The 144,179-nt window shown below is 29.8% G+C and overlaps 5 protein-coding genes and 1 long non-coding RNA gene across 9 annotated transcripts; 4 read left to right on the plus strand and 2 right to left on the minus strand.

The window, feature by feature from the left end:
* Window positions 1-15,285: 15,285 nt before the first annotated feature.
* On the plus strand, window positions 15,286-16,702 carry LOC129988724 (gastrula zinc finger protein XlCGF49.1-like). The gene has a single exon (XM_056096992.1). The coding sequence runs from the start codon at window positions 15,419-15,421 to the stop codon at window positions 16,205-16,207; it is 789 nt and encodes a 262-aa protein (XP_055952967.1). The 5' UTR covers window positions 15,286-15,418; the 3' UTR covers window positions 16,208-16,702.
* Window positions 16,703-21,393: 4,691 nt separating this feature from the next.
* LOC129988517 (uncharacterized) lies at window positions 21,394-37,348 on the minus strand. Of its 2 annotated transcripts, XM_056096763.1 has the most exons (5): window positions 37,216-37,348; window positions 36,330-36,362; window positions 32,613-32,645; window positions 27,512-27,543; window positions 21,394-21,636 (listed from the first exon to the last, which is right to left on the minus strand). In XM_056096763.1, exons 1-5 carry the CDS (start codon window positions 37,283-37,285, stop codon window positions 21,478-21,480), a joined length of 327 nt encoding a protein of 108 aa, XP_055952738.1. In that variant the 5' UTR covers window positions 37,286-37,348; the 3' UTR covers window positions 21,394-21,477. The 2 variants fall into 2 exon arrangements, with proteins under 2 accessions (XP_055952738.1, XP_055952739.1); XM_056096764.1 differs by lacking the exon at window positions 32,613-32,645.
* LOC129988515 (sodium-dependent glucose transporter 1A-like) lies at window positions 32,849-59,115 on the plus strand. 3 transcript variants are annotated; one of them, XM_056096761.1, is made up of 6 exons: window positions 32,861-32,945; window positions 40,605-40,664; window positions 46,058-46,167; window positions 46,300-46,426; window positions 50,711-50,872; window positions 57,032-59,115. In XM_056096761.1, the coding sequence occupies exons 3-6, from the start codon at window positions 46,096-46,098 to the stop codon at window positions 58,051-58,053; spliced, it is 1,383 nt and encodes a 460-aa protein (XP_055952736.1). In that variant the 5' UTR covers window positions 32,861-32,945; window positions 40,605-40,664; window positions 46,058-46,095; the 3' UTR covers window positions 58,054-59,115. The 3 variants fall into 3 exon arrangements, with proteins under 3 accessions (XP_055952737.1, XP_055952736.1, XP_055952735.1); XM_056096762.1 differs by lacking the exon at window positions 40,605-40,664 and having other exon boundaries at window positions 32,849-32,945; XM_056096760.1 differs by lacking the exon at window positions 32,861-32,945 and having other exon boundaries at window positions 40,563-40,664.
* Window positions 59,116-63,678: 4,563 nt separating this feature from the next.
* On the plus strand, window positions 63,679-75,596 carry LOC129989013 (sodium-dependent glucose transporter 1A-like). Its single transcript, XM_056097320.1, has 5 exons — window positions 63,679-63,772; window positions 68,159-68,268; window positions 68,413-68,539; window positions 71,723-71,884; window positions 73,667-75,596. The coding sequence occupies exons 2-5, from the start codon at window positions 68,197-68,199 to the stop codon at window positions 74,686-74,688; spliced, it is 1,383 nt and encodes a 460-aa protein (XP_055953295.1). The 5' UTR covers window positions 63,679-63,772; window positions 68,159-68,196; the 3' UTR covers window positions 74,689-75,596.
* A 9,644-nt stretch (window positions 75,597-85,240) lies between these two features.
* On the plus strand, window positions 85,241-96,179 carry LOC129988561 (sodium-dependent glucose transporter 1A-like). Its single transcript, XM_056096813.1, has 5 exons — window positions 85,241-85,364; window positions 87,388-87,496; window positions 89,167-89,293; window positions 91,463-91,624; window positions 94,485-96,179. Exons 2-5 carry the CDS (start codon window positions 87,425-87,427, stop codon window positions 95,477-95,479), a joined length of 1,356 nt encoding a protein of 451 aa, XP_055952788.1. The 5' UTR covers window positions 85,241-85,364; window positions 87,388-87,424; the 3' UTR covers window positions 95,480-96,179.
* Window positions 96,180-98,506: 2,327 nt separating this feature from the next.
* Window positions 98,507-115,541, minus strand: LOC129988571 (uncharacterized). The gene is made up of 8 exons (XR_008785658.1): window positions 115,468-115,541; window positions 113,370-113,387; window positions 112,127-112,147; window positions 110,495-110,515; window positions 108,581-108,601; window positions 105,856-105,876; window positions 103,741-103,764; window positions 98,507-98,993 (listed from the first exon to the last, which is right to left on the minus strand). It is a non-coding gene; the product is annotated as an uncharacterized LOC129988571 (long non-coding RNA).
* Between the last annotated feature and the right edge of the window lie 28,638 nt (window positions 115,542-144,179).

Here is a 144,179-nt window from a genome sequence, read left to right on the forward strand (position 1 = left end):
TTAAATATTATGATTGAAAATGTTTGATTATTATGCTTTAATGGGGTAAATTCATGTGACGTAAAAATCACATATCATGAAATCAAGAGCATGGCATTTAAATTTCTTCCGCAACGCTTTCGTTGATGAGTCTGCCATTAATGTTCTCCGCCAAGTACGAAGCGGATTTTTTGTTTACGTTTGAAGTTATAATTTTTAGTCATTTTCTTTAATCTTATTATATGTTAAAAGATGGAATATTGGTGTGTTGTTGGATGCTCTAAGGCGAAACACAAGAGTGATTGTCTTGTTAAAATGTTTTTTTTTTAGTTTCCTTTCAACAATCCTGACAGGTTATTAGCTTTGAATTAGAAGGTTTTACTCCTTCTTCGAAGTCGGTGATATGCTCCGATCATTTTGAAGAATTCATTCTCTGTGTGTCCATTTACTGAATATAGGAAATCGAAATTCAAAGCTGTTAGAGTAAATTTTTAGAAAAACCCTCCGAAGGAAAAGAAATCGAAAAGCGATTTGCCATCAAAAACAAATGGGGACAATCAAACAAAATAGTAAGTGCATTTCTAATTTCCATTATTAACATTTGATGAAATTTCTGATAATTTTGAATATGCTTAAAAGATTTTAAAATGTTTACATGAATATTGTATTACATTTTACCTGCGAAATCTTATCTAAATTTAATTGATGTAAGTAAACGAACTCCTGTTGCAAAAAAATATCACTCCTAATTAAAATTAGAACTGATATAATGCTAAACTTGGGTGGAAGTGAATAAATTTCTTAAATATATATTTAATAAGCGAATCCTTTATTAACTACTGAAAATCCAATTTTCTTATTTACTGTTATCAGTATTTATAATTGATGTTAATTTGATAAATTAAATGCTACATATAGAAAATATATATATAAGTTTTGAAAATACAAGTCATTTAGTTAAGTATATAAATGCAAGAGAATTGATTACTAAGCAAAATTATTTGAATTCTGATTTCAGAGGTATGTACGCAGCTTCTACCCTGCTACAAGTGGCTCAAACATGTGGATGTTACAGGGTGACGAATTCGGACTGTACGGCAGTTGTTCCAACATTTTCAAACGGAAGTTTTTAAACGTCGTCTGGATTTCACGGGAGACGTGTGAGTGAGCATTGTCATGGAGAAGGATCAATTGTTGTGTGAGAAGGCCTGACTATTTACTTTCTCAATACGTAGTTTCGTTAGAGTACTGCTGTATTGTGTTGAATTGCTAGTGTTCCCTTGGAGTCGGAAATCAATCAAGAGTGGTCCACGGCAATTGATGAATCATAAACCGTTCTACCGCACGCTGTTTCGATCTGGAAGCATCTATATATTATACTTTCGATCAGTTTTTTCTAATACAAATAGCTTTCCTTGTTGAACGCAGTATGCAATGCATCCCTCCTACCACTCTTTATATCCATGTTCGGCGGCGCTGCTATAGTTGCAGTCATTTTGACGCAATCGCAAATGTTCACTTTTCATTTGGGCAACCCAATACTTGTAAGGGAAAAGGTCTGATGCGTCATTTTAACATATAAAACAGTATTTCCGTTTTGCAAGTTTTTATTATACCAATCATCTGGAGAAAAAAAAATGTTCTGAACTTTTTTTGCTTGAGATTCGATAAAAGTAAATTGTGTATACAATACATTATAATATGGAGTTAATCAGATTGGCTTCTGAAATAAATTATTTATTATTCAATGGCTGAATTTTTCTTTTCATTTAGTAGTGTAAATATTTATTACAAGAGAAATTTGCTCTGAATATGTACAATATGGAATCAATCAAATGCTTTGATATTAAAATTTAATAAAAGTCAGAAAGTGGAATTGATTGATTTGACAAATGAAGCATTTATATAATGATGAGATACAGACGTGTGTTACGTCAAGGACAATTAATGAAATAAACGCAGTCCTTCAGCAAGACCAACCTTCAGCTGATTGAATGGATTACTTAAAATAGAATCCTGCGCTTGACCAGAGTACAAGAGTACAAGAAAAAGTGTACTCAAACTTATTCAAAATAAAATCAAGTATCGGCATGTTTTTTGATTATTGGTTTTAAGATTTTTTCATTTTTCTAAATCCATTTGTTGTCTTAAATGGTCAATTTTTTTACCGCCATTAATTTTATGCTGAACTGCAGTTGCAAAAAAAAAAAAAAAAAAAAAAAAATATAGCAAGACAGCATATAGTTTAGTCACTTTTCGCGAAGACCATAACTTCCTGCACAGAGGGATAGTTTTCCTTTAATTGCTGCGGATTTCACCTCCATAAAAAATTTTCAGCAACCTCGAGGCTCAGAAGACAATTCGTCTTTTTGTAATATAAAATTTATTGCTATTTTGTTTATTTGACAGGGAACAGGCGCATGAGCAAATGTTTTCGTTTCTCACATACACACAGACGCACGCACATACATCTTGGGGAGGCGACATTCTGTTTTATATGTAAAGGGACTCATTTGAAAACTGTCCAATCCTGGCGCAATTCAACGATGTCTTCAGATTTTGATATTTAAAAATCGGAGACCAATAGATTTATGGTAGAGGGATGCAGTCCAGAAACTTCCAAATTCTTATTTGAAAAATATTTTAAACTGTCATCAGTGATAGAACAGCGGATTAGAAAAAAGGATTTCCGTTTCAATACAGAAAGAGAATTAAAGCTGAAATATAATTCTATGATATACACTAATCCTACTTTTAAAAAACTGTGGTAAATCATTGATTACTTAACTGGACTAATATGAATGCTTTTAATTCTAACTCGTCGGCAATTCGAAATTTTCGCTAACCCCTTTATTTTCTATTTATAAAGTGTTAGAACACCTTTAGTGTAAGAAATGTTTTTTTTTGTTTAATTTAAAATCAAGACTACAAATTACAATTTTAAAAAAATTATGAGCTGTTTTCGTTAATTACATACCGCCATGTTTTATATCTACTGTGAATATGAATAAACAACTTTTAAAGTCCTCCATTCTCTCTTGTATTATTTAATTGCAATTCAAAGTTTCAAATAAAAGAAATCTTAGTTTCTACTTTTTTTAAAAAATAGAAGAAAGTTTATTATTATTATAAAGGTATTAAAATTTATATTGATAAATATTATTTTTAAAAGGATCTTCACATTTTATCTTTTTATTGTGTTTTATTAATTCTTTATTTCTGATTTTTGAAAATTAAAATAAGTTTATTATCATTATAAAATTATTAAAATTTGAATCGATAAACATTTTTTTAAAAAAAATTTCAGAGTTTATCGTTTTACTATGTAACAAATGTAAAATTGGTAAATGCTATGAATGAATCAATTTTAGTTCAAAATTCATCGTTTTCTCATGCTGCATTTTTAGATGTCTTTCGTAATTCTTAATTTTGGGTAAATTGAGTTTTTCTGGCAGTTTGAAATTAGTCAAATTCATTATTCAATTTGCAGAGTGACAAGACTTTTTATAACTTCATTATGAGGTAAATGAAAAGAATAGACGAGTTTTAGGAACAGTCATTTAATTATTTTTAAGTTCCACATTTCATAAGACAAAACAAACACGAACACGAAAGATAGACGACACTTAATAGAATACAATCTAATAACGACTCCCAAGTAGGATCATGGGAAATATATATTGATGTTAATAAGGTAACGCCATCTGTTATATCAAAAGAGAAGGTAGTAGAGTTATATAACTGCTATATCTTTTATTATTTTGCATTGCTTCTATTGAATTATTTGCTTACAAAAACATGTTTTAATATACTAATCTAAAACAGTTCTATAAATGTATACAAATATAAATTACTATTGGATATTCATGATAAAATAAATAAATAACATTTAAAGAATTTTTTTGAATATTCAGAGGTGGAATAAGAATTTTTTATTTATTTTTTTTTAAATGACATAGACATAATAATGATGAACGAAAGGTCGGTTTGAACTGAATTTCGAAGCAGCTTTTATTAAACATCCAGATAATTATTTTTTTAAGCCTTTATAGCAATTATGATAATCTGTACTGATAATACTACACTTTAACTTTTTTTTAAGCAGTCATTTAAATAATAATAATTTTTATTTGAATCTGGAAATGATTTATTTTTTATAAATTAAGCATTTAATATACATAAATTACATCTCTTTCTGCTGCACTTTGTAATAGGATTTTCAATAGATGTATTTAATGGATACCTTTCTTTGTAAAAGGATTTTTCACTCATTTTTTTGATGTGAGTTATGATTTGAGTTAAATTATTCATATGTATTCAATATGATTATGCAGAATTTATTTATGAATTGATCTATCAATATATTTCAATTTTAATCCCATGTGAGCAGTGGCGTAGCTGTGGGGAAACAAGGAGGAGTCCTAGGGTTCCAGTCATAGTGACTAAACATTGGTAAAATTTTCCATTTTTTAAATTTAAATGTGATCAAGTACGAAAAAGTAATGACGTGCTCCAAACATCATTTACCTTATTAATACAATAATAATGATTGGACAATGCAAACCAACCTCCGCTTGTACTTGTAGCTGATTGATACGAGCGAGGCTAGAACCTGGGACATTGTGGTTAGCAGTCCAACTAGGATACAAAAGCATATGCTCGTGTAGCGTAGTTGTTAACTGGCTTATATGCTATTCACCACATACTCACCCTTCCTGAGTGCAAGATAATAGGAAGTTCCACAAGACGTTCACGAACGAAAATAACTGGATCCACACAGTCGTGCACGATCACACGACATTTTCAGAAAATGATGAAATAGAACGATACATTCGTTTAGAATATCCGTTCGTTTCGGTCAGTTCTTTCGAAAACGATTCATCTGTATACCGTGGCAGTTATCCTATAGAGACAGTGACTTACCAATGCACTCTTTCAGCGCCTAATCTTATGCCTGTCTTGATATAAACCCACCTCTAAAACTGTTTAACATTTAATAAATCAACGAATCATAACTTTTAATGAATTCCATCATAGCGAGTGGGTCTCTAACGTCAGTGAGATATCGCGCTTTGTTTACAACTTGGCGACCGTTAACAGCTTTGAAAATATCATCGAAGTTTTATCAACGTCAAAATTAAAATGTGGAAATGTTTAGATTGTGGAAAAGAGTTTAAATATTCATCTTGTCTTTCTAGGCATCGCAAGATGTCACACTTTGTTAACATCAAAGTATTTGAATGTGATTGTTGTGGTGAAAAGTTTGATTCATCTCCGGACCTTAAACAGCATTATATTAGCCATGAAGGTGAAAAACCATTTGAATGCGACTTTTGTAAAAAGCGATTTGAAAAAAAAAGTATGTTATTGAGGCATTGCAGAATTTGCCCCACACAAAAGTGCCCAGAGTGTGGGAAAGAATTCAGAACTATTTCTGGATATGGTAAACATTATAAGTCTCATTTTGTTGACACGAAAGTACATGAATGTGAATTTTGTGGAAAAAGATTTTCTGAAAAAGCAGCTCTAAAGCAGCATTATGTCATTCATACTGGAGAGAAACCATTTGAATGTGATATTTGTCAAAAGGCTTTTAATAAAAAAAGTACTTTAAAGACACATAAAAATATTCATCTAAATAATCGACCTTCACAGGTTGTAATTCGCAAGTGTTCCCAGTGTGACAAAGAATTCCAATCTGCCTCTGGATTGTACAAACATTACAAGACTCACTTTGGAGACACCAAAATACATAAATGTGAATTTTGTGATGGAAAGTTTACTGAAAAAAACTCACTTAAAGATCATTATATGATTCATACCGGAGAAAAACCATTTGGATGCGATATTTGTGGTAAACAGTTTCGCTGGAAAAAAGCATTTAAAAAACATAGTAATGTTCATAAAAATAAGGTTTCAAGTGCTCAATGAAAATGAGCTTTAGACCACTTCTTGGTATGTTTTCCTAAATTCCCAAATTGAATTCTTTCCATTATTGTGAACCTGAAAGCTGATACTTATTTAAGATCAGAATTTATATACCTGATGTGTGCAGCATTTCCTATAAATTTCCTGAGAATGCATTTTTTAAACTAAATTATTCTTATTTTGAAACATGCTTATTTTTAAAGAAATAAGAATGTAAAGCTAGGCTGAAAAGCGTTTTTAGCTTTAAAAACATTCTTAACAATTTTACAAACTTTGCTTTTATGATGTAATGCATTGAAAAGTGAAAACATCTGTCAAGTTAAATAGTTTCACTAGAAATTCATTTTGCTTGTTTATGTACATTGTCTTATTAGTGTAAAGGTACATTTATCATTTGGAAAAGATTTTGTTGCAATATAGAGTTTTAAATCATATTTCAGCCTAGATATTAATTCATAAAAATATTATAACTGCAATTAAGAATTTTAAAAATTTATGTACCTTAAGTCTATTGTGTTCGTGCATCAACAAAAATAAAATGCAGACAAATTCACTATAAAACTAAATCTTATTACATTATAGATAATATTATCAAATTTACATCAACTTATTTTCATTCAAAATTCTAGCATCGTTTTTAAGGCAACAAATTAAAAGTTCCAAAAAAATCACTGTTGCCAATCTGAATTTCACAACTATTTACAAAATAAAATTTATAATTATTAAAATAATCGTTAGCTACTTTTAAATAAAATATTTACGATTTATGTCGCAATAAGTCATAATGCAAAATTTGGGTTCTTTAACAAGACAAGTTATAGATTTCCAATAGGTAACTGCTTAGGACTGTAAGACTGAGAGGCAGCTGCAAGCAGGGCAATTGGAAAACAGTCATTTCCTAGTTATCAAATATATGTTTATAAAAAATACATATTGTTTGAATAATAAAATATTCAGAAAATATTAACTCTTTATTAATTATAATTGTTCTGTTTTTTTTTTATATATATATTTCCTTATAATTGTTTAGTTATTAGGGTATTTTTAAAACCATGCATCTAAATGAAAGTATAAAAATGGACAAAGTCATAATAGATAAAATAATAATAGCCGAAAATGAATCATTAATATATATGAAATATGAAACTAAATTAATGATCTTCTAAAGGAGGATCTTAGTAATCTGCACTGCCTAACGCCACTAAGTATTTAAATAATCTTTTAAGCAAAACCGCAGCTGCAAAACTGATTTATAGTTTCTCTCTTAATTTTACGTTTCTTTTATGTCTAGTTGCATTTTGATTTGGACTGTATTTTATTCCATCACTTTTACTTATTGACAATTGCTGCCCTATTAACAGAATATTATTCAAAATTGAAATGAATAATAATAATAATAAAAAAAGTCCAAATTTGCATTTGTTAAAAATGATTTAATGTTTAAAAATGAAATGTTGCTTTTATCATGTTAAATTAAACTATTGTCTACTTGTAAGATAAAATTTGGATTTTATTAGAAAAATAATATCTAGCTGCAGTAAAAGTACATGTTCATGGTTATGCATTTTTGCACGTACTTTGAAATAATATTTGTTTATTGAAAGAATCTGCTGTGTCTCTGTGTAATGAAGCCAAATTTCTGGAAATGAAAATGGGTAATTCTTTTCTATAAATGTATGTATATTATAAAGTTAGTGTAGACACTTTTTAAAGCTTTTAATAAAAAAAATTAAATTAATATTTTCAAAGGAAATTTAGACAATTCCTGCTTATGTTATTTAGAAATGTATATCAAGAAGTGTGTTTTATCAGTGTATATCAAATTTTAGAAAGATGGCATCAGCTTAGTGATATTTTATAACTACAAAATACAGCAATAAAATAAAAAAGAAATTGGTGATTCGAATTTAGAAGAATTTCCTAAATCTCATTGAGAAGACGTGATCAAGCTGAGAAAATAAAATAGTGAAGGTTGTAAAAATCATATTTTCAAAGGAATAGGCAAAAAGATTTATAATCTAGCAATATTTTTTAAACAATGAATACAGTTTTATGTAAAATATATATATATGTTCTACTTTCCTCTATAAACTTTACTTCTTCTACAAATATTAATAATTTAACACTACTAAAGCTCATCGATTTTAGTAAATTTTGAAACTCTTACATATTTAACATAGCAAATAGCATATTTTTTTTGTATTCAATGCATTTTATAAATAATTTTTTAAAACATATTAAATTGGATATATTATCTGAGCAGCTGTCATGCATGAGTATATTTCATCTTCAAACATGGAAGGCTTTGTTCAATTTTTAACCTATGTTTCCCAGGAAAATAGGTATTTATTTCATCTCTTGCCAAGTTAACAATTAAATGATATTAGCAATGATTTTTATGCTTGTTTGGAATTATTATTAATGAAATAGAAAAGTTTTGACAAGGGAGGACCTTGATGGAATGAGAGTCTTTGAAACAGTGCATGCTCAGCTTTGAGAAAAAAAGATAGGTGTTTGAGGGGGGGGACATTCTGAGTGATTGTTTATTTCCGTCAGGTTCTGATGATAAAATTATGTTTTTGATTACATTTTTTTATAAGGAGGCCAAATTAATTACTTTATTTTAGATTTAAAAAACAATGAATTTATTTAATTCTCGAAAAGAATCTTCTATTGGATTCTATTATCTTTGATCTAGAATTTTTGAGAATGGAAACAAAATCACCTGATAATCTTCACAAGAGATGCACTACAGAAAATGTAGAAAAGATTAAAATATTTTTATTTGAAATCCTTGCTGCTATGCTCAAATATATTCTACAAAATTTCGAAATACAATGGAAAATGATCATCATTTGTAAGATGATTCTTGTTCATGAATGAGATTAAGTACTATACATTCATAAATGTATTTATCAATATTTTTTTCTTACCTAAATTAGAAATTCTATGATTATTTTTAAAATATATAGTATTCTGCTCCATTCTATATAAGTGTTATATAATTTGATAAAATTAAATTCAGCTATTCAGTCATCTATGAAAATTATTGCGAAATGATATTGTAAACAGGTAACTTATTTGACAATTTTTGAAACATAAAATTGTCTTCAGTAGGATTGATCTCACCTGATACACAAAGCAATTAAATAAGTTATATTTAACTTCTTTTGCTGAATTCAAGTCATAATATGTAAAATTTTGAATAGAATGTATGTCTCTTTGACCTTTTTTCAAATTTAAAACACTATTAATGCAATTTTATGTAGTTATGTATTTTAATTTAACACTATTAATGTAATGTAATTTAATTTGTGTTTACGGAGGATAGTCTTCTGTAATTGATTCTCCTAGTTTTTTTTTTAAACATCTAAGTGGGTTTAAAAATATTATATAAGGACACTTTAAAAATTTATCTCAAAATGGATTTAAAAAGTGCTTTTGAGATTTTTATGATATTCATTTTTTTTTTTTTTTGGTGATTTCAAGGACAGCCAAGAAATGATTTTATATAGGGGAAAGAGATAGAAAATTTGTTCATATATTCTTTACTCGTGTTTCATATTTCTTTGGCTTTATTTAAAATACATTTTTATGTCAAGCTATTCCAAAAGAGTCTTTAGGTGTTGTGGTAATCTGTTCATTAGATTATGTAAATAGTTTCAATGTAATCATCAATGGTGTGTTGAGTCAATTAAAAAAATGCTCAATTTTCAAACATAAGTTTGTTTATTTTTACATTTATTTTTTTAGATTGCATGCTTAACATGTATTTCTTCTTATTTAATATGCCATTTTCAAATCTAATGTGCTTGTATTTTAGTCATGCTTTTTAAGTAATGCAAATATATTCATAATGTAAGATTCAAAATAATTCTTTATTTGAAATATGCAAAAGGATACACAAAACTAATTCAATAAAAATGTAGTTCGTATTTCTATGAATCTTCGGTTACCTACACATCAGACTCTGCAACGAGAGGCAATCATTTTCAAAACTTCAAGTGCTCCAAATACTGACCTAATTTTAAAACAGATATTAAGACATAACTAATTAAAAATTACAAGCTTGAGGAATAAGGATTTAAATGAAAATGTGTTTTATCTTTTAAATGTCTAATGAGAAAAATTATTAAAAAATGTTTTTTGGACTTTCATTTTTTGTATAAATATTGGGTAAAATTCTTTAAAAAAATTATATTTTATTTTAAGTATGATTTACGACTAAAGAACGATTTGTTGCCATCGGCAACACATTTTAATTGAGAAATTTTTTTCTTTATAAAATTTCATAATATTGAACACCAATGAATTTTAAATTATGATTATAAATAGGATTAAATACCAATGAATTTAAAAATTATAATAATGAATTTCTTCTAATTACTTTTGAAAATAACTTATTTATTATCCAAATACTCAAAATTTTTTATTTTTAACGACTTGTCTCTGCCCTTAAAGGTCTCTTCTAAGCGCATGTTGTATGCATGGGAGAAAACGGGAATTATAATCCCAAAGTCGCAGGTTCAGTATTGATAATATTCTATTTTTACTCCTATCAACAGTATGATTAATCTTTTCCTGAATTCCAGATAATCATTTAAAAAATTTATCACGAAATATATTTTATTTGGCTTTATTCCTGTTTCCAAATTTAGAATTTTATTGGGAAAACATAACGTAACGTTCTCATATTAACTTAAATTGCAGTACACGTGTTCCCAAGTGTTCTAAAGCTAAAAGTATGAAGTTATTAATTTTATTATATTAAGCTTTTAACAAAATAAACAGTTTTTGGGTTAATAATTTTCTATTTAGAATGAAAAAAAATTTTCTTATTCACTGAAACATATTTCAAACAAGTAAGTTAATTTTTTTTTTAACCATAAGGACTCTATATATACGCTCTTTTTTTTTTTTTTTTTAAAGTTAAGAGATGAAATTATTTTGAGTTTAGATAAAAGCTTGATTATATTTGATATATTTGCCTAAAACGGCAAATATATCGAAACGTAGTAATGCACCCTGATAAATGAAACAAGAATTAACAATGATCATTAAATCAGAACCATCCTTTATTTGAATATTAATTAAATTTTTTTAAAAATTACTGAACAATTTTTACACAATCGCATATGTGATACTTACGAAACGTATAAGAACTTAATGACGATATTTGATCAAATACAAATTATATTCCGATGTGCGTTATGAGTTGCGATCCTTGAGTTCTCTGCAAACGATAAGTGGAATTTGGAACAAGTAGTATAAAACCTTTTAGCGACGAATCGAATTTTTTTTTTCTGCAGTTAGAAAATAATTAATTAATTTCTATGAAAATACTACATATTTAAGAATTTCTCAAAAGAAAAATATATATATACATATTAAGAAATTTGCTTTTCTCAAATTGAGTTAAATATTGAGAATCAACACGGGCAAAAAAGAAAAAAAAAATCACTGAATGTCGTTGGGAAACTCCTCTTTTTCTAAATAAAAAACAATACGTTTTTTTTTTTTTTTTTTTTTTTTAACTGTAGGTTTGAAGAGTATGTGTGAGAAATTGCATTATTTACATTTTCTTAAGGTAACAATGAGGTAGAAGTATAGGAGCGATCAAATCTGTACGCGTATAAAATAATACTCAAATAAATTCAAAATTTTTTTTTCTCCTTCTCTTATACGTACTCCTCTCCTTCTCTTATACGTACATTTATCACTTAAATAATCGCTTTGCAAAGAGCAGTAACAAATAAATTGCACAACGAGCAAAGACAAATAATGTAAATCACTGATAGTGGTCTACTCGAAACTTCTCGCATATTCTCCAATTACGATCTCACCATCCAAAACTAACATTGTGGTGAATAGCATATAAGCCAGTTAACAACTACGCTGCACAAGCAATTGCTTTTGCATAATGGTTTAGTTACTGGACTGCGAACCACAAGGTCCCAGGTTCTATTCTCGCTCATCGCAAACCGCCAAAACATAAAATTTTGGACTTTGGATGAGGAAGCAAATAACTTGCATGTAATTACCGAACTATATAGCTAAGAATTATAGATCTTTGGTATGAATCTGAAATTTTTACTCAATTTATCGCCAGAATATGCATAATTTTAGATGCTTTCTTGCCGGCCATGAGAGCAAAGTTGGCATCACGAGATAACATAACGAATTTAATTGATTTAAGCCATTGCGTTAAAAATGGTCAGAAAACCGAAAAATAAATGATCAATCGTTTGACTAATTTGGTACAAAATATGATAAGCTTCTATATTTTAAATGCTAAATTTGTGTACTAAATTTTATCTTCTCTATCCCTTTAGGTCTTGTAATTATCGAATACATTTGTACTCGTACAACCAGACAGCTAAACTTTCTGTGGATGGATTAAAATTCAAAGTTGGATAAAAATTCTACAAATTTGATCGTAATTTCATAACCCAAATTTCAACCGTCTAGCTTAAAGCGTTTTAAAGTTAATCGTGCTCATAGACAGATAAACAATTATAAAGACAAAAACTTAATTCAAACTCGGGGAAGTGTAAAACGTGGAAATTCTTCAAATTTCCGATTTCGAAATTTTGGAGATGACAATATTTTTTCGATATTTCGTATATGAAAGAACCAAAAAGTGACTTGCTTAAGGAGCGATGTTTCGCAGAATAAATAGTGGGGAGGCACCTTGATGTCATATGCTAGATAGGCCTGTATTGGATTGTGTTGAATGCTTGTTTCAAGAGAACCTATATATACACATGGTAGATGATTCGACCAGGTAGTATTACGGAATGCGACTCCAAAGGATTTGAGAAAGTGCTTATGGAGACTTAATCGACGGAATTTTATCTTTCTCTCTCGCACGCACCCGCGCATACAAATACATCACCGCCACCACATTTTAACGGTATGATACAGGAATACATGATTGAGTGGCATATTCTACCTCCTAATTTGAACTCCTGAAATACCTTATCTTGCAACAGGTCTTCTTTGACTGTTAGCCGTTTTGCTTGAACGCATCCGGACCATATTTGGTTCCAGTACGATGGAGCACCACCATATTTTAACCATGGTGTCAGGAATTATCCGAACACTACTTAGCATCTCTAGTAGATTGGTTGATGTGGACCTGTTTCTTGGCAGCCACGATCACTAGGTCTATCCTGCTTGAATTTCTTCGTGTGGGACTATTTTACAAGCATAATTTATGATACCCCTGTGACTCTGAAGGCGATATTGTCTCAGATTGGCTGTTGCTGCTGCAGATGTGCAGGACATGGCTAGTGTTAAGGCTAATATATGCCATTCCATGCGAAGGTGATATGGATCATGTATTATGTTTGGTGGTTGCTCTTTTGGGCATTTGCTGTGACACGTTGATTTAATAAAAGATTTGTTACATTCGTTTGTGTCTCTTTTCTTTTATCTTTTCATTTTATTCTCCAGGACTTTTTATGCAGCATTTTCTGATATTGTACTGCGAATCCTTTTTATATTCCTTCACTTTTACTCCATTTAAATTTATGTCAGACATTTTGCGATCATCCCATAAGGAGTTCAAGTTGGCTTTATCATATGTAAAAATATCAATGAATTAAAAAAAAAAATATTATGTTGCTGATTTTACATAGGAAATACCAGCTCCTCATTCTCCAAATGTTTTAAACTCAATACACTGGACATCAGTAAATAATCCATTTTTTCCTGGCTATTGGTGCGTTGAATTGTAAAAGTAAAATCATCCATTCCAATCAGCGATAATGGGGAACGGAGTGGGTGACTGTAGAATTTCCGTACATTGGGTCAAAAAATAATAAGCAGAAGCAAAGGTTTCCAGCTTCTGGTCACACAATTCATAATGAAATTGATTACGACGGTGGGAATAAAACTTCAAATTTTTGACTGCAAATTTTGAAAGTCTAGGAATTGTTGTCAGTTAAATAAAATTTTAATTGGGGGAAGTCATTAAAGTATACAGAAAAAAATAAACAATCGGTTGAGAAAAGTAAAACTTTTTGAAAATTTTACTCTTGAAGACGAGTTTTAAAAACTCGTGAAATGAACTAAGAAATTATCGGTTATGCACATAGAAAGGGGGGCAGTGATTTTAATTAAATTGGAATCAAATGTCATCAGTCTGAGTTAGAATTTTAGAACTATTTTAATATTAAATAACTTCGTCAACTTGTTTTAGATTATAGAATCAACATGTACATCATTGCCCAGATGAAAAAAGTACGACAGCATTAAGACAAAAATAATAAATACATTGAAAAATCATACACATTTTCAAGTTTGAGAATAAATTAAAAAAAGCGCAATTTATTTTAAGATTTATGAAGAGTATTCTAGGCGACCGAATTCATGATGGTAATGAAGGGTTAATGCAAACTGCAGAATTAAAAAAAAGTTATAATAATATAAACTATCTTTTAATCAGGGATTAAACAGTCGTAAAAATTCTATTATACAAAACAGCTCAGAGGAAAGATATGTTGTGAATAATTTTGGACGATATCATTAAATCCAATGGAGTGAAAGAGAGGGATTTAACTTAAAAAGGTATAGACAATGAACAAGATAAATTAGAACATTTTAAACAAGAAATCGTTGCTTGTTCTATAGAAGAAGCTTATTCATCACAGTCCACGTATAAAAAGAAAAATGGCTTGAAATAACTGCTGAAAATTAAGAATTTTGAGAATAATAATAAAAAAATACGATTCTTCTTCTTTTTTTAAGAAATATTTACAAAAAACTCTCCAAACGATAATTTATAAGGTAGTGATGATTTTTTTTCTGAGTTTTTTAGTTGAAAAATTAAAGATAAAACCATTTGAATTAGCTATTAGTTTGGAAGAAATCAGTGAAATGCACACAGCAATTAAAATACGAAAACAACAGATACATCTGATATAAAATAACAGTATTTTCTTGTTATTGTTTTAAGAATTTTCCTGCACAATATCAAAAACATATCATTGAGCAAAACGAGTAATTCTATGATTTTTTTCATGCTTGAATATGTCTTTGCCCGTATCAGAATTGCTTTCACTGCAAAATTTTTTTTTTTTTTCATGAATTTTTCATTTCATCATTATACATTACTCATTCATTATAAAAGCAACGAATATTTAGTGAAGCATCTCTTCGCTAAGAAACTTGAAAGAAAAAAAATATGGCGATGGTTTGGATTTCCCCTACAACATTTCAATCTTTTCTCCTCCCTGACGGTAATGGTAACACCACATTCCTTTCCTCATCGTTCATTTCACGGATCCGACTACTTGGTTCAGAAACAATCGGACCTATCCGAAACCGAACCATTAAAGAAAAGTCGTTTCTTTGCGGTACAGGAATGAACGATTTGTCACTACTCTAGTAAAGATGTAAACAAATGTGTACACACTGTTAGGGGACTACCACACGCTGTGTTTATTTATTTGGCGACCATCGATGACTATGGAAAAATAGCCGAAGGAGTTATGAACGTAAAATTGAAATGTGGAAATGTTTAGATTGCGGAAAGGAATTCAATTATTCCTCTTGCCTCTCTAGGCATCGTAAGAAATCACACTTTGTTGACATGAAGGTATTTAAATGTGATTTTTGCGATGAAAAGTTTGACTCATCTACTGACCTTAAGCAGCATAGTGTTAACCATGGGAGTGAAAAACTATTTGAATGTGATTTTTGTAAAAAGCGATTTGAGAAAAAAACTTTGTTATTGAGGCATTGCAGAATTTGCCCCACACAGAAGTGTACAGAATGTGGGAAAGAATTCAGAACTATTTCTGGATATGGCAAGCATTATAAGTCACATTTTGTTGACATCAAAATACATGAATGTGAATTTTGTGGAAAAAAGTTCACCCAAAAATCAGCCCTAAAGCAGCATTATACCATTCATACTGGTGAAAGGCCATTTGAATGCGAAATTTGTCAAAAGTCTTTTAGGCAGAAAAGTACATTAACAACACATAGACGTATTCATCAAGGAAAACGAACTAAACCGATTGTAATTCGTAACTGTTCGGAGTGTGGCAAAGAATTCCAGTCTGCCTCTGGATTGTACAAACATTACAAAACTCATTTTGGAGACACCAAAATACACAAATGTGAGTTTTGTGGTGAAAGGTTTGCTGAAAAAAATACCCTAAAAGACCATTATATGATCCATACTGGAGAAAAACCATACGCTTGTGATATTTGTGGAAAACAGTTTCGTTGGAAACTAGTATTTAAAAAACATAGTAAAGTTCATAAAAATCTGACTTCAAGTGTGATATAGACCTTAATTAAAATTTCCAAAATCTCCTAAGTGTGCATGTATTTTTTCCCCCAGTATCATGAACAAAAATATTGGTAGTTAGTTTTTGTGCACCTGTTGCCTGCAGTCTTATTGGAGTATATGTTGCTCAGGAAAATTTTTGTTGTCGTATAGTTTGTTTCAATTTGGACATCAGTCCATGTGTGCAATTAAGGATTTTTAAATTTATGTGTCTTTAATCATAATATAAAATTTGGGTTCATTAGCAAAGCAGCAACTTTAAATATGCCTGAAGTTTCTTCCCTAATTTTTCAATTCTTTTATAATGCATTTCTATAATTTTTATTTGGGCTGTATTTTGTTCCAGCATTCTTGCTTGTTGACAATTGCTGTTCATCTAACAGAATATTACTGAAAATTGAAATATATTAAAAAAATTATCTTTATAGTTGAAAAAATGATTGTTGCTCAAATATGAAATTTTATTTCCATCATATTATGGTAATATATAACCCATGTGAGATGTAAAATTGTGTTCTATTGAAATATAATTCAGTCAGTATAATAAAAGTACATTATGTTCTTGATATTTAAGCATAATGTTTTTGTACATTACATAATGTTCTTGATGTAATGTACAAGTTCTTATATTGTTAAGAATATATTATGTTCTTGATATCTTAAAATGGTATTCTTTGTTTAGTGATGACATTTATTCCAGTATAGTGCAATAAAATCATATTTTTGAAGAAAAAAAATGTTAAGTTTGTTTGTACATAAATATGTGTATAATAATGTTGATATAGACATTTTTTAAAGCTTTTTATGACAGTTTTTAAATAAACAGAGACAGTAATATAGATTTTAATAATCAGATTAATATTTTTATAAAAATTGTTGACAATTTACAGTAAGAAGCCATCAGTTTAGTAGAAAGACATTTTATCACTTCAAAGCAGAGAACTTAGTTAAATAACAATAAAATTTAACAGAAATTGCTAATTTAGAAATTTAAAGAATCTCATACATGTTATTGGAAGACATGATCAAGCTGAGAAGGTAAAAGAATCAAAATTGTGAAATTTTTAAGGGTGCAAATAAAAAGGATTTATTTCTTATTAATTCTAAGAGACAGGTGTGTGAATAGGAACATTTTGTTTAACTGTTAGCATTTCAGTTAGGTTCTGATATTAAAGTTGTATATTTTATTTACATTTGAGGAGAATTGATTACTAAGTTTTGGTTATACATTCAAAAACCAATGTAACTAGTCTCTTCCCATTACAAAACAATTCTTGCATTTCCCCCAATGTTTTTGTAAATTTAAACAAAACCAATTGATAATCCACATAAGGAACATGCTGTATAAAGTTGTTGCTGGAAATTCATGTTCATAGATTTTCTGCAAAATTTCAAGGTAAAAATTGGCATAATTTATGCCAAATGATTTTTTGTACATTTATAAGATTAAATATATGTTTCATGAATGCTTTCCTTCTGTTAATATGTTTTTCTTACTCAAATTAGAAATTTTATGATTGTTTTAAAATTACTATTATTCTATCCCACCTGTATAAGTGTATATTTTGATAAAATTGTATTTTGTCATTATAGTAACATTGGTTCACAATGTAGTAATTGGGTTTTTCTTTTACAAAATTTAGGATATATTCTAATGACTAAAACAAAATTGAAGAAGTTGTGCTGTCATAAATTAAGTGTGTTCTTGTGAAAATAATTTAATCCAAAGTAAGACGACATTAATATTTATATTTAAAATATTTAAATATAACGAACGTGGATTAACTGAGGCAACACTAATGCATATATCAAATCTTTCGAACACAAGTCAATCAATAAAGCAGAGTTGAGTTGTCACATAACTTATAAATTAAATAATAAAATGTTTAAATTTGCTCGTGAGTTTATTTTTGCTTCTTTATTGCACCACAATATAACTAGTAGAAGAATGAGACTGCTATGTACTCTCTTTGCAAAATTCAAATTATGATAATGTAAAATTTGGTATTTAATATTTGCCTTTTTAACCTTTTTTTCCAATTTTAGTCTCTTTAATCTGTGTTTATGAAAAATAGCCTTCTTCATTTGATGCTCCTGTGTGTGTGTGTGTAAACATAATTCTGCAGATGCATGTCCAGAAAGAAGAAACATAATTTAATTTACACGGGATACATATTATATACAAAAGTGACAGAAAAGAGCAAAAGATACAGAAATTTGACTCTTCAGTGACTTTAATATGAGATTCTGATTGGGATTTCTTTGAAACATGTCAATTTAGGAAAGGGTTACTTAGGTATCTTTGAAAAAATAGGTAGATGTTATGGATTTTTACTTCTTTTCTCTGAGTGTGGGAAATGCAGAAGTCATGAATTTTTTTTTAGTATGCTTGTCAGAAAGAATGAAATAAAAAAGTGATCTATTTGGAGCAAGAAGTAGAGAACATTTTAGAATGCAGTTATCATGGGCTAATTTAAGGTAAAAATTAGAAAATTTAAGTTTAAAGTAAATTAAGAGATATCATTACATACACACACACACACGCACACACACACACACATTTGTAATATCTAAATGGGAGTAAAAAGTACTGTATAAAGACACTTAAAAGATTTATTGCAAAATAGACTTAAAGAGTGCATTTGATATTAATAATAATTTTGTGATATTCAGTTGTTTGACCATTTTAAACTTGACAAGAAATGGTATTGTGCAGGGAATGGGAATTCGATAATTTGGCTATTTTTGTATTTTTTGTTCTTGTGTTTCATATTTTTTTGGATTTATTTAAAGTACATTTTTGTTTTTTTGTGATTTGTTGTTTTAAGTTATTCCAAAATTTTCTTTAAGTGTTGTACTCATCTCTTCATTGAATTATGTAAATAGTTTCATATAATTATCAATAGTGTGTTAATTTTAAAAAGTGCTCAATTTTCAAACATATGTTTGTTTATTTTTGCATTTATTTTTTATATTGCATTTAAACTTCTTTTTCAAAAATTATGTTGTAAATGAAGAATTTGGAGCCAACTTTTTGTCTTTCCTTTTTTTTCAAATTTAAGATTATAGATTTTATTTTATGTCCTATTAAGTAGTGTTTTCTATATTTGATTTTGTAAGTTTTTCTGTAATACATAAATGGGTGTAAAAATATCTTTCTGATACATTTTAAAATTTTTCTTTCTCAGAATGTACAAAAGTGCTTTTGAGAATTTTATTATATTTTATATTTGACCATTTTAATCATCACAACCAAGAATTGAACATTCTGTAGAAAGAAGGGAATTGATAAATTTTCTGTTTTTATACTTTGTGTTCTTGCATATCATATTTGTTAGGATTAATTAAAAATATATCTTTGATTTAAGTAAATTTTTGTATTAATTTGAAGTACTTTTTCATGCATTGTGCATGCAAAGTTTTTTTAATGCTATTTAAATAAACAGTTCCAAGCAGTAATTGATTTTAAATTTAGACAATTTTGAAAAATGCCCTATTTTTAAACATGTGCCTACTTGTTTATTTTCACAGTTGTTTTTCATATTGCATGCTTATCATACATTTCTTCATAAATATCTGTCATTTTGAAATTTCAATGTGTATGCATTTTAGTTATGTTTTCTAAGTGATGAAAATGAAAAGTATCCATAATTTGTTTATATATAAATTTTTATTTGATAATGTGCTAAAAGATATATCAACCTACTTGACTCAAGAAGATGTAGTTCATATTTCTATGCATATTAGAGTTAGTATGCATTAGACTTTGCTTACAACAAAAGAATTAAAAAAAAAAAAACTTTAAGAGTTTTGAATATAATGTCTTTTTCTTGAAGCAGATAAAGAAAGTTCTGCAGATTAATTATTTTTCTTTTCACATTATATTTTATATAATTTATGCAGTGATGAAAGAAAAAAAAATGCAAAGTGTCTTTGCAGTTTTTCAAAAAAAAAAAAAAAAAAAAAAAAAAATCTAACAGTACCTATTTTGAAGGAACTTTGTATTATACACTAATTACCAACCTTTGATTATTATATCTTTCCCCACTTAGGCAATACTAACCATGGCTGTTGCTCGCTTGCAAAGCATTACTCTTATCTTCATATTACTACACCATTAAATATATACAAAAAAGTATTAAACATCTGAATGCCGGTTTTCTTTCTAGATTGCATAGTGAACAGTCGTCACTCAGATGGCACCAATATAGAAACCAACTCGGATGAAGGGATTTTGGTCAAAGCTAGAAGTATCGGAAATATAAAGGAAACAGTCGAAATGGTCTCCCCGAAACTTTCTCACATCCTCTCCAATAAAAATCTTATCCTCCTTTCGCTTAAAATTGTGGGGATTGGACAAGGCCTCGGGACATTGATGAACTTTTGTTAGAAATATAGATGCTTGGTGTGAATCTAGCATTTTTACTGCATATATCGTGAAAATATGTATTTTGGACCAATTATGCCTGCCGATCAACATCAAAATTTGACACAAAACTAATAGCTGTAGTTGCAAGATAAGACATCGAATTTTCTTGATTTGCATTTATGAGTTATTGTTTTTACATGCAAAACTACATATCGACAGCCGGTCAACCGGTTAATATATTTGATTCAAAATTTGATAAGTATCTACATTTTTAAACGCTAAATTTGCGTGCCAACTTTCACCTATCTAGCTCTTTGCGTTTTGGAATTATCGACTTCACCTGTAAGCGAACAGTCAGCCAGACTTCATACGAATGGATTTCATTCAAAATTTAAAAGAAGTCTAAAAATTTGTTTGCGATTCCATGTACCAAATTTTATCTGTCTATTTCAAAGCATTTTTGATTTATCCTAATCATAGGCGGACATAATATCATTTTTTTTTTTGTTTTTTTTTGTTTATGGGAGGTCTGAGATGTCCTTAAACAGATGCTTATTTTCTTCTCGTAATTTAGAAACCCGCTCGAGGTTTGGCGTGTTTTGGTGCTGCTATATTTGGCGAGTTTTGGCTCTTTCAACATTAATTAACAAGTACCCATATTTTTATAGCTATATCTTTATGATTTTTTTTATTCCTTGTAATATCAATTTTTTTTCAATCATTCATTGCATAGTCACATTAAAAAAAATGTCAAAATTCACAGTTTTAGAAGTATATAATAAAATGAGAGAAGACGTTTTGATAATAGCTTCTGATTTTCTACATTTATTTGTTTTTACACCCGTCATGAAATGATTGAATCATATAAATGAAATGAATTTCACAATAATTTCCGTTGTTTTCAAAAAAGTGGAAAGTAGTCATTCATAGTAGAAGAGAAATTAGCCATCAAAATACAGCAAATGGATCCGTGAATTTTTCTAGCTTTTTTCATGGATATGAGAATATCCTGGGATAGTTCAGCAGCTTGAAAAATATAGCGATCTCTCCCCAAAAGATTCTAAAATATAAATTCTTTATTGAATCAATTGAATATAAAATAAAATCATTATTATCATGTGAGAACATGATGTTGTTTTGGTTTGAGGTTTCTGAAGCCTCAAAATGCGTAGGCAACAAATTGACGATTTATCGCTTTTGAGGCATCAATTTTTCGCTTTTAGGGTTAATAGAAAATATGGGTATATTCGCTTTTAGGGTTTATATATATATATATATGGCTTTTGCGTGCAACAGTGCAAACACTAGAGGTGGCCAACGAAAACGCTTCACAAAGTAGAGAAATGAAGTGCAAAAATGGTCCCTGTGTTACCAAAAGAAATCGCAAAGGATTATTACTACGTATAAAAACAAAACTTTAAGTTTTCATCTGTACTGTGCTCAAATCAATTTTAGTGCCACTATGTACAGGAAAGTTATACACATTTGCAATTGTGGCAAGCATTAAATAAACCTGAATTTTATGTTTAAAATTATAACTGGAATCGTTTTAATCTGTGTGATGAACTTTTGTTTTTTCTGATCAAGAATTTGCTAGCATAATATTTTTAGTCTGCAAATTTAATAGTATAAAAACATTCCTACTTACCTTTTAAACTTATCTGTTAAAAATATGAAATGTATGAGTCTTTTTAATGCTGAATGAGATTCGAAATAAAAATATTAAATAAAAATATCGTGCATGGTATGAATTGATAACTTAGAAAAACACCTTCACGCAAAGAATTTTCAAACTGAAATTATGCTAAAATTTTTAGAGAATTCCATTCTAGCGATATTAATTATTGCGGTGAAATTTATCGTTCTTGTTACAAGCGATTCATAATTAAATACAATAAAGAATGCCAAAAACAAAATGATCAGGCCTACTTCTTTTTCTTTTCTATTAATTTTTTAAATTCAATTCTATAATGAAATTACATGCTTAAAGCATTTAGTTTAGATATATTTTCAATTGCATAATGCGGCTCTGAAGTCAATGGAATGCATCAATTTTGGAGGGAAGGTTAGAAAAGCTATAAAAATGTCCTGTTTTTGGACAAAGTTTTCTTCAACAGAAATATACCATTTTCAGTCTCATCTGTTCCGAAGATCTGTTTTATATCTTTCTCTGTTTATATTAGATGCCATTCCATTTTTTTTCTTTCAGTTTAGAGTCATGACTACTTGATCTTCTTGGTGTGAATGTCAGTTAACAGTGTGGAGTTGCTTTAATCCCCAGTCACGAAATATAAAGCCGCATGTATGTTTTTGTGCTAAATATAGTGATAGTAAAGTGTATGTGTCGTCAGGTGCTTATAAAAATGTCTGAAGATATCTTGAGACTGCGTTTAGTTTCCATTCATGGTTAAATTTTAACTAATATTTGCAATACATCATAGCTCTGGTGAGTTCAGACTTTTATATCTGGAATTTCAGTAGGAAAAAGTGTGTTCTGTTATTTTTTAAAATAATTCTTTTTAATCCTTTTCGCTTGTGTATGCCAGGTAAACATAAATAATTTTAAGTATTAAAAAGCATATTTAAATTTTTTTTGCCCGAATTTAATTTTATCCGAGTTAGGATTTTTGCGTTTATTATTTCCCCATTAAATATTTCTCCGTTTATTTCATTTTCCACTTCCTTTTCCCACCATGTCGAATTGCTCTTCGTGGCAAAATTCAAGCTGCGTGTGATAGCATACAGTACGGTGGGAAAACTGTCTTGTATGTATATAGTCCTAGTGTATAATACATCTTTACAGAGTCAATCGTCCTGTATCAGTTTTGTGCTAAAAATTTGGAGAAGGGATTTCTTTCTGGGATAGTGGCAGCTCGTATTCGCACTAACTCACTAACTAATGCTGTATGCGTTTAGAACGGTGTTTATAGTAAACATTATCTTTGTCGATAATATTTCCCTTATCGACACGATAATTTTTGATCAGTATGAAAATGATATTTCATATTCTTGATAATGGAACGAAGTTCACATGAAAAAAATACAAAAGGCTCTTAGAGACGAAAAATAAATTTTTGCTTAAAAAAGTGTTGAAAATAATCAATGAAATTAATTTACATCTTACAAATTTATTACAAAAGCTTGTCTATAATTGTAAAATTCAGAAGACAATTATAAAAGTTACAATTTTTATGTGCGTAATACGAATGCAATCTAATAAATAGAGATATTATTTGTTAAAACTTTCCTAATTAATTATCTTTTTCTTTTAAAATTTTATGTTACGTTGCTTTGCAAATAAAAATATGTGTTGCAATGTAATTTAAAAAAAATCTCCGATTCTATAATTTGATGGAGTTTAAATTGTGTTAAAAAGTTCTGTCTTTATTTTTTTTTTATCATTTTACATAAAATTATATTTAAATTTTATTCTTGTCTTTCTTTTACACGTGGAACAATGAAATCAAATTTTACGAAAACAATCCACAATTTAATGTTTTATTGTTTTAGTTCGTCAAAATTTGCTACTTAAAACTGTTTATATACAGTTTAAATTGAGATGAATAGAACAAAAATATTTGATTTTGGAAGTCAGGGAGGAAAGGGAGACCCTCCCCCCGCGAGATTTCTAATTGAATAAGAGCCATTAAAGAACTTAATCCGACACCCGAAACAACTGCGTTATTTTTAACAACATGCAATTTTTTTTAAATCTTTTACTGTATCTTAAATATGCATTACATAAAAAAAAATATTTTTTTACTTTGTTCTATTGAGTGTTAAGCAATATTGTAGAACCGTCAGTGGTTAACATTGCATTGCAACTAGGAGATTCGGGTATAAATTATACTTGTTATATTGGCCTTGTACTGTAAAAATCTTAATTTCCAATATTTACTGTGAAATGTGATTAATTTTTTTATAAAATTTTCTTTTATTCATTATGTTTCATATATTCAAGCGATACTGTTTTTCAAGACATAAAAAATATTACTTGGAATCTTCACAACGTGATTCAAAGAATAAAATAATAAAATGAAAGCATTCCTTGACACATCAGTCATAAAAACTTGGTCAAATTAGATTCCGCTTTGAAAGAATAATTTTCCCGTTCAACATTAATTATGTAATTGCGAAGAGCAATTTGATATGTGGTGCCTTTTTTTTTTTTTTTTTTTCTTTCAGCTGTCACATTTCAACTTATTTCTTTTTTTTTATGACGGAATATTTTTATACTTCACATGTAAAGCATAAATTATGTCACGAGCTTAAACGCTTCCTTAGAACATCCTTCCAAAAGCGCAGCTGATTTGAACGAGTTCTTCAGAGTTTTTTTTAAAAATCGAGTTATAAATCTCGAAAGCCTTGCATTGCTCTAGAAAGTAAAAAGGTAATCGAAACTAAACAAATAAGGTAAGAGTTATTCCATAATTTTATTTTTAGTTTTACAAAGGTTTTTTAAAATATAGATTATTTTTATAAAATTAATTTGGAAAAATTTATAGAGGCATTGTTAAAAATGGATTCAGAAGAAATTATATTAAGATTGAAACATTTGAAATGTGTTTCTGCTACTAATCAAGGTAAAGTGTGTGGTGTGTTTGTAATATTTATTTATAAATATAAAAAAGTTTTTTACTTACACAGTCAGATACCTATTGAAGAAAATGTATATATTTTGATAATGGTTCATCCATTGATAGGTTAACTCTTTAAAGGGCCATTTTTTCTAGTCATATATAAAGTTAAAATATTTTTAGGCTTGAAATTAGAATAAGAAAAGGGATTCATTTAGCTTATTAGATAAATTTAATTTGATTAATTAATTAATTTGGTTACTTAATAATTAAATGACAAACCGAGACACATCATTTTGTGTGAGATAAAGAACTGAAGCATCTAAGTTTCTGTCTTTCTAAAAACATTTGTCAGAACTTATGATAAATTTTGCATGTGTGTGTGTAATTTCATACATATTTTCATGCAAAGATTGATAAATTTGGTGGGAAGCATACTTCCCACGGCCTTAGAAAAGGTTAAAATAATTATATAGTGAATATAATTAAAACGAATATATTTTTCAGTACTGAAATACAGATATTAATATTAAAAAATGATTTTAAAACACACATACAGTGTCTCACAAAAGTGATGGGACACTTGTGCTTTACAAAAGGAAACTGTAATAAAATAAATTAAAAAAATATGTACAAATTTTTTGTGGGTGTGTTTCATACTTAAATTTAGTAACAATTATTACATAACATACATTTTGTCAAAATATTAAAATATTAATTTAATAAAAATACAATTGTTTAGAACGGAGCAAAAAATCGCTCACATAAATGATGGGACACCATTAGATATTCAACAAAAATCGTCTGAAATAAGCAATAAAAATATTTTTGGTGGTTTTATTTTTACTCAAAAGGAATTGGCAATAATTTATAAAATCGTCTGCAGTATTTCTTCCCAGTTTGTTTTGGAATTTTTGTGTTTTTTAGCTATGTGCAGCCATGAATGCTAAATGAAAAGAAACTTCGCCTGGAATTCGAAAATTAGTTATTAATTTGCATATGGAACGTGGAAAATCTATTAGAACAGTTAACTTGAGTCATTCAACAGTTTTCAATATCATTAAACGATATAAAAAGAATCATATTATTCAGGATAAAAGAAGACCTGGCCGACCATCAAAGCTATCCAATGAAATAAAGCGAATTATCGTTCGAAATATTAAAAAAAAAAAAAAAAAAAAAATCCAAGAAAGAGTGCTCTTAAAGTTGCTGCTGATTTACAAGCATTATATGGAATAATTGTTAATCCTGAGACTATTAGAAGGGTAATTCGATCTGATGGATATCACGGTAGAGTAGCCAGGAAAAAATTATTCGTAAGTGAAAAGAATAGAAAACTCAGACTAGCTTTCGCAAAATCCAACATAAATAAGAATTCTGATTACTGGAATAAAGTTATATTTGCTGATGAGAGTAAGTTTAATATATTTGGTTCTGACGGTAGAATCTTGGTGTGGAGAAAACCCAGGGAAGAATTTCGCAAACAGAACTTGGTGCCAACAGTAAAACATGGTGGAGGAGAAGTTATGGTATGGGGGTGTATGTCGTCCGCTGGAGTTGGTAATCTTGTTTTTATTGACAGTATAATGGATCAGTACAAGTATATTGACATTTTAAAGCAAAATTTGAATTCTTCAGCACGAAAATTGAACCTTCATAAAGATTTCAAATTCTGCCAGGACAATGACCCCAAGCACACTGCTTTGAACGTTAAACTCTGGCTGCTGTATAACTGTCCTGAAATAATAAAAACACCACCACAATCTCCAGACTTAAATCCCATAGAGAATATTTGGCAAGAATTGGAATCAAGAATTCGCAAACACACCATTTCTTCAAAAGAACAATTAAAATCGGTGCTTCAAGGAGAATGGGGTAAAATCACTCCAGAAATCACAAAAAAAAAATTAGTAGAATCCATCCCAAGAAGATTAAATCATGTTTTAAAAGTAAAAGGAAATCCAACAAAATATTAAAACCTTTTAAAAAGTAAAATTTTTGGATAAATATTTGATGGAAAAGTAAGTGTCCCATCACTTATGTGAGCCATTTTTTGCTCCGTTCTAAACAAATGTATTTTTATTAAATTAATATTTTAATATTTTGATAAAATGTATGTTATGTAATAATTGTTGCTAACTTTAAATATGAAACACACTTAAAATTTTTTTGTACATGTTTATTTATTTATTTTATTACAGTTTCCTTTTGTAAAGCACAAGTGTCCCATCACTTTTGTGAGACACTGTATATAGAAATGAAAAAAAAAAAAAATAATGATAAAAGAAAAATTGACCGAATACAACAATTTAATTTAATTATTTATAAAATAAACAAATATTTATCAATTTTACTTACCATATAAGAATTCTCTTCATTGCATAGAAAATCTTAAAAAAAATATATATGATAGTTAAACGAAACGACAAGAAAAATCTTATTTACGAACACACACACACACACACACACACACACACACACACACACACACACACACACACACACACACACACACACACACACACACACACACACACACACACACACACACACACACACACACACACACACAGTTTAAAAATTGAAATTTTATGAAATATCTTCTTCAAATATTTAACAGTATATTGTATTATATGACACTCTATTCATGTGCTTGTCATTCATATTCTCTTAACTATGCGAGGTAATGCAATTTTACATTTTGTGCATACTTTTAGAAGGGGAAAATGTTTTGGTAGTTTGAGATAATTGTCAAAGGACAAGATAAAAAATGCTTTAGAAATAAATAAAATATTCCATTTTAAACATGGCTCATTAGTTTATAAATTAAGTTGTTAAATCTTGGCATAAGCTTCTAATTGAAAAAACGAAGTAACTTAATGAAAGAAATATAGATTATTTATTACTTCAAATGAAATAGTAGATTATTTTTCTATACTATTAGTATCAATAAATAAATTTCAGATTAAATGATGAAATGTAAATGTTTTTACAGTTCCCTCAGGTCCTGTCAATCATATTTAGCTAAATAATATTTACACACTGACATTTTAAACTAAAAAAGTACCAAACTTCTTGATTTAAAATTGATCAAGTTATGAGGGTTTGACTTTCATTATTTTAAGTCAATCAACATCCGCCACCAGGAAGTGACGTTTTTTGATAGGTAGATCTTCTTTGAGGCGCCATTTGAGTTTCTCCAAAATTGTCTGAACTAACTAAATTCAAAGCGAATGAAAATTCCGTCAACAAGTTCAAATGATTAATTCTGAGATTTCTAAAAAAGCTGCTTAATTTCAGGCCATGACAAAAAAACTGTTTTAAGATTTTCTAATGTAGAATGACTACAGAAAAAGTTAAGATGATGAACGGAAATACAAAAAATCGATAACTGCTGAAATAATTGAATTTAAAAATTGGAAATGAGACAAATGATAGAAGTGGAAAAATACATACACTCTAGAAAAGAATAACCGTATAGAAAATCAGTCATTTGTAAATGATGTAAAAGACTTTAAAGTCATCGAAAAAAGTTTGTGCAGCACTGTGAAAGGGGCTATTATGTTGGTATAAATGGACTCTCTTTTGATTTTGTCAGGAAAATTATTTTAGTCTAGTTGTGCCAAATAGAAGAAAGGAGTGGATTTGTATAATCGAAAAGCCCATAAACGATTTTCTAGCAAGTTACAAGTCTACTTTTTCTATTCTCATGTCAGTAGATAATCAAGTTACTGATGTACCTGGGTACATTTATTATAATATTGTCACGTAGGTACTTTAGTGTGGAACTCAATGACACACACAAGAAGTAGAGGTAAACCAATTGATTAACTCAACTCTGAACTCAGAACACAGTGACTGACAGATCTTCTGTTTTTATACTAGCAGGAAAAGTTCCTGAATACTTTTCTGGAGACAGTAAGAAAAGTCCAGAACACTTGTCTGGTAAACTAAAGAAATGTCCAGAATCTTCTGGAACATGAAATAAAGGAATTAAACATTTTCACAGACTGTGAATCGCATTGTCTGTAGCGGGATTCGAACTTACTATCTCTTAATTAAGAAACCAGTGCTATGACCATTCGGCCATGAAGAGTCGACTGCCTCTTTTCAATGCGGCAATATCATATAAAAACTTCATACAAAAATTATCAATCATTTTGAGGGGTATGAATTTTGCCAAAATTTTAATACAATTGGAAGAAAATCCATCCAGTTTTGAGAAGGAGATTTATTTTGGCAGTTTGAAAAGAAGGACATTTTTGTGATTTTATAGGAAAAACTGTATTTAACATTTTTGTGAGCAAAATAAACTGAAAGCGAATGAGTGTATTTCGATGATTGGGAAATATAATTTCGTAATGCAGTTTACTACTTTCTTTAATCTCAAATTAGAATGGACAGAAAATTCGCGATGAATTTGGAAACGTTTGTTACCATATGAAGTAATTTATTTTGAATAATTTGTAGTTTCGATTAATCTTAGTTGTCAACTAACAAAAGGGAGATGAATCTATGAGAATGGCTCGCTTCTTTGTTTATTTAAAAGTACATTGTTTTTGAGTGCAAACTTTTAATATCTACACAAAAATGTCTACACACAAGGTAATGGAATATCTACATAACAAAGACACATACAAATAATTTGTCTAAAACTTTTCTTTGTTAAAATATATATGCGTTCGAAATCTGTGCTTGTTGTCAAGTTTTCTACCGGGGTATTTAAACTCAGTTTGTAGCGGTTACATAACTCTACTATCTTATCTTTTGATACAACAGATGGCGTTACTTTATCAACATCAAGGTATATTTCCCGTGATCCTTCTTGGGGGTCATTATTAGATTGTATTCTAGTGAGTGTCGCGTATTTTCGTGTTTATGTTTGTTCTGTTTTGTGAAATGTGGAATTTAGAAAATAATTAAATAACAGTTTCTGAAACTTGTTTATTATTTTCCTCTATCTCATAATAAAGTTATAAAAAGTCTCGTTCTCTACAAGTTTAAAATTAAACGGGGTTTTCTAACAAGTCAACAGACTTTGATATTAATTTGCTGTGATCTTTTCTGAATAAAATAGCTTTAGTTTCATAAGTGCCTCAGATAGTTCTTCAAAAGCATTTAAAAACTGCTGCGAGTTCTTAAGAACACATTTTTCTGTGATGTCCCATATCAGAGATGTCTGTCATTTTATTTACATATGGATATAAAGTTTTAAAATAGAACATGGATTAATACTTTTGTGGAGCTCCAAAACATTTAAGAATATACCTTGATTTGAGAAATAGAATATGTGTAAAATAACAAGAATTGCAGAGGAAAATTTATTGCTGCCTTCCATTTCTTATCAGACTTTTAATTTAGAAGATCCTTCAGTCAAAAGAAACAATGCGGTGTTACAGTTTTATTTTTTCTGAAGACGCATTTTATGTCCTGATGTTATATCATAAAGAGATATGATTTTTACACAGAGAACAATTGAAGAGTTCCTGCTCCGTCAAGGTCATTTCAGGGTTGTTGCCCGCTAAAATACAGAAAGATGTAACTGCCAGGTGTCCCGGCTTCTGTTTTTCGAGCCAGTTTGAAAAAAATCTTCCTCTCCGATTTCAATAAAATGTGAAGATTATTTTGTATTTTACTTATTCGTGAGCAGTTTTTGCTAAAATAGAATAAAAAATAAAATAAAAGAATAATAAATAAAATAAAAGATTTTGTTTTAAAGAAAGGGATTCGAAGCTTTAGCCTGGAATATTGTGGTACTAAATTGTTTTAGGCTTAATGCTTCTATTTTTTTCATCGTTTAATTCGTCCACAATTATTGAGAAAAAAAACTCTAAAATTTTTACTAATTTTCAATTAATTAAAAATATTTAAAATTAAAAAAAAATCTTTTACCCAAGAAAAAACTATGTACCAGATTGGAAGCTCTCTGTGTAGAGCGCTAAAGATCATTTGCCTCACGCAAGTTTCAGTGACGTGTCACGTATGATTCAGTCATGCAAATAGTTTCTGCTAAAATATTGTCATGTAGGTAGTCTAGTGTGGAACTCAATGACACACACAAGGAGTAGAGGTAAACCAATTTATTAACTCAACTCTGAACTCAGAACACAGTGACTGACAGATCTTCTGCTTTTATACTAGCAGGGAAAGTTCCAGAATACTTTTCTGGAGACAGTAAGAAAAGTCCAGAACACTTGTCTGGTAAACTAAAGAAATATCCAGAACACTTGTCTGGTAAACTAAAGAAATATCCAGAACACTTGTCTGGTAAACTAAAGAAAGGCCCAGAATCTTCTGGAACATGAAATAAAGAGAAACATAATATCAATTAATTAAATATTTACACAAACTGTGAATCGCGGGATTCGAACTCACAATCCCATTTTTTTTCTCGTTTAGCTCGTCCGCAGTTGGTGAGAGGAAGCCTCTAAAATTTCTATTCATTTTCAATGAATTAAAAACCATTTAAAATTAAAAAAAATACCTATTACCCAAGAAGTATTTATGCCCCAGAATGGAAGCTCTTGATAGCTGTCTCTGCAGATTGTTTTCTGCATTTGCTACACGCAAGTTTTAGCAGACGTGATCACGCATGATTTAGTCACTCAAAGTATGGCTTAGTGATGATATTCTAGCTTATTAACATTTTTTTATGGCCTGAAATTTCAGCGCCACGAAAGTACATTGGCCATATTCTGTACACAGAATAAGGCCACTGTACTTTCTTGAATAATCGTAAATCATTAAAGCAAAACATTAAGATTACTTATTTTCATTATGCATAAGTTTACACCATCAATAAAATCGGGGATTCAATGATCAACAATTGAGAATAAGCTTTGAGAAGCAAGGCTGATTTGTTATGGTTAGACAAAATATTTTCCCTTTCCACATTTCTAATATGTAGAACATCGCGAGTGCAAGTTTAGAATTTTGGTCACTAAAAAAATGGTAAAGAAAGAAATACTGTTCTTAAAACTAAAATCCAAAATCTTTTATTTATCCGATAAATCTGTCTCTATTAATTTTTCTCCCTAAATAATTCTTAGTTGAAAAGGGTTAAGTCTTATTTGTCAGATTAAACATAAATCTCTTATTGTCCTGCTTTAGAAATATTTTGAAAAATAATTGGAGAGCATTTTTATTTAGTATAAAGCAACAATATCTACAAACTCGTATTACAAAATTTGTGAATTTCAAATTTGAATGACTGAAATTGAATTTTTCAGAGACATTTTGAAATTTAAAATGTTATATTTCCAAACATTGATTTTTTTAGTTATTGCCATTTAGAACTGTATTCTTATTATGTAGAAAGAATAATATATTTTAAATCATCACACCATACAATAATATTATAAATATAATGGAAATGCATTATTCATACATAATTTGCATTTCATTATAATAATCTAAATTAACTTAAAACAGAATTTGCATTGTTAGAAGGTTTGCTCACCATATATTTGTCGTACAGCTTCACTAACAGTATCTAAACAAATTCAAAATTCCAATTATACTTAATGAGTTAATATAAAAACAAAGAAAAACAACAGACTTAAGAATACAAAATGATTAAAGCTGAAAACAATCACTGATAATTACTGTAGTATCAATCTTTATCAGGAAATATTGATATGAATACTCACAACACATCATTATGTCATGAGACTGCATTTGTTTTTCAAATCAACGGAAAAGCTCACTTCTAACTTTTTTCAAATGATTTTGATTCAGATTTTGGTGACAAAACAGTATAAAAATTTTTTCACTCGATAGTTTTAATGAATTGGTATGTAAATTATTTTTTTCTTCTATTGGTAAAAATAATTTTCTTCTATCTTAATTCTTTAGTCAGAATTCCTGTAAATATATTACTTTTTAATGTTTTAATAATTCATATTAAAGTGAAAGATTAGTTAGCTGCGTGCGGTTTTCATAATAATGCTTTGATATTACTTTCTTCCTTATATAATAATGCATTATCTATCTATCTATCTATCTATCTATATATATTTTGTCCGTATATCGATATGGCGTCTTAACTTGACTGTTTAGTATTTTCTCTCTATAGTTTTGTCTACGTATTCTTTGTAGTATTTTATAATTTTATAAATATTATGTACTGTAATTTGTATTGTTTTTTAATATGTCTGAAATTGTTTTGAATTGTGTAGTGTAATGCACTATTTTGTATTATATCTTTATGGTCTTGTATTGTAAATCGGTTTTAAATTGTCTTGCAATAAAAAAATCACAATTGGTTTTAAATTGTGATTTTTTATTGTTTTGTACTGTAGCTCTTGTTGATTTAGTTGTGTATTTTGTATAACATAATTTTTGTCAGTGTATATTGTTTATGTATTATTTCATGTTTTGATTTGTCTGAATATTGTTTTGTCCATTTTATTTTTGTGCATTATTGTCTCTGTAGTTGTAATGAATATAACTGCAGAAATTGAGTGATCTTGCTTTCCAATTATATCATTATGTAAATATAAATTTGTTTTTATATAAATGTAGTGCTAGGAAATATTTCCTCATATATAATTAGTGTTACAACCTTTGAGTTACTTTATTCTATCCAGTAATAGAATGAAATAAAAAAAATGCTGCGTTTTCGAGAATATATGCAATATGCAGACAGACAGACAGTCAATTTTAGTCTAAAACTCGACACAGGTCAACAATTTTAATGATAAAACTATACTTTCAGTTGCATACATCTAGCTATATGAGCTTTTTTTTTGATCCATTGTATTTATGCGGATATCTGAAATTTTGATATAAAGATCACGAACCAAATTTCATGCCTGTTGCTTATTGTATTTTTTTAGATATCATGTCTCTAGTCCAACAGACATAATTCCAAAATCAGTTTTTCGAAATTTTGAAATGTCGGAATTTATTTTTGACAGTCACAATGTTTCCGCTTTGTTTATTTCTTTTACAGAAAGTAAAATTCAAGAAAGTTTTTCCTTGATACTTTTCCTTTGATACTTTAGCTTTCCCTTGATACTTTACGTTTTACATGTTTTACACTTTACGTTTAAAACATGTGTATATAATAATTACCTTTAATATATCTATGTATAATAATTACGTTTAATATATCTATATATAATAATTACGTTTAATATGTGTTTAATGTTTTCATCATTTTTTATAAATAATATCGCATCAATTAGCCAAACGAACACGTGGCACTAATTTTATTCGCTTTATAAAGGGGAATATGCCATTTTGATATTTCTGAGTTAGAAAATGATTTTGAAAATCCAGATTAGCTCAGGATCACCAGATATATTTAGTATTATTAAAATAAAGCTACAAATATAGATTCATGTGATTCAAAGTACTTATACGTAATACAAAGTTACTTATAGCACAGAAACTGTCAATATATTTTTCTAATTAAGAAAACATGTACCTATACATATGTACATATTAGACACGCAATAACAAAATATAACCTGAACATTTTTTTGAATATACTAGATTCTTTTACTGCCCTTTTTAATGTATTTTTAATTTGTATATTCTAAAAAACTAATCTATTACTATCGATTCTGTTTTCAGTGGTAACATCTTTTTGTATCAAAAATGTACTGCTAAAAGCATTTGCAAGCCTTATCGCTTATAGAACTATAGCTTTCAAAGAAAAATTCACTAAAAGAACGCAAAAATTGTATTTTTGATAATGGGTCATGATGGAAACATTCTTCTTACTTAATATAGTATCGCTGAAAGTACTGCAGTTTTCGTGGAAAAATTCAATGAGAGAATGTTAAAAAGAAAGTAGTTTTAAAAATTAAATTTTATGGAACACTTTTTTCCTTTCTGCTACTGGTGAAGAATGTATTGCGCATGGTTTTGCTATATTTATAGAGCCCAAGTTATATATCCTGAACAACAAAACTTATATTTTAAGTATAGTTTATAGGTGGTTCTTAATAGTGGAGTGACCCCCTGGGAGGCACCTCGAAATGAGGATGAGATGCTTCCGGCATGGTGGTTTGATCTCGCCAACTTGGAGGGTACACGGAAAGGTGGAGTTCTGGTTCCTCCTATCGATGACAGGACATACTTCCTTAGGGAATTGTTGTACCGTGTCCGGTGATGGCCCTTAGGACTCAACCACAGTTCCCGCCAATATTGCTGTTGCGGCGGTGCGGTAATTCATTATTTATTATCCGTGTACCTTCGGGAGGGTCGGAGAGTTAGTGATATGACTTAATAGTGGAGTGGTCTACTGGAGGACACCTCAAAAATGGAGTGAGGGTTTGCTGCTTGATTCATGCTATCCTGGTGGGTATAATAACGGTGTGGGATCAAGTCGTGCCCTTCCAATATCGGAACTGCTTCCTATGGGAGGGGTAGGATCGATGTTGGGGATATTCACTAAGAATCAACCATAGTTTCCACCTACGCCATCTCCCAGTTTCGATCATTCAACTTAACTCTACGTCTTCGGGTGTGTCAGGGTAGTTCAAATATATTTTCCAAGTGGAATCATGTTTTTCATTTTTGAAGCAAACGAGAATACATATGCAACCAAAGTTGTCGATATTATTCATGTATTTATCAGGCATTATGCTCTAAATATATTTGCTTGCTAAAAAACAGGCGAAAATCTTTGTAGTAAACCTTTAACATGTCTGTAATTTCAAATTTCGCCAAGACTGATACGACAGTACTGAGTGATTTAATGATGTAATATTTGATTGAAATTGAAATCTGACAGTTGCTGTCTGAACAGCTAGAGGTTGACAGGAGAATCACTTGAAGAAAATAACATTGCAGAAGATATCATTCAAGAACAGAAATATGGTAATATTATCATTTTAGAGGTAATTTGGATCTAAATGTAACATAGTGGTAAAATTGAAATAAATTTTGCATTGATTATACTATTTTTCGAAAAAGTGACTTGTATAGATACATATCATCCATATGTAAAATATAACATCAACCTATAAAGGAGTTCTAAAAGTTCCCATTTTCAATAATTTATATCCATAATTTTCTAAATTAGAAAAAGAATTCCTGTAATTATATCAAAATATTTAAATTAAGCCTAAAGTATCTTTTATTTTGAGCTAGTTTAGTGAAATTATAAAGATAGTAAAATGTCATACAGTTGCTGAAACTGATACAAAAGTAACTTTATACTTACACTGAATATATCTGAGAATTTCATCATTTCTTCCTGAAAAAAAATGAATTTAAACTAAAATTCTCATTAAGTTTCTTTATAAATATATAAAATAAAGGAGGTTAATACAGAATATTTTATAAATCATTTAATCTCGAATATGATTGGTGCATAGTTTGGAATGCTATTAACGAGATTTCTAAATTTAAAGAATATTTGAATCTATGATTTGAAACATCGTACATTGAATGATAATGTCTCTTCGTATAAACTACCCATCAAGTTTCTTTATAAATACAGAAAATAAAGGAAGTTAATGTAGAATATTTTATAAATCATTTAATCTCGAATATGATTGGTGCATAGTTTGGAATGCTATTAACTAGATTTCTAAATTTAAAGAATATTTGAATCCGTGATTTGAATCATCGTACATTGAATGATAATGTCTCTTAGGTTCGATTAATCTTCTTTATATTATTCAAAAAAATTTATTCTTAATTTTACTACCATGAATAATTACTATAATGAAGGAAGTTGCTACTTTTAATAGAAATAATAAGGTAATTTATTAATAATTAATTGCTTTTATTATTAAAAGTTAAATAAAAAATGATGGTATGCTAATTCTTAAACTTATTATTACATTAATGAAAAATTAAAAATTAATTCTGCATTCTGCAAATGAATTTTATTATTTAAATCTGAAATTAACAGAAAATATTAAGTAATTTAAAAGGCAAAAACAAATTGGAAGAGCCTTCAAGCGCCTTTTTCGTTTTTGTAAGGATTGAAATAATAATAAATACCTCAAATAAAATGTGTCATCTAATTAGGAGATTAAATAAATTAATATGTAAAAACATTAAAAATATAATTAAAATTTTGTAATATGGGAGAAACTTACTTCCATCAACAAGTATAAATAATAATGGGAAGTAAAATATAACCCGAAAACAACTGATCGCGCCTTTCATATTGGAGCGTTTTTCCACAATGAGGAAAACTTTCCCTGTGTGCTATGATTCAGTCAATGACAGTTAATCTCTGTTAAAGCACCTGCCATGAACAATTATCAAGGGAGAAATTCTGCGTAATCTGATTTCAGCCATCTTACTAGAAACAAAGCAATCTTTAACTGGCAACATCTTTTTTACTTTCCTGTGGACGAAAGGTAAACAAAGAAAGAATTATTATCGTCTGAAATTTCGACCTACGTGTTTCGATAATTTTTCCTTTGACTGAAAAAAAAATATTTATTGGAAAGCAGTTAATATACTTGATATTTCTCGAGGGTTAAAATCTATTCATATATAATATTTTTGACGAAAAAACTTTTTCTTTATATAAAGCCTTTTTTATATTTTAATAATTTTTTTTTTCATCTAAAATCATTATCAACTTTTTTTCTTTAAAAAAAAAGAAATTAAAATTAGGTTATGAACTGAAGCAGACGATTTTTTATAGCTGATAGTTATTAAAAATCGTTTGATAGTTTTTTTAAAATAATTATTAACATTATGGTGTTAGCAGGAATTTGCAGATATTTTTTTAAATCAAATTTTCAATGAAATCCATTCACAAAAAGGTTTTCGTTTATCAGAGTGAAGTGAATATGATGAAAATTAAACGTAACATACTAGAAGAACAAAATTTGGCACATCGTTTTAGTGTTTTATGCATAGATCTAATTAATTAGTGAATTCACATGAATGAATTTGTCGACATTTACCATGCAAACGTATTCTATATGCTTTATACAGATGGCTTAGAAATTCTCATAATATATTTTTAGAATTATATATTTATATAACAGCAAAAATATTATTGTATTAATCTAATCCTTTCTGTGAACACGATAATTCAAAATCACTTTGACCTGGTTGGATGAAATTTGGTATATGAACTTAATACCAAATTTGCAGATTTCTATCGAATATAAGTTTGCATCTATTCAGCGAATATAAATTTAAACGATGATTACAAAACATAGAATGCCAGATGGATAAATTTTGGTGCACAAATTTACCATCTGAAGTGCTCATGCTTATGAAATTTGAAACCAAATCTAACAACGAATTGACCGTCTATCGTTCAATATTTTCACAAGCTTGTAAATGAGATTGCTTGAAAATGTGTTTTATAATTTTAAAATGATCTATGCGTTTCAGAATTTATAGAAAATATACTATCTTGAAAACAATATATTTTTATAATTTCAAACTGGTGTTTCATATCCTTAGCAATAATGTGATTAAAAAAATTCCCATGTAACGTGTGTAAAAAAATTGAAAGAATTACAATTCTTTCATTAGTGTCTTTTTAATAACGGAATTTTTTTTTTAATTAGGGAATTTCTTTACTTTTTATTACTATTCCTGATAAAAGTATGAAGAAACTATTGTAATCGTCGAAAAATTCAAACTCGAGTTTTTGACGAATCTACCAAATTCCCTGTGTTCGAAAACACATGGTATCATGACTGTCTGTCTGTCTATAAACACGATAACTCAAAAATACTTTGAGCTAGATAGATGGAAATTTGCTAAATGGTCTTCAAATCACATTTGCAGATTTCTATCGAATTTTGAATGAAATCGATTTACAGGAATTCTATAAATCTGTCCAAATATAAATGTACATGGTTGCTTAAAAATTTAAAGTTCGATAAATAAAAAGTCAAAATAAATGAAATCTAAAATGCAGATATCTAACGAATTTGAAACCAAATCCATTAAGAAACTGATTGTCTGTCTATCTGAAACTTTACAATTAGGTGAACGCGATAAATAAAAAAATGAAATGATAAATAAATAAAATTTGTATGTGACTCTGTGGCTGTAATTATAATTCTGTGCCGATTTTTAGTTTCGAAGTATTATTAACTGCATGCCAGGGATTAACCGGTAAAACAAATATCTCAAGATCATAGATTCAATAAAAGTGATAAATTCGTGCCAAAGACCAATACTCTAAACTTATTTTAATTATATATCAAACTTTGGTTTCAGTCGGTTGAGAAACAAATGTGCTTAAATACAAATTCAATTTTCGGTATTATTAAAGGCATGCCAGGGATTAATCGCCAAAACAAATCTCTCCAGATCATAGATTCAATAAAAATGATAAATTCCTGCCAAAGACCAATACTCTAAACTTATTTTAATTATATATCAAATTTTGGTTTCAATCGGTTGAGAAACAAACGTGCTTAAATACAAATTCAATTTTCGGTATTATTAAAGGCATGCCAGGGATTAATCGCCAAAACAAATCTCTCCAGATCATAGATTCAATAAAAATGATAAATTCCTGCCAAAGACCAATACTCTACCTTATTTTAATTATATATCAAATTTTGGTTTCAATCGGTTCAGAAACAAACGTGCTTAAATACAAATTCAATTTTCGGTATTATTTACCGCATGCCAGGGATTAATCGCCAAAACAAACCTGCCTCATTATACGATAAATACAGTAAAAATTATAAATTCATGCCAAAGACCAATATTTTAAACTTATTTTAATTATATATCAAATGTTGGTTTCAGTAGGTTGAAAAAAAAATGTGCCTAAATACAAATTCAATTTTCGCTATTATTAACCGCATGCCAGGAATTGATCGCCAATACAAATTCTCTCCCGCTCATGCGATAGTTTCAGTATAAATAATAAATTCGTATCAAAGACCAATATTTTTGGTCTATTATACACCAATGCCATGCAAAGCATTCACAAAAGTTTCAATGCTGGGGGGGGGCAGTAATGCCCTTATTAGGGAGTATGCGAGAAAGTTTTGGACATATCGTTCTCTTTAGTTTAACAGATAACAGAAATACTAAGGAACGACATGTATCTACAAAAATTGAAAACATTTCAAACTATTATAAAAGTGTAAATAACAGATGAATGTGATCAAGTACAGATGGAATTTCATTTCACTTTATACCTAAAGATTTTGACATTATAAAAATTCATTTAATAAAAGGATAATTGAAGATTTACAAATATATCAAATTTCTTAAACCAGCGTCCTAAACACAGCTCTGCGGCAAATGAACCTTATTTACGCCTACTTTGTTCATTCCTTTTATCTTTCCATATGTTTAAAGTGATTTAACGCTCTTAATTCTTCTGGTTGTCTACATTTACGCTGAAGACATCCCTTCGGAAAACCTATTTTTTGAGATAAAAGATAAAAATATCTCTGAACGAAAGGGTTAATGTGTAAAGAGTACGTCTTTTGCCTATAAACTTTTATAAATATTTAACAAAAATGCTTTCTTTCATTGTCAGCAATCTTTAAAAACAAAAATCTTCATCGATGACGCCAGTAAGAATCTTCTAATATTAGATGTAAGTAATATTTTATTTACATATTATAAAATATAGGCTTTAGTTTATTTCTATTTAAGATTTTTGAAAAGAGAAAGTATTGCAATCGTCAAAAAATTCGAACTTGAGATTTTGAAGAATTTCCGAATTTCAGACATCCTCACTCGTTAGACACTTTTTTTGGAATTATATGTCTGTCTGTCTATCTGTCTGAAAACAAACACAATGACTGAAAAACGCCTTTAGCTATGAACACAGGGTCGTCATATCAAATTTGAATAAAATTTATATTCTGTAAAATGTTGGATAAAATGGATTTGGAGGATATCTGTCTGTCCAGCTGTCTGAGTGTAAGGGAACGCGATAACTACGAAACATAATGAGCTTGATGGATAAAATTTGGCACATAGGTTTATCATCTAAAATCTAGATTTTGATGAATTTTTGAGCGAAATCTGTGAAACATTTGATTGTCTCTCGGTCTTCATTTTTTTAAACATACAAACGCGAGAATTGAAGAAATAACAATTTAGGTTAATTAAATTAAATTTGAATTAGCTGGCATTTTCTCAGTTTGTATTTTCTCATGCATGTAAACGCGATGATTTTAGTAAACGAAATTTCGTGATTTTTTTTGTGACTATATTTGAGCCGTTTATTTTGAAAGTTGGGCAAGTCCATTTTTGAAAAAAAAATGGAGATAATGGTAGTTATAGATAAAACTTGTTATGATATTTTTATACTTAAACAATTTAAAGTAAAAAAAAAAAAAATCAGATTCTTAAATTTTGGAGATGGAAGTATTGACATCTGTAACAGTATTGAAAATCTGTTTATTTTGAAAGTGGTGCAAGTCCATCTTAGATTGAAATTATTTTTGATCGAATATATTACTGCAATATTTAGCTCCGGTTGCTGTATGGAGAAGCAAATGTGGCCGTTTGATATCATATCTGAAATCTAGAGCGTTTCTATCTACCGATAATGAAAATCGGTGGTTGTACAGTATTTCATAAATAATAAAAAACATATCTTAATTTTGTGTTTCGATAATAATATGTTTACTTCTAACACCGATTGCTCAGTCCAGTAACAATGAAATATGAATCATTGATAACGAATTTTTCTTGTCAGGACATTCAATTTTGCCGAAAGATCGTGATTTTGGAGTGGTCGAACTGACAATCCGGAAAAGCAATTCCTTTATATTCCCAAAGATTACTATAAAGTAATACGAAATTATCGAAAACATAATAAATGTTTAATACATGAAATGAAACGCGGATATTTATTTTCAACCCAACCTCTGGAAAAAGCGGTTTTAAAAAGAAATAAAAATAGCGATGGAGAAACCATGAATTGTTCAACTATATGTTGGATCAGATTTACAACGGATGCACCATACAAAATGTTCTACAAAACTTCGATCGAAAGAGATTTTGAATTTAAAATTATCGATTTGTCAACATAATGAGGAAGGTAAATAATTCCAAGAAATTTCAGAAATGTAAAATTATCTTTTATGTAATAAAAAAAGGAGATTTATTACATCTGAAAAATACAAGGATATGATGGATTTATTACCATATATACCTCCCCTTCATCATGAATTTTTTAAAATGTTAAATCTTGAATAAAATTCAAATTGATTATACCTACGTATAAACTGAAATATATAATTTTATTAAAATTCTTAATAAAACTGAATTGTTTGTTGTTATGTTATATTTTCTACTAGAATATTCTTGGTTTTGTTTCCCTTTTTATCAAATGAATAAATATTTATAAAAATTTGAATAGTATTTTGTTTTTATTCTTAAAAAAAGGCTGATGCAACTGAAATATTATTTCCCACTTAAATGAATGATTGCAATAATTCTTTAATTTTGAAAGTGAGGCAAGTTCATTTAGTTAAAATGGAACTCTTATTTTTTTCAGTCAGCACTGTAAACACTATTGGATTATAAACTTACATTATCTGGTACCGCAAAATTCAAAATTATATCTATTAATACTTACCAATATTTTTAAATTTATTGAAATGTAAACCTTTAAATATCTCGAAATAGCAAAAAATGGACTTGCCTCATTTTCAAAATAAACTGCCCAATTGTAGATTATCAAACTTTAGTCTCATTTGGTCGAAGAAAGGCATTCAGAATATATATATTGGGTTTTCAGGTAATAGTTTATTAACTGTCCTGTAGTATCGTCGTCGTCAAAACAAACAAACAAACAAACAAACAAACAAACAAAAAAAAAAAAAAAAAAAAAAAAAAAAACCAGCGAAATTCGCAAACTAATAGGCTCTTTCGTAACTACTAGCAATAGTGCTACTAACTAATACATACTACTAATTAACTGCTAACATTTCTAGCTGTTAAACTTCTAATAATAAATAAATTTATTATAATTTCACGTTTAGTTAGATTGAAATATAAGGTAAAAATGAAATCAATGTTCAATAAATTAATTTTCGGGCAGATTAAAAAATATATGTGTTGACGTTATATATAATTCATATGATTTCATATTATTATTAGGTATTTTATTAAACAATTTATTATATTGATTGAAATAACGGATTTCATGATTTAATGATGCCATTTAACTAGTAACAATTATTTGTCTTAACGAAAATTATGTCTAATTTCGTGCTGAATTAAACTTTCTTTGTCCCCAGAATCTTATTATTCATTGGGACATGGTTAAAACGACATCATGCATAATAAAGCATTAACTGAATTTCTTTGTTTATATTCTTATTAAATCGCATGATTCGACGGGAAATTGAAACGCCAGAACAGAAAAATTCTTTCTTTAAGAACTTTTCAAAATTATGCGAATGAGTATTACATTCACGTTTTAAAAGAGAAATCTAACTGACTTTTTCATACATTGCTATATATAAATGCTGCTTAAAATCTGTTATCCAAAATTAATCAAATTACAAATTTTTCATAGAATTTAATTAATTATTAGCTATTTAAAGAATTTAATATATTATTAACTATTTATAGAATTTAATATATTATTAACTATTTATAGAATTTAATATATTATTAACTATTTTTAGAATTTAAATAATTTTTAAATATTTATAGAATTTAAATAATTTTTAAATATTTATAGAATTTAATTAATTATTATTTATAGAATTTAATTAATTTTTAACTTTTTAGAGAATTTATTTAACTATTAAATTCTGAAAATAGTTTGATTAATGGAACGAAGCAATCTTTATTAGTGTTCATAAAATTTAAAAAAAATATCTCAAACTGGTTTTTTTAGCCGATGTTTTGTCACTAATGTTCCTTTTTTTAATATACATTGATACAAGTTTTCTTTACCGGGCTATTTATCTCCAGGCCAGGATAGCCTGATTGGCAAGGCGTTGGACTTGCATCCCTTTGGTTGTGAGTTCGCATCCTGCCGGCCGAAGACTCTCTCTGTGTATGGTGGTTGGCGCACGCATGAATCTATCGTGATCACAAAGTCCTCAATGTTGAGAGTAATACCACTTAGGGGACTGGCTTAGTATATCGTTCTCTGATTCAGGTCTAAATTACGGTCTATGGATGAGTGAATGAAATGCATGAATGAAGTCTGCTCTGTAAAAAGGTTTCTGACACGTGAGTAGCTAAGTCATACTCTTGGCCCTAGTTGGCGGTACTGAAAAAACAAGAGACGCACCCTGGGCTTAAATCGCTGACAGATAGCTGTCGGCGGGCTTGTAAAGTGCCATATGTCACAATAACAACATTTATCTCTGATTTCCATTGTATTTCTTTTTAAAACTTTACTTTTAAAAGCAGCTTTCACCATAGGTAGAAAAACGCGCTTACAAAAAATTGTTCAATATTTGGTAGTTTAATATACTGGCGACCAAAAATAACTGAATATTCACAATAATTTTTGTTAATGACTAGATATTCACAATGATTGAAATGATCATAATAGTTGGTTAACGACTAGAATAATATAAGTGATTAGAATATTCATAATATGTTTATTTAAAGTGAATGAGATCAATGCACGTAAGAAATCTTTGTAAATTTGATCCTTCTATGTTAAATTTCAGAGCACGGCGAAATCGGAACAACGACTATTTTTTGCTTAAGGAAAGGGAGATTACTTATGGAAGAATTTGGCCCAAATTTTGGTAAAGATTTTCAGTTTGAATGGAAGAATATTACACAAAATTTAATTCAGATAAAAACTTTAGAGAGAAGCAAAGAAAGCATTTTGTCACTAATGTTCAAAATTTGATATTTCTCATTGCTCCGAAGTTGTCATTTATTGACCTTTGTCATCGGAATTTTTTAAAAGAATTTTTTGATCAAAGTTTTAAGATAGCACAATTGATTTAAAGTTTTAAATATTGAAAAAAATTGGCAATAAACGACATTCTTAATCAATAACCATCTAATAAAGAGGTCAAAGAGGCCAACACGAGTCAGATATACTATAGTAATTATTTGCCATTTTGAAAAATCGACAAAGTTTAACCAATTCATATCACATTAAAAAGAAATTTATTTTCAGATGTTGTGCATTCTTGATTGCTGCCAAATGTTTACAGAAATGATGAAAAATGTTTGATAAAAGTTTGAAGGTCATATATACTACAGATGTATTTTAAATGAAGATATAGTATAATGTACTATATTACTATTATAAGAAAATGGATATTTTTTTATAATAGTAGTATAGTACAATATAGTATATACATTATAATATTAATTTATGTTATGTGAATTAAAAAGGCTTCTTTCGTGATTAAAAGAGGTAAAACATTTCAATTTATGATTAGTTTCCAGACGCTTAAAACAAATAATAAATTTTAGGTATCATTGACGCTGAAAGTATGATGATGATGATATACAATGCATAATTTTCTAGTAATTTATCAAATTTTTTTTAATACAACCCTTCTAAATAGGATCAATATAATTCAGAACACATAATGCTAAAGAGATAAACGCTAAATTCAGTAAACATACTAAATTCGCGTCAAAAGCTAAGATTTCTTAATAATGTCCGCCAATGTCTTGCAAGGTATTCTCAGGTACGATAAGTTTATTAGATAATATGCGAGAAAGTCTTGAGGAGACCCCCCCCTATTCTTCATAAATACTCTTTAAACTTTCTTGAAATTTTTAAATAGTTAACTATATTATTATTTCGGAATATTTATTTGCATATTTTTAGGATTTCTCGAAGAGTATTCTTAGTTTTTTTGCATATTCTTAGGTTCCGTTAAACCTCTGCTAGATCTCTAATTGCCTGTCCCAGTTTAGAAAATCCCAAAATGGAATTTAGAATTTATGACCATTGTAACATCATGCAAAATAACCATTATATTCCTTATCAGATATACGATTTATTGTTTACTTGCTAATTGTTTTTTTCAGCACAAACCTGGAACAAGTCCTAGACTTCTTGTCTGAAAATGACGAGGTTATCATCAAAGGCGCTTAGGATCATCAAAACATGCAATCTGTACGCCAGTTGCGTATCTTCAGTGAGTATTACATAGGTTCCTATTACTAAATATCAATTTAAATGTAAATGTTTTAGAGTGAGTTATTTTGTCGGATCATTTCTTGAGTTGGCAAAGAATTATTTTTCTACAATTCTGCTTCTTTATTTCCAGGGTATTTCAATGGCAGTGGTCGGACCTTGCCTATTGGATTTTCAAGAACTCGTACATACTGACACTGAGCACATAGCAATCATATTTACCTGCCGATCAGCGGGATATTTAGCTGGTTCTCTGCTTGGTGAGAAATAATTAATTAAAATCTTTTTTTCCCAATAAAGATGTTATTCCCTTTCACCTCCTATTAAAAAAGGTTGGGAACCTTGGACAAGGACTTGAATGGCACGGGCGCTCAAATTTTTATTTTAAGAATTTCGCACATAAGCATTCTGTGCTTTATAGCATAGTAAAGTGAACTGGAGCATGTGCATTAATTTCATGCCATTGGCGGATGACAGTTAAGAAAAAGTACATTAGGTAGCGATCCGGTTTTGGCGATTAATCACTAGTAAATAGTTAATACAAAAATACCAGAAAACAGAAAATGTATGAATAATATAATTTGAAGTCATAACATAATATATTACAGTTATTGAAATCATTGTGGGAAATCATGCAAGGGAAAGTACAGACTGACAGACAGTCAATGCGTTGACAGATTTAATTCAAAATTTGATAATTTGATTATGACCTACTCATTAAATGTTAAATCTTTGAACGAAATTTCAATTATCTAAATTGTTACGCTTTTTAATTATCGCTTTTACAAGCATACAAAAGCACAGACCAATAGTTTATTTATCTGTAGTTGAATTTAATTCAAAGTTTGACCGCATTTACATTTTTGATGCTAAAAATGTGTACCAAATTTTATTTATTTAGATCTAAACGGTTTTCTGTTATCGTGAAAACTAGTGCCCGGGCAGTCGGACAAACATATTTCCCTCTTAATGAATTTTTTCAAATTTGGTAAATATATACAAATGTGATGCAAAGTCCATACACTAAATTTTATCCTATTAGATAAAAGCGTTTTTGAGTTATCGTATTTTTCAGACAAATAGATTTAATTCCAAGAATGTGTTCTTGCACTTAGGGAGGTCTGAAGCATGGAAATTTGTCAAAATCTCGAATTTCACTTTTTTGACAGATGCCTTTCATTTCTGTTCTTGGTATAAAAGAAAGTAAAAATTAGAAAATGAACAACATAGAAGTACAGCATCTGTGAAACCCTTTCAGAACAAACGTGTTCACCCTTTAACTTTCTGGCGCTTGCATCTCGGAAGAGGAAGTATTGTTATTCTTAAAGGTTTGATTTTGGGAGTTTGAAGAATCTGCATATTTTAGATCTGCCTGAGTCAGTAAAGCACATTTTTGAAATTGTGTCTGTCTGCCAGTTAACATTACACTCAAAAATGCATTGAGTTAGACAGAAGAAATTTGGTATAGGGTCTTTACACCAAATTTCTATCAAATTTTGAAAAAATCCATTTAGAGGAAGTCTGCCTACTCAGCTGTTCGAGTGGTAGGGAACAGGATAAGTATAAAACGCAAAGGGCAAGATTGTTAAAATTTGGTACACAGGTTTTCATTTAAAATACAGACTCTTATCAAATTTTGAACCACATTTTTCAAAGAATTGACCGTATGTTGATCTGTTTTTTCTTATGCATATAAACGCGAAAGCCCACGTCCTGGCATAGGGGTAGCGATTCGTCCCCGTGATCTGGACGTCTTGTGTTCGAGTTTCGGTTCGGGCATGATTTTTCCTCATCTCTGTTCTATCGGTGAGGTGTGTGAATGTCCCCCTTGTAAAAAGGGGTTGTGCAAGCGAATGTGTGTGAGTTTCATCTTCATAGGAGCTAGAAGTCAGACTTCTGCCCTCGGGTGCTCACGGGTCTTTACCCTCAGAAGTTACTGCACCCCCTTTCCGTGGTAACGCGGTCACGACATCATCATCATCAGCTCAGAAAAACAGGGACTTAAATCAATGAAATTTGGTATGTAATGACTACAATTTCAATTATATGGGAAATTTTGGTTTTAATCAATCGGAAAAAAAGCTTCCAAAATATTATTTTCATTCATTTTAAAAATGCTAGATTCAAGCCAAATAACTGTATTTTGCAGCTATTATTTGCAAATATCATGCAAGTATTTCGCAGCCTTATTCAAAGTTCCCAGTTTTATACGGAAGGAGGGAAAAAGAACTTTATTGGGGAGTATGCTGGAATATTTTGGAGATATTACCTACGCTGGAATTTTGCGTGGACAAGTTAAAATGATGATGATAGAAAGAAGATAATAGCCTTGAACTGTTTTTCGCCAATACCATGCAAGTCTTTCGCAGCCTTACCCAAGGTCCTCAGTTTTATACGGAAGGAGGGACAAAGAACTTTACTGGGGAGTATACTGGAAAATTTCGGAGATATAACTTACACTGGATTTTTGTGAGGATAAGTTAACATGACGATGAGGTAGATAGAAGAATTTTGGCATCTTTACAAAAAAACTGCCAATTTGTAATTATTTTTGATGGAGCAGCTTGTTAAATGGAAATATAAGCTCTTGTAGATACTAACATTAAAAATGGAAACGGTGTAGATAGAATAAATTCAGAACATAGTTTTATCACCAGAATTCTGCATGCATATAAAATTTTTGGGCAAAATGTGATTTCGATATGATATGTCAATTAAGAAGAATATAAGTAATATAGCTCAAAAATGAAAAAAAAAAAATGATATGCCAGAATTTTTGTACGTGATTTGTACATTTGTATTGTAGATCAATCGGAAAATTTGGATTAAGGTGGTGAGTGGGAAAAATACTATTTCAATACAAGACATATATGTACATGCACAATGTATAAGTGAATATTCCCTTCACTATTTAAAGAAATAAAAAAATGTATAAACAACGTCTAAGAAAGTAACTTTGTATCGTGGTAAGTACATGCAATAGTCAAGAGTGAACATTTCGGTTGGTTGATAAATGTTTTAATGGTACAAAATATTCCTTTCAATTTAATGTGTGCAATCCTCGAAATTACGATTATTATTGTCACGTAGGTACTTTAGTGTGGGACGCAATGACACACACAAGAAGTAGAGCTAAACCAATTTATTAACTCAACTCTGAACATCAGAACACAGTGACTGATAGATCTTCTGCTTTTATACTAGCATGGAAAGTTCCAGAATACTTTTCTGGAGACAGTAAGAAAACTCCAGAAGACTTATCTGATAAACTAAGGCGTTGAATCGAAGTGAGCAGTGGACTGTACTTTTGTTTAAACTTCTTTATTTACACTATATACACTCCTTTTGCGATGAGTATTTCATATAAATACATGGCTGATTGCGGGTGGCTTTGTTAAGCCTTACAAACTGAAGTTGTTTACAGCTTCTGCGGGGGCTGAGGAGCCGATGCGGGTCAACGTTCTAATGAGTCCCTTAAAGACTCGACCGGAAAGGAGGGTAACGGGGTTCCGTAATTTTAAGATTGCCAATTTTGGGGTTAAGCGACATTCGCGTAAACATAAAGAAAGATCCAGATTAAAGGAGAACATAAAATCAAGTAGTTAAATATTTACACAGACTGTGAATCGCATTGTCTCTATCGGGAACCGAACTGACGATCTCTTGATTATGAGACCAGTGCTATGACCATTCGGCTATGGAGCGTCGACTGCATCTTTTCAATGCTGCAATATTACATGGTGACCATAAAATAGTTTTCCCTGTTTGGATATGTTGTTTGAAGTACTGAATGGAATGAAATTAATTTTCATATGCAAACTATAGAAGATATGGGAATTAGAATTCTGCAAAAAAATTAGTACTGTTCGTCAACGGATTCTGCGACAACCACATTTCGACGACTCCATCTCATTAAAGGGTGAGACGCGGAACGATGAGTGCATTTCCGGTATTCCCTTTGACAGTTTTCCCCTATTAGATACTAATAAAGTAAACATCACCTCCTTTCATCTTTCCTTTCACCCCTATTTTAACGAATTGAACCCATCCTAACGCATGCGCAAAAACGCGGAAGGTTTTACAATCCGTTGCTGAACAGTACTAGTAATTATCAATTAGAGAGATTCACACGCGGTTTTAAATAAAACGGGCCACCATGAGCCCACTGAAAATTGGATAGTGCAATTTTATTAATGTTCGAGTGATAAATGCTGCACATGAATAAATTAAATTTCTGACATGCATTATGAAATTCACAGAAAATAATCTTTTATCAATAAACTTTAGGAGTTCCTGGGTTATATTTTCAATGTGTTGATCTTCCCCAATGGGCAAGAAATTGTATCGGCGACTCTTATAGAATTAGAAAAAAAATCTTTCTTTGTGCAATTCATTTTCTCATGTTTTCCACAAAATGATTATGAAATATGACTTTATTCCATTCATCAGTTTTGATTGCAAATTCCATCAAATAACACAAGTTATTTCTTGACAATTCTAACACATTTTGATTCAATATAAAATCATCACTTTATCTCTTTCAGGTGGTGCGTTATTCGATCTTACAGAAAAGAAACAGTTTTTGATGACTGTTTTCAATTTTCTCATTTCTATCAGCATGTTTGCTGTCCCTTGGTCCAGGACGGTAGGAATGCTGGCAGGATGGTTGGTTTTGAGTGGATTTTCCATGGGTGCTCTAGATACAGGTAAGATGGAATATTTTGAGGAGTGCGCACAAAATTAGAAATTCTGCATTTTTAAACTTGGAAGTGTTATTTTCTGCAAGTAATGAGAACAACTGATTAATCACACTTGCTGCTTTTTTTAGGATTTGGAACAGATTGTTGGAAAATTAGGAGAGAAAATTGCCATCTATTATCTTTTTTAAGTTAACTTCTATCTAGACATTTTCTTTTTCAACTAATTACAGTACAAAGTTGGAAAGTGGACAATTTTTAATTTTTCTTATTATGTGGTGTTTTATCATAGGTGGTGTTATTCTCACGTCATTTCTTGTTGTGATTTCTACGTACCTGTTGAATTTTCCCCAATAACACTTGATTTGAGTTCTGCTGACATTTATTTATGGGATTGCTTATGTTCTTCCTTTCATAACACATATCCTTTAGACAAACAGATATTTGCCGATGAATTCCAGAAATCTGTCTTGATGTCTTATGGAAGGAATTTAACTGAACTCTAAAGAAATCATAAGCTGGATTGCATGTTACAAGTTTTATTGAAAGAATACAATTTTGTATACTTTTTGAAAGTGTTCATTTTGAAAAAAAATTTTTTAGAGCTCAGTTAATGCTTTATTTTACCATTTTTCAAAGTAATGGAAGTTAATAAATGCATCATTATGTAGATGCAATATGTTCCATCTTTTAATAACCTTTTGAGATATGCATATTATCCCCCTTCCAAAAAAAAAAAAAAGATATCTAAAGATTCACTTAGACACCAGTTTATGGTATGGAAAAATGACCCATGACAATATATTTAGCTTTTAATATCCCCTCAAATTTTAGAGATAAAAAATGAAACTTTGTGAGCTTATAGAAGAATTTGCAAAAAACATTTTACTCCCTGACAAGTTTTAGCTTTGGCGGTTGTGAAAAAATGTAATTTTTCTTACTTTTTATTCTCAAGCAATATAAAAGCCAAAATATTATCACACATTTGAGTGCTTTATTTGATAAAATGATTGCAATTACAAGTATAAACCTAATTGCAGTACTTTAGGAAGTAATGAAATAAACGTTTATCCCGCATATATATGTATATGCAATGATATTTTTAAATCTATTTTAAATCTTGATTAATTTCTTAATTTAGCGCGTGTTAACTTCATTTTTAAATATTATCTTGTTTCCTGATCCAATTCCCACTTTTTTTATTTAATTATTTCTAACACTTGCTTAACTGCATTGATGACTCCGTCATTCCCACATCAGGAACGAAGTGATAAAAATCTTTAGCAATTACACATGCCTTTCAAAGAAACCTAAGATTGCCTTGGCTAAGTCGACAGGTGGTAAAGATATCCTTATCAAAATCTCATAGTAAAATCATTGAAGGGAAAAATTTCTGTCACTTTACAGCAATGTAAGTCGACGTCTTTTTATCATTGCATATTTCTCATGTAAAACAATTTCGAAAGTTTCTTTTGTGTCACGCATCTGCGAAATTATATTTACAAATTTATATATAAATTTGTAAGCATAATTTTGTAAAGGTGAGTGTTAGGAATTTTTATCTCTTCGCCAGGAGCGTGAGAAATTGCTACAGTCCTTAGTTTTTTTTTTGGAGCTTTTGTTAGAAATAATTAAATAAAAAAAGTGATAATTGGATCAGGAAATAAGAGAACATTTTAGTTAAAGTGGATTAATTTAAGATAAAAATTAGACAATTGATTAAGATCTAAATTAGATTTAAAAATATCATTACAAATGTATGTACGGTATATGAAATCTCCACATGCGAGCTGTGAAAGAAAGTAAAAAATTATTATCATAAATCTTACTAGGAATGAACGTTGGGAAAGCAATTTTCAGCACATTAGAACACAGTACACAGAAGAACACAGGACGCAGCAGATATACGATACAAATAAAGCAAAGTTATACATTTCATCTGGCGAAAGTAATGCCGGGTTTACTCTCGGCAGTTATAAGACTGCAAGTAAGCAGCGCATGCGTAGAAAGGGACTGATTTATGTTTGCCACAACTTCAGAAGATGGATTCAGGCATTCTATGCTTGGCTATAAATTGGCGTTTTGGAGTCCCGGAATTTTTCTTTTTCACTGCGTATCATATTAAAATGATGGATATTTACACAGAGAAACATGGTAAAATAAAAAAGGTCAACATATCTAAATTTGGAAAACTGTAGGAAAAAAGTGGCAAATAAAATGAAAAAAAGAACACAACCTAGCAGCAGAAAGAGCACAAAAATGTCGGAATCAATCTATGGTAAGTGCCAAATTCTACAAACGCATGCGCAGTAAGAAAAAATACAGTACACCGACTTGTAGTTCTCCCGTCTGGACAATTACTTGCCATCGACCAAACAGCATTTTTCAGCCTTTCTGCGCATGCGCTTCCTACTTGCCGTTTTATAACTGGCCGAATATAAACCCGTCATAAATTTGACTTACAGTTGGTATTAAAAGAATCGTTTCCAGAATAGGTGAAAAATTATTCTTTTCAATTAGAGAGTTACTGAACGAAAGTGAAATATCTGGATATTTTTGGTAATCCATCCCTGTTAGTGTCCAAGCATTATTATAAATATTTGGAACTTGTATCACTTCTTGAGAAATTTCATTCTGCCTCTTCAAGTTCTTTAAGTCCTCTTGTTTCACTACCCACTATGTAATCTGGCCGGCAAGAACTTTTTTTTCCTTTCCCAGTTCGAAAGAGCTACTTCAACTTGTTCTGTCAATCTTTTTTTGTTCTTGTTGAATAAAATAAATATACTCTTGTTCTTGTTAAAAATGGCGTAGCGTTTCTTTAAGCTCTGAACATTTTAAGTGGAGGAATCATCTTGCACCCCCACAATCCCATTTTTAAAAATATTTGCTGACTTTTATAGTAATGCTTCCTTTATTGTATTCGTGTTGTATACTCATGCGATTTCTTTTTTATCCGATAAGAATTTTCGATGATGTGCTTTTATTTGTAGATGGTTCATATATTTGTGATATCTTCTACTTCATTTCAAAGTTTATACATAAGTTTTTTTGAGATAGCTTGCATGGTATGGGGGAAAAAAGCATTAGATTCTGCTTCCTTAAAAATTCTGAAGTTGTTTGAAGAAGAAATAAACGCAAACTATCACATCTCAAAGAAAAAAAAATGGTTGATTATTTCATGCTGTTTAATCGATATTAGTACAGAAGTAATCTTGAATTTATATTCACTTTAAAAGAAAATGAGTCATTTTAATCACCAGTAAATAACTTTGAGAAAACTTATAATATTGAAAGAGATGAAGAGCTATTTTCCCATCACCAAAGAATAAAGTATATCTTTACAGAAGTGTTAATAGCTAATTTTTTCTTAAGTTTTTAAAATTAACCAATTACTGTTTATAAGTATTCATCAAAAATTGCAGATTATGCACTTTTAGTAACATTTTGTTGTTATGAAATTCACAATTTTGATGACATTTCTAAATTTGCTGTTATTATTTTAGCATCTTGCATATTTTACTGAAAATGATAGAAAATATTTTATGTTATCTAGTTAGAAAATTATGTTCTTTTCTCATAATTTATTTACAAACAGAAATGATTTTCGAATCCTTTATGATACGAAATTAAAACCTTTCAAATTTTATTAATATAATATTTCAATAAATAAATATTTTTAATTCCCTTAGTGATGTAAGAAAACTTAAATAATATATCATAAAAAGACTTTTTAGAAGTTATTTTTAATAGTTTTATGTTAATCGAAATGAAATTGAATACAGAATTAAAAGTCATGTCATATCTATGTAGTTTCGTGACGTTAAGAAATATAAATAAAGGGCTCAAATATTGTGACAAATTTATACAATGATATTTTACTATTCTTCGGCATCTACCTCGTCCCTGAGTGTATTTTTCAGATTTTTTTATAATTATTATTGTTTACTTTTTTATTTTCTTGAATTTCTTTTGCCGTTGCTTAATTCGGAAACACTGTAGGATTTTATTGGAGAATGCATTTTTCAATTTAGAGCAAACCCTTATTCAAGTCACAAAACGTTCATAATTTTAGTCTCAAATACATCTGCCAATTTTACAAATGATTCCATGAAACTTTTCACGGTGTTTTTAGTATGGTATATTATACATTTTTTCAATTGGACTTTTTGGCCTAACTCCTTTATTTTTAATTATATTTTGTAACATTTATCTTTTTGCTGGGGCGCTATTACATATCTCAATAAATTCATTATAGTAACTTTACGTTTAACATGTTACTGTTTTGGCTATAAAAGTCTCCATTTTGAATTTAAAAGGTTTACACGGATTTTACCGATCTCCTTGTATACAGAGTGATTCTACGATCATGGACCAAATTTGGAGGTATATTTGAGTGTACTAAAATGTATTTTTTGTATAGGATTGTAGGGTCTAAAATAAAAAGTTCAAGCACAAGCGCAAAAAAAAAAAAAAAAAAAAAAACACAGTTGAGAAAAAAAATATGTTTATTTACAAAATCAACGCAAAGTGTTTTTTTTGCAGCAATGTAGTATATTTACAATTAATTTTCAAAATTGCCAACACTAACAGTAATGAGAACTACAGTGACGACTTGTTGGTTCGAAATTACTTGGAATTACTTTCGAATTTTATGGCATAACATATTGGATTTGGTGGACCAGTCCGACTGCCAACCCATTCGCCAGATTTATCGGTGAACCCGTTCGCCAGATTTTTATTCGGTGTATTTCTTTTTATGAGAGAATCTTCTTCTTGTGCACAGCTAACTACCCTTCTACCACTGAAAGAAACAGTATCGACAGGATTAGTTCAGACCGACTGTTATCTTTAGCATAACCCGTCCATAACACTGGTCGATTCACCAAACATTTATTGACATCCTCTTCGAGGCAATTGGCCCCCAGCCACAAAGTGCTCAATCACTGACCTCTCTCCTCATCTTTTCTATCTTCCTGTTAAACAAGGAGCAGGCCATCTCTTACAGAAAATTTTCTGGAAATTCTCAATATTTTCCCACATTCTCGTTCCACAATAATAGAAATCCAAAGACTTTGTGATGGTAACTTCATAAGCCAGATAACAACCTCCGGACACAAGTGTATACATCTGGCTAGTGGCTTTGTTACTCGGCTATGAACCCTAACATTGCGAGTTCGAACCTAAACCTTGCACATTGGTGACCAGGGTTCTGAATAACTGCATCCTGCGTTCAGCTGTTGTGGCTCCATTTACCGGCAGCAGCCATGCTCGCAATCGCCCGCCATAACACCTGCCACGATAATTACGTTTGTCGCTTGCCATAACTGGCGCAATAAACTCCACCGACTCACTGGTGGAGGAGTATTGTGGTGGTAACTTCATAAGCCAAATAACAACCTATGGAAAGGAGTGTACATTTTTGTCTAGTGGCTTTGTTACTCGGCTATGAACCCTAACCTTGCGAGTTCGAACCTCAAACTGGCACAACTTTAAAACTATCAAATAGTTGGTAAAAAAAAAAAACTGACGATTTTTAACATCATGTCCTTCATTGTTTTAAGATTATCTATTGCCATCAGAACTGTACTTAAGTCATCCTTTTCAACTTTCAGATTCTTTATTAATTCTGTGATTTCTACGTATTCCTTTAAATAATTTTAAACAGAACCAATGCCTCCACAGATGCATTTATTTTCCTGCATTCTTCCAAATATTTAGAAATGTGATGGAAATTTTATGGAGGAATCATATTCACAAGACTCCCGTCGACTCAGTGAAGAATCTCATTGCACGACTATTTACCGCGACTGCAGGAGCGCGCGAAATGTCTGCCATTTTTCGCCAAGTGTATCGCCAATTCCTTTTACGATTTAGTAAGCATATATTACTTTTGTTGGTCGCAATTTTGAATATTTATTGTGAATACTGTATTATTGTAAGGAAGCACTTTGTGTTAATTTTATAAACAAACACATTTTTTGCGTTCCTGCCTTAACAAGTCATTTCAGACATTACATTATTACACAAAAATACATGTTTTAGTACCCTCAATTAACCCTCCAAGTTTGCCCCATGATCGTAAATTCATCATATATATATATAATATATTAATCTGGTATTTGAAAAGTCGAAATATTCATTTATTAATAAAAGTTTATTTTCTCTTAGGTTTAAATGTGTGCTGTCTCAATCTATGGGGTAAAGAAAGCGGACCTTTTTACCAAGCTCTCCACTTCACGTACAGCTTCGGAAGTCTTTTGGCACCTCTTATAGTGGCACCTTTCCTCGGAGATTACCATCATGAATCACTTATCAATGGCACATCATCATTTCTGAACGAAACTTCAGTGGAATTCAGCAGTAATTTCAACAATATCAGCACAAATTTCAACAATACCAGTAATTTGCATGGTTCTGAAATTCCATCTCTAACGTATGCTTACCTAATTATGGGAGGATATTCGCTTGTAGTTGCGGTTTCTTTTCTGGCTGTGTGCATTATCGCGCCATTAGATGTCGGCATTAGCAAAAATGAAACGACCGAAAGTAAACAAACAAACTTTACATTTGTCACTATAGTTGTAATGCTTGCTTTTTCGCTGTTATTTGTAGAAACAGGTACGGAAATAGGCTACGTACAAATGGTTGCCACATATTCAGTAAAAGGTCATCTACACTTGACATCAGTCACTGGCTCATACGTTACATCATCATTCTGGGCAGCTCTTACGATTTCAAGATTTTCCTCCATATTTCTTGCCATTAAATTCAGTAGCTTAGCCGTTATAGTATTCGATCTTATTATATATTTAGCTGGAGCTGTGGTTCTTCAGTTCTTAGCTGCATCTAGAGAATGGGCCCTATGGCTTGCCACAGTTTTGCTTGGATTTGGTGTAGCGTCTTTGTTCGCATCAGTCATAACATGGGTTGAGCGATATATTACCGTTTCTAACAAAATTCTTGGACTGTTCGCGAGTGGCGCTGCGTTTGGTGAAATGGCAATTCCTTATGTCATTGGTTATTTCCTTGAAAAAATTCCGGAGGTCCTTAGTTATGTGGTTACAGCATCGTGTGTCCTTTCAATACTTCTGACAGTAATACTGTATTTAATATTGAGAAATAAGCAAGATAAGTATGTAGAAAAAGAAGGAATTCCTAATGTTGCCTTTGATGCAAATGCAGCAGATTAGGAGATTATTTTCGATGGTTTTCATGCCATATTTCTCAGGGACATAAAAAAACATATTTTTTAATCAAAAAAATCACAAGAGATCTATCTTAGTTAAAGAATTGCTATTATTTGAATTCGAAATTTAAATAAAAGCAGTTATGTAAGTGAAAACCAACCACAATATTATGGGCTTTTTCTGAATGCACTTAAGTGTAATATTTTACTGCAGTATGTACTGTAATACCTTATATTTACGTTACCAGCCGTATCTAAAAATGAATGTAGGGAAGATGTTTTTAAACGGCATAGCTACATTCATACAGGCCATATTACTTTTTGATACAGTTGGATATTTATAATTAGTTATTGCTATAGTGATTGAAATTTAATAATTGATTTTTGGAATGATGTTCAGCATTAAATTAATGTCTCATGTCTTGCTAAATCAATAATAACTTAAAAAGGTATAGAGTTGAGATAGTTCACAATTGCATACTTCTTGCATTTAAATATATTGCAGATCTTTTCGTTTCATATTTTCTTGTGAATTTTCAAAATATTATAAATTGACAAGAAACATTAGAATGAGGATTTGTAATAATAACACATATTTTGCAAATTTTATTGCAAAATATATGTATAAATCTGCAAAATAATAACTTAGAGATAATGTTCTGTTATTTCAATAGGAAACGAATTGGTATCTTTTGAATGATGAGTACAAAACACACGACTTTGAAAAATTTTGAACAAAATTGCCTTATATTGATTTAAGATTTTAAAAATTTGTTTTGTATTTTTTTGTTGTTGTTTGTTTGTATAGTGCAAGAAAACATGATTATCGTATTATTATGTTTGTAATTTTTCAAAAGTGAAAAAACGTTTATGTTTAAAAAAATCAAGTTAAAAAGATCCGTCTAATAAAAAAAGTGTTCATTTGATTTAAACATTCTTATGGATAAATATTTATACTCCACAAGTAATTAACACTTGATGTAAATGCACTTTTAGATTTATATCATTCTCTAGAATTCTTGGTCAACAGAATAATAATTTTTTATTTCAATACAAATTTTGTAAATGCAACCAAATCAGAAGATAACAAACTATTAATATTGAAGTTAAATTTTAATTTGAATTAATAAATTAAAAGTATAGTTAAAAATAAAATTCGTTAACTAAATCCTTTTTTCTCTTTATAAATGGATTAAATATAAAATTATTTATAATATATAAATAATTTTATGAATGAACTTCTAAATTATTCATAAATTATTGAAACAAGACAAAAATGGTAGAGTAGAAATGTAAATCATTATTATGCTATGTATAAATATGAAGTATTATATTTTGACATTGCATAATAATGTATGTTAAATGTATATGTATATTCAACATTTTTGATTTAAAAACTTCATGAATTACAGTGTTTTATCATTAGGAAAAATTTATTTCCATCACATTTGTCTTGAGAATAATAATAAAAAAAAATTAAATTGAATTTCAAATTGTTAGATCTGCTGTTATAAACAAAGTCAATAATTAATATTAGATTTAAGTTTTCTATTTTTTAATATAAATTATATTAATTTTTTTATATATATATTATGTATGTATGTATATTATATATATATTATGTATTTTTTTTATATATATTATTAAGATGTATATAACACATATCTTCTGCAAATTGTTCTACAATTAGCCTTTTAAAATGATGCACAAATTTACAAAGAAGGAACTTATAAGACATAGAAAAGGGAGACAGAAATGAAGCATCAAAATTTCGATGACTACAATATTTTATTGTATATTTCCTATGCGAGAAAGTGTAAAAGTTGTGATGATGAAATATAATAAAACTATACAACTATTACTATGGTGTACATATTTACTTTTTGTATACTTCGATTATGAAAAATCATGAAAGTAGTAAATGATTAATTGTGATTAAATCTTTAATTATTACAAGTTACAAATAACAATACTTTCTTTTTATATTAATTATTACAAGTTACAATTAACAATACTTTCTTTATATAATTCACAACAATATGGTAGTAATGTTTAAATATAATAAAATAATACTATTATTTTAATAATGTAGATTACAATATTATCTTTTGATATATTTTATATGTGATAAAGCGTAAAAGTAATAATGATGAAAGGAAATAAAACATCATAAATATTAATACAGCATAAATTACAACCTCTTTTATATACTTCATGGCGAGATTCTATAAAAGTAATTATGATGAAATGTCATGCAATGATACAGATTGCAATAAGTTCTTTTTATATATTTCATATACGAGAAACTATAAATGTAATAATGATGAAATGTAATAAAATGGTACACTTTAATTTCCAAACTTGTCATTAATGTTTCGACATTTTACTATATTCAAAAAGTTTAGAAACTTAATTCTCTGTAGAAAAATGAACACAAATAAAAAATAGATTTCACGTTTCTTTTGCAGTAGAAATATGCATTTTGCTCAGTACAAATATGCATTTTGCTCAGTACAAATCATTTTTCATTTTTAGAACTTGAAAATCGTCACACCATGAATAAATTATTTACCTGAGGGAAAAAAAAATCACATGTTGCAAGATCTGGGGAATAAGATGAAATTGCCGGAATTGTTTTGACAGTTAATTTGATATTAGAAGAGACACTTGAGCCGGTTCCCTATCATAATGAAACTCTCAGGAATTAGTTTTTCTTGCGATGGAAACTTTTGAATGTTTGTAATCAGGAGCTTTGCGCTTGTTATGTTCATATTTGAATTGGATGATTATTATGAAAGACATCTTAAGACAATGAAACTTACTCAGACCAGTTAGTTGCAGAATTAATTTCATCCTTTTTTTACAAAATGATGTAATTCATATACTTTTGAAAAATATTTTAGCAGTTCCAGAATCTTTTGAATATTTTTAGTTAGTGTTTTTCATCTGTTTTATTTTCAAAAATAAAATATTTTTCATTTTAGCTGTGATGCCAAATTACTTGAAGTCACATTAACACTGAAAATGTAACAGCGCATGTCCCCCCCCCCCCATAGTGCATTCTTTAGCTATTGTGTAACCTCTAATCCTTTCCTTCTGAAAATTACTCAAGAGGTTTAAAAATACAGTGGCTTGAGGCACTTTGGCTATGCCTTGTGATAATGCATTGATTGCAGATGTTAAGCATCCATTCTGGAATTCAATATTAACTAAAAAAATTGAATTTTATTTGGAGGATTTTAAACGCACTTCTTATCCTTATTTATAAATTCTAAGAAAATAAGATTTTTTTTAATTCGAAAAATTAAGAAATGTTAAAATATAATTTAAAATACAAATTGAGTAGCATATCAATTTATATTTTAATCAGACACAATTAATTGAGAATGTATTAATTGCTATTAATTATGTATTATTGTAATTAAGAATATATTAGTTTATTATTCAATTATAATCACATGATAGTAGTAATAATTTCTTGTCTGAGCCATTTCATATTTATGAACATTATGAATTCTTGGAAATGTTTGATTAATGGAATTATGGTGGAACATTGAGATCACAAATAGTTTAACTCTTCAAACATAATAATAACCAGGTTCTAAAACATTTTCTTATCTTTACTCTAAAGTATGAATTGCGTTATGCAAAAATGTCCTTTTAGTCAAAACTTTTGGTTATATTTACTTCCCCTTAAATCTCTTACGCATAAACAAATATTCATGATTCCCCTCTATAATAATATCTTTAAGCATCAGATTGTGATAGGTAACTAAACAATGTTAATTTAATTGGCTAGCAACTCCACTGTTTATTAATTATATGAACTATTCTTAAGGAGTCGAGTGACATTAATTAAAGTGTAAAAACGTAACGATTCGATTTATATATTAAAAATTACTGTCGTAACTTTATTTTCTTATTCATCGTATAAACTATTCAGAAATTAAGCAGAATCCTTCTTCCTCTTCTTTCAAAAAGGGAAGAAAATCACAAGATAAAATATTTGGTGAAAAATGGTCAGTGCAAAAATGTAACCTATTGTAGAAATAACATTTTATAACTTCTCATAATTTATAAGAAGTAAATTAGTCTGAAAACAATATCGGGCTAAAATTTAAAATCGATGTTTAAGATCCTTAGCAGTAATGCGATTAAAAAAAAATCTATGGAACATAATAATAAAATGGAAGAATAATAAATTTCATATTAGTATCTCCTAAACAACATAATTTTATAAATTTAAAATGAATTATGCTTCTCATAATTTATAGGAAGTATACTAGCTAGAAAACAATTTCGGGTTAAAATTTAAAACCGATGCTTAAGATCCTTAGCAGTAATGTGATTAAAAAAATCTATGGAACATAAGTAAAAAAAAATGGAAGAATAATAAATTTCATATTAGTATCTCCTAAACAACATAATTTTATAAATTTAAAATGAATTATGCTTCTCATAATTTATAGGAAGTATACTAGCTAGAAAACAATTTCGGGTTAAAATTTAAAACCGATGCTTAAGATCCTTAGCAGTAATGTGATTAAAAAAATCTATGGAACATAAGTAAAAAAAATGGAAGAATAATAAATTTCATATTAGTATCTCCTGAACAACATAATTTTATAAATTTAAAATGAATTATGCTTCTCATAATTTATAGGAAGTATACTAGCTAGAAAACAATTTCGGGTTAAAATTTAAAAGCGATGTTTAAGATCCTTAGCTGTAATGTGATTAAAAAAAAATCTATGGAACATAATAATAAAATGGAAGAATAATAAATTTCATATTAGTATCTCCTGAACAACATAATTTTATAAATTTAAAATGAATTATGCTTCTCATAATTTATAGGAAGTATACTAGCTAGAAAACAATTTCGGGTTAAAATTTAAAACCGATGTTTAAGATCTTTAGCTGTAATGTGATTAAAAAAAAATCTATGGAACATAATAATAAAATGGAAGAATAATAAATTTCATATTAGTATCTCCTGAACAACATAATTTTATAAATTTAAAATGAATTATGCTTCTCATAATTTATAGGAAGTATACTAGCTAGAAAACAATTTCGGGTTAAAATTTAAAACCGATGTTTAAGATCTTTAGCTGTAATGTGATTAAATCTCTTATCTCTTTAACTCTTATTCGGGAGTATCCAAGAAAATTTTGGAGATATCAATTTCGTTGGTTTAACCGATAACATAAATACTAAAAAGCCACATGTACCCATAAAAATTTACAACTTCTCAAACTATTATAAAAGTGAAAATAACAAATGAACGTGATAAAGTACAGAGTGACTTTCATTTTTCTGTATATCTGAAACTTAAGAATTTTATTTAATGAATGGATGAATTAAAAATTTGCAAAAGTGCCTAATCTCTTGAATCAGTAAGTTTAACACCACTCTGTAGCAAAGGAAACTCATTTTATCCTACTTTGCAAATTCCCTTTATCTTTCCATATGTATAAAGAGATTTAAAGCTCTTAATTCATCTGGTTGTCTACATTCACGCTAAAGAAATCCCTTTCGAAAAACCACTTTTTTCAGATAAAAGATAAAATCTCGAAGCTAAATGGATTAATGTGTAAGCCTTATGTCTTTTGGCGAAGAACGGTCATAGACATTTAACAAAAAATTCTTTCTTTCATCGTCAGCAATCTTTAATAACAAAAATCTTCTTCGATACCAGTAAGAATCTTCTGTTATTAGATGTGAGTAATATCATTTTATTTAAATGTTATAAAATATATGCATTAGTATTATTCCTTTTTGAAGGTGTACTTCTAACTTTATTATATACGAAGAGAAAGTATTGTAGTCTTCAAAAAAATCGAACTCGAGATTTTGAAGAATTTTCAACTTTCAGACATCCCGAGTTCGTTAAGCACATTTTTGAATTATCTGCCTGTCTGTCTGAAAACACAATGGGTTACAAACGCTTTGAGCTAAACTAATGAATTTTGATATATGGTCTTTATACCAAACTTTGTAGATTTCTGTAAAATTTCGATTAAAATCCATTTAAAGAAAGTTATCTGAGTGCATGGGAAAGCGGTAACTACGAAACGTAAAGAGCTTGATAGATAAAATTTGGCACATAGGCTTGTCATCTAAAATCTAGATTTTTATGACATGAAATTTTGGTCCAAATCTGTCAAACAGTTGATCGTTTCTCGGTCTGCTCTTTTGCAAACATGCAAAGGCGACATTTGAGGAAATAACAGTTAAGGTTAACAAAATTTGGTTCACAGTTTTAAAATCTGAAGTGGAGATTCTTATTAAATTTTGAATCAAATTTGTCGACGTTTGTTATAATGTTCAGTTAAATTTGTCGCCGTTACTCGGCTTGTATTTTCTCATGCATTTAAACGAGATGATTTAAAAAGTAATGACTTGACTAAATAAAATTTGGTATGTGATTTTTTGAGATTATCAGAGTCAGAAAAATGAGAAAGAAAATGATAGTTTAAGGCAACATTCATTTGTAATTTTTTAGTAATATATATATTGATTAATATAAAATGAAATAAAATTCTTTAAGTCAGTTCTTGTTGATGTATGATGTCTTTGAGTTCTTGTTGATGTATGCTTTCCTATGACAGAATTATTCATTGGATACAGTTAAAGCGACATCATGTATAATAAAACATTCATTGAATTTATTTGTATATATTTTTATTGAATCCCATGATTCAGTGGGCAATTAAAACATCAGAACGTCTTTTTAAACAGAAAAATTCTTTTTTATTAATATTGTATCCATATTTTGAAGGGGAATTTAATTGACTTTTTTATATATTTCCATATACAAATGTTGCTTAAAATCCGTTATTCAGAATAATTTACTTTTAATTTTAAAAATAGTTTAATTAATGGAATGAAACAATCTTTATTAGCATTTTAAAATTTTTAAAAAAGATATTTCAAATTTTCTTTTTAGCTGTCGTTTTGTCATTATTGTCCTTTCTTTTAATTATACATGGATACAAATTTTCATTGCAGCTTTATTTATATTTGATTTCCATATTATCTTTTTTAATCTTTATTTTTAAAAATAGTTTTTACCATAGGTAGAAAAATGCGCTCTTAAATAAATGGTTTAATATTTTCAGTGGCGAATAAAAATATGTTATTATTCTAAATATTTTTGTTGATGATTAGAATATTCATAATGATTGAATTAGTCATAATAGCTGGTCAATGACTAGAATAATATAAATGACCAGAATATTCCTAATATTTTTTATTTAAAGTGAATGACATCAATGCATGTAAGAAATCTCATGTTAAATTTCATAGCACGGCGAAAACGAAATATTTTTTGGTTGTTGTTTAGGGAAAACGAGATTACTTATTGAAGAACTTGCACCACATTTTGATAAAGATGTTCAGTTTAAATGGAAGGACATTATACAAAATTTAATTCATTTAATTTTTTGATTTTTTTGGGACAACATGATACATAAATGTTTGCTTTCTAAATCGGGTCAGTGTAATACAGAAAATACAGTGCGAAATGCAATATACAAGGACTATAAACTTTTGTAAGCTGTTACTTGATTCTTAGTTGATGATACATCTGTTTTGGTACAATGCAGAAAAGAGAAATTTATTCTTATAGCATTGCAAACATTTTTAAGAATGAAAGAATGATTATAGATTTGTAGAATTGCTGCGAATATTAACATCAATTTAATTTTGTTCGAAGGTCCCGTAGAATTAGCAACTAAGGTTAAATATGATAGTATAAAAGTGGACAGCAAACTCATATATCAGGCATACGCATCACTTCTGCTTCATGAGCACAACAGCCCCTTGCAGACCTTGGCTGCTTCAACCACGCTCACTTTCCAGTGCTCTCCATCCCCAGCAACTCCCTTCCAGATTTTTTATGCTCAAAACACTCAGGTCTCTTTCCACATCATCCAGCCATCTAGTTGGAGGCCTTCCTCTGGTACATAGGATTTTTAAAAGTCGTTATGTTGAGAGCTTCTCAAGATTTGGCCGAGCTACCTATTGCTCCGGATAACCAGTGTTATCTGTGGCTGCCTATAGAGTTTGTATAATTCAAATTTGAATCTAGTTCGCCAACAACTTCTGTCTAGTATTGGGCCAAAGATGATTCTAAGGATCTTCCTTTCGATCATGTTCAGAGATCGGTGAGTGTCCAAATTAAGAGTTCAAGTTTCACTTTCATAGAGCAGAACAGGCATAATAAGAGTCTTATAAACTCTTAGTTTAGTTTTTCGATTGATTAAGTTTGATTATTATTGTCATTAATCATTGTGCCAAGGTATTTGAAATGATAGACTTTTTCGAAGATATGACCGTTAATATACAGAGGAACACTGTGATTTATAGTTGAGGGCAGGATTTCCGTAAATTTGGTTTTATCTTCGTTGATGGTAATGCCCACATTTGTGGACAGAAGTTTCCAAAGCTTGAAAATACGCATCACATATCAAGTAAAATTTTCAACAAAAACTTATTTGTGGTTTACCCTTTAACTTTTTAACATCTAAGCACCTTTCACGTGGCAGTTCCTTTAACAACCGAACTTTTTCGACTCTTGTAGCTGCACACCATGATTGTCGCAATGCAATTTTCTAAGCAGAGGGTTATCTGCTCCCTGACTTTCAAAGTAATAAATCTGTTATCGCTCTATATTGAGCCTTGCAATTTTTCAACATCAAGCTTGCATTTCCTTTCAGCCTCTTTAAACCAGTTTCAGCTTTTCTGTATCATTTATCGTTAAAAGAACACTCCACTGGGAAACATTTCTATTGTTGTTGTTGCTTATCCCCTTTGGATTGAACGTCAATTCAAACCATCCAAGAGGTAGAATCGCATGATAAGATTGTAAACTGACTTCCCCTCATTCACCAGCTGCCTCACAGAGGCGCCAATACAGTCAAAGATATGAGGAGGAGAAGCTTCATCTGAGCAACGGAAAAGGGTATGCATCTTTTGGCCTAGCCATCTAGCCAGATCTTAGCCTAGAAAAGCGTATACGACTGATCCATGGAAAGTGGTAAGATGCAGCTTCAATTTCATGTGAGGAACTTCAAGGGCTTCCCCTCATTTCTTTTAGCAAAAAATCATAAAATCTTTTCTATTTTGAGTAAAAAACATAAAAAATAGAAACCAAACTCTTTGAAAGCAGTTAAAAAAATACGCAAGCAAACTATTTAGTGAATGCCTTCTTGTGCCTTATCACTTTAAAGCACTTGGGAGTTGTGAATAAAGCCGCAACCAACAGAAATAATATCGATATCCTAGGTGTTTAACACATTGGTTGTTTTTCATACCTATCTCCTCTCGAAAGAAAGTAGGTGCCCTAAACCGATCCTCTTCAGAAGTTAAGTCGAACTTTTGAAAGCGCCTCAAACTGCCACATTGGAAGTGAAAGGGTAATGGATAGATATTGCAAGCTATCGCCCAAAAATAAAATGCTTTTGTGCAAACAAGTAATCAGGACCATTCTTATGTTTAGATTTTTTTACCTGATCAACATAAGTTAAAGACTTGGATTAATAAATAACGTCCTTGTTTATGATGATGATGTCCTGATAAAAGACACATTTTTGTTCTAATCGGTTGAGAAAAATGTGGCTAAAGTGCAAATTCGATTTCCGCATACCATTAGCCGCATATCAGAGATTAATCGCCAAATAACTCGCCAAGGCTGACACGACAGATTCAGCAAAAATGCTAAATTCATGCCAGAATTTAATATTTCTTAACTATCGTACGCCGATGCCTTGTAAGGCCTTCTCTGGTACAACAAGTTTATTCTGGGGTATGCGAGAAAGCTTTGTGGAGACAACTCCCACTGTTTCTTTATAAATATCTCAAAAGCTTCCTCGATATTTTGAAATTGTTAACTGTATTATTATTTATGAATATTTATTTGTATCTTTTTTTGAGTTTCTCGAAATTCCTTTAAACCTCATCTGGATCTCTAATTGTCCAATTCCAATCTGAAATTCAGAATTTCTGTTCATTATAACATCATGCAAGGTAACTATTGTATTCTTCATAAGAAATGCGAATCTTTATTTACTTGTTATATTCATAAACTTATTGTTTTTTCCTAGCAAAAATTTGGAACAAGCCTTAGACTTCTTGTCTGAGAATGACGAGGTTATCATCAAAGGCGCTTAGGATCATCAAAACATGTAATCTGTATGCCAGTTGCATATCTTCAGTGAGTATTACCTCTGTTACTATTAGTCAATATCAATTAAAATGTTTTAGAATAAGTTATTCTGTCGAATCCTTTTTTTCGAAAAGATATTTTCTCAGTTACCAACGAATTATTTCTAATACTATTCTGCTTCTTTATTTTCAGGGTATTTCAATAGCAGTGGTCGGACCCTGCCTGCTGGACTTTCAAGAACTCGTCCATACTGACACTGAGCATATAGCAATCATATTTACTTGCCGATCAGCGGGATATTTAGCTGGTTCTCTGCTTGGTGAGACAAAATTGATTAAAAATCTTTTTTTTCTTCAATAAAATGTTATTATCTTTCACCCCCAAAAAAGTGGGGACCTTGGAAAAGATTATGAATGCCACGGGTGCTCAAATTCTTATTTTCAGATTTTCGGACAGAAGTTTTATATGCTTCATAGAATAGTGTTCACTATCACTAGCGTCACTAGTGTTCACTATCGGGAACACTAACGCTCATACAGTCAGACAGACTTCCTCTGAATGAATTTGGTTAAAATTTGATGGAAGTCAAAAAAATGTGGTTCAAAGTCCAAACTCTAGATTTCACCCGACTAGATAAAAATATTTCTGAGTTATCTTGTTTTTCAGAAACGCAGACATAATTAGAAAAATGTGTTTTCGGGACACAGGGAGGTCTAAAATATGAAAATTCTTCAAAATTTCGAATTTAAGTTTTTGACATATACCATGGTTTTGTATACTTGGTATATGAGAGAGTAAAAAATTAGAAATTTAACGACATACATAAAAAAAAAGATAACTTTTAAAATCTTTTAAGAACAAACCTGTATTCCTTTTTATTTTCTGATGTTTGAATCTCGGAAGAGGAAATACAGCTATTGTCAAAGGTTTGAACTTGAGTTTTCGCCGAATTTCCACGTTTCAAACCTTCCTGAGTCGGAAAAGCCATTTTTGAAATTAGGTCTATTTTAGGTATAGGGTCTTTACACCAAATTTTCATCAAATTTAGGACCGATGCATTTAGAGGAAGTCTGTATGTCCAGCTGTTTCCAGTACTGCAGAACAGGATAACTACAAAAGACAGATTGATAAAATTCGGTACAAAGAGTTAGACTGATAAAATTCGGTAAACTGATTTATATCTAAAATATAGTTTCTTATCAAATTTTGAATTAAATTTGTCAAAGAGTTGACCGTCTATTGGCCTGTATTTCCTTATGCGTACAAAAGCAATAACTCAGAAAAGCAGGAATTTAGATCAATGCAATTTGGTGTGTAATGACAAAAAATTGTGAAATCCTAATTCAATTCCTCGGAAAAGAGGCATCCAAAATACATAGTTGCACGATAGATTCATAAAAAATGCTAATTTCACGCCATATATCTACATTTCACAGCTAATTTTCGCCAGTACAATGTAAGTCTTTCGCAGCCTTCCCCAAGGTCTACAATTTTATGCAGAAGGAGTGAGAAATGATTTTATTGGGGAGTAAGCGAGAAAATTCCAGAGATATCTCTTATGCTGGATTTTAATGAGCATCAGTTAAAATAGCGATTGGGTAGAAAGAAGAAGATAAGAACCTTGACCCATTATTCTTCAATACCATTCAAGTCTTTCGCAGCCTTCCCCAAGATCTTCAATTTTCTGCAGAAGGAGTGAAGAAAAATTTTATTTAGGAGTAGGCGAAAACATTTCGGAGATACCTCTTACCTAACCTGAATTTTTGTTCAGAGTAAGTTAAAATAACGAAGAAATTGAAACATATTTGGCATTGTGGACAAAAGTTGCAAGTTTCTAACAACTTTTGATCGAGAACTGTTAAATGAAGGTTTGCGTTTATACTTTTGTATATATTAACATTAAAAACGGAACGATGCAAATGGAATAAATTTGGAATATAGTTTTATGGCCAAATTTATCCAGGGATATAAAATTTTAGACAAAATAAGACAACGGGATTATATGGCAATCAGAAAAAATATAAATAATATAGCTCAAAAATGTAAAAAACGATGTGTAATAATTTTTGCACATGATTTTTATATCAGTAGTGTAGTTTTTTCTTTCAGTTGGAAAATTTGGATCACTCTGAAGAGCGGGAAAAAATACTATTTCAATGCAATATAGTTTGTATACATGCACAACATATAATTGATTATTCAGTTCTTTATTTAAAAAAATTAGGAAGTTGTACAAAAAAACATGTTAGAAATGTAACTTTGTATTGTGGTAAGTTTATGGAGTAGCTTAAAACGAACTGATAAATGTTTTAAACGCACAGGTACGAGGTTCGATCCTCCGGCTGGGAAAAATCCACTCGAACTTTCATCGCTTCAGTGGGTTGATAAAATGAGGACCAAGCATGCTTGGGAACTAAATACTAGGGGTTCCGCATTAGGCTGACCACCTACCCAGGACATACGCCTTGCACCCCAGGATCCTCGGTCAAGAAAGCAGGGCACTGAAGGCTCCGGCCCACATGGACTGTCGAACCACTGAGTTTAGTTTAGATAAATGTTTTTATGGCACAAAATATTCTGTTCAATTTAATATGTGCAATCCTTGTCATTATGAATAAATTACATAGCGACCGTAAAACATGATTCCTTGATCGGATCTGTAGTTTGAAGTACTGAAAGAAACGAAACTAAATTTTTTATACAAACTGTAGAAGACATGGGAAAAAGAATTCTGCAAAAAATTTAGTATTAATAAAAACCAGTAAGAGAGATGCAGACGCAATTACAAATACAACGAGCCATAATGAGCCTACGGAAAATTACATAAGTTAAAAGTTTATTAATGTTCGAGTGATAAAGACTTCACTTGAATAAATTGAATGTCTGGTTTACATTATGTAACTCACACAAAATAATCTTTTATCAATCAGTACTGGGAGGGGGGGTTCTGGATTATATTTTCATTGTATTGATCTTCCTCAGTGACAAAGAAATTACTTCAGCGACTTTTATAGAATTAGGAAAGTCAACCATCTAATTCTCCGACCCGCCAACAAGGCACACGGATTTAAACCATAAAAACTGAATGACCGAACCGCCGTAACAGCAACATTGGCTGGAACTGTGGTTGAGTCCTAAGGGCCGTCACCGGCCACGGTACAACCCTAGCCGAAGGAAGTACGTCCCGTCATCGATGGGAGGAGTCAGATCCCCCATCTATTAGTGTACCCTCCGGGGTGGCGAGATCCAATTACCATGCCAGAAGCATCTCATCCTCATTTCGAGGTGCCCCCCCGGGGGGTTTCTATAGAATTAGTAAAATCTTTCTTCGTGCAACTCGTTTCCTCATGCTCACCATAATATGCTTATGGAATATGGTTTTATTCCATTCATCCATTTCAATTGCAAATTCCTCCAAACAGTGCAACAGCTCTATTGGAGGAATTTGTGACAGTTCTGCACATTTAAATTCATTATAAAATCATCACTTTTTCTCTTTTAGGTGGAGCCTTATTCGATCTTACAGAGAAGAAACAGTTTCTGATGACTGTCTTGAACTTTCTCATAGCTCTCAGCGTATTTGCTATTCCTTGGTCTGAAACAGTAGAAATGCTTGCAGGATGGTTGGTTTTGAGTGGACTTTCCACGGGTGCTTTGGATACAGGTGAGGTGGGATTTGCTGAAGAGTGCGTACAAACTGCGAATTCTGTATTTATATTGTTGGAAATGATATTTTCTACAAATAATGAGAATATAATTAATTAGACGTGCTATTTTTTATAATTTGAAGCAAATTGCGCCAACGTTAAGAGGAGGAATAGCAAACTATTGTCCTCTCTAAGTTAACGTGAAATTGAAAAGTGGCCAATTTTCACCATTAACAATAATTATATCAGATAAAGCATTCTTACATCATTACTTGTTAGGTGTATTGACTTATACGTACCTGTTGTATTTCTCCCCAGAATATCTGAATTGCCAACAATTTTGTAATGGTTTCGAAAAAGTTTGCTTCAGTATTTCAGTTAATGCTTTATTTGACCATGTTCCGAGCTAATGAAAGTTAATAAATGAGTCATTATTAGGTACATTTTGGTTCAGCCCTTTTAATAACTTCTTGGGATATCAATATTATTCTCCCCCCGTCAAAAAAAAGATTTCGAAAGATTCACTTTGTAACCAGTATATGGTATAGAAGAATGGTCTATGATAATATATTTAACTTTTATTATCAACAAATCTTAGAGATTGAAAAATGAAATTTTGTGTGCTTATAGAAAAATGAGTGAAAAACAATTTACTCTCTGACACATTTTCCTTATAGCTAATAGTTATTTCGTTTTTTTTAGTTTTAATTCTCAACAATTATAGAAGCCAAAGTGTTTACACTCTGCCGTGTTTATATATATATATATATATATATATATATATATATATATATACAGCGAACTACTCAGTGTACAGGCTCCATAATTTCTGAACCTACTATTCAAGACATGGGAAGACGGTTGCGCGAAAGGAAATTTAGTTCCAGAAACACCGATAGATGGCGCTCTCTAACAAAAATAGATGGAAAAGACTCAAAAGACACATAAATAACACATTTTTTTCGAATGTATCAAACGTTCAATCACCAGGACTTTATCGATGCTTACCAGCTTGTTAAACTGCGGATTCTAATTGGTCGCTTAAGATGTTCCTCACATGCAGAGTGATACTGTCCTTTAAATCTGCCAAGTTCACCAGACATCCTCGATAAACAAGATTTTTTAAATATCGCCGAAGCGGAAAATCGCAGGGATTAAGATGTATAGAAACGAGATGGTTAGGTTGCCGGCAAACCATGACTAATTACTTTATCATTAGTAAAATGTTGCCGGAGAAACTGTCCAATGAGTAGAGGCGCTTCAACTTGCAGAAAGGTAATTGAATCAGGACAATGGCGCTGTTTCATTTGGGGTACAGCAAAATTTTCGAGTATGTTCTGCTGGTCTTTGTGTAAATTCTGAAGTCAATGAAACTCTTGAAGTGCAGCTGTAGCATTTCCTTAGTTTTCATAAAACAACTTAACAAGCAAAAGGCGAAGCCATCGCTGATAAGAATAACATTTTATCAGCTTTATCTTTTTTATGCCTAGAACAGCTGCTGCAAGCCAAGGATTTATGCAAATTTACATTGCAAAATTGCAGTTATAATGGCAGTTTCAGTTTATTCACTTTTTTATTTTCTTTCTTTTCAATTCAGCAATAGAAACAAGAAAGTGAAATTTAAAATTCGAAAGTGCCTTCTCTCTCTTATATATATATATATATATATATATATATATATATATATATATATATATATATATATATATATATATATATATATATATATATAAAATTGTGTTTGGAAAATTGAAGTATCAAAGTTACTTGTAGTAATAGAAGGCCTTTTTTATTCTTAGGTTTAAATGTTTGCTGTCTCAATCTATGGGGTAAAGAAAGCGGACCTTTTTACCAAGCTCTCCACTTCACGTACAGCTTCGGAAGTCTTTTAGCACCCCTTATAGTGGCACCTTTCCTCGGAGATTACCATCATGAATCACTTATCAATGGCACATCATCATTTCTGAACGAAACATCAGTGGAATTCAGCAGTAATTTCAACAATACCAGCACAAATTTCAACAATTATAACAATTTCCATAGTTCTGAAATTCCATCTCTAACGTATGCTTACCTAATTATGGGAGGATACTCGCTTCTAGTTGCCGTTTCTTTTCTTACTGTGTGCATCATCGCGCCATTAGATGTCGGCATTAGCAAAAGTGAAACGGCCGAAACAAAACAAGAAAATGTTGCCTTTGTCACTATAGTTGTAATGCTTGCTTTTTCACTGTTATTCGTAGTAACAGGTACACAAATAAGTTACGCACAAATGATTGCCACACACTCAGTCAAAGGTCCTCTACACTTGACATCAGTCATTGGTTCATATGTTACTTCCTCATTCTGGGCAGCTCTTACTATTTCGAGATTTTCCTCCATATTTTTTGCCATTAAATTCAGTAGCTTAGCCGTTATAGTATTCGATCTTATTATATATTTTACTGGAGCTGTGGTTCTGCAGTTCTTAGCTGCATCGAGAGAATGGGCCCTATGGCTTGCCACAGTTTTGCTTGGGTTTGGCTTAGCCTCTTTGTTCGCATCAGTCATAACCTGGGTTGAGCGATATATCACCGTTTCTAATAAAATTCTTGGACTGTTCGCGAGTGGCTCAGCGTTTGGTGAAATGGTAATTCCTTATGTCATTGGTTACTTCCTTGAAAAAATCCCTGAGGTTCTTAGTTATGTGGTTACAGCATCGTGTGTCCTTTCAATTCTTCTGACAGTAATACTGTATTTAATATTGAGAAATAAGCAGGATAAGTATGTAGAAAAAGAAGGAATACCTAATATTGCTTTTGATGCAAATGCAGCAGCTTAGAAGATTATTTTGGATAGTTTTCATGCCAGATTTCTCAGGTACATAAAGAAAAAAAAAACTTACTTTTTTTCAAAAAAAAATATTACAAGGGATCATATCTTAGTTAAGGAGTTGCTATTATTTGAATTCGAATTTTAAATAAAAGCAGTTATGCAATAGAGACCCAACACACAACATTATGGGTTTTGCTAACTGCTTCTAAATGTAATATTTTACTGTAATATTTAATATTTTACGTTACCAGTAGTATCTCGTAATGAATGCAAGGAAAATATTTCTGAATGACTTCAAAATATATCACATTGCTTTTTTGACATAGTTAGACATCTATAATTAGTTATTTCTATAGTGACTGAAATTTAATAATTGATTTTGGAAGGATGTTCAGCATTACTTTAATACATCATGTGTTGCTGAACCAAAAGTGTCCTAAAAGGAGTATAATTCATATAGTTTTGGTTTGTATTGAAGCATTTAAATATGTTAAGGCTCCTTTGTTTCATATTTTCCTGCGAATTTTCAAACTATTATAAACATTTTAGAATGAGGACTTACTTATAATTTTGACGACTTTTCTGCAAAATATGTGTAAAATCTGCAAAATGATAATTTTAGAGAATTCTAAGCTATTTTAATAGGACACGAATGGATATCGTTAGAATGAACTAATGATTATAAAAAACAAGACTTTGAACAGTTTTGAAGAAATCTGTTTTATATTGATTCCTGTTTTTAAAAATTCTGAAAATTCCATTTGTTTCGTAACTGCGAGAAAACGTGAAAATTATATTGTTATTCATGTGGTCTTTCAAGAATGTAAAAAGAAGACACTGTCCTAAAAAAGTCTCAAATTAAAATGATCAGTATAATGAAAATTATAATTTGATTTTAACATTCTTAGTGGTAAATATTTATTCTACACATTTAACTTAAATATGCCTTTAGATTTATATTTCTATCTAGAAATTTTGGTCAACATAAGATTTATTTATTTCAATACAAATTATTAAATGTAACTAAAAGAGAAAAAAAGAAACTATAATTAGAATTAGCTTTAATAGAATAAGCTTTAATTAGAATTAATAAATTAAATATATAATTTTTCAGAAAATAAAATTCGTTTACCAAAAACTTTTTTAAAAAAATATATAATATATAAATAATTTTATGAATTTATTATTAAATTATTCAAAAGTTATTGAAAAAAAGGCAGAAATGATTGAGTAAAAATGTAAATCTTCATTATACAATATATAAATAAGAAGAAAAAAAAAGGAATTGTTTAAACATTTTTTTATCTAAAAAACTTTATGAATTGCACTTTTTTATCAGTAAGAAAAAGTTAATTACATTAAATTTGTCTTAAGAGTAAAATAAAATTCCATTTCAAATTGTTAGATCTGCTGTTATAAACAAAGTACTTTCAACAATTGATGTTAGACTTGATTTTGCTAGTAAAATTATGTATAACATATATAATTAGTAAGCTGTTTTATAATTAGCTTTTTAAAATGATGAACTAATTTAAACAGAAGGAATTCAGACAATTATAAAACATAAAAAAATCATCAAAATCTCTAGAGCGAATTTTTCGACTATTACAATCTTTCTTTTGTATACTTCCTGTACTAGAAAGCATAAAAATAGTAATGATGAAATGCAGGCAAGATGTACAATATTATTATGATACAAATTACAATACTTACTTTTTGTATACTTCGCTTATGAGAAACCATGAAAGTAGTAATTATAAATTGTGATTAAATGGTGCAATTATTAAAAAGCTCTAATTAAAATATCTTTTTATATTGTTCACAACAATAAGGTAGTAATGTTGAAATGTAATAAAATGGCACTCCTGTTTCAATAATGTGGATTACAATAATAACCTTTAATATTTATATGTGATGAAGTGAATTGATAATAATGATGAAATGAAGCAAAACTTCTAAGTATTAATGCAGTATTAATTACAATCTTCTTGTATATTTCATCTTGGGATCGTCTAAAAATAATAATGATGAAATGTATTAGAATGGTATTCTAGTACAATGATACAAATTACAATAATTTCTTTTTATATATTTCATATACGAGAAACTATGAATTAATAATGGTGAAATATAATATGCGCATGTTCAACAATCTCATTAGTATATATTATGATACCCTCTTCTTGTATACTTTATGTACGAGAAACTATAAATATAATAATGACGAAATGCAATAAAATGGTTTACTTTTGTTTCCCGTTATTGTCAAACTTGTCATCAATGTTCCGTCAACGTAATATTATATTCTAAAAATTCCAGAATTTTATTCATTGCAGTAAAATGAACACTTATAAAAAATACTTATCTGATGTTTCCTTCCAAGTAATTATTCAGTATAAATATGAATTTTTAAAAATTATTTACACAAAGATGTAATTGCGGATTGCAAATCTACTTTTGCTGCCTCTTCCATTCATTCTTAACTTTACTTTTTTGGAACTTGAGAATCGTCGCTCCAAGAGCAAACTCTTCATCAAAGAAAAAAAAATCACATGGTGCAAGATCTGGAAAATGAGCTGATTGTGAAATTGCTGGAACAGGATGTTTTGACAGTTAATTTGATATTAGAAAGGATCCGTGAGAGACGATGACCTATCGTAATGCTCCTTTCGGGATTTGGTCTTCTTCTCTATGGAAACTTTAGAGTGCTCGTAGTCAAGAGTTAGGAGTGGATGAAACTTATTCTAATTAATTAGTTGCAGAATAATCCTCTTTTCGTAAAGAATGGTCTAATTCATATACTTTTGAAAAATATTTTAGCAATTCTGAAACCTTTTAAATATTTTTAGTTAGTATTTTTCATCTGTTTTATTTTTTTAAAAATTAAAAGATTTGTCGTTTTAGCTGTGGTGTCAAATCACTTGAAAGCTCATTAACAAAGAAAATGTAACAACGCATACTTCCTAATAGTGCATTGTTTAGCTATTGTGTAGCCTTCTGTTATTTCCTTGTGAAAAATACTTGATTTGGGCTTGATTTGTGTTTTGTCTTCGTCTAACATAACTGCACCAATCGTTGCATTCTCTGGCAAATAGTATTCATATTATTTCAATCTGGAGGAAGAGTTCGTGCCTGCTTATCTATTTGCTACTAATTGTAATTTCTTTAATTCTATTTATTTCCCTTGCTTAAAGATTTTTGCATCACTCGTTTTATAGAATGTATTCCAACCTTAAATCATTTTCATGTTAAAATATAATTTAAATTAAAATTGAGTATCACATCCATCTATGTCTTGATCAGGTGCAATTAATTCATTTTAAAAATGTATTAATTTATTATGCTATGATAGTCATATAATAGTCTAAAAATTTTTTACATGAAACATTTCATATTTATGAACATTATGAATTATTTAAATGCTTCATTGATAGAAATGTCGTGGAATATTGAAACCTCAAACAGTTTAACTGCACAAACTTCTCAATAACTATGTTCTAAACCATTTCCTTATGTATACTTTAAATTATCATTTTTGTTGTTCAAAAATGTTCCTCCATTGCCTGCTCTTTAACAACAATGTAAACTGACAATCACAAAATTAAGTAATAGTAAATACTTTTATTAGTTTTATATCAAAAGAAATAATAAAAAAAGGGAAGAGGAATACTTCGACGCAAGTTTCAGAAACAACAATTGCACCGTTTGCACTGTTTCATAAGCATAAGCATGCAAATAAGAATAAAAAGATTTAAAGTATCCTTTACACCTTAATATATTCACATAAGAGGATATATTATAGGATCCCCCAGAGGATGAAAAGCTCACGGTATAATGGTTGGTTCTCGCTTGTTTTGGTGAGTACAGAAATGATGATCGACTGGGACGTGCTTCCCAAGGGAAGGGTTGTACCGAGGCCGGTGATAGCCCTTAGGACTCAACCAAAGTTTCCGCCATATTACTGTTATGGCGGCCCAATAATTCGATTTTTCAGTGTGCATTCTGGAAGATCGGAATAGCGGTCAAGGTTGCACTATAATATAAAAATTACAATTTAAAACTCGAAAAAAAAATAATACACAACACTATTTAGAATTGAAATTCCTTGAAACTCTTATCTCATTATTATTCCTTATTTAATTTATCATAATAAAAATTATATTTACATATATCGCACATACCAGAAAAGTATCTCGTAGAAAATAATCTTTGCCTTGAAGCTATCAATATTAATTTAAAAACTCACATAGCAGCACAAATACAAGAGACAACTGATGATAAATTCATTTAGTTAGAAAATATATAGCACCAAACTTAAAAATTCAATTCCTAAAAAAATCTGCATGTTTTTTTGATACACTTATTTGCATATTCTCCCTAAATTTTTGCAACATTTATGATATCACTTCTTAGTGAAATACCAAATTATGATTCTTTATCCATATTCATCATGCAGTAAAAAGACACAAGGAACAAATAATACTCATCTAGTTGTCATGGTCGTTCTGCTTCCAAGTAGAGGTTCTCTAGCAGTTTACGAAAATAATGAGGTGTCCTGGTATTCGCTGAGAGGTTTTAATAGATTGCTCAGGTGTGACTTCGTTACGTTTTAAGCATTTTAGTTCGGATATCTGTGATCTGCCTTACCTAATTGGACAAAAACTGCATATCAACATCCTTTTGTTCTTAAAAGAAACGGGTGTTTTACATGATATTTGATTTTATTCACTTAGACTTTTTTAAATTCTTCCATTTCTGGTTTATCCTATAAAAGAATATTGCGCCAGAATAATATCCACGTCTTATCTTATCTCATCTCATAAAATCACCTTTACAATGGCGATTCAAAAGCCAAAAAGGATGAAAGATTATTTTAAAAAATAAAACAATAGGGAACGTCCCTTAATTTTCAAGTGAATTTAAAGAAATTTTATGTCTTGAAACTAGATGTATTGAAACATTTCGTTCAATTTTACTAGAGTAAATATTAGTTTTAGAATTCAATAAATCTTCATTAGATATACTAAAATAGAACCAATCTATGTACAAATATTATTAAATAAAAATACTCGAGCATATGACATTTCGTTGAATAAATAATTCAAGAACTATAGAATCTAGAAAAATATGTATAGTTTTATATATTTACTATATTTAGCACTTTCAAACAATTTTTAATACATTTTACATAATTTGAAATGTAAACTGTAAAATTGTGATTCATTTAGAAAATATTTGGGTCTAAAGAGTAATAATTACCACCTTTGTACGATTTTATTTTACACATTTTAAGTGATTTGTTGAATGATAAAATTATAATTAAATTAAGGGGAAAATATCTATTCATCATTTAAGAAATAATAAAAAAAAATGACATTAAAAATGAGAATTTCACATGAGAAAAATATGTGGTTGTATATATTTATATCTAGTATTATGAGTTATTGAAAAAACAAAGATTGATAAAATAATAATAAAAAATAATACAAAGAATAAAAATAATTACTAAAATGTTATTTTTTAAAACAATTATTTACAATAACAATACGACAGAATTAGGAAGCCTCTTTATTACAAAATTACGTCATTCCGTTTTTATAATGGCATTATATCAGTCTAGTCTAGACAAGAGTCAATAAATAATGACGATTTGACAATATGCAAAAAAGGATGCAACCCGACAATCTTTTCATTTTTTTCTCATATTCATTCATCTTCTTTTCTAAAAGGTTGCTTTGCTGAAAAAAAAGTTCATGAATAATCTTCTAAATTGTTAGTCAGATAAAAAATTTTTTAGCGAATATAATAATTATTAAAAATTATTAAAGGCAAAAAAAATTCTAATCTATGCAGATAATTTATTTCTTATTTGATATTAATTTTTGGACAATCATTATAGTGCAGATTGTTAGAAGAGAGAAATGCATGTATTGGGGGGTGGGGGTGGTTTTCATATTTTTATTTACTGAATCATGCAGCATTCGCTTGATTTTCCATTGAAAAACTAGAAGGTTTTGTCATATACTGGTTATTTAATATTTTTATGATGTAATAATCTTCGTATCTTGCTTAGAAATCAGAATTTTGGCTTGAATCTAGCGTTATAGAATCTCGTGCGATTTTTTCATGATCAATTGCGGGCATTAAGCTACCCGGAAATCGAATACATATTATTTTGAAGATGTGCATATAAACTCCTTGTTTCCCAGCAAAAATAACTCAAGGCTTTCAATCGTACGTAAATACTCAAACGACATTGAAAGGAAGTTTTAAGTGGAAAAAATACAACAAACAAACAAACAAACAAAAACCAAACAAGAATATATACAATACAATAATACAGCCTGAGTAAAAACTTTAAGGCCATTAAAAATTTTTGAGAAAATGGAAACATATAAACTGAGGAATTAAAATACCATTTGATTGATAATTATTGAGCTTAAATAAAAGTAAAAAAGGTAGAAAAATTAATTTGCAAATATTTTATTATTAGAAAATATTACAGAACACACAGATGAATATTTGAGCCTGAGTAAAAACTTTAAGGCCAACATAGAAAATAACATATAAGAAAAAAATTACGAATTCTTAGAAGGTTGTGTAGGAGCCATTTCTTCGTATTACTTCAAATATTCTTGCTTTCATGGATGAAACGAGTTTTTGACAAAGGGTGGAGTCGGTTTTATACCATTCATCTTCGATACTAGATTTCAGCTCTGTTGTTGATGTAAAATGTCTCCTATTTGCATAAACTCTTCTTGCTAAGTCACCCCAAAGGTTCTAGATTGGGTTAAGGTCAAGTGATCCAGCTGGCCATTTTACAGTTTCAACATTGTTTACTTGGAACCAATTTTTTGTGCTGTTACTCGAATAGATCGATGCATTGTCTTGCTGATATTTCCAATTTTCTCCAGCAAGACATTCCGCATTTGGCAAACGATGATTTGTTAGGACATTTTGGTATCCCTGTGAATTCATTCTACCTGAAACGAATGCAATTGAGCCCACAGAATTGTAAGCAAAACAGCCCCAAGTCATGACAGACCCTCCACCTAATTGGCGCTTGGAGAATATTTCTTTTTCATTTCTTATATCATGCCAGTAGAAATTCCAGCCATCTGGTCCATCAAATTCCATTTTTTTCCGTCAGAAAATATAATTTCTATCTATTGGTTGTCCCAGGTCATGACTTTCTGGCCAAAGTTCAAACGCTCTATTTTGTGTCTCTGCAGTAACTAAGGCTTAGTCAATTTTTCTGTATAAGTGAACCTTCCAGACCTTCTAATTGTGTTATAAATCGTTTTTTGAGAAACTTTTAAACCTGTCGTCGGAATCAGTTTCCTGGTTGAGTACTTTCAAGTAGATGCAAGTTGGCAAACTCTTCTATCATCACGCGAGGACAAAGCTTTAGATCTTCCCCCAGTATTCTTTTTACCATAATTGTCTTTCAATTTTAAAAAAAAATTGTTGACTACAGTCTTTGATCTTCCAATCTTTATCGCAATAGCACGACTACTCATTCCTGTTGAAGACAAAGCTTCGATCGGTCCTCTTTCACGATCAGTTAACTTCTTATCCTTCGCCATCTTCACAAAGATCACCAATACTTCGAAGAAACGTATGACAAATATGAAAATTGCAGCGTTGTCACAAGCTAGTAGTTGCAATGGTAATTACACGATTATATTATATTTATTTTTAAAAAATGACTGGTGGCCTTAAAGTTTTTACTCAGGCAGAAATACTAACTTTTTAAATAACCACATGTTTCTCCTAATTATGTATTTACAAATTATGTTTGTGGCATTTATTTCTTATCAATTAACTTTAATAATTAATATTATTTGAATCCCTTTTATTTCATTTTACATTTTCTCAAAATTTTTTACTGGCCTTAAAATTTTTACTCAGGCTGTAGTATATTAAAAGCAAAAGCGCTCGTATGCAAGCGAAAACATTAAGTAATTAAAATTACACAATGGAGAAGATTCGGAAATGTGATCAAAGTAAGATATTCAAAATACAAAAGCATAAAACAGAAGAATATTTATGCAAATTTATGTAAACAAATACAAAGAAATTTCAGTCTAATTAATCTGAAAAAAAAAACACGATTAATATATGTACAAAGTAATGCAAAGGATGATTTGCTTTGAACAAAGGCAGAAAGAAAAGGAGGCCACAGTATATTATTATTTAGTTGACATGAGTAGTGAATTTGGCATTTTCAAGTATAAAGTGCTTAGTATCCTGGACTCACTATTCTGCCAAAAATAATGTCACTGGACGACAAACTGAAGTATTTCAAATAGGTTTTAAAGTTTCCATGCCTAGTCAGATACTGGGTAAGCTTAAAATTTGGTTCAAAGTGGCTAGCCTTTAACATCTCTGGATAGAAAAAAAATTCGTGGTGAATTGCACATTATTCGATATTATTCTTAAGAAATTCTTTCTAAGACTTCATTCTTAAAGAAATAATATGATTTCGGAACGCTCATAAGAATCAATACAACTCCATTTGTTGCTTCTTTGGCAATCCAATCAGCACGTTCATTGCAGTAGATTCCCGTATTATCTCTTACAAAAGAAAAGAAAATTTGCAACTCTGCTTTGAAGAAAACACAGACTGACTTATGTTTTAATATTCTATTTTAGGAATTAAAGTTATTTAAGACACATAAAGATTATAGATACAACTAAGAAATTTGACGAAAGGGACGCGGACAAGGCACGTCCGCCACAGTGTGACACAAAAGCAGAAATGAGGAAGAACGAAATAAATTATCCCTGGTCTTATATAACATGATATTTCTGACACGTGTTGATTTGATTGGAATTTCTCACGCGTGTTCGACCTTGACAAGGGAAACAGAGGGATCCTTTAGAAGAATCTGTTTATATCAGTGCTTCTGTAGGCCTTCACTCGGCATATCATTACACACACACACACACACACACACACACACACACGCACACACACACACACGCGCGCGCGCACACACACACACGCACACACACACAACTGTATTTATCTAACTCTTTTGGCTCTTCAGTTATCGATTTCACATGCATTCAGATAGCAGGACAGACAAACTTCTCGTGAATAGATTCCGTTTAAAATTTAATAGAAATATATAATTTTAGTGTTAAATCAATATAATAAATTTCATTCGCATAATTTTAGTGTTAAGTCAATTATATGAAATTTCATTCGTCCAGTTCAATCTTACAATCGTTTTCACAGACAGACGGATATATTTCCAAACATGTACTTCTTTGGATTAAGGGAAGTTTAAAATGTGGATTCGTTAAAATTTTGAATTTGAATTTTTTTTTGACAATTGCAATACTTTCATTTTGTATACGAGAACATAGAAAAAAAATGATATATAATAATTAAAAGAAAAAAAAACGTGGATAAATGTTAAATCAGCGTGAGATGTTTCCCCCAAGCTTTCTCGTATACTCTCTAATGTAAATTTTATTCCTCATTCACCTCGAAAGTTGTTGACCTTGGATAAGGCAGAGATAACCTTAAATGGCATTGGTTTACAATAGTTACGAAATAATAATCTTTGACTTGAGTTTAACATTTACATTGCACATATCGTGTGGGATTTGGCCAGTGTTTTAGAGATTAATCTATAGAATGTGATTGATATTATCCTAAAATCAAATTTGTGTTTAGATGCGATTTTCAAACAGATATAAACTCAGATGAGATGAAGAAACAGATGACAGATAATTACAATTGCAGACACAAAATCCCATACCAAATTTGATATTTTAAATCCTTGCGTTTTTGATTTATCACTTTTACATACTTCTAAAGATACAGACAGACAGACAGACTTTCAACTACTTGATGAATTTGATTTCAGATTTCATAGGTGTCTATACTATAGATGGTAAATCTACTTATTGAATTTTATCTATCTATCTAGCTCTCTTTGTCTTTTAGCTATCTTGTTAACTTATATTCGAACAACCGGGCAGACTGACTTCTTTGAACGAATTTTGCTCAAAATTGAATAGAAACCTACAAATTTCGTGTAAAGACCGTATATCAAATTTAATCTATACAGCTAAAAGTGGTTTTGAATTATTTTATACCCAGATAGACAGACACATCCCAAAAATGGGTTTTTCAAACTTAGAGTGGTTTAAATTTCATCAAAATGTTGAATTCAAATTTTTTTCACGATAACAATATTTTCTCTATACATCGTAGAGCAGAAAAAAAAACATTGTGAATTGTAAAACCAGAACTTAATTTTTTATATGCATGCCAATAACTGTTAACAAAACGAATTTTTTTCTGAACTGTAGAAATCTTAAAACATCGTTCCAATCCCATTTAACACCATTGATAAAATGGCGCGTTTTTAGGAATGAAACATTTTTACTTCTACTTCAGCCACAGCAGTATCGTATATGAATCTAAAGAGATTTAAAGTACTTAAATCATCTTTTTGTCTTCTATTACGTCAAAGTCACTTTTTTTTTGCCGAGAAAGATAAAAGATAAAAGTATCTTGGCTAAAAAAGATTATGCTGAAAGAAAACGACTTTTTTCCCTTCATAATGTTTATAGACATTTTGCAAAAATGATTTCACAGTTAAAAAAAAAAGAGCGTATAAAAATTCTTCAGTGATACCCTAAAGATACTTGCCAGCAATACATGTAAGTAACATTTTTATCTTCAATTTTTAATGAAAATTTGAAAATATAGGTGTGGTTTGGGATTTAGTTTTAAAATAAATATAATTAGACAAATCTGGTTTTTATCTTTTAACCTCCTTTTACATCATATAAAATAAAATTAAAGCATTGAGAATCATATTACATCATATAAAAAGATATTAAAAGCATTTTTTAAGCAAAAAACCATCATCTCGCATGATACGGCATATATAAAGAAAACAGAACTCTGTACAAAACATCCACATATAAATATTTCATTTTTTATCAGGGATTATCTAGGCAAGCGTAGGTCAAGTCATTCATTACTGGAGTCATGACATTTACCCTTTCTTTAAAGGGAAAAAAAACACTTGCACAACTAGTAAAATGCGAGCTATGAAGACATAATTTGTTTGATAAAAAAATGCTGGATTTCAGAACTTCTGTGAATATATTTTAAACTATGTTGAATTTAGCCATTGTTGTCTGGATGCTGACATCTGAGTAGAAAAAAGAAAAAGCTTCTGATTATGTGAAATAGTCAAGACACCATGTTATGCTTATCTTATGTTTACAACAAGTTTGAATGTGACCAAAATAAAGTTAAAGGATGTGGATTTTTTTAAATCTAACTGAATTCTGTAACCTCTACTAATAATAAAGGTGTATGTTTGCGTGTAAGTGAATGTATTGGCGCTCTATAGGACCGACCATTTGACATGCCCCTTCTAAATTTGGCACATAAATCATTTGGAAGGCGAAACTGTACACCTCGGAAGGATTTTTTTTGAAATTTTAATTAAACTTTTAATTGATAAAAATTAAGATAAAACTTCTGAAAGTATATTTGCATAAAACTGAATTTCACGTCATTAAAAAAAATCTTTTTGCTTATTTTAATTTTATCACCTCACAAATTTCTCTTAATTTTCGCAATTTTTTTAGAATAATTTAACAACAATCGATTTCATTGCTGAGCTGAAAATCTAACAATTTTTATTGTTCCGTCATATATTGAATTGCGTGATTTTCTTTAATTGTCTAAACTAAGGTTGAAGAACTTTATATAATATCTATGTGAGGAAAAAGAAAATGAAGTTGCTATACCGCGAAAGCTCGAGGATAGATTATCCGGACAGTTGTGTTTGCAATAGCATTATGATGTCATAGAATTTAATCCTCTTAGGATGGTTCATATACAGAATGGACAGAACTAGTGTAAGATTATTTAAGTAACACGAGTTTGATATGTATCACAATTTCAAGCTTAAAAATATATTTTAGAGGGCAGCTCATGAAAGTTAAGATTTAATTGGAAATAAAATCAACCAATATTCCTGGTAAATCAGCATCATAGAAATTACAAAAAAGGATTATAAATTTATTTCAATTTAGAAATCCAAATTCAGAGGCCGGATATTTTTATATTCCCTTATGTGAATCTTGATGAATATATTATATTATATCTATTTCTTTTATAGAACCGCCCATTTCATCCAGACATTTTTTCTTAAGAAAAATATCGAGTTTTTTTTTTTAAAGTTGAAACTCCGTATTTATGAAGTTTTTTTTTTGAGATATGCAATTTATTTTTGAATAAATGCTCTATCATTTAAAAAATTCATATTTTTCTTTTCTTGCTTGAAGTTAATAAAAGAACCACGTGTAACTAAAGCTACGCCAAACGGAGTGATGTATTGAGTTGAAACTTGAGAAGATGGAGGTGGAAGGGACACGTGACACAATCCTATGCCGCTTGTTCTTGAAGTTCAAGTTGTGTAATAAAAACAGTCCATTTTTTTTTCTATCCACACCCTTCTATCTTACTAATTAATGTTCTCGTTCAAAGTTTAATGATTGGGGCATTTAATGGGCATGAACACCTTTCATGTATGTGTCACGAGTCAAAACACAATGTGTGGTTTTAAGCAAAACATTACATTGCATTCTATTTTAGATGTATGATTTATTATTCAATTAATTTTAACATTTTGATAACTTCTTATGCTTGTTGTCCTTTCAGCAAAAATCTGGAATAAACGGCGACTCTCACTTTTAAAATGGTGAAGTTTTCATCAAAGACACTCAGAATCATCAAGACGTGCAATCTGTATGCCAGTTGTATCTCCGGGGTGAGTATTATTTGTGCTATTTTTCTGACTGATTTGAAAACTCGTTAACTATATATATGAATCCTTTCGTGAGTTATCACAATCATATGATACCAATGATCATCATCTTGCATAGGCATCCTATATGATCAGAATAATCATTGTCGGCTATTTTATTTCCACTCTAGGCGGAAAGTGACAGTAAATTATATTGCTCTACTTGCCCGTGAAACGTGGATTGTTTGACTTAAAGTGCAACTACTCACTTGCAAAATCATGGAGCCCCCCTTCCCCTGTTAGAATAGAGTTATATAATAATTGTTACCACGCATCTATGATCTAATTGCATGCCAATTTTTTACATTTCAGTTATTCGAAATGATGTATTTTATGTCGAAAAGAGCTGCCAAAAATATTGCACGAAATTTAAATAAGGATAACAATATCAGAATTTAATAATTGTAACTAATTTTTACAAAGGCATTGTTTAAAAGTTATTAGAACTATTCGAATTACTGCAAAAATGCTCCAATTAAATTAACTAACAAAATTTTATGAGATTCTAAATGTGTCAGTTGGAATTTGCATGAATTTTCTTTCAAGAGTTGCTCTCTTGTTGGGATTCTCTAATCTTGCTCTATGAATGTAACATATGATGCTTTCCCAAATAATCTTTAGGAATGTAATCCCGTGAATTATATTTGAACTCAATGCTGCCTCTTCGTTTCTGCCATAATTATGCAAGAATTCTATCGGAACAGGCCTGCTCATCAATACAATAATACAAAAATGAGACGGCGAAAGATGAAAAAGCGAAAAATGAGTATCGGGACTAGTGTCCTACGGTCAAGGTCAAATTAAGGTCATGCACGAGCCGAGGATCGCAGCTCCCACGATTTCTTCGTTGTAGACTTTTGAAAAATATCTGTGATTATAGTGAAAGCTTATAAGCTATTAACAGCTACGCTACCAGAACAATTGCTTTTGTATCATGGTCATGTTACTGGACTGCGAACCACAAGGTTCCAGGTTCTAATAATCAATCATCTCAATTCGCCATATTGGTGACCTTGGACGATGAACCTGCAACCTTCGTACAGCTCTTGTGGCGCCATCTACCTTCAGAAAATCAAAGTCGTCAGACTCACTTGACGCAGCAACCCAAAGTCATCAGATTCACTTGACGCAGCAACAGCATCATCAACCACTCACCCACGCATGCTCGCCATAATGCTTGGAGCTACTCAAATGGGTACAGGCGCATTAGCATCAACAGCTAATACATCACCACTCAACAGCCATATTGTTCGTTTCACCTCCGACTCACCGGAGGGAGAGTCTGTGGTGAATAGTTCATAAGTCAGTTAACAACTACGCTGCAAGAGCAATTGCTTTTGTATCATTGTCATGTTACTGGACTGCGAACACAAGGTCCCAGGTTCTATCCTCGCTCATACCAATCCACCAATCTTACTGTTTTAATGAAAAATTTTGGCAAAACAAATACTCTTTCTGAAAAAATATTTAATTTATTATGGTAAGATAAAAATCTATTTTAAATAATGATCCAATTAGGCATGTAAATTAGTTATTACTTTTAATCTTTAGAATAAGTTGTTTGATTAGAATCATCTCTGAATATCAAATATCTTCAGCTGGCTAGGAATTATTATCAATTTTTTTCCTTCCAGGGTATCGCCTTTGCGGTGGTAGGACCATGTTTGCTGGATTTACAAGAAATTGTCCATACTGACACTGAACACATAGGTGTTATCTACACAGGCAGATCAGCCGGATATTTGGTTGGCTCTCTTATTGGTAAATTTAATTTACTTATAGTATGGTTATTATAATGATACAGATTGCTAAAAATAAACATCCTAATTTTTTATCATTCATTTTATTATATTTTAGCGCATATCTTAAACCAGTACAAATAAATTCCATAGAAAATGGAAATGGAAGAATTCCAAAGAAACATTTGATGACACAACGCTCTTTTGTGTCATCAAATGTTCTTTGGCATATGAGAACATTTGCTGAGGGAATAAAAAGTATAAAACTAAGAGACGATCTCTGAGAAAGGCGAGGATTGCAATAAAGATAACTGTGCTATACTTAATTCTAGTTATTAATATACTTTCACTTTCGTAATATGCAGAACATAGAAAAATATTACAATCCTCGCATTCACATTCGTATTCGCAGAACATAATTAATTCTGTCAAATTTGATTCACTTCAATCTCATAACTTAACAAAATAGACTCATTTAATATCATTTAAATCTTGCGACATATTTACCAACTCTCCGGAGCTAGGATATAACAATAACTGGTGAAATCATTGATTAATTTCACAAGTCCGTATTTAAAAAAAGTTTTGACTCCACCCCTACATTGCCCCAATGGATTAAAGCAGCGCGTGGCAATGCTGAGAAATGAAAGAAAGTTTGTTTTTGTTGTGGCTTCTCCTCTAGCAGTTTGACGAAGTCAGACAAGGTCCATTAGACTGTTGATCCGGAGAAAGTCGGGGACCAGAAGTGGGGAGGAGTATATGTCCTCTCTGAAAAGTCCCAAATAGTCCAGGATGTGCTTGGCAGGGACTTGATGAGCGTGGCATTTAGAGCAAACCGCAAAGGTCTTTCTACCCTCTAGAAACGAGAGACTTTTAGTGTGACCGCTTGCCAATCTGGATATTATCGTTCGAGAGGTTCTGTCATATTTGAGAACAAACGAAGAGCCTGGCTCTTTGCCCGCATACCAGTGATGGCTAGGAGGGATCTTCCACTCCCTTGAAAGTTCAGCATTAACTATTGACTGATGTTCTAAAAAGGCGAGGGCTGAAGAAGAAGAACTAGAGGGGCTGAAGCCCTCTTTGGCCACGCTCTCTGCATATTAATTGCCGTAGATGTCAACGTGCGAAGAGATCCAGTGAAAATGAACATCATGGGACTCTGAAATAAGCCTGAGTTTGAAAAGGATGGAAATACTTGTTTTAAGAAAGTTAGTTTTTCTTTATTACGAATTATTGATATATCTTTATTCGCATCATTATGAAGAAGATAACCACAACCTGGCTATTCTGACCACCCACTAAGATCTGCGAATTTAAATCTGACTGACAGGACCTCCACGACAACATTGATAGGAACTAAGATTCAGTCATAAGGGCCATCACCTCCACAATACAACCCTTCTGAAGAGAAGCACGCCTTGTCATCTTAGGAGGTAACCGACCCCACACCATTTCTGTACCCACCAGGGTGGCGAGAACCAACCACAATATCGGAAGCTTCTCATCTTCGTATTTCAGGAGCTCCCAGGTGGGATATGAAAAAGATATATGCAGTCAAAATGATCAAGCTTTGATTTACGTCCGTCTCAAAGTACCAAATTGATATCGTGAAATACTTACGACATATTTTTCAACTCGACAGAATTAATGTATAACGGTAGTGAAGACATTGACTACATATATCTGTATTTGGAGGAATAAAATGTTTGGACCTCCACTTGAGTCCAGCTGCTTAAGATGCAGCATAGTACTCGGTTGATTTCTGAAATTTTTCCTCTAAACGAAATATAAATGTGGGCCAGTTTCTTCTGGAAAGGCGTCAAATAAAGGATACCAGATCTAAGTGAGAATTCTACTTCAAGTATTGCAAGTTAGGTTCTTGTAGGTGGCTTTTAACAAATGAAGTTGTTAAGTATCAGTTTTATTAGAAATTCTTAACTCCTGGATGATCAAATGGAATTAAAAATAAGAAAAAACTGATGAATAAAATGAACAGCAAAATATGCATGCATGTATTTTAATAATGAATTTTCCCCAAGAATTATATAAAAATCGCTTTTTTTTCTTAATTAAATTTTTATGCACAAAATATTCTTTCAATTAAGTGAAATCTTTGCAGTTAAAAATTCTACTATGCTATAGCTCAATACAAGAAAAAATATGAAGCATTAATTATTTTTTTCTCTTTCAGGCGGTGCATTATTTGACTTAATTAAAAAGAAACAGCTATTCATGACCGTCTTCAACTTTTTCATAGCCATCACCATGTTTGCTATTCCTTGGTCTCGAAGCGTAGGATCGCTTTCAGGGTGTTTGGTTTTAAACGGATTTTCCATTGGTGCTTTAGAAACGAGTAAGTTTTTATGAAGTTAATGATATATACCAGTTTAAATTTTAAATTCTCCGTGCATCTTGATTTTGATATTCGTACTACCAATATTTTTTTTTTTTTGTTACTTGAAATAAATGTTTGTTTGAAGATTAATTATTTTTTTTAGTCTTTAGATAATAATTTTAACTGATTATTTCTCAGTGGTTGATATATTTGATTGTTTATTTATTTTTGTTTTATTTTGTAATGTAATTTCAATTCCGTAGATGAAAATTTTAATTACTTGTTTTTATAAGTCTAGTCTAATTTGTTCAATATCTTTTTGCATCTATAATATCAAAAATATTGTTTGTTAACACCATTTGGGTTAGAAAAATTTAAATTATCCTGCTATTTTTTTGGATTTATAGTATATCTCATTATTTTTTTAAATAACTAATGCGACTATTTATTACTTTCTCATATGCGATTAAAAAAAATGTTTTATCCGTGAAAAATTGGATCTCGAAATTTTAACGAAACACTGAATCCAAAAAACACATTTTGTAAATATATCTCTCTACTTGTCAGTGAGCATTCTAATTTAAAAACGCTTTGAGCTAAATAGATGAAATTTGGTATGCAGCTTTCACTATAAATTTGGAAACTAACATTAAATTTTGATGAAATCAATTAAGATGAAGTCTGTGTTTCTATCCTTTTACACTTGAACATGATAACTGAAAAAATAAGTGAAAAAGTCAAGGATAATAAAATTTGATGCACAGTTTTTTTAAAAATTATTATTATTAACATAACTATGGATTTATGTCAAGTAAGTCTGAAACTATGATTCAGTTACACTGATATTTTGAATGATATGATTGGATGACACTGATATAGGTTCTTAACAAGAGAATTTTTATATTTTATTATTACTTCTGGAAAGCGAAGTAAAGCTAACAAAGTTTGCAAGAGAATTAATTGTCTAATTTTTTGAAATCCTTATCAACATAGAATTAATTGTCTAAACAGATCTTTAGTTCGAAAATACTTCAGTAGATTCAGAGAGACCCGAAACTGGAGACTTGAGAAAATTTTGAAGTTTTGTCAATTTTAATATCTGTTTGTATACTTCTTATGTGAGAAAATAAAAAGTGCTGTTAATACTCAAATAAAAATTTAATTAATAATTCCAAAATTAAGTAAGGAATGCTAATGCCGATGAGAAAAAGGAATGCCAATGCCAATCATTACCCTTGTAGCGGATTGTTATGAGCGAGGATAGAACCTGGACCTTGTGGTTCACAGACCACAAGACAAAAGTAATTACTCGTGTTTCGTAATTGTTATCTGGCTTATAAGGTTCACCACAGTATTCTCCCTCCAGTGAGTCGGAGGTGAGACGAACGATATGGCTGTTGAGTGGTGATGTATTAGCTGTTGAGTCTAATGTGCCTGTATCCAGCGCCAAGCATTATAGCGAACGTGTGTGGGTGAGTGGTTGCTGTTGCATCAAGTGAGTCTGACGACTTAGTGTTACTGTGTCAAGTGTGTCTGACGCCTTTGGGTTGCTGTGGGTAGATGGCATCACAACTGCTGTACGAAGGTTGAAGTTTCATTGTCCGAGGTCAATATAACCGATGTAGTGGATTGTTACGAGCGAGGATAGAACCTGGGACCTTGTGGTTCGCAGCCGAGTAACAAGACCACAAGACAAAAGTAATTACTCGTGTTTAGTACCTGTTATCTGGCTTATAAGGTTCACCACACCCTCCTGTTCTAAAACGCAAAAGGCATAAATGTATTTATTAATTATACATTTAAGTACTATATTTACGCAACTTAAAAGAAGAATACTTTTATTCAACTTCTGTTATTGTAAATATTTACTTGAATTCACTACCTTAGTCATCAGATCCTGGAAGATTAATTACCCCAGAATTCGAACGTTCTATATATGCTACCATAAAGGACTGAAACATGAAAAAAGTCGACATTCTTCGATGAATATGAGCATTCACATAGTTCATCATTCGACATTCACTGTTACATGCTGTTATTTTCTAATTTCAGTGTTTCACAGTAGCGTATAAATTGTGCCCAAATGAAAAAGAGGCGAATGTAGCGCATTGTATGAAATCACCGTGAATTAATATGTTAGCCAGAACACATTCGTAATCAAGGGCTTTGCATCAACCTTCTCATTTTTGGAGTATTGTTTCAGCAGTTCGTTCTATCCAGAGCTGCATCTTAATTTCTTCCAGCAGAAGGGGAGCATGATTTACAACTTTATCGCAGGATGAAAGAGACGTTTGGTGAGCAATTCTTCATACGATACGCAACATTTGGATATTGTCAACGTTATGAAGCAAGAGCAGTAAATATCATGGACTTACTAAGACCCGGGCAAGCGCACGTTATGACCAATAAAGGAGCAATATCTGCTGTGGAGGAGCATACGGCAGAATCATTAAATTTCCATATGTGAAATTGCTGTTAAAATATTGATAAATGAAGGAATTGTATATTACACAATCCACAAAAGTTTTGTTTTACAAAATTTATGACTGGGGGCCTATAGAATCCGGATCCGTCAGTAAACCAGAAGTTTCTACACTATTACTATTCACTTCTTTCTTGCATCCCGGAATTAGGATTTCACTGTCAGTGGCAACTATATATAGCTGTGGTGTTCCACATGAAAGGCAATGTTAATGTTTTTATTAAAATACAATTGTAGTCTCCTTTTTTCTATTTGGTCCTATCTTATATGTACTACAACATTCAGATTCAAAGTGTGAGTTTTGTATTTCAAAAGTCAATATATATCTTAGTTATAAAATTCTTGCTAACCGCCATAGATAATAAGTTTCTAAATTATTCGCTTTATTATTTGCAGGTTTAAGCGTCAGCTGTCTAAATCTTTGGGGTCAAGAGAGTGGACCGTTTTACCAAGCTCTTCACTTCATGTATGGTTTTGGGAGTCTTCTGGCTCCACTTATAGTGGCACCTTTCCTCGGAGATTACCACCATGAGCTTTTCATCAATGGTACATCAACATTTCTGAACCATACATCAATGGATTTGAGCTTCAATAACACAAACAATTCCTCCAGTTCTGAAATACCCTCCCTAACATATGCTTACATAATAATGGGTGGTTTTACGCTTCTGGTTTCCGTTTCTTTTCTTGTTGTAGGCATCATCGCACCATCAGACGACGACATTAACAAAAGTGAAAAGACCGAAATCAGACAACCGGGATTTGTATTCCTTACTATCGTTGTAATATTCACTTTTCTTCTTCTCTTTGTAATATGCGGAACAGAAATCAGCTACGCACAGATGGTTGCAACTACTTCTGTGAAAGGTCCTTTACAGCTTACGCCAGTCGTTGGTTCATATGTAACTTCAGCATTTTGGGCTGCCTTTGCTTTTTCAAGATTCTCTTCCATATTTCTTGCCATTAAGTTCAGCAGTTTGCAGCTTATGGTATTCGATTTTATTATATTCTTTGCGGGAGCGATGGTTTCATTGTTTTTAGCTACATCAAAAGAATGGGCACTTTGGCTTTCTTCAGTTCTTATAGGATTTGGCGTAGCATCTCTGTATGCATCAGTTGTGAACTGGGTTGAGCGATATATCACCATTACCAACAAAATTCTTGGACTGTTTGTAACAGGCGCAGCGCTTGGCGAGATGGCGATTCCATACACGATTGGCTATTTCCTAGAAAAAGTTCCGGAGATTCTTAGTTATACGGTAACAGCAATGTGCATTCTCTCAATAGTTTTGACAGTAATATTATATTTAATACTGAGAAATAAGCAAGATAAATATATTGAAAAAGAAGGAATATCTAATGTTGCTTATGATGCAAATGTGACAGGTTAGGTGATGCTTTTGGATTCGTTTTGATCCCAAGTTTCTGAAGTATATAGAAAAAAAAAGAAGCCAATTTTTATTGAAAAATACCATGTAAGCTATTAAAGATTTATTTAAGCTCTCATAAATTGGAACAAGATAAATAAAAAAGGTATTTTTAAAGAATATTATAGACATCAAATGTTGGCTCAAACAGAACAAAAACCAAGGCTGCTTCTTACGCAATTCTGATATAATTTAAAATTTGGTTCAAACATTTTGTGCTGATATGAATTTAAAAATGAAAATGTGCTTTAATAGAAAACAAAGAAATTAGTGGTAAACTAAAATATCAAACATGGATTAAAAGATTTTGGGTTTATATGAATTTAAAAATGAAAATATATTTTTGTTTTAATAGAACACAAAGAAAGTGGTGGTAAAGTTTGGAAAACCAATTTCTTTAATTGGACCGATAAGACAACATTAATCAGCAATGTTTTCCTGTTTTAAAGTGTATTTGTTATAAAACTTATCCCCTTTTTAGAGACAAATAAAAAAATAAAAATTCTACTGTTTTTGCCATTTTAAAATTATTTCTCTATCAATGTTCATTAAAAATGCTTAAGTGATTGAAATAAGAAAATCATTATTTCTGCTGTTTCAAAATTTCATTTTTGAAATAAACAATCTTGGAACAATATATAATTTTTTCTTAAGATATTCAACAGAACATTCATATTTTCCCCCACAAAATATTTAAAATATTTCAAATCATTTGATTTTATATTAAAAAAAAGGATAAAAGCATAATAAAGTGATGAAGCACAATGACGCAACCATATTTCGCCTTTTCCTTTTTTCGGTCCTTTTCAATCGGAGTTAAAAGTTGGACTTTAATGATACAAGAGTCAAACCTGGTCATACTGCGTCAAACATATAGTAAAGTTTAAATTGATGTGGTTGTATGAAAAAAATTTTACTACTGTATCTAAACATCATTGAATCTATGCTCTTACAGGCTATGTTACACTGTTATTATTTTTATCTCTTCTCCTCTTGTTTAATGATTTAAAATTATAGCATCATTTGGCTGCATACAGTTATATTAAACTCACTTTTATCAAATCAAAATTTTTCTCAAAAAAGTAAAAAAAATGAATCTATCGCGTAGCAAAAGGAGTTTATGTAAAAAACAAACCTATTTTCCTTTATGATTTTTATAGGCACTAATCAAAAATTCTTATATGGTTAAAGATATTTTATTAAAAAAAGTCTTTATTGATGTCGTTAATTTGACGGTATAAAATGTAATATTTCTGTATTTAACTTTTATGACGGTTATAAAATGATAGCGTTTGCTTTCAGATGATATATTTTTAGTTAAATAATTATACTCCTAATATTACTGTTTTCATCTTATTTATTTTGCTTTATATAAGTTGAAATAAAATGGATACTGTAAGTATATTTTAAGAAATCAGTGCCTCTATATCTTTGATCAAACTTCTTTTTTTGCTGTCACGAAAGCTAAAATAAACTTGCATGGTTCTTTCAAGTATTAAAAAAGGAACCAGATATACCGGATTATCTCAAACAATTTTAATATTATATAGTCTTTTGCTGCGATTTGAAAAAAAACAACAAAAACATTCTAGGTTCCGATTTCGGTTAATGGCCCATTTTTAAGCAAGTATTTCCTGTTCTTGAAAAAACATATGGTTTTTAAAAATTAACTTTTAATAAATTTTCTTTTCCAGTTTTTGTGATTAAAAGAAAGCAATTACTTTATTGCTTTAGCAAATAGATTTAGTTCTATGCCGTTATCTCTTTGAATTTTATTACGGTCTAGATTCTGGCATTTGATATTATTATCAAAATGATTTGCTTTCTTGCAGCTTTTCACCGTTCTATCTATTTACTGTCTTATCTTAATATGTACTTAATAAATATCTAGAGCAGAGGTTATTATTTCTTATAAGTCTATGAACCATTAAATTGGAAATATGCAGAAATTTCGGGAAGAAAACTTTCGTCGATTTATTACAACAGTATTAATGAAATTTTATACAATAGATTTTCTATTAATTTATTATGATCCGTCTTCGTTTCTACAACATCAGAATCACTCTCCTATTGAAGTCTTTTGTAACCAGTTTTTTTTATGGTAACAGAACCCCCTCATCTTTTTTCTGTTCCCCGGAGTCTGCATATAAAATTTGGTTTAATTCTGTTTATTACTTTAAGTTGCATATGTCTCTAAATATCCTTAATATTCTACGAAAACAAGTTGAGATTAGTCCTATCTGGAATTACAGGACTAATTTTAACCTGGAAAGTTAAAGTTGTTAGATAATAATTTTTAGGGAAATTATTATCTAGCAAATGATCAAAAGTACGATGAGAGGTGGAAACTCATATCAAAACTACTGTAAGAGATTTAAAGGCCAGAACTTTAAAACTTGAACCTCGGAACCTAGAAATTTTCTAAAATATCTTCTAGCAGCATTAATTTTGGAAATTTGAGCAGTTTTCTAAAAATTTCTAAAATATTTTGGAGATTACAAGCCTTTTCCGAATAATTTTCAACTCTACTGGATTTTGGTATAAATTAGAATATTATATATTATTCAAATGTTTGGACATTTTTTAGAATATTCTATATAAATTCTATATTCTATTCTATATTCTAAAATTTCTGGATAATTGGTGATATTATAGAATATTTTATAAGACAATTACAGTTTGGAAATTTGTAGAAATTCCTAAAGGCTTTTTGTAATATTTTAAAGCATATAACTTTACTCTATTGTATTGCAGAACTCTTTTTAACTGGAACCTCATAATAATTTCTTTACTTATTTTTTTCCCTTCTAAAACCGATTTGAATTCCACTTTACAGTTTGTATAGAAAAGATGGTACATTCGGCTAGAGAATTTTTTTTCAGTGAGCTTACGATTTGAATATAAATTAAATATGAACTTATTAATTAACATAAATAATTAAAAATATTTCACAATAAATTTTTTTGAATAAATTAGAAAGCAGCATTTCTATTAGTCATTTGCTTTAATCGTACAATTCATTAAGCTTGTTCAGTTCAAGTTGAATAAATAAGATTAAATAATGCAAGAAAAACAATAAAAAACATTTATTTAAAAAAATTATTTTTTAATTAAATAATTAATAAAAAATTATTTTTTATTTATTTAAGCTACCTTTTAAAAACTCATCTACATCAAATAAAAAATCTTATAATTATCTTCTACTGTCTAACAATTAAATTATTCAAAATTAATTTTAAATTAATTTATACATTTATAAAATTTTAAAAACGCTGGAAGGTGTTACTATAAAATGTAGAAATACAGCAAATCTATTTCTGCAATGCAGCAGCAGCCGCAAATATACTTTCTCTGCAATAAATTCAGCAATATTTTACATTTTCTTTTTCAATTTTATCCAAATCTATACGAAATTTTATTTATTTCTTTATACAAAATGTGGCACAATATTCTGTGTGAGCAATCCAGCATCATTTACCTGAAATAAATAAATAAATATCGATTGTAAATGGAACTGTATATAGTCCTTTAGTTTATACCAAAAAAAATTAAATCATATACAAATTTGATTTTAAACAACAAATTTAAGCAAATTTTTAAACAGTCTTTATTGCAGTTAAAAAGTTAAATCTTAAAAGTTAAATAATTCATATTTATGTATAAATAAATTCTATTTGTATGAAAATAGAATTTCATCTGATATAGAAATGCTTAAAAAAAGTAAATTTTACCTTTGAAGAAGCAATTAGGAAAGAAAAGCATTTGAAAGAGTATAATTTCTTTGTTTGTTATTATCCAGTTTCTAAATCTTAACCTTTAGAATACATTTAGATAGCATCTGATCAGATTACTCTTAAAAATAGAATATATCAATGAGTATTTTATTCCTTTTTAAGTTTTAACTCCTGGATGTTTTCAAAGGTACTGAATAGCAACTTTGTTTTTAGATAGGTATTATAGATTTTTTTTTATCTCTGGTTCACTAACAGTATGACATTTTGGTGTTAATTAGTCAGTAGATTAGTTTATGTATAATATATCAGCACTAGAGAAAATCTTTAACTATATGCATCAGAAGAATTAAATTAAAGAATTAAAACGTTAAATATCCATTGGAAATAACCAGTTTCTACTCTTTTATGGTATAATCAATGTTAGGAATTTATTCACCGCTTGTATTGTTAATTTCATTATAATATACTATAGCATTGAATTTGAATTTGGGGCTAGTGGCTAAATTAAAATGTGTATTTAAGTCTATATTCGATTTTCCCAATCAAAAACAGATGTTTATATCATGGGTTGTTGGTAGAGTAAATCATCGCCTATGTGTATTTAAGTCTATTTTCGATTTTCCCAAATAAAAACTGATGGTTATTTAATGAGTTGTTGGTAGAGTAAATCATCGCCTATGTGTATTTAAGTCTATCTTCGATTTCCCTAATTAAAAACAGACGTTTATTTAATGGATTGTTGGTAGAGTAAATCATCGCCTATGTGTATTTAAGTCTATTTTCGATTTTCCCAATTAAAAACAGATGTTTATTTAATGAGTTGTTGGTAGAGTAAATCATCGCTTATTTTCGCATAAAAATTGCATTAAAAGTATTTTAATTTAATATCTGTAATTGAAATTTAATTTCAAAGCATTTACATTGATGTATTATTTCTAGAAGAAAAATCAGTGATATTTTTTTTCTTCATTGTATTAAAACTTCTATTTGATCAACTAATTCAAAAATAATGCTTACAATATCGCATACTGATATATGCAATATACCGTCTTATATACCTTTCAATAATCATAAAAGGACAGACGAAATAAAAAATCATTAGATAATTATTGATAAAATAAATAACTGATAATTAATATATGAAGATTTATAACAATATTTTGTAATTCGATTTCTGTAATTACAAACTTCTTATTACTTGTTGAATTTTTTTATCAACAAGAATTTCACTTAGTATTTGAAAAAGTTATTAAGTGGTATCAAGTCTCTTGATGTCAAAGTTACATGACAGAAATAACTTCTGATGTCTTTAACATTTTGCATTAAATACATCTAACTGCTTCGTGCTGTAGGGTGAAGTTAAATTCTTTCATAACTGAAGGACATATAATGGATTCCAGAATTAGATTTACGCAGCGCATTTGACCTGGTATATGACAATTTTTTTTAACAAATTGGCATTCTCTATTTAATGCTCGAAATTTCAATGAAACTAACTTAGCATTTGATTTTAATAAATGAAAAGAAAGAAAAGGAAAAATATTATTTTAATTTTAATTACATTAACACATCGGTTTGAAGCATTAGTCATTTTATTTTGTATCTGATCTCATCAATTTGAATAACAAACAGGAGATGGAAAATGTAAGAACTGATAGCTCCTCTCCACTCCCGAGTTTATCCCAGACATCATATTTAATACGGAAAAGAGAAGTAATAATTTACACATTATACATGAGCAATCCATTAACGTTTCATGCAGAATGAAATGTTAAACAATCAAAGACTTTTAATGATTAATGAACTAACAAGTATATGGAATTTAGAAATTCGCTGAGATTTTTAACGAAGTAGTAGTGAAATTATCCAATCTGGCAACATGTTTCCACGTACCCTTCATCCAAAATCTGAGCTCCGAGATAAGAGTGTATTTTGTCTGAAGAAGTAGGTAATACGATGAATATTTATTGATTCGTTTAACACTTATTTGGAATTTGGGCTATGAGATAAAACTCTCCAAGGGCCAATATACCTTGAAATAATTTCTTCTATTTATCAATTTTTTACATAAACACTATTTCATAGTTCAAATTCTGGATGACTGTTATGCAATGCAAGAACACTCATCATGCTGCTAAACTGCATAAGTTCATTGAATTAACTCTTGTTTGACTTAAAAATATAATTTGTTCCAGTCGCCATGTTTACAAAATTTTCGCCAAGCTTTGAGATGGCTACTATCAGTTAAAAAAATTACCCTTTTTTTATTTTTTCGATTCATTTTATAATTTTCATAGTTCAATGTAGTTGGACTTGAAATTTACGATAACTTGCCAAATTTAGTATTAGATATAATTTGGCTAAAGAAATGTTTTGAGAAATGAGTGACAAAACCGTACTATATTCTTAAGCCAGAATAGCCAAAGAAATATATACTATAAAATTTTGGAAAAGAAGTTCAATTCGCTTTTTATTTTTAGAATAAAATTTATTTTACTTAAATTATTGTTTGTGAAAGATCTGATGTACAGTAGTGGCCAAAATTGTAGACACTTTTGAAAATCGTTATGTTTTCTAACTTTGTATACTTATAGAAAATGTTATATTTCACGAAATACAAATTCTTACATATCATTTTAAAGAGAATTTTATGTTGATTTCAATTCAAAAAGCAAAATTCAAATATTTGCAATACAAAAAAGTTATTTCTTACTTTAATATGAATAACAAAGACAGTGATGGAGTCGATTGTAATTTCTAAATTCCCTGACAAATCACTGTTCTTGTTCTGGGAACCAATGAAATGTTAATAAGCTACATTTCATCTACTGCTAGCAGAAGATGAAATCATATTAAAAATTGGAACAAGTCATTACTGTGCTCTTTCTGTAGCAGGAAGACTGTTTCTTATGTAATCAAATTGCAAGTTAGAAATTTTGTTAAACTTTTTAATATATATTTGGAATTTTTGTATATATTTCTAATATTTAGTCAAGAAACAATGACATCAAATAAAAGAATAGACTGGACACCCAGAACGAGAACTAAGATTATTATGTTCTTGAAATTGCAAGACAGGTGAATAGTTCAGTGACTGCACCTGGGGTCCGAAAGTTTTGTTTACGATATCAGGAGACAAATTCAATAAAAAACAAAGTAGGAAATGGCTGAAAAAGGTGCGTCACATCTGTTGATGACAGAAGAATTAAAAGACTATGTCTCCAAGATAGAAGAATGCCGTCAGTGGCCATCAGAAACTGGCATTTATGTTAGTCAGTTCAAGAACAATCAGGAGAAGATTATTAGTTGTTGGACTAAGAGGTAGAATTCAACGAAAAAATCCTTATCTCTATTTACAGCAGTGTATAAAAAGATTACAGTGAACAAAGGAACACATTAAATGGACCGATGAACGGTGATCACAAGTTATCCTGAGTGAGGAAACAAAAATATTGTTATTCGACAGTGATGGCAAAAATACGTAGGCCTTGAATAGGCGAAAAGCTACATCCTGACTGCATTAAGGAAACTATGAAGAACTCAAGTTAGTGTCATGATTTGGTCATGCATGTCAGCAGACGGTATTTATCTCCTTCATGTTATCGATGGGACATTAAATGCAAGAAAATAAATTGACACTATTCTAGAGCCAAAACTTACACCTTCCATCAGCGATCTGTTTCCCAACAACGCATCATTTATTTTTCAGCAGGATTCATCTCCTTGCTACACTGCAAAAATATCGAAAGAGTGGTTCAGTACAAAGAGCACTGAATTGTTATCACGCCAGGAAACAGACCTGACCTCAAATCTATTGAGGACTTATTGCACCGTTTGAAAACTCTTGTACATATGAAGCATTCATCAAATAAAAGAGAATTAAATGAGGCCATAATTGTTTCCTGGCATCATGCAGTAACAAAGGAAGAGCTTAAAACTCTCTCATCAGTCCAATGAAACATCAGTGTGAAGCTGTAATAAAAAATAAAGGCTACCCTACAATGTATTGATGACTCACTGCAGTCATCAGCATCTAATACATCTCGATAACTTTTTGCTTTGCAAAGAATTGAATTTTGCATTGAAATAAGCATTAAATTCTCTTTAAAATGATATATAAGAGTTTGTATTTTGTGAAACATTACATTTCTACTATAACCGTACAAAGTTAGAAAACATAACGATTTTCAAAAGTCTCCACAATTTGGGCCATCACTGTATATATATATATATATATTATAAAAATAAATGAAATATTTGAAGTTAAAACTTTTATTTAGTTTGTACAAATTAAAAAATGATGAAGAAATTTTATTTTTTCCTTTCTAAATATGAGAACTGTTTGAGGAAAGAAATAATTATTAATTTGATTGATACTGAAGTACATTAATTAGAGTAATTAATGCTTTAAGTTGGTTACAAAACAACTGATAAAATTTGAAATAAATTTAAATAGTGACGTTAAGACGAATGAAAATAATGGACACTTACCAACTAGAAAATCTACGAGATCATCTAAAATATATAAATTAGAAAATGCTGAAGTGTTTGGCATTGGAAAAATTTATACAATGGGAGTAAAAATCAAGTGCTATCAAACTGTCGAGATTATTTATATGTTCGAGGTTAGAAGGTGGAAATTTTAATCTTTATGCTTTTCACAAAAAACTAATTAACACTATTATTGCATAAACACTATTATTACATGTGTACAAAAAAACTATTATTGCATGTATATAAAAAACACTATTATTACATATGTACAAAAACACTATTATTGCATATATATCAAAACACAATTATTACATATGTACAAAAACACTATTATTACATATATATATAAAAAACACTATTATTACATATGTACAAAAACACTATTATTGCATATATATAAAAAACACTATTATTACATATGTACAAAAGCACTATTATTGCATATATATAAAAAACACTATTATTACATATGTACAAAAGCACTATTATTGCATATATATAAAAAACACTATTATTACATATGTACAAAAACACTATTATTGCATATATATATAAAAAACACTATTATCACATATTTATATTAACCCTATTTAAAATTTTTTAACTTGATCCTATACATTTAAAGCAAATGTGACATGGTTATACAAAAGGAAGGAGCAGATTTAAAATTTGCATTTCTAAAGAAAAAAAAATAGTTAGAGACGTATAGGATATATAGTTGGATATAGGAAAATTAGAATTTTTTATTTGAGGTATTCAACATGAGTACCGTTTGTTAGTCAACAAATATTAAAATTGTAGTCAGTTTCTTGTCACACATGAAGTAACTGATCCCTAATTACTGAATTCTTTGTTGAAATAATTTGATTTCGCATATTTCAAAACAGCAAGCATAGACAAAATATACACGCTGTCTTGTCCCATAGATGTTCCTTTAGACTACATCTGAAAACAGTACGAATATGTTCAACAATTTCATCTGACATGCGTGAATGACAAACTCTTTTTCCCTTAGCATATGCAACCATCTTCTACGAATTTCTTGCAAAAATGTAAATCTATTTATGAAGTTGAAACTTTTTTTTAAACCTACAACAAAATTATCTTACTGTAGCACATAAAATAGTTTTTCCTGAGACATGGCCCTGTTTTTGTAAACTCGTTTCTGTTGTGTAATACCTCGTTTCCGGTCAATCGAAGGAAAATGTGCCATTGATGTGATTTAAAAGAAATTTGAACACATTTGCCCAGAATGTGATTTTCATTCGTTCAGGTGGTCTACTAACGTTGCTCACCAGCCTCCTGTAAGTGTAAGCGACGACTGTATCGAGTCATCGATAAAATGTACCAGTGCGTATCAAGAGATATAAATCTGAAATTTCGAATTTGATTTGATTTAAAATCAGGAGATATTCGAGTTTTAGAATGATGGTTTATTTTGCCTTATCAGAAGTGACAAGTGGTCCATTGTCTTTGTTGAAGTGAAGATATCCAACACGTTCGCGCTTAATGCGCTTTTCGTTGCCAACAATTCACTTTTTACAGACATTAAGTATTTAAGTCGAACAATCTTTCCCACTTCTAATTTCAAGCTGTAGGGCATGATAATCTGTCTTTTGCGAACTCACTCAAATGCTTGAATTTTCCACTTATTAAAATAAATCCTGTTCCACTTGATAAATGTGATTCTTTTTTAGTTCTATTGTATTTTTATGGTCGATAGTTATGCCATTTACATGCTTCTGAGTTTTGGCCATAAACATTTCGATCATCAGTAACAAAATGAGAATAATTATGAGGGAAATAACGAATGTGGGGGTAAGAAATGAGGGATTCTTACTTAAAACCTTACTTATGAAAGTAGAGGTTTGATGTAAGAAACAAATAGAAAATTGAGTATCAATTTATACTAAAGGTTTTTAAGAAAACTATCGATCATATGATTAATTTATCTGAGAATATTTATTATATAGATGCATAAATCTTTTTTACCGACAAACAAAAATCACAGCTTTTACTGGATAAGAGGCGGTTTAGGCTAAACCGCCTCTTAACAACATTAATGGCATCAATGTACGCAGCAAAAAGAATAAAAAATCTCATTGTATTTACCAGTAGTGGAGAAAACGCCATCTGTGAAATAATTTAAAGATTTTAATTGCATGTAAAATAAAAGCAACTAATTTCTTTTAATAAAATCTCTAGGATTTTTGATGTAAAATATATAAATTTTTAAAACTGAACATATTTAGAAAAATTTTTTAAAGAGTATATAACATTGGAAGTTTTAAATATTTTAAATCAGCTACATATTTACTACAAGCGAAATATAGCTTTCAAAAGAAGTTCTATGCGAGGTAACATATTGAATATGTGATAATCTTCATTATATTTAAAATAATAATAATAATATAACTAAAATAATAAAAAAAACCAATGAACCAATCACCTCGCTTTAACTGGCCCTAGTCACATGAAAACTCATGACTTCTAGAGGTATCACCAATGATAGTCCGCCCTCAAAACTCCATTTTTGAAACAAAACGAAAAAAAAAAGAAAAAAAAAACATTTCTTTGCTGTGCATTCTTTGTGGGAAACCTGTGATGGAGTGCCCAACCAAAACCATTGAACCGATTTCGATAATATTTATTTCAAACGGCAGCTAATGAATTTTAAATATATCATGAGCGATTGCTTTTCAGAGCGCGGGTAACCACCTTCTATTTCCTATAAAAATCGAAAAAACACTAAGTAACTGTTCATTGTCTATGGAGAAATCTTGCAACAGAGTTCACCAGTGCCAATTGTTGAATAGATATATATAAAAAAAATAAATTCGAATGCTCATTAACCCTAGTTACATCATGCTCCCCTGTACCTTCCATTTTCGAGAGAAACCAACAAAGCACTACATCTCTGTCTGTATAGGGAAACCCACGATTGAGTTCCTCAGCTATAATCACGTTATCGATTGAGAAAATTTTCATTTCATATGGAAGTTTATGACCCTAAAATATATCATGAATGGTCCCCTGCCTTCCTACCACTAATAAATTTGAGGGCCTGGTTTAAATTCATAATCTAAAATATTATTTAAAGACGGTATAGTTAAAAAAATAAGAAGAAATCCAAAATATCTCCAGTATTTTGTTTATTCTTTTTTGCAATCAAAATGACAACACATTTTCAGTCCAGAACTTTTTCACACACTTTGTCATAAAGGAGTTACTGCTCTCCTCAGTATAAAATTGTTGACCTCAAGAAAACTGCGAATCCGTTCCATGCCATTAGCTAACAATAGTTACGAAATATGAATCTTTTTTTGTGCAAATCCAGCATTTTTACTGAATCTGGAATGCGATATTCGGCAATCAACTGCTAGCATATGATTAATATACAAATATCTGCATATAGAATATGTACTTTGGATGTCTTTTTTCCGACCCATTGAAACTAAGATTTGATATAGAATTACAAGTGTAATCACAGATATATATTCAAAATTTCATTTATTTAATTCATTGCGTTTATATTGTTACGAAATTTCCGGGGTTCGTTTGAATAGTGGATGTTATATGGTGTGAAGAACGCTCAACCACCAGACGGCAATAGAAAATAAAACAACGACGTTTATTTACAATAAGACACACAGGACAGCCCAAAGACGACAACTATATACAGCACAAAAGGCGATTATCTTCAGCCGAGACATGCAGCAACAACAGCATACACAACAGCATATAACAAGACAGACAGACAGTAGTGCACAGCTTAGTTCAGCACTGGCTTCACTCCGTCGCTGCTCCGCTTATCTCTGGAAGGCCAGTTCTTTATCGTCGATTCCGACTACTCTGCCCTAGCAGCTGCAGCCGCCTCCTTTTATAGGTCTCAGGAGGCGGGGCTAGAAGCCTCTCAAACAATCAGGAACGTTCGAGGCGTATTTCGGTTTCTACTGGACGGATTGGGAAAATTCTCGATGTTTCGGGTATAATTTATTTTGGCGCCAAAGTCGCCAAGTTCGTCTCCAAGTCGCAAAATGGTCGCCAAGTTTGTCGCCAGACTCCGGAACCTCCGACGCGACACCGGACTCCGTCCAGTACAAATGACTGTAAAGCATTCTTTCCGATTCGTAACAATATGCTTGAGAAAGTACTGACTGACAGACAGCCAACTCCTATTTAGATATTATACAAAGTTAGATACGGATCAACAGTTTAAACGATAGATATGAGTACCAAATTTTATCGATCTAGCTCTCTATATTTAGTAGCTATCGGATTCCCTTGTAATCGGCCAGCCGGAGAGACAGATTTCACAGATTTCCTGAAACATTTCGTTCAAAGTTTGATTAAAATCTACCAATTTGCTGTGAAATCCAAAAATCAAATTTCAATTATCTAGCTGAAAGAGTTTTTGAACTAGCGTGTTCACAAGCAGACCAAATGCCAATAATGAGGTGTCTTTTTTGGATTCAGAGAGTTATGAAATGTGAAGATTCATCAAAATCTGGTGTTTTTTTTTATTGCAATACTTTTTCCATGCATAACTTTGTATACGATAAAATAATGAAACATGCTGGTTTAAATAATAGAAAACAATTGAACTCTCCGTAATTTTACAGAGACTACCACAAACAAAGAATTAGACAAAGGATTTAAACATTTTGCAAATTCCAGTGATACTGTTATAGACGACTGACCAGAGTTGTAAGATATTAGTTCCTTTACTATTGTAGTCAACTGTACTGGGAAAATTTAAAAATTTTCTAGAATAGGCTTTACTAGTACTAATATTTCTATGCATAATAACATGAAAATAAAGCTAATTTGTACTTACTCAAAAGAATGTCTACTTTACCTGTAAATAAATCAAGATAGTTTTTAAATCATTTAAAATAAATAAATATCTATCTATATTTCTACTACTAATAAAGACACGTGTGTGTGCATGTTGGTGCTCTACAAGACCGATTGTCTGGAGTAGAGCTGCCAGATTTGGGCCCTAGAAGATGAAAATGTGTACCTCGGAACGAATTTTTAAAAATTTGAATGAATTAAAAATGAAACGAAATTTTGTAGTTATTATACGAAATTTTCACTGAGCATTAAAGCATAAAACTATTTTATTCCTTATCCTGAGATTTTAAAAAATATCCTTTCAATGATAACATTTCTTTTTGTTGTATAATTTTTTTATCAGTTTTTAACTTATTCTTAAAAACAATTAAAGGGAATTCTATGAAAGCATCTATCAATATTGAAATAAAATGGAAATCGCTTTCATAGTTACTATTAATATTTTATTCTGATTTTGTTTCCATCGTTGATGATCAATGTATGAAGTTGCGATTCATTTTTTCATTTTGAGCATGCTTTTGATAAAATATTCGAAACTTTTCTGTGCTTGCATTTAAAGTTTATCTTCAGAATCAAGCAATAGTAAAAATGTTTTAAGCTTTATCTATTTTTAATCTCTATTACTTTTTCCTATGATATAATTAGATGTACAGACAAGAAATTAGATGATATATTGCACAATGAACAGAATGATAGGAATATGTTATGCCTATCAAAATGAGCTGTTTAAAAACATTTTACCGAGGAAGCCTTTGAAATCAAGATGTGAAAAACATTTAATAAAGTTTATGGCAGTTATTAACCCCGAAGGAAACCAACTGGTCTCCAAAGCAACTAATCTGAAACAAAGGAAAATTTGTGTTCTAAAGGCCAGGCATATTGACGAAGTATCTTGAAATTTGGCAGAGATGTATTTTGGAGAGTCGAATGCGAAACTCGTCATATTTTTAAAAATATTTTTTTTATATATACAATGAACTGGTAAGATATTTTGATATTTGCTACAATAATCCCAGAAAATATTACTGCTCAATACAGGTTTTTCAATATTTTAAAATTCAATGATATTATTTACAATATCTGTTTAATTGTTGTGAATTTTTAAAAAATTTTTTACAATATTTTGAAAATATGGATTTGTATGATTTTCAACTATGAACTTCATTCCTTTAATAAAATTTACACCTTTTTGTTAGTTTCATATAATATTTAAGTGCATGAATTTCTTACAATAATGGAAGCTTATATGCTGAACTGTGCCAGTTTTAACTGCAGAAATGCGACACTTTTTTAAAAATAAAAATGATGATGTATCAGAAATATTTTTTTAAATCTGACTATCGAGGGACTATATAAATGTTTCGATATCATATACTTCTTCTGAAACAACAATATTGGCTTCATTAATGCAGAATATAATTCTTTAAGCAATTTAAAGAATTTTTAATATTACTATTTGCTATTTGTCTTATAAAAGTAATGCAAAATTTATTACAACTCACTGTGAGTGTTTTTAAGACGTGATAAACGAAAAAGCTGTCTTACTTGGATTTGAGATTTAAGAATTCTTATAATGTTCTATGAGCAAAATGCAGTGAGAGAAACGAATTAAAATACACTCAAGAAAAAAAAATCCATCACCATTTTTTTCTCTAGTTCTTAGTAAATTCAATAAAATCCAGCAAAAATTTATTTGTACAATTGTTTGTACAATCTGTACAATAATTTTTCTGACAATATCCAAAAAATGTCGGGAGTTATATTGGTAAAAATCACAATTTTTATAATACTATACGATAATAAAAACAGAATAAATACTTGTACTGAATGAATATTCTACTTAAAATTTGTACAATACCTCTAAGTCACATTGGACCAAAAGCAAAACACTTACCTAAAAGCTTCGGAACACCTACTGCAAATAGAATTCAATTGTTTAATTTTAAGTGTTGAAATGAAGGAAATAAATTGAGTGAATTTATGAATTGCATGAATAAATACTTCAAATGAATCTATTCCATTTCATTAACACGCAGTAAACCAACAGTTCTGCTTCAAGAACTTTTGAAATTCAGTTTAATATGAAAGGTAAGTTTTGAATCATTATGAGATTTAATTTCCCAGTAAAAACATTTCTATCTTGAGGATGACATTCAGTTCTTTGAAAATACAATAGAATATATAAATACTAAAATACATTTAGTTCTAAATTTACACAACAATGGACTTGTGAATGGAGCACTTGGGCGCATATAATGTACCGTCCGTTTGCATGGAACTTGATTTTCATTTAATCACAATTCTGCACTTAGGAACATTTAAATGAAGTGTAAATTAATTGAAACTAAAATCTATCTTTGATTTGAGGTCTGGGACCGTAATTTATTCAAGCATCCTAAGCAAAGATAAATCATATCACTGACTCTCCGACCCGCCCTAAAGGCACACGTATAAAGAAAACTGAATAACTGGACCACCGCCACAGCAGCATTGGTGGGAACTGTGGTTGAATCCTAAGGGTCATCACCGGCCAAGGTACAACCCTTCCCGAAGGAAATAAGTCCCGCCATCGATGGGAGGAGCCATATCCCTCACCTTTTTGTGTACCCTCCAGGGGGGCGAGATCCATCCACCACTGGAGACACATCATCCTTATTTCGAGGTGCCTCCCCCCCGGGGGGTTCGTAAGCAAAGATAAAGCAGAATGAAAATGCCGTGAGCTCTAATATAACGTATTTTCAAATAACGTGGATTTGTATTGTTTTGAAAATCTTTCGATGAGTGCACTTTGAATGTAGTACACTAAGCTGGAAACCTAAAAATAGATATTTTATTCTAACAGAAAACACAAAGCGCAAGCAATAAAAACACAGCCAAGATGTTCATAAAAGTTGATATACTCAAGCAGCAAATTGCTAATTAAATAACAGCTATAGTATTCTACGATCACACTTCAAAACCATACTCTCTATATATACAATTCCAGAGAGAGATTCATATTCGTTTTGATCGGTATCGCGTTTATATAGTTTTCTGGTGGGCGTAATATCATATGGAATTTTTCAGAAGAATCAACACATCTCGGGTCCTAATAGAGGTCGGATCATATCTCCTGTATTTTCCAATACCTTCATTTTCATCATCAAAATTATTGAATCATCCATCCAGCAGGCATCAAAGATTTTTGTACACTTCCTTTCCATACAACAAGAAAAATGGCTGGGAAATAGTATTATATTCTCGTAATACAAATATGCGATGAAAAAATAGTAATTAAGTATTTATAGTTTCACAGAATACATAAAATAAATTTCACATTTTTATGTTTTTTACTGTCTATAAATCTTGAAAATAAAAGCATATTTGTAATGTACGAGTTAAGAGATAAAAAATAATTATGAGACCCGAGCATTCGAATTGATTATGAAGTGTACATGAAAGAGAAAACGAAATACCAATTTTTTTTTCTTAAATTTCCCTATAGAAAATCGTACGAGTTCAAAAATACAGGCATTTGAAAACTTACCATCAATTCCATCTAAAATGGCTGAAAAACTAATAAATATTAATCATACTATTATTATGAAATGAAATATTAGATCAATATTAATTATACAAATAACTAAAAAATTTTTAAATTCAGCTAAAATATTTTTAGGTAGTAATGAACCAAAATCAATTTGCATATATGGGCATAAATTTTTTTTTAACGATTCTTATTGACTGTATTATTTTGAATATAAACCTATGAAACAAAGCCCATTGTACATGTTTATATATTTTGAAAAATCTGCCGTGATGTAAAATTCTTTTTAAATTCTATCTCAGTTTCAAAGCTAATAAATCGGAGTACTAAAATACATATATTACGTTTTACGAAATTCTCTTCTACTGCATTTTACAGAATAATCAAGTTTAGTTCGAAGTCAATGATTTCTTTCATATTCAGTAGCTTATGTTCTATGAAATGAACAGTTTTTATACATGAATAGAACTTGCCATCATATCGAGTACATTAAGTTATGGAATAATAGATTTTTGATCAAGGACTGTATTTTGTATCATATCCTGCAAAGGAAATATCAAACTTTTATTCAAGTATAGGACTTGCAACTGTACCCAGTACGTTAAATTATGGAATGGCAGATTTTTGTTCAACGACAGTATTTTGTATCATATCCATTAGGAATGACAGATTTTTGTTCAACGACAGTATTTTGTATCATATCCATTAGGCGTGACAGATTTTTGTTCAACGACATTATTTTGTATCATATCCATTAGGAATGACAGATTTTTGTTCTACGACAGTATTTTGTATCATATCCACCAGGAATGATAGATATTTGTCCAATGACAGTATTTTGTATCATATATAACAAAGGAAATAACAAACTTTCATTCAAGGATAAGACTTAACATCGTATCTAGTAAATTCAGTTGGGGACTGATAGATTTTTGTTCATACATTTCATTATATACAGCAGAGTGAATGAATTTTTTTTCCAAGGACAGGATTTTCCATCGTATCCATTAAATTGAATTATGGAATGATAGATTTTTGTTGGAAGGCAGTGCTTTGTATCAAATCTAGAATTAGCTTTTATTTAAAGAGAATGCTTCCTTTTTTATAAGGCTGATTTATCAATAAAGTACAAATTCTAAGGATAATTCTTTCTATAATGCAAAAAAAAAAAAAAAACAATTCAAAGAGAACAAAAAATAAATAAAAATATTGGAATGAACTTTAAAATATGGTTTTTACTTACAAGCATCTCTTTCCTTTGCTACTTCCAAATAAAAAATAAATACATTAAATGTATTATTGATTCCCCTAATGGAGATATGTTATTGCTTACTAAGACATAAATGAAATTTTATTGATTATAATAATAATTAAAAAAAAATCGCCAATTCATACAATCAGGGCATGAATCATTAAATATGGAAAGGCCTGTAAAACATTACAAAATATAGTCATTTTATAAGTCTTAATTAAATGAAAATTGAAAATGAATTTTATATTTTTTAATAAAACCATTAATATTAATCAAAATAATTTTGAAAGAGGTTTCCAGAGTTTTAATTTTTATGCCTACATAATGTTTATAAAATTATTATTATAATTACTATCACAATTAGATCATGTAAAGTAGTAAAGAAGTTTTATTTTTAGTGTTAAAGAACATTCAAAACTTCTTCATTTAATTTCTTTCTTTATTTTGAATTTTAGATGCAATTGGGCCAAAGATTTTGTTTCGTTACTTGATTAGTTTCTTTAAACTACTAAAATTTATTGGCAACGTAGTGTATAATTATTAGTTTTAGAAAGTTCAAGAAGTTCTGCTTGATATATCAGTTCAGTCAAATACTTTAGTTCATTTGAATATATTTGATTATTGTCTTTATTTTTGAAATCAAGAGCGTTTCTTTTTCCTCTTTATTTAAAATTCTGAAATAAATAATTTTTTTTCTAAAACTGAATTTGTTTAATGATAATATCTGCTAGAAGTATTTATGTTAAATTTTCTGCCTTATAACATACTTAAACTAATAAAAAAAATAAAATTTAGTAGAGAAAATTTTAAGTTATTACATGCCAAAGCGAATACTATTGCACATATACTTTTATTTTGAAGAAAATATCGCGATTTTGTACACTCGTATCAAAAATTTAAAAATTCGCCATTATAAGAAATCTGGACTATTTATACCGTCAAAACCATACAATTTAAATGAGTCTCGAAAAGAGGCAAATTAGTTAACTGATATTACATTTGCATCAAACTTCCTTTACTTATTTTCTTTTATCATTCATTTAGGTCATTCATTTCCTCATATTCTAAAATGCAAATAAATGATATATGACAATTTTTTTAGCAATTATTTTTACTTTCTCATATGAGAAATCTATAAAGAGAAAGCATTTTAGTTGACAGACTAAAATAATAATCGATTTTTAAATTTTGATGCATCCTTATTTTTTAAAACGTTGAGAAATCGAGTTTCCACCGACAACCCGACCTCTACAGGCGATGATTAGATATAACACATTTTGTATTTCGTGGAATAACGGAGGAAACCAAGTATGAATTTCGGATTCAATTTACAAACTTCATTGGATTTTTTTCTGCAGTTTCACTTTATTAAGTGCTTTGTTAATCAATACGGCTGAAAAATGATATTAGTATTCAGGAGAAGGCTCGCTGTAGCACCAAAAATTCCCATCATTGAGAGGAAAAGAACCGATTACGTATCAAACAGAAAGCTTAATTAAACATAAAAATAGGCTTAATCATTCACAGATGGATCGCTATGACACATTTATCGAAATAGAAATATTTGTTCCAAAACTATTATTTAATATACGTGATTTTCGCCTCATCTTAAAACCGAAAAAAATTAAGTTTTTAATGACATCAATTTCATTTCTGTTCGAGTTTTCTCTATTTTTTAAAAAATTTAGTTTAATACATATTCTGTAACAATGTTTTTAAAGTTATGAAATAGTTCATATTCATTCATCAAATTTAATGTCGTGCTTTTGCGGATGCTGAAATTAAGACAAAAAGTATTAATTATATAAAAAATATTAATATTTTCTTTGATATTAAATAAGGATTTTCACTTCCGTTTTTATTTCGCATATAATCTCCCGAATTTGTACAGTAATTAAATTGAAAGGATTAATTACATAAAATTTATATTTCTCAGTCGTTCCTGATAGCAAGTTGAGATTTTTTTAAAATTCACTTCATAGTAATCAATTGATAGCTTACAAAATCAACAATTTGAACGAAAAAGTTCTTAATGCTAATGATTCAAATATACAAAACCATGTAATTTGCTTAGGAAAAAGAAACTCACCTTCAACGCTTAAGATTATACTTAAAAGAAGTATCCATGTGAAATGGAAGGCACACACTTTAAAGCGTTCCATGATACTGGATTTATTTTAGAGTAAATAAGCTACAAGTAGATTGTTATAATCTGGCAGGTGATTTTTTGTTACTACAGCTGCCGCGCTTAACCGAAACAGAAACAGATGTATAAAAAAAATCCATTTTTATTTCAATAAATAACTAGAAGTTTTTATATATATGCTTCATGCTGCATTCGCTTTTTATACCAATAATATAAAGGCGGACTATATTGCAGAAAGGGAATAAAGAGAAGATATTTTTTTTCATTTATACAGAAAGATCGAAGAAATGAAAAAAAAAAAAACATCTAATGTATAACTAAAATCCTTTTTTGTAATTGTATACTTCGAAAATTTAAATAGGTACGTGTTTGAATTTATTCGGGATATATTACCGAATGTTTTGAAGATATTTATAGAGTTGAAAACAGTATTTTCAGAATGATACAAAAGTAAGTAGGACTCAAAATTGGGGTTCCTTTCTAAATTTTCTCGCATACTTCCTAAAAAAGGTGCTTATCCTTTTTCCCGCTTAATTTTTTTTTCGGTAAGGTTGTGAGCTCTTGGAATGCTCAGATTTTATTTACAGAATCTCTAATATGAGTATTTTGTGCCCCGTATTAAGTGAAGAAAATGGAGTATGCAGTTTGGATGACTTTTTGCTAAGCAATGGAAACTAAAATGTGACGAAGAGCTATAATTTTAGCAAGAAATTCATACTTCACATCAAAACCAAGTCGTTTCTCAGATATCGCGTTTACAGGCATTCAAAGGTACAGATAGACAGTCGGTCAATCCATTGAAAATTTTGATAACAATATGATACTGATTTGCACTTTAGAATCTGTACATCAAATTTTATGCATTTAGCTCTTATGTACATTCTCATATTAACAGAAATGTAGAATGTTTTTCTTTGTGAATTAGTTTCATTTAAAATTTGACAGATATCTACAGAATAGGCTCAAAGATAACGCAATCATTTTAATTTAAAGCGGTTTTGAGCTATCGTTTGTAACATGAAACAAAGACAGACAATGAAAATCGCAAGCAGAGAGATAAAATTCCAAAGATTTGTTTTTCAGATTCACCGAGATTTGTAAAATGCAGATTCGTTAAAATTGCGATGGCAATTTTTTTGACTCTTACAGTGTTTTCTTTTATAATAAATTGTAATCGAAAAATAAAAAGAAAAGACATTTCGGTTATTGCAGTTTTGCATCTGAATTTTAATTTTGAATCAAACCATAACATTGTAAGACTATTTTAAATTTTTTTCTTATGATTTATTAAGGTTATAAAGGGCATTATATGCTTACTGTTCGTTCTCAGATTTGAAAATCTGCGGAATTTCTGCGCATGCCCCAGGATGAGTTTATTTAGTCAAAATAGGGGTGAGAGGAAAGACGAAACGATGAGATATTTACTTTTAATTGTAAGGCGAAGTTGGATTATTCGTTGTTTTAGGAGGAATAAAAACTGCGGATAACTTCCATTATTGCCTTAAATAAGATACTAATTTGCCATAAAATACTTTATAGCAAGTTTTATTCACAGTAAGGGGGCCTAAAAATTAAATTATAATGGATGAATGGAAGATTTCTGTTTTAAAATTTGTTAATTAATTTTTTTTTGTAAAATAATAATAGACTTTTATGTTGAATTTTTGATAATGTTTTTGAGATTAACAACGATAGATAATTTCGGTGACATTTAATGGTACATAAACTTTTCTTTGTGCCAATCCTGAAATTGTTTTGGCCTCTTGAATCAATTAATAAGTAATTCTCAGTTAAAAAAAATAGTACGGTCGAGGGGAACGTTTCAAATTCTAAACAATTAACTGTTTTCTTTTCTTTACTATCTAATAAGATGACACCTTCTATTTGGGAATATTTTTCTTATTTGATTTAAATGGAAATCCATTGGATACTTGACTTATCCATGTATTCGATTTAATTTTAATATTCAATTACAATAGTTATGAATGGTTTATTTCTTGCTTACAACTATCAAAATTCAATAAATCGATGCACGTATGGCACTCGGTCAAAACAGTTAAGCGGTTAATAGTATTAATTATTTTTATACAAAATTCCATATTCCTTTTCTTTCTCTATGTATTTGGCAGAGTTAAAACAATGTGATAAATATCTTTTGTGCACGAAGTGTGCTTATAAACTTTTAAAGAGCTATTTATATACTAAAATAGGTTTTCACTTAAGAAGGATAAAATGCATTCAGAGCGACAAATTAGATTAAAATTATTCGTCAGCATAGAAAAACGTATTCATATATTTAATGTAAATAATATTTTTTTATGTTGTCAATTCTGCAGTCATACAAAAAAGCCATCTGAGTTTTTATACTCTCTTGAAAATTCGGCAAAATGTAACTTACATTTCTCTATTATTGAAGCCCATTTATATTTTTAAAAATCATTAATAATGATAGATCATTTATCAAAAGATGCATAAGTGATGTGGCCTTACCCAACCGCCATTTTATATATATATATATATATATATATATATATATATATATATATATATATATATATATATATATATATATATATATATATGTAACATTATTTGTTGTGAAGCATGATGCAGTTTGAAGACAGTGAAGATACTTTTAATTTTGTGACGTCGTTTAATTTCATTTTGAAGAAGCAAGCATATGTACAAGCGATGAGCACACAGAACGACACAGAAAAGGAATGAGGAAAAAGCTCTTGGACATTTTATCCCTGGTCTTATATAACTTATGATTTTGATAGGGAAAATATTTCTTTACAGTGCTAAGGTATTATGAGATTTCAATAGGGATTTTCGTTACATGCGCGGAGAAGGTAGGGGAAACACAGGGAGATTTTAAAAAAGAATTTGCCTGATCAGCGGTATTTTATCTCTTCACGCGTAGTGTGGGAAAGTTAGTTTTAGCTGATTCAGCAGTTTAACAAAGCGTCTCTTGAATTAATTAAGTAGAGACAGTGGAATTGGATCACGAAATAAGAGAATATTTTAGAATGAAGTTACTATGGGCTAAATTAAGATGAAAATTAATTAATTTGAAACTAGAGTTAAAATATCATTACTATATATATATATATATATATATATATATATATATTTGTCAATGGTCGTTAATCTTTCTTGAGACAAAATATCTGGTCAGTCAGACGATACAGTTAAGCAATACGAATGGTAAATAAAAAGAGCATAACTGGATATAATGCCCATTTCATTATTCTGAGACAGCTACTTTTCAACGATTCTATCTCATTAAGGGGAGAGACGCGGGAGGATGAGCACATTTCCGGAATTCTTCGTCATTCTTTTTCTTTGATTTTCGCCCTGTTAGATGCTTTTTTGTTCAATTTTTTTTTACGTGTATATGAACATCGTGTCGTTTCTATCTGTATTATTTCAACTCAGTCTGCAAGTAATTCGAGTTTATTTTATTGTTAAATGTAAACATCTTTTTTCGTGTATCCTTTCACCCCTACTTTGACGAATTAAATCCACCCTAACTCATGCGCAAATGAGCGGAGTGTTTTAGAATCCGTTGTCAAACAATTTCCTCCCCCCACACACAAAGACATAATAAGCTAAGGAAAGTGGCAGGTGCAGACAAAGAAGCTAAGATATGCGTAATGATAAGTTCTCCCCCTTTTTTTGACTCTATGTTTGTCAGATTTCAGAGGATTGATATTAATTTGATCGAATCAAAAGCGTTATGTTATTACGCTTTTATAGAATATTTTATTTTAGAATTAGAATGAAAATTTACTTTGAAAAAAAGTTGAATACTTATTATTAACGGAGAATTCTATATATTTTCTTATCCGTAATTATTTATGGCTTCTAATTTGCGGTTAAATTTCACTGCGAAGACAGCTATGCACTATTTTATGCTTCTCTGTCATATGGTTATTCTGAGCCTGCGTGCATATTTGTTATGAAAGGCATGAGCTATAAAAAAAAGGAATATGAAATTATTATAATTTTTTAAGTTCCGAAATTCAGTTTTCATGTTCACATATTCATGAACATTATTCCAAATATATTTATGGAATTAATAAGAGATTTACATAATGGTAATTAATCAAAGTATTCTGATTATATATTTTGACTATTACAAAACGGTTTTATGAGGAAAGTATGAAACGCTTAATATATGTCGTATTCTAAGCAATACGAAATAACACATTAGTAAAATATGAAATAAACCACTGATTTGTGTCTTTTTAAATAAAAAATAAAAGTAAGTACAATTCAAAATGAAATGATTCTTTTCGTTGCCTATTTACTATATTTTATCCCATTTACTTAAATAGAAATTCATAAATATTGTTTTGTACAACTTATTTTCTTTTATGTACCTATACATATTATAAATTGAAGTCTCCTGAAAGCGTCTGCATGTTTGAAAGAGAAACACTTGAGAAATACTTAACTTATATTGGAGATATTTATACCGTTTATCGGGGGAGGATTTAGTATATTAAAGAAAATCAAAGTAAAAAAAAGGAGTTTTTAATTGCGATTTTAATTATTTTTCTGCTATGATTCGCGCATGTTTAAAACAGTAGAACCTGTTTTTTGCACTTATCCGCGCATGCGCGAAAACTTCAATCTGTGCATGCACAAATAGCAAGAGCTGTGGTATGCATATGCTGCGATACATTTCTTTGTTTACATCTGATTTTAAACAGCGATTCAAAACTCATTATTCTCAAAAAAAAAAAAAAAAAAGGAAATTTAACTTTGGCTTGAGCACATTAAATGCCAAAACGCTTCATTTGTTGCGCGATAATGAAAATGTAGATGAAAGAAACGTTTGGTTAGCGAATATCAGAGAAAGAATGTCCACACTTAAGGAAGATGAACTGTTTAGCGAAGTAACCGTCTCTCTTTAAATCGCGCTGAAATTGAATTACAGGGACAGACTTAAGTTAAAAGCTAATTTTTCCTCTAGGATGTTATGCGACAGGCAACGCTGTGCGAGTACTGCTAGTGTAAGATTAAAAAAAAAAAAAAAAAAAAAAAAAACTTACTCACTTTTAATAAAATAACTTACATTTTTTTTCTAAATAAAATTTGTATTTATATAAAATACACGTGTTTCAAATAAAAATCTTATCAAGATTTTTCTTTACAGCTGTTTGAAATGATATTTATTTTCATTGTATAAGATATTTAGGTATTACATATAATATCTGAGAAGAACATGTAACTTAAGGGAAATAAATATATTTTGCCAAAGAATTCCTAGCCACTCCTAGCAAATTTTAAATTCGAATTGAAATAGAGCATGGCAGAGCTTTAATCCGTGGCGCCATCTTCATGCAGCGAGAGAAATGACTTTGAAGATGCAACATCACTGTATATTCATAAAAGTGTCCTAATAGAGATCACATTTTTTTTTTACTTTACTAAACAAACCTTTTCACTAATAACTATAGATCATGTATCCGTGAAAATTTTTTGATTCAATAGAAAATGAAAGAATAACAAAATTTTGATTAATATAACTGAATCGATCATTGCAATAATATGGTTTTAATCTAAGCTCTATTGAGAAAAAAAATCTTTCTGTTCAGTTTTTCCAGATATACTTTTTCTTTCTTAATTTAAAAAGGCATACAAAACACAAAAATTTTAAAAATTCAATGTAAAACTGGTATTTTATAATATATAATACAAAAAAAAAAGCTGAATTTTGATATATTTTTGGATGTTTCATAAAATTGCAGGTATATTTAACGAACAATACTGAAAAAAGTATCCTGAATAATAATTTAAATTATATTGAATGCTTCAATTTGTTTAATCGCTAATACAAAACGAAAAAAAAATATTAATAAAATAAAATAAAATAAACCGAAAAAAAAATAATATTCAATGTGGGATCAGTAAGAGTAATTGGGGAAAAAATCTGCAGAAGATCTTTTAAATCTTCTGAGAAAAAAAATAAGTCTACTATTTTTAGAGTGAAGTGTTTAGTCTGAAGTGTTTATTGAACAATGCATTTTTTCCAAGTTAATTTATTAATTAACCAATCTGGACTACAACGATGTTAATATTTATAAAATATATTCTTCCAAATACCACATAATTGTGTAAAATATCAAATTTATTTAAGTAAGGGGAACACATATTTTTGTTCTATATCACACTAACGATCTTATTTGAAGATAATTTATTTATAATGATAAGAAACTACTGCCTCAGAAATTATTTTAGCGCTCGTTCCCAAGTACCCCAATGTAATTTTTAAAAATCTTTTCTTCATTAAAAATGTATTCAACCTCAATTAATATCGCAAACAACTGTCATAACTATTTAATACATTCAATTAATTTCTAATAATTTAATTTATTTAATCATTTTTTATTAATTTAATTAATGCAGGCAATTTAATTAATTTCAACTATTAATTTGATTTTTTAAAAGTTAATTTTCACTATTTAATACTATTAGTAATTTTAATTATTTTATCCCAATTTAATTGAGAAAAGTCGGAAATGATATTTTACTAAAACAAGAAAGATGGGCCATTATGAGACAGGAAAAGAAAAGAGATAAGATTTAGAAACTTTCATTAAAGTGAATAAAGACTAATATTTCAATTTGGTAGTAGAAAATAAAGTTTCCATTTCCAAGCATAACGTTTATTCTGTAATTCAACTCATTTTCCCTGACATTACACTGCTTAAAAAATTAGTAATGTGGTGTATAACTTTTATCTAACTCTTGAAAATCGTGTACTACCATTAACTATTCAAACAATTTTGTTTTAGGTGAACAAACCTATCTCATTCAACTGACCACTGTGAATACCTGGTGATTCATATTGGTACCTTCAACATAATCGATTAAAGCATACATGTTAATTTAATCGTCTCCACAACTGCTGTTTCTTACTGAAAAGAGCCAAAACCATCGTCTTCAGATTCCTTTTATTTTATTGTTTCAATCAGAATATTGTTTTCTCCAAATTTGATGTTAATCAGAATAAAATTACAGTCAATAGTCAATTTTCACACGTGAAATGCATTATGTATGTAGATCCTATGGGAGATTTTTAAATATATTAGTTTGTGGCGGAATCATTATCATTATGATCAGTGCAATGGAAGCAGGAGGACCCATGTTTTCGTGAACATTTCACACAAAACACGAAGACAAGACAAGACATTCACGCTCTCATCTTAACAGAACAGCATCACATCTCGTTATTTACAATAACAATGCACTATGGGAAGCAATCGCAATGATTGGGACAAGAGCAGCGCTTGGCGAGATGGCGATTCCATACACGACTGCCTATTTCCTAGAAAAAGTTCCGGAGATTCTTAGTTATACGGTAACAGCAATGTGCATTCCCTCGATGGTTTTGACAGTGATATTGTATTTAATACTGAGAAATAAGCAAGATAAACATATTGAAAAAGAAGGAATATCTAATGTTGCTTATGATGTAAATGTAACAGGTTAAGTGATTACTTGGATCGGTTTTGATGCAAATTCCTCATGTATATAAAAAAAAAGCAAACTTCTATTGAAAAATATTATGCAAACTATTAAAAACTCGTTATTACTAGAAACCCTCACTAGAAGAAAAAATGTCACATTTACAGGACATTAAACACATCAAATGTTAGCTCAAACGGAATAAAAACCAAGCCTGCCTCTTACACAGTTCTTAAAATATCGAACTTGGGTTCAAACTTTTTATGAATCCAAGTTTATAAAATGTTTGTAATGTTTTGAATAAAATGTTTTTCATATCAAACATTTTATGATATGAATTTAAAAATAAAAATATGCTTTATTAGAGGTCAAAGAAATTGGTGGAACAATTTGGAAAACCAGTTTCTTTAATTGAACCTATGACATAATATTAATAAGCAATATTTTATTTTATTTTAAAACTTTTATAAAACTAATAACATTTCTAAAGAAAATAAACAATAAAAATTATGCTTTTTTGGCTTTATAAAATTACTAGCCGCCTTTGGAGACCAGCCGGTTCGCCAATCTTAATGTTCGTTAAAATTTTAATAATTAAATATTTTATGCAATTCCTACTTTAATAGCTTCTTCATCAAAATATTTTAAAACTTCAAAATTTGATTGTCATATAATTCATTCATAATATTATAAAGGCCTTCAGTCATAACGTAATATGTATATCTCTAATTTTCTGTTAGCACTCGTAGAATTTATGCTTTAAATTAAAGTGGAAAGAATTAATCTTCAATTAATATAATAATATTTTTTACTGAAACAAAGCATTTTTTTTAATAATCTGATTACTGAAAATAGAGTCACTCAGCGTTTAAACTTTATGGGCACTAAAGAATATCTTTTTTTAATTTATTTAATATCGCAAGAATTTGTCAACAAAATTTTCTTAGATTCATTATGAGCAGATCGATTCATTAACAAGGTTTAGTTTTAAATGCATCAAACACTAAGAAAATAAAACGAATCGTTTAAAATAAACGGTTGAAAACAGGTTTTAAAGAAACTACTTAAAAAACGATGTACTTAAAACTATAAGCATATACAAAAAATATATAACTAACATAAATACATTTTAATTACAAAAGCATACAACGAACCTAAAAATAATTTAAATCCAGTCCGCATCCGTTGATAATAATTGTCAACACAATGCGGAATTCAGAACACAATGCGCATGCATGAATTTTCAACGCCAGTTACGTAACGCAAATACGTGATTTTTCCTACGCCAGTTGGGTCAACGCTATGCGGATTAGAAATTTTTAATTTCTTTTATTCGGTTTTATTTTAATTCAAAAGTACTTCAGAATGAATCTGAAAGATCGATTAATCAACCATGTTTAATTTTAAATGCATCAAACATTAAGAAAATAAACAGAATCGTTTGAAATAATCCGCCGAAAAATGTGAACCCTAGCCTCATTACTGTTGGGAGAAAAAAGAACTGAAGCCTTACTTATTTGGCGATGGGGAAAATGAAAATTTTTTTGGCGGAAAAGTTGGCGGTGGGGAAAATGGAAGATTTTTTGGCGGAAAAGTTAGTTTTTAATTAATAATTAAAATTCTAATTAAAAATTCGAAAAAAGGAACCCCAGGTGCACATTCCCAACCTCCAAGGTATACATGTACCAAATTTGGTAGCTGTAGGTCAAATGGTCTGGCCTGTAGAGCGCCAACACACACACACACACATTGAGCTTTATTATAAGTATAGATTTTATTATCACGATTTGTTAAAAAATGTTTAAGTGATTGAAATATGGAAAATTTTTCTTATTTATGCTGTCTTAAAAATACGTTTTTGAAATAAACAATCTTGAAATAACATATAATTTTTTTACTTAAGGTATTCCACAGAATGTTCATATTTTTTTCTCTCAAAATATTTAAAATATTGCAAATATTTTGACTTTATATTAAAAAAGAGATAACTACATAAGAGAGTGATAGAGCATAATGACATATTCATTATCATTTTTCATTTTTTAATTTCAACCCTTTGATATTGGAGTGAATGAATGATTAGATTAAAATTTTGCTACTACATATAAACCTCTCCGAATCAATGCTCTTTCAAGGCTACGTTATACTATAGAGACATTTTTTTTTTTTTATCTCTATCCTCTTTACTAGTGATTTTAAAAACTTATATAATCTCTCTGCTTAAAATTATACTAAATTGATTGTTTTCAAACCATATTTTTTTTCTAAAAAGGATAAAATATCAATAGGTGAAAGGAGTTTATAGTGCAGAATAAACGTCCTTTACCTTACGTTGTTTATAGACTCCGAACAAAAAATTTGTATGGTTAACAATATTTTATATATATATTAAAAAAAAAAACTTCCTTGATGTCATGAACTTGTCGTTATGAAATGTAATATTTTTATCTTTAGCTTTTATGAAGTCTATAAAAGATATCGTTTGCTTTGAGAAGATACATTTTTAGTTAAATAATTGTTATTTTTATGTTACTGTTCCTATCTTATTTATTTTGCTTTATATAAGATGAAATAAAATGGATACTGAAAACACGATTCAATTAATCAGTGCCTGTATATCTCTAGTTAATCTTTCTTTTTTTACTATCACAAAAGCTGCAATAAGCTTACGTGGATCTTACAAACATCAATAAAGCAATGAAAAATGTCAGATTAGCTAAAAAAATTCCTAATATTATATAACGTTTTTTTTTTTTTTTTGGATTAGAAAAGCATCCTAGATCCCGTCTTTGAAAAATATAACCAAGCTTTTTAAGCAAATATATTATGTTAAAATCTTTCTTAAAAATTATTATGATAATTATTATATATTTTTAAAAAAAATAGCTTTTAGGTAATTTCTTTATACAGATTTTTATGATGCATGGAATGGAATTACTCAATTATTTTAATAAATAATGAAAGTTCTACAGCGATATCTCTTTGAATTTTACTTGAATCCAAATTAAGGCATTTGATATAATTAGCAACAATTCTAAAATGACCTGTTTTCTGCCAGTTCTCAGTTTTCCATAAATTATTTTAGCTTAACATATGCTTGATGTAAAGTGGTCCCAATCTAGAAGTGTTTACAGATTACTAAGGCAGAAATTGAACCATATGCGGAAGACAGCTTTCACTGGTTTATTACAAAAATATTAACTACATTTTACACAATCCACTTTTCATGTTATAATTACGACCCTATTTCCTTACTACAGCATTTAAATTGCTTTTCTATTGGAGTCTTTTGTTACAGATTTTTTTTATGGAATTTACCTCCTGCCTTCCATAATCTGCATATAGAATTTCCCTTAAATCTGTCCTTTATTGGTGCAAATTCTTCAAATATCCTCTATATTCCACGAATAGAAGTTAAGTATACAAATTAGTGCCGTCTGAAATTAAGGATTATTTTAAATTAAATTGAAGGAAATTCTTATCTACCAAGTGATCAAAACTATGATGAAAGTTTGAAATTTCAGTCAGTCACATCTAACAACCTTGTGGGTGGATTTAGAGGCGAGAAACATTATAAGAGGTTTAAACTCTGAAATATTTGAAACTTTTTTGAATATTTTCTAATACTTTTAATTTGAAAATATTTATCATTTTCTACATGCTACTAAAATATTTTGCATATTCCAGCTGTTTTCCGAATAATCTTAAACACCATTAGATTTCGGAATAAATAGAATATACATATAATACAGATGCTTGAACCAAAGATCATTTGAAACTTTTGGCAAATCTGGAGACATTCCGCAATATTTTGTAAGACGATTACATTTTAGGAATTTGTAGAACTTCCTAAAATTTTTTCCTAACAATTAGTTTACACGACTTCATTTGGCTACAAAATAGAACTCTTTTTAACTGGGACCTATTGATTATTCTTTTTATTTCATTTTTTTCTTCCAAAATAAAATTGAATTCCATTCCACAGTTTGCGTATGAAAGAAGGTACAGTCGGCTGCAACTGGAAATTTTTCCATGTGATTAACATTTGGATATAAATTAATTATAAAATTATTAATTAACATAAATTAACTAAAAATTATTGTTCAATGAAATTTTTGGTAAATAAATTCGAAAACAATCCATCTCTGTTGATTTATTTACTTCAACCATATAATTTCATTACTTTTAATTGTTCAACCGCAGTTATGTAGATATTTAAAACTAAAAGCAAAGAATGGAAGAAAAATGACCAATAACATTTATTTTTAAAATAACTTTTAATTAAATTTAATAAAGATTATTAATTACTTATTTATATTTTCCTTTCGAAATTCACCTACTTCAAATAAAAAATTTTATTATCGTTTTTACTAACAATCCATTTATTCAAAATTTATTAAAAAGATCAACTTTTAGTTATGTCGAAAAGTATCGCTGTAGAACATAGAATAAGTTTCAGCAAAAAATAATTAGAGTGTGTGAGTCACCAGTGCGAATACTTTCTATGAAATAAATTCATAAATATATTTTCTTTTTGAATTTTATACAAATATATACAAAATCAACACTTTCTTTTTTTATACAATATATGGCTCGACGGTCTGTGTAAGCAATCCATTGTCACTTATCTGAAATAAAAAAAAATGTAAAGACAGATTGTCAAAAAATCTGACCCATTCACTTTTTGACACCAAAAAATTCAAATCATTAAAACAGACTTTCTTAAAGTTAAAAGTTAGTTAAATGTTAAATAATTTATATTTATGTTCAAATAAAGTATATTTATTTGCAATATAGAAATGCTTAAAGAAAAATTAATTTTATCTTGAAAGTAATAGTTATGGCTGAATTGTCTTTGACAGATTAAAAATTCTCAGATTGTTACCAACCAGTTCTAAATTTTAAATTTAGAAAACGATTAGAAAAAAAATCTCATCTGATTACTCTTCAAAGTACGATACGAAAAGTATTTTATCCCTTTTCATATCTTTGAAACATAAAATCTATCTTTCATTCATTTGTCAGATATAGGCCTCATGCATATGATAATACAGAAGAATATTGACATTCATTTGTCTACAATAAGATAAATTTCATACTAGTTAGCGCTTCAAAAAATGGAGAATTTTAATAAGAAAATGGTATTGATATAATGTCTATATTAAAAACAAGAAAGTCAAATATTTTTTTTTGTATCATTCTAACACTTAAGTAATTATCATGACCTTAAGTGTACCATAATACAATTAGTAACTTTAAAAATGAATAAATTTGTAATCAAACAGTTTTTTTAATGAAGCTAACTTCCAAATTTATTTCTTATTTTTTGTTTTATTGATGGTTAATCTAAAAAATTCTATATTTCCAATATAGTCAATTAAAAATAGATATTATCTAATGCATATCTGACCGAAAAAAATCCTCGACTATTTTCCAAATGAAATTTTTTGTATAATGAATTGCATAAAGAGTATTTTAATCTTAAATTAATAATTGAAATTTAGCTTCAAAATATTTATAATAAAGTATTTTAAAGGGAAGAAATAGCCATATTTGCTATTCTTCATTATATTACAATATGTTTGATTAGCTGATTGAGAAAACAATACTTACCATATACAGAATACATACAGAATGTCGCCTTATATACCTTTCAAAAAACCTTAAAGATAAATGAAAATAAAAAATTAGATAATTAATGATAATAAATAAATAAGTGATTATTAATTTGTGAAGATTAATAATAATATTTTAAAATTCGATTTCTATAAATAATGATGAAAATTTTTTATCATTTTTTGAATATAAAAATAAAGATTAATTTAACTTATTATTTGAAGTATTGAAGAATATTGAGTAGTGTCTGTTCTTTTGATATTAAAGTTACATGATAGAAATAACTGTTCATGCTGTTTAACAAACAAATGCATTAATTACATCTAACTGCATTTTGGAGTTCATCATGTTTCTTAGAGTCATAAAAAGAATTCACTTCCCTGGACTGCCTCGTGCAGCCCAGTTAAGTTAATTCTTTTTATGACTCCAGTGAAGTTAATTCTTTTTATGACTCCTCCAGTGAAGTTAATTCTTTTTATGACTCCTCCAGTGAAGTTAATTCTTTTTATGACTCCAGTGAAGTTAATTCTTTTTATGACTCCTCCAGTGAAGTTAATTCTTTTTATGACTCCAGTGAAGTTAATTCTTTTTATGACTCCAGTGAAGCTAATTCTTTTTATGACTCCTCCAGTGAAGTTAATTCTTTTTATGACTCCAGTGAAGTTAATTCTTTTTATGACTCCAGTGAAGTTAATTCTTTTTATGACTCCTCCAGTGAAGTTAATTCTTTTTATGACTCCAGTGAAGTTAATTCTTTTTATGACTCCAGTGAAGTTAATTCTTTTCATGACTCCAGTGAAGCTAATTCTTTTTATGACTCCATGATGAATCTCAAACTGAGATTCATGCAAATATTTGACACGATATGTGAGAAATTAAACAAAAAAATTTCTTACCACTTAGTGAATATTTTTAATTTCAATCAAACTAAGGTAGCATTTGATTTTAATAAATAAAAAGCAAAAAAAAAAAAACAACAACATTTATTTTAATTTTAGTTACTTTAGCACATCGTTTTGAAGCATTATGAATTTTAAATTGGAATATACCTTATTATATTTTGCACAACAAGCAAATGAGAAAGAAAATGTATGAAAAGTGTTGTTCATTAGGTGATCTTATATATGCCATGATTATAAATCCACACTTTGTTTTTTAACTATAAAGTAAATGTAATATTTGAAGTAAAAACTTTTATTTAATTTGCATAGATTAAAAAAGGATGAAAATATTATATTTATCTTTCTGAATATGAGAAATTCTTGAGGACAAAAATGACTGTTTATTTCATTGATACTAAAATACTCAACGCTTTTAATTGTTAAAAAACGACTGACAGCAAATTTAACTAATAACATTAAGATGAATGCAAATAATGGACACTTACCAACGAGAACATGTACAAGATCATCTAAAATATATAAATTACAAAATTTCTTTATCGAATATATAAATGTTTACTTCATGAATATATAAAAAAAATTTTACAACTCGATAAAAATCAAGTATCATCAAAATGTTGATATTCTGGATACATTCAAAACCAAAATGTAGAATCTGTATTTTTATTTTTATTACAAAAAATCAATGAAAACATACCAAAAGGTAGACATTTGTAAGTATAGGCAAAATATTTTGTTTAGAAATGAGACAATAATATACATTTAAAGCAATTATGACGCGGTTATTCACAAACAAGGAGCATATTGAAATATTTATTTCTAACGAAAGACAACAAATACAGTCACGTAGACAGTTATAGATAAATTGGAATTTTTGTTTAAGGCATTCAATGTGAGTACCATTTGTTATGCAACAAACATCTAAACGGAACTCCATTTCATGCTACATCTCAAAGCAATTCGACTACATTCAGCAGTTTTATCTGACTTAACCAGCACTTTTCCCTTTGAGTATGCAACTGTATTCAAGGAATTTCTTGCATCAATTGTAAATTTGTTTCTGAAGAGACAGGTCTATGTCGAACTTAGGACAAAATGGATTGTAACAACTTGTTGCAGCAAACGAAACAGCTTTTCCCGAAGCGTCGCCTTTTTTAATAGAAAATTAACAGAGCCATTTTTATCGTTATTCAAATACATAAAATAAAACATTAAATTTTTTTTCTTTGGGTAAATGCTTTTTATGTACTTCTGTCTACTGCCATTCGCTTGAAATATATATTTCAAATCTCCTCCAGCTTTTCAGAATAATCCTGTGTGTAACAATTATCCATTGAAGCTATTGAGTTGTAATACCTTTTGTGTTATTTGAAAATATTATTTGTAAAATTATTATGTGATATTTATCACTTTTATTTAGAGTAATTCACGGCTGAGAGAATATTAGCCTATTCATTTGTCGCATGATGTTACAGCAATTAAGATATGAAAACTTATTGCATTTTAGAAACATTGCTTCTCATGGAAATTAAAAATTACTTGTTGAAAGATTCAGTACACAGAATAATTCCTGTCCATGCTCAGTAAAAAGTGATGGTGAAACAATATTTTCAGAGATGCTCTTGGCTTGTTAGACCTCCTCAAAGACACGAAAAATCACAAACTGTTACTATTATTTTTACCCTTTTTCCATGTCCTCATGTTTTTCTTGATTTTTCTTACTACGCTTTAATATCCAATCGAAGGTAAGTCAGCCATCTAACTCTCTGATCCGCCACGAAGGCGCACGGATTTAAACCATAAAAACTGAATCACCGGACCGCCGCTACAGCAATATTGGCGGGAACTGTGGTTGAGTCCTAAGGGCATTCACCGGCCACGGTACAACCCTCCCCGAAGAAAGTATGTCCCATCATCGATGGGAGGGATCAGATCCCCCACCTATTTGTGTACCCTCCAGAGTTGCGAGATCCAACTACCATGCTGGAAGCATCTCATCCTCATTTCGAGGTGTCCTCCCAGTGGGGTTCATTCCAATCGAAGGTATAATCATTGTTTCCACCCGAACTCCTATTACACTAGAACACTTTTTTTTAATTTCTCTTTAATTAATTGTTCATGCCAATTTCAGTTACAAAACAAAACAAAATATAGCTATTTTTATGGTGTTTTTGATAACTATGAATAGGAATAACGATTTGTATGTAGTTGTGAAACTATTTTATCATTGCACTTGCTTTTATAGAATAGACTGAAAATAATTAGTGCCCTTAAGTCAAAAAGCAAAGTTCATGTGGAAAGACTGAAACATAAAAGAAAAATGCAATGAATCTTTGAATGTTAAAACGACTTAATTAACACTATGCTCGTACACCATCCACTGGTACTGCAACTCTCAAATGCAGTATTTAGTACTTTCAGGCAGAAAATCAACAAGTCTCTGTTATTGTTTGGAACCTAGGCGTACCAAATGTTCATCATACGCTTATTGTTTCGAGTAAAATACACGAAGATGGATCGTGTGGCCATAAAAATCGGTCTAAGAGATCTCATAAAAGTGTGATGAGATGAAATTCTGGAGAATTTTTTGCCCTTTGCAGTAAATGGAATCCTGAATGATATTGTTAAAAATCATATAAAGGTAAATTCTGCCTCCTAATGGTAGAGTGCTATCGTTCTGATAGAGATATTCACCATTTGAGAAAGTAGACAAGTGTAATTAGTCTGCAGGTCCATTTATTTAATTTGAAGAGGCATACAGATATATCTGATAACTAAAGGCCCTAGAGATGATCGTGGAATCGTCACCCGTGACATACTTGAATCAGCAAACTGTTGTGTAATGCATAATAACAGATTTTCTGGTCAATCGAACGAATTTTGACTGCGCCATCGATATGATATAAGCACTTATTTGACCTCGTCAGGTCTTATTTGACCAATAGATGCTTTTCATCCGTTCAGGGAGTCCGTTGACGTTGCTCATACGCTTTCTGCAAGCATAAGCAATGGCGATAATGAATTATCGATAAAATCTACCAGGGCATTTCGAAATGTATAATTCGGAAATTTCGGAATAAGGATTTGATTTGAATTAAAATAAGGAAGCATTCGAATTTTAGAATGATTTAGTTATTTTGCCTTATCAAAAGGTATAACTTATAGTATTCACAGTCTTTGTTCAAGTGAAGATATCCAACATATTCGCCCCTACTGCTCATTTCATTACCAATAATTCAATTCATACAGCCATTAATTAATCAGATTGAACAATCGTCCATCCATCCAATGCCGTCTTCAAGCTGTAGGCCATAATAATCTGTCTTTTTGCCAAACTCATTTAAAGGTTTGAATTTGCACATGATAAAAAAAATCCCATAACAATTGAAAACTAGGATTCTTTTTTAGTTCTGTTACATTTTTATAGTCGATAGGTATGCCACTTGCCTGTTTCGGCGTTTCGAGGATACAGATGGCCATAAAGTTTTGAATCTTCAATAACAGAAGGAGAGTTTACCGAATGGGAGTAAAAAAATGATGGAGCCTTAGTCTCATCAAGCAAGGATGAAAGTAGATTTTTGATGCAAGCAACAATTAAAAAATACTCCAGTGCAACAATTAGACTTAAATGTTTTTAAGAAAATCATCGCCAATAAGAGATAAATTTATCTGAGAATATCTATCTCATAGATGTATAAATCTCTTTTACTGACTTTTTTCGTATTTATCGAACAAAAGACGATTTAGAATGTCAAATAGTTTCTGATTATCTGAATATTTTATCTGATGCAAAGAATGAAATGTGTATAGAAATATAATATTATTGGCAATAGTTGTAAAAAAAATAATAGTGTTCTCATAATGTTAGTTGGATAGATTTGAAATGGCACCTTTTTTGGTTATAGATATAGAAACTGTCGCAATGGTGCCTGAAAAAAAAATGAATTCAGAAGTATCCTTACTACAATATTATGGATATTCCTCAGCCTTTTAGAGAATTTTCTACTCTTAATATTATAGAAGCACTGTAAACAAAAAGATAGGCCAATTATTTAAATCCTGTTGCCAATTAGAAGAAAGATCTTGAGAGAAGATTTAGCAAAATGGGAGGCTTGTTTCGTTAATTATAGGAATAAAATTGTCAATAATTGACCTCCACCTTCCTAAAGAAAGTCCTCGATTATGCCAAAAATTAAAGTTACCCTTGACAATAGGGTATTTGAGGTATTAAGAACAATGGTGATACAAGATATTAAATATTTGTTTTTGTGTCCTTGAATCGTTTTATTTTGATAATTTGAAATTCTTACAAAACCAGAATTGCGTTTATTTGCTAAGCATTTTATTTTCATAAAAAAGAATACAAAAGCCACCTGTTTATATTTTTTTTATTAGCATTTATGGTATGAATTTTAGAGAAGAAGAGATTTGAAGAGATGTTTCAGAAGGAAAATTTAACAGTCTTAGCTGAACAGAACACCTCATTTTTGTTATCTCGACTGTTTGGTAAATATCATAATCTAAATCTAATAATAGACATTTAGCAGACGATTCCTTTTCAGACATTTTATAACTGCTACCATTTTTATTTTGTTAAAATATTATTAAAAAGTAAAGTTTTGTTAAAATATTATTAAAAGTAAACGATTTTTTCTTTGATAAACATATTTTGTTAATATTATGTCGCTTATTTTTTGTATAATAGCTGATGATCAATTGTAAACCTTCTGGAATCTGGCAATGTTTGTAAGATACGCTGTTATGTTGAAAGAATAAAGAAGCCGATGGAATTCTAAATTGTTTGGAGTATTATTTTAGTTTTTAGAATTTAAGATTCTCTGCAAGCTATAGTTTGAAGCTTAAGAAAGCGGGTAGTTTTCCAGAAAGCATGCAAAACTCGACAGTTCTGATGAATAAATGGCTAGTAGAAAAGGTAGCAATTCTTTATTCATTCCGATGCTTTTTTTGTGAGTGATTAAAGTGCAATTAAGTTAATTAACAATTTGAGGAAATCCATTAAACGAAAATATGTTCAAATGCAAGTGTCTTATGCAGTTCTTTTACTTAGTTTTATAAAAAAAAAACTGAACAAATAGCGATACATGTTGCGAAACAATGCGAATGAAGTCTTGGTGTATGTTATGCATAAAAACGTGTCAAATATACCGTATTGACTTAATATTGATAGTTATCTAATTATTCATATTTAATAAAATAATCTGAATTAATATTTCTATTTATTAACATTAATGACATCAAGGTACGCAGAAGAAAACAGTAAAAAAACATTGTACTTACCAGTATTGCTTAAAACGTAATCTGTAAAATAATTTAAAGATTTTATTTGCATATAAAATAAAAGCAATAAATTTTTAAAATAAATTATCTGCAATATTTGAAGAGAAATAGGTACATTTTAAAAACTAAATATGATTTAGAACAAAAATTTAAAAGAATGTATAATCTAAGATTATACATATGAAAATTTTAATATATTTTAAATCAGCTGCATACTTGTTACAAGTGAAATAAAGCTTTGAAAAGAAGTCTTAGGCGAGGCAACATATTGAATATGTAGCAATTGTCTATATATTTAAAATAATATTAATATAATTAAAATAATAAGGAAAGCCAACGAACTAATCCCTCATTTTTATTGGCCCTGATCATATGAAAACTCATAATTTCTAGATCTAAATCTAGATTCATGACTTCATCAATGACAGCCTGCTCCTTCAATTCCATTTTTGTGACAAAGCTAAAAAACAGTACTTCGCTGTGCATTCTTTATTATGGAAACCTGTGATGGAGTTCCGAAACCAAAACTTCCGAACCCATTTCGATAATTTTTATTTCATATGAAAGCTAATGACTCTTAAATGCATTATTAATGATGGCTTTCTTTAATACGAGCACCCCCTTCTATTTCGAATGGAAATCAAAAAAGCATTAATTCACTGTACATTATCCATGGAGAAATCTTGCAACAGAGTTCGTCAGCTAAAATCACTTTAGATTTAGATTGATCAACCACAATCACTTTAGATCACAATAGATTTCAAAAAAAGTTTAACACGGATGAAAATTCAATGAACCCTTCACTGCGCTCCCCATTCTTGAGCGAAACAAAGCACGACATCACTGTCTCATTGGGAGAAAACCTGAGATCGAGTTCTTCAGTTATAATCGCATCATCGACTGAGGAATTTTTCAATTCATATGACCTCTGAATATATCATTAATGGTCGCCTGTGTCTTATCGCCAATCAATTTGAAGGTCTGGTTTAAATTTATAAATTAAAATATTATTCGAAGACAATATAATTAAAATGATTAAGAAGGAATCCAAAATATTTTTATTATTTTGTTTATTCTTTTTGCAATCTAAACGATAATGCATTTCAAGTCCAAAACTTTTTCTCACACCCTCTCATAGAGGTATTATCGCTTTCCCCCGCATAAAATTGTTGACCTTGGGCAAGATGGCGCATCCCTTGCAGGGTTGCAATAGTTATGAAATATAAATCTTTGATGTGAATGTAGCATTTTTACTGAATAAGAATGCGATATGAGGTGATTTGGAGTAATTTTACTACACAATACCCGCATAACGAATATGTATTTTGGAGGCCTTTTTTCTGATCGGTTGAAGCTAAAATTTGATTTAGAACTACAATTGTAAGTATAAAATAATTTAAAATATTTTATTCACTGCGTTTAAAAGTTTGAGAATGTACAGACAGACAGTCAGAATCCTTTTCAGATACCATGTATTGTTTGAAACGGATCTACAGTTTAAATGATAGAGCTATGTATCAAATTTTATCGATCGAGTCCACTTGTACTCGGACAGCAGGACAGACAGATTTCCTCAGAATGGATTTCGTTCGAAGTTTGATTAAAATCGAAAAATTTAGTGTAAAGTCCGTGAATCAAATTTCATCCGCCTAGCTCAAGGCGGTTTTGAATTAGCGTGCTCTCAGGCAGATCTAATACCAAAAATGTACTTTTTCGGATTGAACATGGCGACTCGTCAGAATCTTGAGCAGCAATTTTTTTTTGATGTAGCAATACTTTCTTCCTGCATATTTCATATAAAAAGTGATAAAACAATTTTATAGTTTAAATAATAGAAAAAGAAACTTAATCCTTCTTAATTTTACTGTGACTACCAAAAAAAAAAAGAATTAATTAAGGGTTTCTTAATATTGTCGAAAATTCTATGATACTGGCTTAAACGATTGAACAGGTTTGCAAGATATTAGTTCCTATACGATTGTAATCTGTTATTCTGGGAAAAATATCAACCATCGTTGGAATTGAATTTAACAATGCTAATTCAATTTACTAATATTTCTATGCATAAAAGCATGAAACTTTGAAATTTTTGTACTTACTCAAAATAATGTCTACTTCACCTGTAAATAAATCAAAAGATTTTTTTACCATTTAATATAAATAAATCTCTAATTATATTTCTATTACTAATAATGGCAAATGTGTGTGCATGTTGATGCTCTACAAGACTTTTAGTTTGATTGGTTTGGTTATATTAACGTCCCGTTTGAAGCAACACCACGGCTACTCTGGGACGGACCTCGTAATTTTGAACCGGCTGGCACCCCCTCTCCACACCACACCACACCAGCGGGAGGGCGTTTGATCAAGACGGATTTAACGTGCAACAGACCCCCTTACACGTAGGTTCTTAGGTGGAATCGCGTCACCAACCTGAAACCTTCCGGTTCCGAAGCCAAGACCTTACCATCAGGCCACCGCAGCGAGACCGCTTGAACTAAAACTCTCAGATTTGGGATATATATACACTGGAAGTTTAAAATGTGTACCTAGGAACGAATGTTTTGAAATTTTAATTCATTAAAAATGAAACGAAGTGTTGGAGCTTTTATACGAAATTTTCCGGAAACATTGAAGCTAGAAAAAGTTTTTATTCATTATCCTGAAATTTAAAAAATTCTGTTTTCAATGATACCAATTTTTTGTTGTAGAGTATTTTTCAGTTTTTAATTAATTCTTAAAAATATTTTTAAGCAAATTTAAGAGAGTGTCTATTACTATTGATATAAAATTGAAATTACTTTCATAGTTGCTTTAATATCTTATCCTGACGTTGCTTTCGATTATATGAACATATGAAGACTCAGTTTATTTTTTCCATTTTGAATAGTTTTCGGTATAAAACATACTTTTGAAAATGTTTGAAACTTTTCTATATTTGCATTTAAAGTTTAGTTACAGAATCAATCAATAGTGAAAATGTTTTAATCTATGACTATTTTTAATATCTGTTACTTTTTCCTATGATATAATTGGATATACAGACAAAAAATTAGATATTTATTGCACAATGAACAAAGCGATAAGATTCTTTTAAAATAATAGGAGTATGTTATGCCTATCAAAATGAGCCGTTTAAAAATATTTTACTGAGGAAGCCTTTAAAATCAAGATGCAGAAAGCATTTAATAAAGTTTTTGGCAGTAATTTATCCCGAAGAACCAACTGGTCCCCAAAGGTAGCTAGTCTGGAATAAAGGAGAAAGCGTGTTCTAAAGGCCAGATAGTTTAACTTACTACTTTGAAATTTGGCAGAGATGTATTTTGGAGAATGGAATGGGCAATTCATAGCATTTTTTAAAACATTTATTTTATAAAATGAAATGGTAAGAGATTTTGATATTTTCTACCATAGCTCCAGAAAATATTACTGCAAAAACAGGTTTTCAATATTTTAAAATTCAATGATATTATTTACAATATATCTGTTTAATTGTTGTGAATGTTTTTAAAATTTTTACAATATTTTGAAAATATTGATTTGTATGATTTTCAACAATAAACTTTATTCCCTTAATAAAATTTACACTTTTTGGAGAGTTTCATATAATATTGAAGTGCATGAATTTCTTACAATAATGGAAGCTTATATGCTGAACTGTGCCAGTCTTAACTGCAGAAGTGCGTCACTTTTTTAAAAATAAAAATGATAATGTATCAGAAATATTTTTTTAAATCTGACTATCGAATGACTATATAAATGTTTTGATATCATATACTTCTTCAGAAACAACAATATTGGCTTCATTAATATATAATATAATTCTTTAAGCAATTTAAAGAATTTTTAATATTACTATTTCCTACTTGTCTTATAAAAGTAATGCAAAATTTATTACAACTCACTGTGAATGTTTTTAAGACGTGAAAATCAAGACAGCTGTCTCACTTGATTCGGGATTTAAGAATTCTTATAATATATCCCCAAATTCCTGTCAGCAAAATTCAGTGAGAGAAATTAATTTAAAATGTATCAAGAAAAAAACCATCATCATTTTTTTCTCTAGTTCTTAGTAAATTCATTAAAATCCAGCAAAAGTTTATTTGTACAATTGTTGCATATTTGTACAATAGGCACAGTAAGTAAATAATTTTTCTGACAATATCCAAAAAATATCGGGAATTATATTGGTAAAAATCACAATTTTTCCAATACTATATGATAGTAAAAACAGAATAAATACTTGAACTGATTGAATATTCCACTTAAAATTTTTACATGACCTCTAAGTCACATTGCATCAAAAACAAAACACTTACTTAAAATCTTTGGAACACCTTCTGCAAATAGAGTTCAATTGTTTAATTTTAAGTGTTGAAATAAAGAAAAGAAATTGAGTGAATTTATGAATTGCATGAATTAATACTTCAAATGAATCGATTCCATTTCATTACCACGCAGTAAAGCAACAGTTCTGCTTCAAGAACTTTTCAAATTCAGTTTAATATGAATGGTAAGTTTTGAATTCATTGTGAGATTTAATTTCCCAGTAAAAACATTTCTATCTTGCAGATGACATTCAGTTCTTTGAAAATACAATAGAATATATCAATACTAAAATACATTTAGTTCTAAATTTACACAACAATAGACTTGTGATTTGGTTCAAGTACTTGAGTGTATATGAAGTATCGTCCGTTTGCATGGAACTTGATTTTCATTTAATCACAATTCTGCACTTAGGAACATTTAAGTGAAGTGTAAATAAATTGAAACTGAAATCTGTCTTTGATTTAAGGTGTGGAACCGAAATTTATTCAAGCATCATAAGCAAAGATAAGTCATATCACTGACTCTCCGACCCGCCTTGAAGACACACGAATACAGAAAACTTAATGAGTTGACAGCCGCAACACCAATACTGGAGGGAACTATGGTTGAGTCCTAAAGGTCATCACCGGCTCCGGTACAACCCTTCCCGAAGGAAATACGTCCCGTCATCGATGGGAGGAGCCAGATCCCCCACCTTTTTGTGTACCCTCCAGGGTGGCGAGATCCAACGATCATACCGGAAACATCTCATCCTCATTTCGAGGTGCCCCCCCCCAAGGGTTCGTTAGCAAAAATAAAATAGAATAAAAATGAAAGAGCTCTTATATAACGTATTCTAAAATAACGTGGATTTGAATTGTTTCTAAAATTTTTCGATGAGTGCACTTTGAATGTAGTACACTAAGCTGGATACCTAAAAATAGATCTTTTATTCTATCAGAAAACACAAAGAACAAGCAATAAAAACACAGTCAAGATGTTCACAAACAGCAACGCTTGTAAAAGTTTGTATATTCAAGCAGCAAATATCTAATTAAATAACAGCTATAATAATCTACGATCTCAATTCAAAAGCCTACTCTCTATATATAGAATTCCAGCGAGAGATTCATATTAGTTTTGAACGGCTTTCTGGCTGGCGTAATACAATATGGAATTTTTCAGAAGAATCACCACATCTCGGGTCCGAATAGAGGTAGGATCATATCTCCTGTATTTTCCAATACCTTCATTCTCATCATCAAAATTATTGAATCATCCATCCAGCAGGCATCAAGGATTTTTGTAAACTTCCTTTCCATAGAATAAGAAAACCGTCTGGAAAATAGTGTTATATACTCTTAATACAAAAATGCGACGAAAAAATAGCAATTAATTATTTTATAGTCCCACAGAATGCATAAAATAAATTTCATACATTTTTACTGTATTCAAATCTTGAAAATGAAAGCATATATTTATTTGCAATTTATATATGAATAATGTAGCTAAAATGTTTAGAAAGGAAACATATTACGAGCAATTGTCAGTTTAACAAGTTACAAAAATGTATGATATCGCATTAATTTCTTCATTAATGTTTGCCCTATCTAACAGAATTTTGTTATGCGAATAACCTGCACTGTGCAAGAGTATTTTTGAAATGACTAAATATTATCCCAATCTTATTCAATATTGTTATAGATTTGCAACATCGCTTCCATGCCAGAAAGTGACATAATTGGAAGGATAGATTTACAATTATCTTTAATAGATGCAGATGATAAGAGATTTAGTAACCCTGGCCATGGCAACTCTGAGATTAAAAAAATGAATGTTCAGCTATTTGCAGTAATATGGCCCTGTCCTTGTAAGCAATCGAAATTTATAGATTCCTGTAGAAAATTCCGTGTAACATCACTGCTGGAGAATCTATATAAAACTGAGAGGCGATTTTGCAGAGTGGCCTGGCAGTTGTGGCCGCTGAGCGCAAATGATGCTACCGATTTCACTACTTTACTCGATGCAAGTGTTCACAAACGTCATATATATTGAAATCGATATTGAATAAGTTATTGTTATGTTTCTTTGGTCACATTTTTTGTAATGTACGAGTTAAAAGATAAAAAAATAATTATGAAACCTGAGCATTCCAATTCATTATGAAGTGTACATGAAAGAGAAAAGGAGATATAGATTTTTTTTCTTAAATTTCCTTATAGAAAATCGTACGAGTTCGAAAATACAGGCATTTGAAAACTTACTATCAACTCCATCTAAAATGGCTGAAGAAGTAATAAATATTAAATAAATTTTAATCATACTATTATTATGAAATGAAATATTAGATCAATATTAATTATACAAATAACTAATTTTTTTTAAAAATCAGCTAAAATATTTTAAGGTAGTAATGAACCAAAATCACTTTGCATATATGGGCCTACATTTTTTTTTAACGAATCTGACTGATTGTATCATTTTGAATATAATCTTATTAAACATACATGTTTATATATTTTGAAAAATCTGACGTGATGTCAAATTCTTTTTGAATTCTGTCTCAGTTTCAAAACCAACAAATCTGAGTACTAAAATACAAATATTACGTTTTACGAAATTCTGTCTTGAAGCCTTTTACAGAAAACTAAAAAGAATAATCAGTTTCAGTTCAAAGTCAACGCTTTCTATTATATTTATTAGCTTATGTTCTATGAATTGACCAGTTTTTATACCGGGCGTCCCATAAATTTGTAAATACTTTAAAAATTCATAAAAATTGAAAGACTGGGTATATTTGAATGCGGTTTGCGAAACTATTATTTTCATGAAGAGGATTTTTTTTTGATACAGAAAAAAAAATAATTCAAAAATTTGTCAATAGAGGGCGCTGCACACAAGCAAATCAGTGGAAATATGCATATTAATGTCTTATGAAAGGCAGAGTGAGCGATTGACACATCATTTCTAAAAGTTTGCATAAGGTTTGTATTATAATGTTGACTCTGGTGGATAAAGCACTATTGGTAAAGTTGTTTTATGTCAGCAACGAATCGGCGGCTGAAGCCTTACGAAAGTTTAGGACCCAGCAAAGATTGAAGAAAGGTTCAGGTCCGATCACTTCTGCTGGACTTGTTTCTCTAGTACGCCGTTTCGAAGAAACTGGAAGTTTGTGTCATCGGCCACGCAGTGGTGCACCTCGTTTAACAACAGTCCGTACCCCCGATGTGTTTTCGCAAATGGACACGCTAAGGGAACAGTCTACGAGTGCAGTCAGTAGCGCACGAGAAGTGGCACGAATAACTGGTATACCAAAGACTTCGGTGTACCGTATCCTTCAGGGTGTATTGCAATTGTACTCATACAAATTGCAATCGCTACATCAGCTCTTACCAAATGATACAGCTAAGAGATTGGAATTCTCAAATTGGGCTTTGGTGAAAATTGAAGATGATCCGCGATGGCTGCTGAAAATATTGTGGACAGATGAGGCTCATTTTGCTTTGCATGGAGCAGTTAATACCCATAACTGTAGAATATGGGCACATGAGAATCCACATGTTTACACTGAGAAGCCCTTGCATTCACCACGGGTTACTGTTTGGTGTGGTTTCACTGCATCCATTATTGTAGGCCCGTTTTTCTTTGAAAAGCCCTGCAAAAAAACAGGATGGAAGACATGTTCAGTTAATGGAACAAGTTACTTGGAAATGTTACAGAAGGAAGTGATACCGTCCTTATTGGAACACGATGTTCTGGACACAGTGACATTCATGCAAGACGGGACACCTCCTCACATCGACACCGAAGTGAAGGCATTTTTGAGAAGAACTTTTACTGAAGAACGGATAATCAGCCGTCACTTTAGAGATGAATGGCCACCACGCTCACCAGATTTAACACCCCTTGATTTTTGGCTATGGGGTTACCTCAAGTCTCGGGTGTACCGCCATAGGCCAACTTCGTTAGTGCAGCTAAAGGAAGTTTTTCGCCACGAAATCTCATGCATTCATCCGGATATGCTGTATGATGCAGTTACCAGTGTTGTCTTCCCCTTCCAAACTGTTATTTGTGGCGATGGCGGACACATAGAACAAGTACTGTAGTACTGGTGTGATACGCATGCAAACAATTGCCTGTAGCATGCAAATAAAAATATTTTTCCCGTAGAATTGTATGTTTTGCTTGTGTTTAGCGTCCTCTATCGACAAATTTTTGAACTATTTCTTTTTTTTTGTATGAAAAAAAATCTTCCTTCATGAGAATAACAGTTTCGCAAAGTTCTATCCGGTACATGGATAGAACTTTCCATCACGTCCAGTGAATTAAGTTATGGAAAGATAGTTTTTTGATCAAGAATTTTGTATCATATCCTGCAAAGGAAATATAAAACTTTTATTAAGGTTAGGACTTGCAACCGCATCTAGTAACTTAAATTATGGAATGCCAGATTTTGGCTCAATGACAGTATTTTGTATCATATCCAGCAGGAATGACAGATTTTTGTTCAACGACAGTATTTTGTATCATATCTAGCAAAGGAAATAACAACCTTTTTAAAATAAAAAAATTTTTTTTCTTAAATTTCCTTATAGAAAATCGTACGAGTTCAAAAATACAGGCATTTGAAAACTTACTATCAACTCCATCTAAAATGGCTGAAGAAGTAATAAATATTAAATAAATTTTAATCATACTATTATTATGAAATGAAATATTAGAGCAATATTAATTATACTAAAAACCAAAATTTTTTTAAAATCAGCTAAAATATTTTTAGGTAGTAATGAACCAAAATCACATTGCATATATGGGCCTATATTTTTTTTAAGGAATCTGACTGATTTTATCATTTTGAATATAATCTTATGAAACATAAATGTTTATATATTTAAAAACTCTGACGTGATGTCAAATTCTTTTTAAATTCTGTCTCAGTTTCAAAACCAGCAAATCTCAGTACTAAAATACAAATATTACATTTTACGAAATTCTGTCTTGAAGTCTTTTACAGAAAACTAAAAAGAATAATCAGTTTCAGTTGACAGT

This window comes from Argiope bruennichi, chromosome 10 (genome assembly GCF_947563725.1).
Source record: "Argiope bruennichi chromosome 10, qqArgBrue1.1, whole genome shotgun sequence".
Taxonomy (NCBI): Eukaryota; Metazoa; Arthropoda; class Arachnida; order Araneae; family Araneidae; genus Argiope; species Argiope bruennichi.

Bases quoted from the DNA above. Each gene is read 5' to 3' on its own strand.
- LOC129988724 (XM_056096992.1), top strand. From the start codon at position 15,419: ATGTGGAAATGTTTAGATTGCGGAAAGGAATTCAATTATTCCTCTTGC.
- LOC129988517 (XM_056096763.1), bottom strand. From the start codon at position 37,285: ATGAAAGGCGCGATCAGTTGTTTTCGGGTTATATTTTACTTCCCATTA. The intron at 36,363-37,215 runs GTAAGTTTCTCC...ATTTTTTTTCAG, and splicing joins ATTTATACTTGTTGATGGAA to GAAGAAATGATGAAATTCTC. The intron at 27,544-32,612 runs GTGAGCAAACCT...ATTTTTTTTAAG, and splicing joins AGCTGTACGACAAATATATG to ATTTTCTATGCAATGAAGAG.
- LOC129988515 (XM_056096762.1), top strand. From the start codon at position 46,096: ATGACGAGGTTATCATCAAAGGCGCTTAGGATCATCAAAACATGCAAT. The intron at 46,168-46,299 runs GTGAGTATTACA...CTTTATTTCCAG, and splicing joins ACGCCAGTTGCGTATCTTCA to GGTATTTCAATGGCAGTGGT. The intron at 46,427-50,710 runs GTGAGAAATAAT...TATCTCTTTCAG, and splicing joins TTTAGCTGGTTCTCTGCTTG to GTGGTGCGTTATTCGATCTT.
- LOC129989013 (XM_056097320.1), top strand. From the start codon at position 68,197: ATGACGAGGTTATCATCAAAGGCGCTTAGGATCATCAAAACATGTAAT. The intron at 68,540-71,722 runs GTGAGACAAAAT...TTTCTCTTTTAG, and splicing joins TTTAGCTGGTTCTCTGCTTG to GTGGAGCCTTATTCGATCTT. The intron at 71,885-73,666 runs GTGAGGTGGGAT...TTTTATTCTTAG, and splicing joins CACGGGTGCTTTGGATACAG to GTTTAAATGTTTGCTGTCTC.
- LOC129988561 (XM_056096813.1), top strand. From the start codon at position 87,425: ATGGTGAAGTTTTCATCAAAGACACTCAGAATCATCAAGACGTGCAAT. The intron at 89,294-91,462 runs GTAAATTTAATT...TTTCTCTTTCAG, and splicing joins TTTGGTTGGCTCTCTTATTG to GCGGTGCATTATTTGACTTA. The intron at 91,625-94,484 runs GTAAGTTTTTAT...TATTATTTGCAG, and splicing joins CATTGGTGCTTTAGAAACGA to GTTTAAGCGTCAGCTGTCTA.